Source organism: Bufo gargarizans, chromosome 3 (genome assembly GCF_014858855.1).
Source record: "Bufo gargarizans isolate SCDJY-AF-19 chromosome 3, ASM1485885v1, whole genome shotgun sequence".
Taxonomy (NCBI): Eukaryota; Metazoa; Chordata; class Amphibia; order Anura; family Bufonidae; genus Bufo; species Bufo gargarizans.
The window spans coordinates 198,683,657-198,824,707 of NC_058082.1; the positions used below are offsets into that span (position 1 = coordinate 198,683,657).

Consider the following 141,051-nt stretch of genomic DNA (forward strand, 5'->3'; position numbering starts at 1 on the left):
GATGCAGCACTCTTAAAATTGCAAAGCTTCTGAAGCGTGATCATCGAACAATCAAGCGTTTCATTCAAAATAGTCAACAGGGTCGCAAGAAGCGTGTGGAAAAACCAAGGCGCAAAATAACTGCCCATGAACTGAGAAAAGTCAAGCGTGCAGCTGCCAAGATGCCACTTGCCACCAGTTTGGCCATATTTCAGAGCTGCAACATCACTGGAGTGCCCAAAAGCACAAGGTGTGCAATACTCAGAGACATGGCCAAGTTAAGAAAGGCTGAAAGACGACCACCACTGAACAAGACACACAAGCTGAAATGTCAAGACTGGGCCAAGAAATATCTCAAGACTGATTTTTCTAAGGTTTTATGGACTGATGAAATGAGAGTGATTCTTGATGGGCCAGATGGATGGGCCCGTGGCTGGATTGGTAAAGGGCAGAGAGCTCCAGTCCGACTCAGACGCCAGCAAGGTGGAGGTGGAGTACTGGTTTGGGCTGGTATCATCAAAGATGAGCTTGTGGGGCCTTTTCGGGTTGAGGATGGAGTCAAGCTCAACTCCCAGTCCTACTGCCAGTTTCTGGAAGACACCTTCTTCAAGCAGTGGTACAGGAAGAAGTCTGCATCCTTCAAGAAAAACATGATTTTCATGCAGGACAATGTTCCATCACACGCATCCAAGTACTCCACAGCGTGGCTGGCAAGAAAGGGTATAAAAGAAGAAAATCTAATGACATGGCCTCCTTGTTCACCTGATCTGAACCCCATTGAGAACCTGTGGTCCATCATCAAATGTGAGATTTACAAGGAAGGAAAACAGTACACCTCTCTGAACAGTGTCTGGGAGGCTGTGGTTGCTGCTGCACGCAATGTTGATGGTGAACAGATCAAAACACTGACAGAATCCATGGATGGCAGGCTTTTGAGTGTCCTTGCAAAGAAAGGTGGCTATATTGGTCACTGATTTGTTTTTGAATGTCAGAAATGTATATTTGTGAATGTTGAGATGTTATATTGGTTTCACTGGTAAAAATAAATAATTGAAATGGGTATATATTTGTTTTTTGTTAAGTTGCCTAATAATTATGCACAGTAATAGTCACCTGCACACACAGATATCCCCCTAAAATAGCTAAAACTAAAAACAAACTAAAATCTACTTCCAAAAATATTCAGCTTTGATATTAATGAGTTTTTTGGGTTCATTGAGAACATGGTTGTTGTTCAATTATAAAATTAATCCTCAAAAATACAACTTGCCTAATAATTCTGCACTCCCTGTACTGTCCTCTTCCGTGTCAATTACTTTACACAGTTTAGTGTCATCTGCAAAAATGTTATTTTTACTGTGCAAGCCTTCTACAAGATCATTAATAAATATATTTAAGAGGATAGGGCCCAATACTGACCCCTGGGGTACCCCACTAGTGACAGTGACCCAATCTGAGTGTGTACCATCAATAACCACCCTCTGTTTTCTATCACTGAGCCAGTTACTTACCCACATACAGACGTTTTCTCCCAGTCCGAGCATTCTCATTTTATATACTGGCTAACAGCCAGGGCCGGTGCAAGGATTTTTGCCAACACAAGCGAAGCTACATTTTGACGCCCCCACCACCACCACCAGAACTCAATGGGGGTGATGTAACATGGAGGGGGTGATGTAACATGGGGTGGGATGAGAAATGTGACAGGGAAGGGGGAGAAAAGTGACACGGAAGGGGGAGAAATGTGACACGGAAGGGGGAGAAATGTGACACGGAAGGGGGAGAAATGTGACATTTCTCCCCCTCCATGTCACATCACCCCCTCCTTTTTACATCACCCACTTTGTGTCACATTTCTCCCCCCCCCCATGTCACATCATCCCCCCATGTCACATTTCACCCCCTCCATGTCACATTTCACCCCTTCCATGTCACATTTCTCCCCCATGTCACATTTCTCCCCTTTCATGTCACATTTCTCCCCCTCCCCTCTAGAAATGTTGTGTAAAAAACATTATCCTCACCTGGCCCTGCAGCAGCTCCCCTTCTTTTCTGTGTGGTCCTGGTATCTTCTCTCCATCATCATATTCAAGCCATAATTCTGCCCCCCTTTCCCCTGCTCCCAACATGAGGGTGGCAGGGGCGGGCTGGGACGGGGGGTAGGGAGGCAATTGCCCCCCAGGCCGCCCTAAAGTATGTTAAAAATGGCCGCCCGCTGAGCACCAGAGGGCCAGGAATGACTTGCGCACCGCCGGTCTGTTCCTGGTATCTTCTCTCTGGGCTCCGGACAAGTGGTTAAGGAGTAGGACCTTTCCCACTCAGCCAATCAGTGGCCACAGCTGTGTCATGTGTCAGGCCAGTGATTGGCACAGCAGAAAATCATTGGCCTGACACGTGACATAGCTACAGCCACTGGCTGAGTGGGAAAGGTCCTACTCCTTAACAACTTGTCGGGAGCCCAGAGAGAAGATACCAAGAACAGACTGGCGGTGCGCAAGTCATTCCTGGCCCTCTGGTGCTCAGCGGGCGGCCATTTTTAACATACTTTAGGGCGGCCTGGGGGGCAATTGCCTCCCTACCCCCCGTCCCAGCCCGCCCCTGCCGCCCTCATGTTGGGAGCAGGGGAAAGGGGGGCAGAATTATGGCTTGAATATGATGATGGAGGGGTTGGTGGGCACATTGTGGAAGGAGGCTTGCCTGCGCTGCTTTCTGAAAGAATGACGCCCCTCTGGGCACCTTACTGGCTCATTTGCATACCAAATAAACTGAATTTTCAGAGGATAAAAAACATCTATTGCTGGAACAAAGGCACATCTGGAAATAAGGTACTAAGTGCTATTAGGCCATGGCTTTACTTCAATAGTGATTATCCTGGTGACAGATTTCCTTTAACATCCTAAATGTTCTCAGAGGTAGTAAGACAATGAAGGTATCTCATAATCAGTGCTCTGATATCACCACATAGATACATTATGGAAATATCACATTCCTCTTGTCAATTATTATGCAGATTAGACATCACCTTTATCTTTTGTGGCCATTGTTAGTATACTGTATACATGTACAATAAGTACATCATCCAATGAAAATATACTTATAAGAAAACAAAACTAATGTGTGTATATATCCTACCAGCCTGAGGATCAATACGGATCACCCTTCCTCCATTATAGCAAGCAACCCAAAGTTTCCCCTCTGCGTCTATGCACATGCCGTCAGGAATCCCTTCATCCTGCTGCAACTTGTAGACATGGCGGCGGTTGGCTGCGGAGAGAAGCTGATTTATAATTTACACTGGCTAGCACAAATGCAAAAGAAGACCTAATTATACCTTTAACTTATCGTGAGCCAAATTAAAATATTGTTAATTGTATGCATTATTAGCTATACAGCGAGTCTGGTCCAGAGCCAAAGAAACTGTGCATCTCAGCTAGCCAGCTGCCCATGACTTGACCTGTTTTTAACAATGCATGCTGTAAGTTTCTGCTGATATATGTGCATTAAAACTGTACAACCAGTTAAACGGGTTGTTTGAGATTTTGATGGCCTATCCTCCATTGTGTGCTGCTGCCAGTTCCTAGGCTAGTGGCGTCATGTTCATCTGTGAAATAGCCTATGCACTACTCAGTCTTATTCAAATAAATTGGTCTGACCTGCAATACAAAACACAGCTGCTATATAGTGTATGATGCTCTAATCACTGGAGCGCTGCGGCCTCTTCAAACAGCTGATCAGTGAGGGTGCCAGGAGTCGGACCCCCACTGATCAGATATTTATAAAATATCATGAGGATAGGCCATCCATTTAAAAATCTCAGACAGCCTCTTTAATCTAAATAGGATGTTAGGAAAGTTTACTGTACAAGGTTGCTTTAGGGCTGTTTCACACGAGCGGATGCAGTGCGTGACATCCGCTGCGTGAATGACAGCCAAGACCCGATGCGGACAGCAGAAGCACGGAGCAGTAACATGACTGATAATGCTCCGTGCCTCTCTGTGATCTCTTTACTACAAAATCACAGTGACAACTTTATCTCACTGTGATTTTGTAGTAAAGAGATCATAGAGAGGCACGGAGCATTATAAATCATGTTACTGCTCCGTGCTTCTTCTGTCCGCATCGGGTCTTGGCTGTCATTCACGCAGCTGATGTCACGCACGGCATCCGCTCGTGTGAAACAGCCCTTAAAGTGTGTCATTTAGAGGCATGGAGGCTTTTTGTTTTTGCCAAGATTACCAATTTCCCATATGTGTTCTTTGTATATGTGCATAACCCATGACAATGTGACATATTGTTGTTGTGAATATATACAGTGCATTCGTAAAGTCTTCAGACCCCTGCCAACAAGGTGATTTTTGCTATGTGGACTTTCCATTGGGTGTGAACTAACACCAAGACTGCAAAGTGCCGTTTTGTTTTTGCTTGTGTGTGAATAAACACGGAAGTTTGATTTAAGAACTGGTAATTTGCATCTGTACTGCGTCCGCACACCCTGTCTACCAGAGCGAATCCCCACAATATCTCTCTCTCTCTCTCTCTCTCTCTCTATATATATATATATATATATATATATATACAGTACAGACCAAAAGTTTGGACACACCTTCTCATTCAAAGAGTTTTCTTTATTTTCATGACTATGAGAATTGTAGATTCACACTGAAGGCATCAAAGCTATGAATTAACACATGTGGAATTATATACATAACAAAAAGGTGTGAAACAACTGAAAATATGTAATATTCTAGGTTCTTCAAAGTAGCAACCTTTTGCTTTGATTACTGCTTTGCACACTCTTGGCATTCTTTTGATGAGCTTCAAGAGGTAGTCACCTGAAATGGTTTTCACTTCACAGGTGTGCCCTGTCAGGTTTAATAAGTGGGATTTCTTGCCTTATAAATGGGGTTGGGACCATCAGTTGCGTTGTGGAGAAGTCAGATGGATACACAATTTGTATTATGGCAAGAAAAAAGCAGCTAAGTAAAGAAAAACGAGTGGCCATCATTACTTTAAGAAATGAAGGTCAGTCAGTTAGAAAAATTGGGAAAACTTTGAAAGTGTCCCCAAGTGCAGTGACAAAAACCATCAAGCGCTACAAAGAAACTGGCTCACATGCGGACCGCCCCAGGAAAGTAAGACCAAGAGTCACCTCTACTGCGGAGAATAAGTTCATCCGAGTCACCAGCCTCAGAAATCGCAGGTTAACAGCAGCTCAGATTAGAGACCAGGTCAATGCCACACAGAGTTCTAGCAGCAGACACATCTCTAGAACAACTGTTAAGAGAAGACTGTGTGAATATCTGCTAGGAAACCACTGCTAAGGACAGGCAACAAGCAGAAGAGACTTGTTTGGGCTAAAGAACACAAGGAATGGACATTAGACCAGTGGAAATCTGTGCTTTGGTCTGATGAGCCCAAATCTGAGATCTTTGGTTCCAACCACCGTGTCTTTGTGCGACGCAGAAAAGGTGAACGGATGGACTCTACATGCCTGGTTCCCACCGTGAAGCATGGAGAAGGAGGTGTGATGGTGCTTTGCTGGTGACACTGTTGGGGATTTATTTAAAATTTAAGGCATACTGAACCAGCATGGCTACCACAGCATCTTGCAGCGGCATGCTATTCCATCCGGTTTGCGTTTAGTTGGACAATCATTTATTTTTCAACAGGACAATGACCCCAAACACACCTCCAGGCTGTGTAAGGGCTATTTGACCATGAAGGAGAGTGATGGGGTGCTGCGCCAGATGACCTGGCCTCCACAGTCACTGGACCTGAACCCAATCGAGATGGTTTGGGGTGAGCTGGACCGCAGAGTGAAGGCAAAAGGGCCAACAAGTGCTAAGCATCACTGGGAACTCCTTCAAGACTGTTGGAAGACCATTTCAGGTGACTACCTCTTGAAGCTCATCAAGAGAATGCCAAGAGTGTGCAAAGCAGTAATCAAAGCAAAAGGTGGCTACTTTTGAAGAACCTAGAATATGACATATTTTTCGTTTGATACTTTGACTAGACCAAAATATAGGGGTGGACTTGGTCTTCCGGATATTGGTAAATATAGCACTGCTGTGACCCTGACAAGAATTAAGGAAAGGAATGTCTTTCCATCGAGAAAACTCTGGGTAGATTTGGAAGAGGGATTTGCTCCATGCCCCCTCCATTACCTGATCTGGAAGACTAAGAATAATAAACATTTATACGCTAGAATTGATAATCCCTACACCAAGCATGCCATACACGCTTGGCACAGTTTTATCAAGAAACATGCTATTCCATCTCCTAATTGCCTGGAACTCCCCTTGCTGGCCTCGATTCCAAACAGTTTGAGATTGGTTAGGAGTCGAATCGTCTCACACCCCAATGGCTATATGCTGCCTTTGAAAGCTCTATATTCAGCTGCCTCTCCAGTGGAACGCGCAAAATATCTGGAAAGTGGTGATTTCCCCCAATTTTCTAGGAAGGAGTACAACCAGATCCTGAAGCATCTCTCAGTGCTAAATCCTCGATTCATGACTCAAGACAGTGTTCATGATCTTACTAAATTGATGTTGAATAAGACTCCCATAAGCCACGGAATATCTAGGTTTTATTCCATTATCAATAGTACGGTACCTCCTCCACCATACCTGTCTACCTGGTCGACTGAGCTTAAAAAACCATTTAATGAACAAGAAACCATGTCAATTCTACTTTCTTCTATTCCTAAAGTTACGTCTACTACACTCCAAGAGTCACACTATAAGCTAGTTTCTAGGTGGTACAGGACTCCTGTCATTCTAAACAAAATTAATCCGGAAATTTCCGCTCTCTGCTGGAGGTGCGGTGATGAAATCGGGTCTATAGCACATATATGTTTTTTTTGCTCTAAAATTGCGCCCCTGTGGCAAAAATGTAATCAAATACTTACAGAGGTATATGGGTCACAAGTAGAGGTAGATGCAGAACTGGTTCTGCTTGGATTGTATAACAAAAAACACAATCTCCTTAAAGACCGTTTGTTTCCTTTCTTAATTGCGGCATTGAAAACCATAATTCCCAGACACTGGCTGAGCGTGGAGATACCGACTATTCAGGATTGGATGGAGGTGGTCTTAACTATTAGCCACTTCGAAAAACTTAGGTGGACTATTGCCGGCAACCCCAAAAAGTACCTCAGGATCTGGACCAAGTGGTGTGATTATGTTTCCTCTGACAAAGTATCTAAGTATTTTGACTGAAATATTCTTTATACATTTGATTTCAACTTATTTTTTCCTTACTGTTTTGAATTATCTAACAAAACATGTGACAACTTTCTTTTTTCCCTTATTGTTTGACCCCTTGTCTTGTTTCCCTTCCCTTTCCCTTTCCTAACTTTCCTTTCACCATTTTACAAGTCAGTTTTCGAAATGATTTTATATTGAATTTTCCTATTGATTCTCATGTTCGATATGTACTTTAAAATTAGGAAGTATTATTCCTGTGATGACTTAACAGGATATAATGCATACACTTGTAATGGATATAATTTGCACTTGTAATGGTGATATTTACCTCATTTTATACCTTGTTAAGCTTGTATTGATCTTATTATATTTGTTAATAAAAACAAAATTTACAAGAATATGACATATTTTCAGTTGTTTCACACTTTTTTGTTATGTATATAATTCCACATGTGTTAATTCATAGTTTTGATGCCTTCAGTGTGAATCTACAATTTTCATAGTCATGAAAATAAAGAAAACTCTTTGAATGAGAAGGTGTGTCTAAACTTTTGGTCTGTACTGTATATATATGATCTTTTGTGTAAAGTCCTCATTAGGTTGTGATGCTGCTGTGCTCATTACTGAGCTATAAGGCTGTCTATATACACTGCGATATGGCAGTACGATTTGCATGCTTATCTCCACCAATTTCCAGGCTGCACATGTACTTGAAACAAACAAAATGTACAGGTGACTCCTGGAAAGTCCAGGTGTGGTGAATCCCACTACTGGACTGCATTGTATACAAGCATTCTGAGGTTGGGTCTACACATGGACTATTTGTAGCACTTTTGATTGATTTTGATTATCAACAGTGATGGCCAGTTCGCCGTGTTCGCCTGCGAACACATGCGAGCTGCCACCTTGATTATCAAATCAGTACACAAGATTGCATACAAGTCAATTTCCAGTTTGAAGTATAGCTGTAGCTCAAAAATGTAAATTAATTAAAAGTGCTACCAAAAGCCTAGCTGTAGCTCCAAGCTAAAAAGTTTGCCTATAGTACAGAGAATGTGAGAGCCAATGCAAAATGGATATAGTGAATCACAATTCTGTTGAACAGCTATGTTTAGCTGGACAAGTATTTATTTTCTGTTTTACTGCATAAATTATATGCTGACAAGTTTTATTTAACAGAACCAGGGCCGGTGCAAGGATTTTTGCCAACACAAGCGAAGCTACATTTTGGCGCCCCCCCCCCCCCCCCCACGCTTCTCCTCTCTGTGGTCCTGGTATCTTCTCTCTGCTTCAGACAATGGCTCGTTTAAGGACCATATTTTACGCCCTCTAAGACACACCTAGGTTTTAGAGGAGGATAATAAGAAAAAAATATTTTCCATTACACCTCAGGTCAGACCAGCAATCAGACCCCCAATGTTAATCAGACCTCAGCTCACAGCCCCAATCAGACCCCCAATGTTAATCAGACCTCAGATCAGCCCCCAATGTCAGCCATCAGACCCCCATGTCACATTTCTCCCCCTCCATGTCACATTTTTCCGCCCTCCCCCTGGGTGCGCCCTAAGGCGGCCGCTTGGTCTGCCTTATGGTAGCACCGGCCCTGAACAGAACCTACAAATAGTGCTTACTTACATGTTTTTCCTGTTTTCACATCATAATCGAATGCATCAACTGTATATGAAAGGCTGTCAATGTAGTACATGGTTTTGTGATCTAAAGACCAGTCTAAACCATTCGAGATATCCACCATGTCAAAGTGCTTCACCACCGAGTGATCCGCATATAAAGTGAATAATGAGCCCTGGTTCCTCTCCACAACTGCAGGACGGATTTCCTGAGACATGGTGCCTATGAAGAGACAATGCAAGTTAACTTTCACAAAACTCAGGGGTGGCTTTTAACGAGAAAAATGCAGCGATATTAAATGAAGAAAACAATTGCATTCTGTAATCGCTGGTTAGAAAACAAATGGTAGCATTTTCCTCTAGAATGTTTCTTTGGTGCAGCCAGCAATGGATCATAAATTGAGGACACATATAAACAAGATAGTGACTTATCCTCTTTTTGAGTACACTCCTGGCTTCAAAAACAGCATGGAAAAAAACTACACAATAATATTAATAGTAATAACTTATTCTATGTATTTGAATTAAAGAAGACCCATCACCTGGTAAAACTTTGAAATCTGCCTACCTACCTCATTAGCACCACCACTTATACTCCTTTTTTATATTTCTGCCACCCATTCACTATTCAAGGACAGTACTGTAGTTCTGGTGCCCGATATGCAAAGGTGCCTGTGTTCAGCTAAGGAGGTGATCCTCACTGCTCTGTTGCTGTCCACTCGGTGTAGACAGCATCAGAGGAGGAAAGATCACCCACTCTGGACAATAACTTGGGAACAAGGGGGCAACAGAGAAAAGTACTGGATTACTCAAATGAATGGCACAGATTGAGTGAGGTAGGCAGAATAAAAAGTTGTACCAGGGGATAGGCTCTATTCAGTAGAAACTCTTTAGAAATATTCAGAGATATTAGTACAACTGCATTACAGTAATTACCATATATCTAACTTTTTTGGGGGCTAAGTAAAGCCTAGTTCACATATCAGTGTATTTTTTCTGTGATTTCCACCAAAACCAGGTGTGGCTAAAAAACACAGAACAGGAACAAATCTTCCCATTATTCCTGAGCTCTGTGTGAGCTCTACTCCTGGTTTTGGCTACACTGGAAATCAGTGACCAAACGCTGCCCAAAACACTGACATGTAAACTAGGCCTAAAAGTGGATTCACACTGTTTGATTGTCGGGCAGTCCTACGAACTCTCATTCCCGACAATTTGCCCATCTAAATGTGCTGCCAATCACCCAATGAGTGAGCAAAACGCTCGTTCATTGTGTGATCCTGACGTTCGTGCAGGCACACCAATTATCGTATCTGGGCGGCAGATAGTACTGTCTAAACAGTAATCTGCCGCCTAGAAAAAGTGCAGCTAAATGGGGACAAGCTATCGCAATAGCGATCCCTCATCCTCATGATGTGAAGGAGATTGCTGCATGTAAATGCAGTGGTCTCCTTCACCTAAACCGCAACTGAATGTCAGGAAGGAACGCTTCCTTCCCGACAATCGGCTTTCTGGTTGGCGCATGTAAACCTGCCTTTGAAAACATTGGCCAGTCCATGTATTAGACAGCTAGAAGCTTCTATTGCCAATATCACATGATTGTCAAGGTTTCCAGAAGTCAGACTGTTGTTGAACATTGGATCACCAGGGTGTTTTTATTTTTTTTTTTTTTTTTTTTCAGAAATGGTTGTCTTGGAGAGATAAGCCCTTTAAATTGATAATTAAATGCTACTGCACCTGCAAAAAATCTCCCTTCTGGATCTACTTTTCCATCATTGAAACGATTGTTAGGCTTATCTTCATCAACTCGAGCAAGGGGGGTTACTGACAGGTCTAGCCAATTCAGGGCTGAGAATGTAGTGCCTGTGGCGATCACATAGCCCCCGGACTTTCGCAGGGCAACAGAGCCGACTAGTTCTTCTATAGAGGAGACAAAATAAATTGACATTTTCATGAAATAATAAAGTTAACACTATTCAGCTTCCTCTATTTGTTGGAAATAAAACACAAAAGACAGTATAGCCTAGTTGTAGCTAAGAGAAAATGTAACTGGGACTTTGCATGACTGTACTGGGATGAGGTAACATAAATGAGTAAAGTCAAAAATGATCTGTTGCCTATACATAGTTTAAGGGGCTGTGTTATGATGAAGCGTGATCATTAAATACCCACACAGGATGCCACAGACATGGAGGTGATGGTGTAAACCAAAAAGTTATCTTTTTATTAACCACAATGAAATAAAATTCTTGATGGTTACAACTAAGCTGAAGCATAGCCTTTAAGTATAGCAGTATAAGCCAAACAAAAAACAGTCCTGTTCTCATAAGAAGTCTCTTCAGGGTACAGTCCTGGAATAAACATTGACATAAAATAGGAGATATGCCCAAAGGAACAGAACTGTACGATTTGGTAAGTGTGGCCATCAGTCCTCCTGCAGTCACCTTTTCTAACCATCTTGGCTTAATGGGACACTTACGGTGATGGAGCTCCACTACTACCATATACAGGTCCTTCTAAAAAAATTAGCATATTGTGATAAAGTTCATTATTTTCTGTAATGTACTGATAAACATTAGACTTTCATATATTTTAGATTCATTACACACCAACTGAAGTAGTTCAAGCCTTTTATTGTTTTAATATTGATGATTTTGGCATACAGCTCATGAAAACCCAAAATTCCTATCTCAAAAAATTAGCATATCATGAAAAGGTTCTCTAAACGAGCTATTAACCTAATCATCTGAATCAACTAAATAACTCTAAACACCTGCAAAAGATTCCTGAGGCTTTTAAAAACTCCCAGCCTGGTTCATTACTCAAAACCGCAATCATGGGTAAGACTGCCAACCTGACTGCTGTCCAGAAGGCCATCATTGACACCCTCAAGCAAGAGGGTAAGACACAGAAAGAAATTTCTGAACGAATAGGCTGTTCCCAGAGTGCTGTATCAAGGCACCTCAGTGGGAAGTCTGTGGGAAGGAAAAAGTGTGGCAGAAAACGCTGCACAACGAGAAGAGGTGACCGGACCCTGAGGAAGATTGTGGAGAAGGACCGATTGCAGACCTTGGGGGACCTGGGCTACAGGTGCCGCATTCCCCAGGTCAAGCCACTTTTGAACCAGAAACAGCGGCAGAAGCGCCTGACCTGGGCTACAGAGAAGCAGCACTGGACTGTTGCTCAGTGGTCCAAAGTACTTTTTTCGGATGAAAGCAAATTTTGCATGTCATTCGGAAATCAAGGTGCCAGAGTCTGGAGGAAGACTGGGGAGAGGGAAATGCCAAAATGCCTGAAGTCCAGTGTCAAGTACCCACAGTCAGTGATGGTCTGGGGTGCCATGTCAGCTGCTGGTGTTGGTCCACTGTGTTTTATCAAGGGAAGGGTCAATGCAGCTAGCTATCAGGAGATTTTGGAGCACTTCATGCTTCCATCTGCTGAAAAGCTTTATGGAGATTAAGATTTCATTTTTCAGCACGACCTGGCACCTGCTCACAGTGCCAAAACCACTGGTAAATGGTTTACTGACCATGGTATTACTGTGCTCAATTGGCCTGCCAACTCTCCTGACCTGAACCCCATAGAGAATCTGTGGGATATTGGGAAGAGAAAGTTGAGAGACGCAAGACCCAACACTCTGGATGAGCTTAAGGCAGCTATCGAAGCATCCTGGGCCTCCATAACACCTCAGCAGTGCCACAGGCTGATTGCCTCCATGCCACGCCGCATTGAAGCAGTCATTTCTGCAAAAGGATTCCCGACCAAGTATTGAGTGCATAACTGCACATAATTATTTGAAGGTTGACTTTTTTTTGTATTAAAAACACTTTCCTTTTATTGGTCGGATGAAATATGCTAATGTTTTTAGATAGGAACTTTGGGTTTTCATGAGCTGTATGCCAAAATCATCAATATTAAAACAATAAAAGGCTTGAACTACTTCAGTTGGTGTGTAATGAATCTAAAATATATGAAAGTCTAATGTTTATCAGTACATTACAGAAAATAATGAACTTTATCACAATATGCTAATTTTTTTAGAAGGACCTGTATATATAATCTCTCAGAGCCTTTCAGTCAATAATGCCTCACCAGCTGGACAGACCCCATTTTCTTTCGAGTTGTGAACTCACTTCTTCCACAGTCTAGAGCAGTTTCACTTTTCTATAGGTTCATGTCTTTTCTTAGCTCTGCCCCGAGCTCCATGTTACTTTCTTCCTTGACCCTATCTCTCTTCGCCAAGCCCCAAACCCTTCTGCTAGTGGTCTCAACTTCTGTATTACATAACCACTGCTAATGTGATTGCTCAACGAACGCAAGTGTAAGCCCCACCACGTTCTGGCACCAATCTAGTCCTATTTATGAAGTTCTATTTCGCCCATCCAATTGAATGCCCATGACCTTGCTCTTTCCTGACGTCATTACAGGGTTCCAAAGATGGCCCTGTGAATTACAAGCCTCCTGTAAAATGGTCACTAGGACCAAAGTTCCCACTGTCATACAGAACAAGTGCCACGCAAAAACAAAAATCGCACTGTATACAACACAAAATACAGTGCACAACATGGTATTATGAAAACATGACATATATAACAAATCCACTAAAAGCATTGGGGAAATTTATCAAACTGGTGTAAAGTAGAACTGACTTAGTTGCCCATAGCAACCAATCAGATTCCACCTTTCATTTTCCAAAGGAGCTGCGAACAATGAATAATGGGATCTTATTGGTTGCTACTAAGCCAGTTCCACTTTACACCAGTTTAATAACTCTCCCCTATTATATATACTAGGCTATCCCCTGGGGCATACTCTTACAGCTGCACCAACATTCAGTTGGAAAGTAAATGATATCACACATACTGCATCTGATTACAGATAATGAGACATGCATACCCGGAGGTGCTGGTTCCCAGAGAACAGCTAGACTACACTTTTACTAATATATCATCAGTCCATAAAATGTATCAAAGTAGGTAATCATTTTCAATTATACCAGTTCCAGCCTTCTCAAAACAAAAAAACAAAACAATGACCAATTTCGTTACTGTGATATTTACCTAGAACTACAGTCTGGATTTTGTTTGAACTGGGGTTCCAGCGACAGACCTTCTTTCCTGTAATATCGACGTACACTAGAACGCCCTCCCTGTCGTCCCAGACCGGTGACTCTCCAATCCGGTACCTCTCAGTGACAACACATTCAATCTTGATAGAAGACATGGTTCTATATAAATGGAGACATTGAGAGAAAAAATGATAATGTAAACTGTAGCTTAAGTGGTACTGATAACTTTCAACAGTATGTATCGAAGACAGCCATCTTAGGCCTCATGCACACGACCATAACCACAAAATACAGATACCTTCCATCTGTTTTCTCAGTCTCATTTATAGAAATGGCTATTCTTGTCCACAAACCGGACAAGAATAGGACATGCTCTATAATTTGTGAGCCAGACAGATTGATGTGCTGTCTATTCTTTTTGTGGACCCATAGAAAAGAATGGGTCCACGTGCGATCTGCAAAAAAAGTGTATCAGGCTCGGATCTAAAATACAGTCATCTGCATGAGGCCTTAGGTGGAAGAGAAGTCCAATCACCTAGTCATGTGGCAGAATGGGGCATGTGTCTAACCGCTTGGTTTTTAATGTTTTGAACAACAGTTGTCTAAATTTGGAGTAAAGATTGTTAAGTGTATCCGTACACCTAGTCACACTTATTGCATTTTCAGTTTTTAAATTGACTTAGCATTTCTTGGGAACTATGGAAGACATAGGATTATACTTGCACTGTTCACATTTTAACAAAATCCATTTATTAAAGAACATAAGAAACAAAAACATCCTGGGCACACTCAGAAAGCTTCAAAATTAGAGCAAACACATTTATACGCTACATATAATAGAAGACTTAAAAAACATACCAGGATTCTGTGCTGCTTTTGCAAACTAGCATAATAGAATAATAGTTCCTTATCTCAAAAGTGTTGTTTTACTAAGAAATTAGATGCTTTTTTGCAAAGTTTGAAGGAAAAGTGAAAAAACATGATCCTTTCAACCAGAAGGAGGTTAGTTCCCCTCTATAAGTACATTTCCTGCAACTCTCTTGCCGGGGAGAGGTCAAAGGATTTGTTTTCGCTGCAAAGAGAAAAAAAAAAAAAAAAAAAAAAAAAAGATCCAACAGCTACCCAAGTAGGCCACCTGCTGGAGCAACGGAGAACTTCACTACACACTACAGTGCATGCTAAATGCGAAAACGTTAGGTGCATTTGGCATACCTCCCAACTACGGTCAAAGAGGGACACATCGTTAGTTCTGTAAAATAAAAAATTTTCCTGCTACTTCAAAAGTTTTTTTTTATACAATAGTGCAAAAATGATCAGAATACAGAAATTTCTACAACTCAAATTGCATTAAATAATAAAATACTATAAGACGGGCTCTAATATACAGATGTTGTGGAAAACCACTCAGAAAACGCATTCTTCAGGAAGAATAAGGTTTATTGCGGCTAGCCGGGAGCATTAACAGCTTCAATCGCACAAAGGAAAATGCTCAAAGGGGGAGAGGCCCACACTCATCTTATACACATAACCATCCTAAACTTTACATACTTGTCCTATCCTCATTAGATAGGGTAAACTCTCTCTACAACCCCATTGGACATCTCCATATATAGATAATGCTTGCTTCATGTTCTTCTTGGCCAACATCTGTTATTCATTACCAATGCTTGCTTCTTCTAATCTATAGCCCCTCACCCAAGTGAGTTTCACCCCCCACCTTAGGAATGTGTACACACTCATAAGATTTGGGAATGTAGTGTCTGGTATAATCAGGCGGCATTATACTATATATTTTTCATTTTGTCCTTCACAGACAGGGACCAGACCAACACTTTCTGGATCAATATTGTAAATGTAGTAATGCAAATCTATACCTCAGATCAAAAAGAAGGACTTTTATGGAGCAAAGAGGGACAGGGGGACTTGGGTCAAAAGTAGGGGCTGTCCTTCCAAAGGAGGGACACTTGGGAGGTCAGAGCCTTCATTCCCAAGCATCTTTTGAACAACCCTAAACCCCCTTTCAGAGTTCATCTTTGCTTGTTTTTTGCTAGTGGCCTTTTAGAAATGATAATACATTGACGCAGTAGAAGTTATTTAGTTTCTTATGTTGTCTTGATAAAAAGTCTGATTTAAAAAAAAAATAAAAGCAATTGAATGAAGCAAGTCCTTACAGGGGCGGACTTATGTGCAACTGCAAAGAGGCTTAGTAGGTTTGGGGTCTACTGCTAAGAGCAGTTTCCTACTATCTGTTATGTTAAATCTCCTGACGAAATCATGCAAAAATTGATATATTTTTTCTAACATGTTATAGCTTCTAGGCTTTACTGAGTGCTGAAATATACATCATACATGGGATAGGTAGTTCAGTATTTAGTTCTGAGCGTATTTGTAGTGAATTTGGTTACATGTCGTTTTAGCCTTATAAACATGGAGAGGATAGAGAAGGGCAGATTTATATATATTTTTGTGAGAAAAGAATCAGTAAAACCTGTAATTTATACATTTATATCTCAGCTTTTTCCACTTCCTGTGAACCGCATCGGGACAGGAAGGAGGTGTTATCAGTGATTGATAGCATTGGTGTATGAAGCTGGATTTACACGGGAGGATGTAGCGGCCAATTGTCGGGAAGGAAGCGCTCCTTTTCGACAGTCTGCTGCTCATTCAGTGAAGGAGAACACGCGTTTACATTCAACAATCTCCTTCACTGTACGAGGGTAGGGGATCACTATTGCAATTCCTCTTCCTCATAAAGAATCATGGTCTAAACAGCGATCAGCTGCCCAGAAGCCATGATCGGTGGTGCCTGCACGAACAATAGGATCAGGCTACTTTCACACTAGCGTTCGGCTGTCCGCTCGTGAGCTCCGTTTGAAGGGGCTCACGAGCGGACCCGAACGCAGCCGTCCAGCCCTGATGCAGTCTGAATGGAGCGGATCCGCTCAGACTGCATCAGTCTGGCGGCGTTCAGCCTCCGCTCCGCTCGCCTCCGCACGGACAGGCGGACAGCTGAACGCCGCTTGCAGCGTTCGGGTGTCCGCCTGGCCGTGCGGAGGCGTGCGGATCCGTCCAGACTTACAATGTAAGTCAATGGGGACGGATCCGTTTGAAGATGCCACAATATGGCTCAATCTTCAGGCGGATCCGTCCCCCATTGACTTTACATTGAAAGTCTGGACGGATCCGTACGAGGCTATTTTCACACTTAGCTGTTATATGCTAAAATAATGCAGACGGATCCGTTCTGAACGGAGCCTCCGTCTGCATTATTATGATCGGATCCGTTCAGAACGGATCCGATCGAACGCTAGTGTGAAAGTAGCCTCACCCAATAAACGTGTGTTTCACTTGTTCATCGAGTGATTGATGGCACATTCACACAAGCAGATTGTTGGGAACGACTGTTTGCAGATCGGTGCATAGCTGACAGTCACTGATAATACCTCCTAACTGTACCGATGGGTTATCCAGCTTGCGAGAAAATAGATATAAATAGCTGCAAATCTATGAAAACAAAAAAAGAAGCCCTACTCACCTCTAATTTTCCCCAGCAATCCAGCACAGAAGCTCCAGCAATCCTCCAATTACAAGCAGCCAGCATGTGACCGCTGCAGCCAATCAGTGACATCACTTCTCCGAACTCAGAGCCATGATACCAGTAATATGACAAGTGACTTCTGCAGCCCTCATATGCTGGCTGCTTGTAATCATGGACTGGAAGGACCGATTGAGCTTATGCACTGGATTGCTGGGGGAAAGAAGAGGTGAGTGAAGTTTATTTTTTTGTTTTCTTACATTTTTAGATACTGATATGAACTGGCTTCATATGAAGCTGACTGTCTACCCTGGATAGTGACTTAAAGGGAACCTGTCACATTTAGCTTGGTGTCTGAGCTGCAGGAGGAACTGGACAAATTGATATATAGTATTATGAGAAAAGATTTAGTATTTCATTCAGTTATATCCCTGCTTATTCTGGGCTTTGAAGTGAAGGAGGCGGTCCTATCAGTGATTGATGGCCTGCCCTCTATGACTGTGTACACAGGGAGAGCTGTCAATCACTGATAAGACCACCTCTCTGACTCCAAAGCCCAGAATGAGCATGCACTTAACCTGTGGCCCTCCAGCTGTTGTAAAACTACAACTCCCACCATGCCCTGCTGCGGGCTGATAGCTGTAGACTGACTGGGAATGCTGGGAGTTTTAGTTTTGCAACAACTGGAGGGCCGCAGGTTGAGCATGCCTGACTTAAATTAATGAAGTACAAGTTTTACTGAATATTTCCCATAAAACGATATATCAATCTGCTCAGCTCCTCCTGCTCTATAACATGCTGCTTGTAGCTCAGACATTACAATCAATGTGACAGGCTCCCTTAAAATAATGGTGTCCACTCAAGACACTGATGTGTCCACAATCTGTACACAGCATATATTGGTGCTGTATAGGCAGCAGGAAACTAAAATTAAGTGAGTTTAGTGGTGCTATGCATACATTGAAATGTATTCTAATGTCCTCTATATCTATGATAATATTTTTTAGGTCATCATGGACACTACTGATTTCATATCAAAGTCCTCTTCCCTAGTGTTTCCCTTTTTGAATACATGGTTAATTGAAGCCATCTGTCAACCTTCACCAAGAGATCAAAAGTTAGCATCCAGGTTTGTCCGCATTTTTTGAACAAACAGGCACAGGCCATACCAAATAGTGTTTCTGTTAGACAACATTCACACGAATGCGAAAATGGCTGTGTGATGGCGGTTTAATTAACCGCCGTCACACAATCATTTTTAGGACTACTTGAAGTCTATGGGGCTATTTTTTTTAATGGCCTATGAAAAACAGTCTGACGGCCCCCATACAATTGAAAGGGGCTGTCTTTTAGAAAGCACCTGTTAAAAAAAAAGTCCATTAAAATGGTTGTGCCAATGTAGCCTAATGGCCCTATTACACGGGCATATGGAGCAGACGGTTGTCAGGAGGGAAGCGTTCCTTCCCGTCAATAGCCTGCTCGCTAGAGGAGGAGACCGCTGCTATTACATGAAGCAATCTCCTCCTCAGTATAGGGACGTGCGATCGTTAATACATCGCTCGTCCCTATACTGTCTCATGGTTTGCCGGCAGCAGAGAGCCTATTACACGGCGTGATATGCCGCTGGCAAACCATGATTTTTTAACATGTTAAAAGATCCCGATTACCCGATGAACGAGCATATGCTCGTTCTTCAGGTAATCGGCAGATGAACGCTCGTTAGCATTAATTTTAAGAATAATCTGCCCGTGTAGGCCTTTAGGGCTGTATTATACCAACAGATTATCTGTTCAATCTGAACCAATAGTTGGTGTGTATAACAAAAGATCTGTTTGTGGGTAAAGGGCCGTCTGAGCAATGATTGGCCAGAAAATCTGTCAGATAACTGGTTGGTGTAATACAGCCCTTAGGCTGCTTTCACGCAATCAGTGTTTGATCAGTGATTTCCATCAGTTATTGTGAGACAAAACCAAAAGGTGTGGGTCAAAAACACAGACCAGGTGCAGACCTTTCCATTATATGTTATCTCTTTGTTGAGTCCATCACAATCACAATCGCTGATGGAAATCGAACTCTGACTTTGTGAAAGTGGCCTTAGACTTAGAACATACAAAGTAATATTCTGGAAAACCAGACAACATAGACCATTACCCATCGTCATTTGTAACTGCTGTCATATCACTGCCAATACAAATATATAGACAGGCCACAAAGCATCCAAATGTAGAGAGCAGGGCTGTCAGCTGTTTGAGCAAGTCATGAATATACAAAATCAGATTTTACTTACTGATATGGGGGACCCAGGGTCACTGCGGTGGCTTGACTGCAACAGGCTGTAACAATTCCAGTCTTATATATGTGAAGCCTATTAATATTTAACTCCTGTAGTTAAATCACCTTTAAAATACAGCTAACAGACTGAAGCTTGCTCTGATGAACAAGATACTTCTGTGTAATCAAGCAGAAACCTTAGGCTTCTTCAGCACTTTCTCAATACAGTGGAAATCAGCAAGGATGTCCATTCTTACTAGCCCAGCACAAATCTGTAACCAGAGCCTTAACAGATCCTCACCAGGTCTGCAAACGTAATCAATATTAAATTGTCAAATTCAGCAGTAAATATATAGTGCCCTCATGCTGTACAACCTGGACCACGAGGTAAAACAACATGATTGTCCCACTGGATAATGACCAGGCTGAGATATTGACAGCTGGCAGAACGTAGGCTGGGTTTTTGTCTTATGTTTAATATATTAATCACTGAAGGTATATTGGCAAATGATCCTTGCTAATGTATATAATGTATCACTGAGCGCAAGGACCTAAAACGTAACTTTTATTCATAATCACAATAACATAAAATTACAACTTGGATAAAGCATCCTAATTGGTGCGTAGAAAGCTATCATCGGTAAACAAAGGGCGGTAAAAGGCTGAGAAACTGGGATACAGGGAATAACTATCCCGAAACTTTCCCTCCACAGCTGCTCAGCCCAGAGATACACCTTAATGGTAGGTGGACTCTGCCCGCGTACCTAGGACTGAACTGTCCTTGAAAAGACCCTATTACAAGATGTATCCCAATATCACAGGTATATACGTTTTTTGCAGACATTAAACGTAAGACAAAAATATGATGTGACCCCAGCCTTAAAGTGTAACTGTCATTTTATTTTTTATTTTTTTTACTTTAAGTACTGAAACTGTACATTTCTATTAGAAAAATAGCTCTAAAGTGGCATATTTGGAGCCTTAGAAACGCTCCTCTGTCTTTTGTTTACAAAACACAGTCAGTACTGGCGTTTTGGCTTTCCGTTTGTGAGATCCGTTCAGGGCTCTCACAAGCGGCCCAAAGCGTTTTTGTGACCGTCTGACTATGTGTAGCCTAATGGATCCGTCTAGACTTACAATGTAAAACAATAGGAATGGATCTGTTTTTCACTGACACAATATGGTGCAATTGAGAACGGATCCGTCCCCTATTAACTTTCAATGTAAGACTTACAATGTAAGACTTTTTTTTTTATGAATAATGCAAATGGATCTGTTATTAACGGATACAAGCGTTTGCATTATTTGTGCGTATCCGTCTGTGCAGATACAAGACGGATCTGCACAAAACGCGAGTGTGAAAGTAGCCTTATCAAGTCTCCTCAGTTATTTAAACAGAAGACAGAGGATCGTTGATAGGGCTCTAAATGGGCCACTTTAGAGATATTTTTCTAAGGCCTCATGCACACGACCGTTGTGTGCATCCGTGTCCGTTGTGCCGTTTTCCGTGATTTTCTGCCGTCCCATTGACTTTCAATGGGTCCGTTGAAAACTCAGATAATGCACCGTTGTTCATTCGCGTCCGTGATCCGTGTTTCCTGTCTGTCCCCAAAAAAAAAACTGTCCTATTTTTTTGACGGACAACAGTTCACGGACCCATTCGAGTCAATGGGTCCGTGAAAAAACACGGATGCACACAAGATTGACATCCGCGTCCGTGATCCGTGGCCGTAGGCTACTTTAATACAGACCATGGGAATGCCTCTATGTTAGAATATACCATCGGATTTGAGTTATATCGTGAAAACTCAGATCCGACAGTATATTCTAACACAGAGGCGTTCTAATAGTGATGGGGACGCTTCAAGTTAGAATATACTACGAACTGTGTACATGACTGCCCCCTGCTGCCTGGCAGCACCCGATCTCTTACAGGGGGCTGTGATCCGCACAATTAACCCCTCAGGTGCCACACTTGAGGGGTTAATTGTGCGTATCATACCCCCCTGTAAGAGATCAGGTGCTGCCAGGCAGGAGGGGGCAGACGCCCTCCCTCCCCTGTAATTACATTCATCGGTGGCCAGTGCGGCCCCCCTCCCTCCTCTGTATTTAACTCATTGGTGGCCAGTGCAGCCCCCCTCCCTCCCCTGTATTTAACTCATTGGTGGCCAGTGCGGCCTCCCCCCCGAATTCAAATCCCCCCCATCGTTTGGCTCCGCACGGCCAGGTAGACACCAAAACGACTTTTTTCTTCATGTCCGTGGATCCTCCAAAAATCAAGGAAGACCCACGGAAGAAAAAACGGACACGGATCACGGTCCGTTTTTGCGGACTACAAAAAAAAAACGGTCGTGCGCATGAGGCCTAACACAAATGTACAATTTCAGTAATTAAAAGTATATTACAAAAATGTTCAGTATCACTGCCCCTACACATTACAAAAAAATATATATTACAGTTACACTTTAAAGGGGATGTGTGATCCGAAAATAACATTGTTTAAATATGTTTAACATATTTTAAAACTTTTTTTTTTTAAGTTTCCATGTCAAAATCCATATTTAAACCAAAACCATAAAATCCTGCAGCTTTTGGTTTATTTAGATGGGCCGATGAGCAGCAGATTGTCGGGAAGGAAGTACTGCTTCCCAAGTGGCTGCTCATTCAGTGGGGTGAAGCGCTGCATTTACATGAAGTGATCACCTCAATAATATAAGGACGAGGGATCGCTATTGCGAAGTTGTTATGACAGCCCAGCACTTTAGCGAGCTGTGTGAAATGCCATGCCTAAGGCATGGCCTAACAGGTAGCCTGTGAAAGTCCCATAGACTGTAATAGTATTCTACTGCTAATTATGGGACAAGAAATCAGACGTTGTCCCTAAGGACACAAAAAAATTACAATTAAAAAAATGTATTAAAAAATGCAAAAAGCACAAACATATAAAAAATTCCAATCAGCCCTCTTTTCCAATTTTACATATAAAAATAAAAATATACACATAATTGGTATCGCCTCAAACAAAAATGTCCAAACAATTAAAATATAAAAATATTTTCCTAGAAATAAAATAAAAGTAAAAATGGCTGATTTTCTGTTTTTGGCCTCCTCACCCTCCTCGAAAAGAATTTATGAAAATAGGGATGAAAAAGTCATATCTACCACTAAAAGGTACCAATAAAAACTACTGCTCACCCTGTAAAGAACAAGCTCTCACACAGCTCTGTAGACAGAAATATTAAAAAGAGTTATAGGTGTGTCACGGACGTACTGAGACATACAGACGTTCCTGTGACAGGTGGCAGGAGATCTGTGAGACTGGCAACACGTGGTTTGATCTGAAATGTTTTTCTTTTGGATCAAATGACGTCTGTGTTGTTTCTGGTGCTTGCCACACCTTCTTTCCTCAGGTGTAGGCTATTAAGGTCATTTAACCTTCTCTATTTAATGTTGTTTCTCCCACTATGCTATGTGGTTTATAGCTTCTGTTGGACTTGTGGTTAGCTTGTGTTTGGTTCCCGGCTGAGTTCCTGGTGCTACCAGAGCTTCATTGAAGAGAAGTGTTTCCTTTCCCTTTTGTATTTTGTTAATATATATATGTGTGTGTTGCCTTTCCCTGTTGTTTGTCATTAGGCCTGAGGGAAACTCCTGTTCGTCCTTCCCTTTGGAGGAACAGGTAGACTCAGTCCTGACATTAGTTCCAGGGTCCTATAGGGTGAGATAGGATTCTAGGTATACGGTGTATGAACTTGCCTACCTTTAGGGCCTGTTCATACTGGTAGTCTGTCAGGACTGGAGTTAGGGTTTTCTCTAGGAGGTGTCCGTCTTCTTTCCCTAGTTTTCCAGGCCTTATTCCGGTATCCACTTTCCCTACAATGCTCGGCGTGGTGTTTTCCTCCCACACACAAGCGTGACATTATAAGGTGCCAAAACCGTCATTTTTGCTTGTTTCAGTACAACCATGGATCCTATTGCTGCACTAGCAGGACAGCTGCAGGGGCTGTCTTTGGAGGTAGATGACCTCTGCACAACCATTTCGTAGATCCAGAGACCAGAGGCTGCTGGTCCTAGTGGTGATGGTAGTTACCAGTCCTGTCTCGAGCCTAAAGTTGCCCTCCTGGACAGATTCTCTAGGGGAAGTGATAATTTCACTTTGTTTAGGGAGGCGTGCAAATTGTATTTTAGGCTACATCCACACTCATCTGGGGATGAGAATCAGGTGTTGGTGTTGTTATTTCGTTGCTTAAGGGGGACACTTAGTCATGGTCTTTTTCTCTGCTGACCGGATCGCAGTCTCTCCGGTCGGTGGATTAATTTTTCAAAGCTCTGGGTCTCATCTATGATGACACGGATCTCCCTGCCCGAGACCAAGCTACATGGACTTCATCAGGGAGAGTGTTCTGCTGAGATCTATTGCTCTGAGTTTAGGAGGTGGGCTACGGATACTGAGTGGAATGATCCAGCTCTCCGTAGTCAGTTTTTTCAGGGATTAAGAGAGGCTGAAGGACGTTTTGGCCTTTCATGAGAATTCTGGGACTCTGGAAGCCGCTATGTCTCTTGCAATATGCATTGATAGACGCCTGAGAGAGAGATCTGGGGCCCCCACTCTCAGGACGTACTATCACATAATGTATCGTCTTCCTCTGACACTTTGGGTGAAGATACTCCTGGGTTTATGTCTGGGGACGAACCCATGCAGTTAGAGGGAGCTACCTCCAGATCCACTTTTAAGCATTCTGGTCGTAGTGTTTTTTTCTGCGGACAGCAAGGACATTTTATCGATATGTGTGCATGCATTCAGCCTCAAAAAAAAAAAAAAAAAAGGGGACATTTAATTCCCATCTGACTCTTGGAGGGGTGGAAGGAGAGTCATAAAATGTGCATTTGTCTTTGCCGGGTAGTACCTGATTTCTCCTGCCTACTGAGGTGGCGCTAGAGTCCAAGACTGTGGGGAATAAGGTGTTTATCGAAAGTGGGGCAGGGGTTAACCTGATTGATGCTCAGTTCGTCAGTATGCAAGGGTTATCTCCAAGTGCTTTAGAGAAAAACATTTACAATTTTTGCTACGGATTCTGCTCCTCTAACTCAGAAGTGTTTATCTCAGATGGTGCATGACATCCAATTAAGAGTGGGTGACTTTCATCAGGAATTCATCTTGTGTTTTGTGTTGGAGGGTCTCCTTGCTCCATTGGTTCTGGGTTTACCGTGGTTAAGCAGGCACAATCCAACCATCGATTGGCAAGCTAGACAGATTCTGAAATGGGGTGATTATTACGTTGACAATTGTCTGATTACATATTTTTCTGCTTTAACCACTAAAACATTACCCTCTTTTATATCTGATTTTGCTGATGTATTTTCTGAAAGTGGATGCCAGGATATACCTCCGCATCGGGAATATGATTGTCCTATTAACCCTATTCCCGGAGCTAAGTTGCCCAAATCTAGGTTGAATAATCATTCTGGACCAGAAAGAACGGCCATAAGAGAGTACACAGTTTTGCAAAAGTATTTGACTTGACTTTTTTCTTGTTTTGTTACATTACAGCATTAAATTCAATGTTTTGTTAATCTGAATATTACGTGATGAATAAGAACACAATAGTCTAAGTTGGTGAAGTGAAATGAGAAAAATATATAAATAAAACTGTTTAGAAATAGAAAACAGAAAATTGGCATGTGTGTATGTATTCACTCCCTTTGTTAGGAAGCCCATAAAAAGCTCCGGTGCAACCAATTACCTCCAGAAGTCACATAATTAGTGAAATGATGTATAACTGTGTGCAATCTAAGTGTTATATGATCTGTCATTACATATACACACCTTTTTTGAAAGGCCCCAGAGGCTACAACACCTAAGCAAGAGGCAGGCATGGGATCCAGCCGGTTCTCTCCGGTTCTGCCGAACCGTTTGTTAAAATTACAGGCGGTTCGCAGGACCGGTGAGAAGCAGGGATCCCGACCCGGTCCTGCAGCTGCGCCTGCACCAGTGGCGTAGCTATAGGGGTGGGGGCGGAGCGGAAGCCGAGAGGAGAGGCCCTGTGTGACGCGCACTGTGCAGGGCAGCTGGGCAGGCGAAGTGAGGAGGGACCGGGGGAGCGGCTTCAGTTGAGGTGCGACGCAGGACTTAGTCACGTACCTCACTGTGACCTCCTGCGGCGGATCTCGCGAGATGACGCGATGACGCGGCGCGGGAAGGCACAGTGAGCGAGGCATTGGTGACCGCCTGTACCAGGATGCCACAAGCTGGAGAGAGGTAAGTATTAATTATTTCTCCTAAGCAGGTGCCTACTCCACCTTCCCCTCATCCTGACCCAATGTTTAGATTCTTTAGCCAAACAAGAGTTATGGATGGGGTTGATGACAATATTTAAGGTGGCCACACACAGGGAAACACATCTATTTTGCCCACAGAGTAAGAGCAGCTTTTTTAAGCGGTACTCCACTATGTAATGGTCCCCTCTTTATTATTAATGTAATGGCTCCCTCTTTGTTATTAATGTAATGGCCCCCTCTTTGTTATTAATGTAATGGCTCCCTCTTTGTTATTAATGTAATGGCCCCCTCTTTGTTATTAATGTAATGGCTCCCTCTTTGTTATTAATGTAATGGCCCCCTCTTTGTTATTAAAGTGGGGGCCATTATATTAATAATAAAGAGGGGGCCATTATATTAATAATAAAGAGGGGGCCATTATATTAATAATAAAGTGGGGGCCATTATATTAATAATAAAGTGGGGGCCATTACATTAATAATAAAGTGGGGGCCATTACATTAAAAATAAAGAGTGGGCCATTATAATAATAATAAAGAGGGGGCCGTTACAATAATAACAAAGAGGGGGCCGTTACAGTAATAACAAAGAGGGGGCCGTTACAGTAATAACAAAGAGGGGGCCGTTACAGTAATAACAAAGAGGGGGCCGTTATATTAATAACAAAGAGGGGGCCGTTATATTAATAACAAAGAGGGGGCCGTTACAGTAATAACAAAGAGGGGGCCGTTACAGTAATAACAAAGAGGGGGCCATTATATTAATAATAAAGAGGGGGCCATTATATTAATAATAAAGAGGGGGCCATTATATTAATAATAAAGAGGGGGCCTGTAAATATGTCGTGACTGTGTTGCATATATATGGTGTATGTAAATATGTGTCATGACTCGTGACGCGCTGCGTATCCACCGCTGAGTAGGGAACCTGTTGTTAAAAATTTGAATCCCACCCCTGGCAAGAGGCATCCCTAACCAAACACTGCCATGAAGACCAAGGAACTCTCCAAACAAGTAAGGGACAATGTTGTTGAGAAGTACAAGTCAGGCTTAGGTTATAAAACAAATATCCTTAAAAAATATCTTTGATCCCCAGGAGCAACATCAAATCTATCATAACCAAATGGAAAGAACATGGCACAACAGCAAACCTGCCAAGAGATGGCCACCCACCAAAACTCACGGACCGGTCAAGGAGGACATTAATCAGAGAGGTAGCACAGAGACGTAAGGTAACCCTGGAGGAGCTGCAGAGTTCCACAGCAGAGACTGGAGTATCTGTACATAGGATGACAATAAGCCGTACGCTCCGTAGAGTTGGGCTTTATGGCAGAGCGGCCAGAAGAAAAACATTACTTTCAGCAAAAAACAAAAAGGCACGTTGTAAGTTTGCAAAGAGGCATGTGTGAGACTCCTAAAATGTATGAAGCAAGGTGCTCTGGTCTGATGAGACTAAAATTTAATATTTTTTTGCGGTGCCTCTGTTCCGCACCGCAGCTCCGGATTGCGGACCCATTCAAGTGAATGGGTCCGCATCAGTGATGCGGGGAGCACACGGCCGGTGCCCGCATATTGCGGGCTGCAATACGGCCATGGCTATGTGCATGAGGCCTTACACCCAGAATGCTATCAATCACTGATAAAAGATCCCCTGTGTACAGCTATCAGTGACTGACAGCTATCTCTATATACACACTTACACAGAGAATGCTATCAATCACTGATAAAAGATCCCCTGTGTACAGTAGTGATGTCCGGATCATGAACGAATTGTTCTTTTGAACCGGATCAGTGAACTGAATCGGAAGAGTCGGTTCCTCTGACTGAGCTGATCCGAATGAAACGGCTCAGTCAGATCAGCATAGAAGCAGCAGCAGGCAGTGAAATAGGAGCCGACAGTGGACGCTAGCCCCGCCCCTCCCCGCCCTCCAACCAATCAGAGGCAGCCAGCACTGACTCCCAGCACAGGGGGAGTCGCAGGGACTCAGAGAATTGGCTGAGTATTAGTTAAAAGAATCGAATGAGTCAGAGACTCATTTGATTCTTTTGAGTTAAAAGAACCGTGAGTCACCGAGTCCCTGCCAGGCTCCCTGCTCTGCGGCTCCCTGTAAGTCCGTCCGGGGGGAAGGGGGGGCATTGATCTAGCATGTAGCAGAGCTGTGTGTGTACAGGGTGCATGCAGCAGTGTAGCATCACGCTACATGCACCCTGTACACACACACAGCTCTACTACATGCTGTAGCAGAGCAGGAAGTCTGGTAGGGACTCGGTGACACGATTCTTTTAACTAAAACTCTTAGATAATTATCACAGTCTGCTTCACTGCAGCAGAGCTGTGTTTGCCAGAAGCCAGTCCCTCCTGACCTTCGGTTCACTTGAGAGCCGACTCAGCAAGTGAACCGAAGATTCGATGAGCTGAGCATGCGCATTGATCTTCAGTTCACTTGCTTCTGCCGGCTCATGAAGTGAACCGAAGATCCGATTCATGAATCGGTTCATTTGAATGAGCTGATTCAAATGAACCGATTCAGCTGAAAGAGCCAAACTTCCCATCACTAGTGTACAGCTATCAGTGACTGACAGCTATCTCTATATACACACTTACACAGAGAATGCTATCAATCACTGATAACACCTCCCCCGTGTACAGCTATCAGTGACTGACAGCTATCTATGTATATACACTTACACAGAGAATGCTATCAATCACTGATAACACCTCCCCTGTGTACAGGTATCAGTGACTGACAGCTATCTATGTATATACACTTACGCAGAGAATGCTATCAATCACTGATTACACCTCCCCCGTGTACAGCTATCAGTGACTGACAGCTATCTATGTATATACACTTACACAGAGAATGCTATCAATCACTGATAACACCTCCCCTGTGTACAGGTATCAGTGACTGACAGCTATCTATGTATACACACTTACACAGAGAATGCTATTAATCACTGATAAAAATGTTTTTTCAATGGGTTCGGAAAAGATGCGGACAGCACACAGTGTGCTGTCCGGTTCTAAATTTCCTGTCCGCGGCACCGCAAAAAATAGAGCATGTCCTATTCTTGTCCAGCAGCTGCTCTATATAGTGCCAACCATGTGCAGTGTCAGTGTTTTGTGGTCCGCAATTTCCGGACCGCAAAACACTATGGACTGAATGGACCCTTACACAGAGAATGCTATCAATCACTGATAACAGATCCCCTGTGTACAGCTATCAGTGACTGACAGCTATATACACACTTACACAGAGAATGCTATCAATCACTGATAACACCTCCCCCGTGTACATCTATCAGTGACTGACAGCTATCTATGTATACACACTTACACAGAGAATGCTATCAATCACTGATAACACCTCCCCTGTGTACAGTTATCAGTGACTGACAGATATCTCTGTATACACACTTACACAGAGCATGATGTCAATCACTGATAACACCTCCCCCGTGTACATCTATCAGTGACTGACAGCTATCTATGTATACACACTTACACAGAGAATGCTATCAATCACTGATAACACCTCCCCTGTGTACAGTTATCAGTGACTGACAGATATCTCTGTATACACACTTACACAGAGCATGATGTCAATCACTGATAACACCTCCCCCGTGTACATCTATCAGTGACTGACAGCTATCTATGTATACACACTTACACAGAGAATGCTATCAATCACTGATAACACCTCCCCTGTGTACAGTTATCAGTGACTGACAGATATCTCTGTATACACACTTACACAGAGCATGATGTCAATCACTGATAACACCTCCCCCGTGTACATCTATCAGTGACTGACAGCTATCTATGTATACACACTTACACAGAGAATGCTATCAATCACTGATAACACCTCCCCTGTGTACAGTTATCAGTGACTGACAGATATCTCTGTATACACACTTACACAGAGCATGATGTCAATCACTGATAATAGGGCCATCTTGAGCTCAGAAAGGGCATAGATTTAAATTAATGAAATACAAGTTTAAAAGGGTTTCCTTAGGATAAGTCACCAATAGTAGTGAGGGTCTGACACCTGGAACTTGCGCTGATCATCTGTTTGAGAAGGCACCAGCTCTCCTGTGAGCGCCATGGCCTTCTTGCAGCTTAACAAGCACAGTGTTGTACATTGTATAGTGGCTGTATTTGGTAATGCGCAAAGTCCCATTCACTTGAATGGAGTTGAGCTGCTCCTAGGCCGCGTGACAGATGAACCTGTCATCACTGGCCTAGACAAAGCTGAGAGAAGGCAGCGGCGCTCACCGGAGTGCCAATGCCTTCTCAAACAGCTGATTAGCGCGGGTCCCGGGTGTCGCACCACACCTATTAGATACTTATAACCTATCCAGAGGATAGGTCGTCAGTATAAAAATCTTGGAAAGCCCCTTTAATTGAATCTTTTCCAACAAAACAATATATTAATCTACTCAGCTTCTTCTGCCCTATAACATGCTGCCTGCAGATTGCACAGCATTTTGTTGGGACAGGTCCTCTTTAACATCCAAAGCAGATTGGGGACAATATCATGAATGAACAATGTTTAACCCTTTCCGGACCTTCACTGTACATGTATGGACTGCTCGCAAGTGCAATAACCACTGGGTTTCTGCTGTTTTAAAGTGAGAACCCCGAGAAGAAGATAGAAGCGGTTTGTTACGGATTCTCACTTCTCCTTTCCTCAGTACATTGCGCTCAGTGATCGCTATGCAGTAAATGAAGAAAGTGCCTATGTCTCTTACTCTATTGGTCCTAGCAAATCCTGGTCAACTCTACCGGTGCTCAATGAAAAACTGATTATTAAAAAGCCCTAGGAGTTACGTAAAAAATAAAATGTTGCAGGACTTCCGGTTCCAGCACACGCATGTAAGGCAGCACTGAACAGGATCTCCGTGACCTCAGGCTCTAAAGCTGGAGAACTTTGCACACAAACACGTTATATTTCCCACAGATTAACTCTTGGTGCCAGATATTAAATCCACTCTGGAAGCAATGGTATCTTCCACGTTGATGCAACTACAAGCTGAAGTGTCCCAGCACTCCTCTCAAATTCAAAAATGTAGCAGAGAATCAGTCTCATTGAATAGGAATTAGAGAGGGCTCAGGCGCTAGTCCGCACGGCAATAAAGGCAAACCAGATCCTCCAGGTAAAGGTGGATGATTTAGAAAACAGATCTAGGATTAATAACCTGTGCATTATTGGTCTGTGTGAATCGATCCCTCTTGGTCAACTGCTCCAGATATGCTCCACAGATATCCGACAAGCACTGGGTCTTCAACGTTTATTCACAGTTGAGTGAACACACAGATTGGGCCCTCCCAGAGACTCCCAGTTGGACCTGGGATCATTATGCCCATAACAAACGATGGTTAAATACCTGAACTTTGCTGAGAAAGCTGCCATTTTGAGCAAGTTCAATCAGGCAAGCACTCTACTCAAAGTAAGGGGTCATCGGCTTCTATTATTTGGAGAGTACTCCACCGATGTGGCTAAAGGTCCCTTTACACGGGTCGAGAATAATCATTAGTGATTATCTGGCGGTGTAAATGTGCCGCCGATTACGAGTGAAAAGCTTGTTTGTCCGATAATGAAATTGTTTGTGTAAGCACCTAAATTGTTGTTTGCCAACAGCAGATTGTGGTGTCTAATTGTACGGGGAAGAGAGATGGCATTAGTGATAGCTCCTCCCTATACTGTGCAGCAGTACTGACAAGCAGGCACTTACTGGGAAGGAATGGTTCCTTCCCAACAATCGCCTGCTGAATTGTCCTGTCTAAAAGGACCTTAAGAAAAGACCAGCCTTCTCTACAGTATGTTCAGCAGTGGTGCAAAAAAAAAAGAAAAATAAATTTGCTTTGCAATTCCCCGCAATCCTGCGGACCTTCCAGAAAGGCGACACCATAGAAACTTTCCCAATGCCAGAGGAAGCTATCTCAGCACTGCGACTCAAGCCCCTCTTGCGTCTGCATGGAGAGGTGATTGATGGTCAACATCATCAATTCTACCGAGACAATCACCTCTCTATGAAGGCACTTCCCCAGGCTTGAGCCCCTGGGTTTTCTGGAAACGATCTCCACCAACTTCCCCATGCCATGAAAAACCACTGAAAGGACAGGATTTACCATCTGTGCCGTGACTGTACTATGACCATTGAAATAGATGTATGGAGAGTGACAGATTTCATAGCATTACTAATTAATCCTGCCAGACATCATAGTTATACCACTTCTCATTTAGAAGGATGGGGTTAGCAGGTGGAAGTGGGATTTACAACCCTTTGCCATATGATTAATAGAGCCTGAGGTTTAGAGGGTGGTTGGATTACATGATGATTTAGTTAACAGAAGGAGAGGACAACGACTTGAAAAATGTGCGAAAAAAGTGAAGTCCAGTACTGAACTATACTGGTGTGGAATATTTCAGTTTAGTTGGGGTTTCTTTTACCTACTGTGGGAGGGGTAGGGGAGGTTAAGGGAAGATTACTCATTGTTGGATGGTGACCGGTCCTTTACGAGGTTCCTGTGAGCTGGCCTTGAGTCTTTCAGGTGTGCCACCTGTATATGGCCTAATATGAGAGTACTGATAGGGAACAGTAAAGGCCTCTATTCCTAACAGAAACAGACTATGGTACTCCACTGTAAGGCTACTTTCACACTGGCGTTTTGGCTTTCCGTTTGGGCTCTCACAAGCGGTCCAAAACGGATCAGTTTGGCACTAATGCATTCTGAATGGAATGCAGCGTTTTGGTGTCCGTCTGACGAAACTGAGCCAAACGGATCCGTTCTGACACACAATGTAAGTCAATGGGGACGGATCCGTTTTCTATGACACAATAGAAAACAGATCAGTCCTCCATTGACTTTCAATGGTGTTTAAGACTGATCCTTCTTGGCTATGTTAAAGATAATATAAACGGATCCGTTCTGAACAGATGCAGATGTTTGTATTATCTGAAAGGATCCGTCTGTGCAGATCCATGACGGTTCCACACCAAACGCGAGTGTGAAAGTAGCCTAAGCCATGTACCAGGGTGGGCTCCCCAGGTTACAGTGAAGTCACGAATGAGGAAAGCAACTCTGACACCAGCTTTTGCAAAAACTGAATTTTACTAACACATGATAATAAACATAACCATAAATGCTGAGAACATAAAATAAGTTTACATACACCCAGCCCAAAGGCTGAGATCCCTGTTTTGCACAGTATGGCGCCCCCTGATAGATACCAGTGGAAATTTAGCTGTAATTTACCTACTGGCGGGCACAACTAAAACTGCCTCGCCGTACCAATTATAACCCTGAAACAAACGCAAACAATTGGTTGGGTGCTTAGTATGGGCTGGCCTGTGGTGCAACACAGCCGTTCACAATCTTACCGTGCTCTATATTATTCCCCCTCCCATAGCTAGTCCGGTAGCACGTACCTAATTATTTCTCCTGTGCAAGACGCTGAACTAAATAGAGTTTGTGGGGGTATTTATCAGCTCTCAAATGTGCAATGTCCCTTTTAGTAATGGAGTCCTTGTAGTACAGTAGCAACACTTTAGACCTGACACAAATCAGAGACCCTAACTAACTACAGGCCTGGTCTAAGTCTCTAGGTGCCAATACTGCGGTAGTTGCGTACACGATCTTACCGACCCAGGTCTTCTCTTTATCCACTGATGACTCTGAACCGAACAACTAGTCTCTCCAGCAAACATAAGGTCCCACAGAGTATGCAGCTTTTGTTCCTTAGCTCTCGTCAGCCTTCCTGAAAAGAATGCTTCATTCCCTGGACAGGATCTGGGTCTTGGACAAACGATCAGCTTCACTCAGCTGCAGCTGTGGTCACTGAAGGGGTCCTCTTTCTCCTGGATCCATCAGTTTGTCTGCTCACACACAGTTCATCAGCTCTCAGCTCTATCCTAAGATGGCTGCTCCTTCTCCATGCTCTGCAAAACGACACCTCTTATGAACATGGAAACATATATACACAGGGGCGGACTGAGAAGCCTCAGGGCCCCCGGGCAAAATAAATCAAGGGCCCCCTTACAGGCCCCACCCATGTTCTGCCACAAGCCCAACCCACGTGTACAGGACCAGGCCCCTCCTAAGTCCTATCCTATACAGGTAAGTATTACGATTCGTGACTAGGGTGGCTACTTGCTTCACCCCAAAAAGGAGGACATTCTAGGCCACACCCTTAACCTGATAAACCACGCCCCTCTCCCAGTAAGTGCCCGGCAAAAGAAGAAAAATACGTCACTATAGCGCTTTTGCTTTACTGGACTCTGCGGGATGGAAAAGCGCTATATTATTAACCAAGTTCAGCAGTCCTGAGTCCCCCATCCACAGTAGTTATTAACCCCTTTCACTAGTCCCCTCTTCAGTGAAGAGGGGACTGCTGAAGGGGCTAATAAATACTGTGAACAGTGGACATTTGAGAGGGGTTAATAATTACTGTGAATGGGGGACTGCTGAAACGGGTTAATAACTACTGTGAAGGGCCTTCAGTAGTTATTAACCCCTTTCAACAGTCCTTCATTCCCACTGGTATTTATCAGACTTTTTTATAACTTATTTTTCTCCCCTTTTCACCCCGGGCCTGCCACAGCCCACAGCAACAGCAGCGCCTCCAGCCCAGCACAGTCTTTCAATTTCTTTCAGACCAGACACGGCTGAGAGGTAAAGCTGCCTAGGCTACCACTTAACCCAAAACCACTAACTCAGCGCAGCTGTGCTCAAATCCCGCAGCGCCAATGAGTCCGCGAAAAGCGCCGCGGTGTGTGTGACGTCAGTGCGGTGTGGAAGGAACACAGTGACGACTGACGTTATGTGCACTGCTGCGGCGGGCCCCCATCCCGGCCGGGCCCTCGGACCACGTCCGAAGTGCCCGACCGCTCAGTCCGCCCCTGTATATACAGTCAGTCAGCTGTGCCTAGGAAACAGCAGCATGTTGTGGCCAAACAGCAGGACATCTCTCCAGAACATTTAACTTAATTTAAACAAACACAATGTTCAGACAATGAGAGCTGTTTCCCCATCTCACACCATCACCTCAAAAAATTGAAGGTAGTTGTATTGTTGCAGGAGACACACCTGGAGGAATCAGAATTTTGGTGTATGAGAAAACTCTGGGTGGGCGGAGTGTTGAGTTTCCCCTCCGATGGTAGGAGCGCAGGGGTACTTCTGCCTATCCATAAGCAACTGCGACACACAATAATATCGATAGATAGGAATAAAGAAAGGCTTCTTCTGCAAGTAGGGATTCTGACCACATACAATTACACCCCTAATGCCCTGTTCTAGTGGGGGGTGACCTCAATGCAGTGCATAACCAGAGAACAGCACAGACTCGAAATGAGGCAGAGGGAGTCAGGTACTTTAACTTTAAAAGCATTATTAGAAGTTATGGGTTGGATAGACGTGTGGAGACACCACAACCATACAGAGAGAGACTATACCCACTGTTTTCATGGCCAGCTATCATGGTCAAGACTTGATTATTATGTTAGCCTTGCCAGGTTTACAAAGAGTTATGCAACTTGAAATAGCAGATATGATTATATCCACCATGCTTCCGTAATACTGAGTGCAGTTCAGGTCACCCCGAGGAGTACAGATTTTTTTATTGCATCTCTCAGGTTATCTGGCGACTGATGAGGAATTTATTAAGAAATGTTGGGGTTGGTAGTGGGACTACTCTAAGAATAATATAGATATAAGCTGACACTGTTCTGGCATACCGCCAAGCCAGTTCTGAGGGGTCAAATAATATCATACACAACAGCACACAGGAGGGACACTAATGCCAAATATGATCAAGTTACTACCCACTTGAGGAATATGTACACAGTCTTTATAAATAATCCGACAGAGCAGAACAAAGTAGCATGGGTGACAGCCAAACACAATTGTGGCCACTATTTGGAATGAAAAGTGAGATTACATGCTGACCAGAAATTAGCTGAACTGTTTAAATTTAGCAATAAGGTGGGTAAACTATTGGCACACCTAGGTAGAGGTCAAAGATCAGTTTCTCATGTCCAGAGCCTGTGTGACAAGGAGGGATCAAGTAGTGGGGACCCTAAACACATACTGGAGATAATTAGAGAGTGATGACTGGGGAGTTGCAGAGAGCGATGAGGAGAAAGCAAAGCTATAAAATATTTTTTTAACTGTATTCCCTGAGGAAAATAAACGGTCAGATCAAATGCAGAATGTAAGAGTAAATTCCTCATTAAAAGTAGCCTCTCTGACCAAGGAAGAAGTACAGCGGCATCTTAATAAGATTAAAATGGACAAATCGCCGGAGCCAGATGGCATACACCCCTGTATACTAAGACAATTAAGTAATGTCAAAGCCAGAACCCTTATTTCTGATATTTAAGGATTCAATATTGACAATGATAGTTCCACAGGACTGGCACTTGTTAACGTGGTGCTAATATTCAAAAAGGGGTCAAAAACGGATCCTTGAAACTATAGGCCAGAAAGTTTAGCATCTGTCGTGGGTAAACTGTTTGAAGGTTTACTAAGAGATGCTATCCTGGAGTATTTCAATGAAAATAAGCGTTTAACACCGTATCAGCATGGCTTCATGAGGAATCGGTCATGTCAAAATAATTTAGTTTCTATGAGATGCTAAGTTCTAGTCTTGACCAGAGTGAGTCAATGGATGCCATATATCTTGACTTCTCCAAAGCATTTGATACTGTTCCACATAAAAGGATATTTTATAAAATGAGAATGCTTGGACTGGGAGAAAATGTCTATGTGGGTAAGTAACTGTCTCAGCGATAGAAAACGGAGGGTGGCTATTAATGGTACACACTCAGATTGGGTCACTGTCACTAGTGGAGTACCTCAGGGGTCAGTATTGGGCCCTATTCTCATCAATATATTTAATGATCTTGTAGACGGCTTGCACAGTAAAATATCAATTTTTGCAGATGACAATAAACTGTGTAACGTAATTAACACGGAAGAGGACAGTATACTGCTACAGCTGGACCTGGATAGATTGGAGACTTGGGCAATGAAGTGGCATTCAGTACATACTAAATGGTAGAACACTGGGTAACACTGACATGGCAAAGGATCTAGGAATTTTAGTGAACAGCAAACTAAGCAGTAAAAACCAGTGTCAGGCAGCTACTTCCAAGGCCATTAGGATAATGGGTTGCATCAAAAGGGACATAGATGAGAATGTAATGAGAACATAGTCCTGCCACTTTACAAATCATTAGTCAGACCACACATGGAATACTGTGTACAATTCTGGGCTCCTGTGAACAAGACTGATATAGCAGAGCTGGAGAGGGTTCAGAAGAGGGCAACTAAAGTAATAACTGGAATGGGTGGACTACTGTACCCTGAAAGATTATCAAAATTAGGGTTATTCACTTTAGAAAAAAAGACAACGGAGGGGAGATCTAATAACTATGTATAAATATATCAGGGGACAGTACAGAGATCTATCCCATCCCCAGGACTGATGAGGGGACATCCTCTGCGTCTGGAGGAAAGAAGGTTTGTACACAAACATAGAAGAGGATTCTTTACGGTAAGAGCAGTGAGACTATGGCACTCTCTGCCTGAGGAGGTGGTGATGGTGAGTACAATAAAGGAATTCAAGAGGGGCCTGGATGTATTTCTGGAGTGTAATAATATTATAGGCCAGTGATGGCTAACCTTGGCACTCCAGCTGTGGTGAAACTACGACTCCCAGCATGCTCCATTTATTTCTATAGAGTTCTGAGAGCAGCCAAGCAAGGGGGGAATATTGGGAGTTGTATTTTTCCCACAGCTGGAGTGTCAAGGTTAGCAATCACTGTTATAGGCTATAGCTATTAGAGAGGGGTCGTTGATCCAGTGAGTTATTCTGATTGCCCGATTGGAGTCAGGAAGGAATTTTTTATTCCCCTAAAGTGGGGGAAATTGGCTTCTACCTCATTAGTTTTTTTTGCCTTCCCCTGGATCAACTTGCAAGATAACAGGCCGAACTGGATGGACAAATGTCTTTTTTAGCCTTATAAACTATGTTACTATGTATACGCAGGAACCATGTGATAATATGTCACACAGCTGCTGGATTACACCTTCCTCATGTAACTGAAGAGGTGCTCATCTGCAAAAATGCCCTGATCACGGATAGTGAAATGGCACTAGTAATCAAATCTCTAATGAATGGGAGGGCCCCGGGCCCTGATGTCTTCCCCAAACAATTATATAAGGGACTATGTGAAGTAATAATAATACGCTTAGGGCTCATGCACACAAACCTTTTTTTTTTTTTCCAGTTTCCGTTCCATTTTTTCACAGGTCCATATACGGAACCATTCTTATTAATCAAGGCCTAAAGATTATGTCCAAATTGAGGCAAATTACTTTGTGGATCTTCTCCCAAACCTGATGCTTTATGAAGGCGTGGTTCAGCCGTGATTGAGAGAATGGCTTTGGGAGTGCAGGGTTCATTAAGGAAAGCTGATTGGGATTGATTCCGGAAAGCCTTTGACAAGGTTTTGGTTAGTATGGGGATCTGGGAGGCATTCAGAGGTTTTAAAACAACTTATGCCAACCTACAAGCTACAGTGTTTCTCCCGGGGTTACTGTCTGGCCCCATTCACCTCCAAAAACATACCAGACAAGGATGCCCCCCGCTCTCTCCTTCTATTTAATATTGCCCTGGAACATTTGGTCCAGTATTTAATTCAATTGGACATTTACAAGGGTATAATGGTGGGGACAAAAGAAGATAAATTAACCTGTTTTGCAGACAACCTGCTTTTATTTTTGGACTCTCCAGATAAACATCTGGAGAAGGTGTTAGACTCCTTTCTGTCCTTTGGCTCTGTTGAGGGATATAAAATTTAGATTTCAAAAAGCCAATAGTTATATTTGCAATTTCAATTCCATGTAAACAGTAGAGGTAGTTGCCGGTCATCTCACTTATCTAGGGATCTTCTATTTTATAACCTAAACCAGGGATACTCAACCTGCGGCCCTTCAGCTGTTGCAGAACTACAACTCCCAGAATGCCCTAATAGCTATAGGCTGTCCAAGCATGCTGGGAGTCTTTCCTTTCTATCGAATAAGAAATGCCCGTGTGTAGCCTGTAGTAAACTATGCCTGTTAAAATGGGAAGAGGGACTCCAGTTACCCAATATTAGATAAAAACTTAGCAGCGATATTTCACCATATATGGGATTGGAATTGGGGCACATTTCATTTCTTCAGTCTAGACCTTGAGCGAGCCTAGACCTAAAGGCTCTTTTAAACACTACAATTAGTCAGATATCAGAATTATTCAAGCATAGTGTGTTCATAAGAGATACTCTGGCAACGTGGAAAGCCATAAGTAAACTATACAAACTTTTGATGTATTTATCTCCGTGTATGCCTTTATGGATGCTCCTGGTTTTCCTACAAGGGAAACAAACTATTTAAGGAGTGGAGAGAACTAAGGATCTTTAGGCCAGACACACAAGAGCAAGTTCAGCATGAGGAATTCACAGCGTGTGTGAGTGAGATGTCCCCTTCTGGCTTCTGACAGGATCACACAGCATTATAATGATTTATAATGCTGTTTAACGCTTAGGCCTCTTTCACACGGGCGTCATGTTTTTGACCCAGATAAGATGCGGGTGCGTCGCAGGAAAATGTGCGATTTGACCGCGCGAGTGCAAAACATTGTAATGTGCTTTGCACGCGTGTAAGAAAAATCTGCATGTTTGGCACCCAAACCCGAACTTCTTCACAGAAGTTCGGTTTTGGGAACGGTGTTGTGTAGATTGCTATTATTTTCCCTTATAACCATGTTATAAGGGAAAATAATACATTCTTAATACAGAATGCATAGTACAATAGGGCTGGAGGGGTTAAAAATAATAATAATTTAACTCACCTTAATCCACTTGTTCGCACAGCCTGGCTTCTCTTCTGTCTTCTTCTTTGAGGACTAGGACCTTTGATGACATCACTGCGCTCATCACATGGTCTTTTACCATGGTGATGGATCATGTGACGGACCATGTGATGAACGCAGTGACGTCACCACAGGTCCTTTTCCTGTGCACAGCAAAGATGAAGACAGAAGAGAAGCCAGGCTGCGCAAACAAGTGGATTACTTTTTAACCCCTCCAGCCCTATTGTACTATGCATTCTGTATTAAGAATGCTATTATTTTCCCTTATAACCATGTTATAAGGGAAAATAATAATGATCGGGTCTCCATCCGATCATCTCCTAGCAACCGTGCGTGAAAATCGCACCGCATCCGCACTTGCTTGCGATTTTCATGCAGCCCCATTCACTTCTATGGGGCCTGCGTTGTGTGGAAAACGCACAAAGAGGAGCATGCTGTGATTTTCACGCAACGCACAAGTGATGTGTGAAAATCACAGCTTATCTGCACAGCCCCATAGAAATGAATGGGTCCGGATTCAGTGCGGGTGCAACGCGTTCACCTCACGCATTGCACCCGTGTGGAAATCTCGCCCGTGTGAAAGGGGCCTTAGAGTCCTGAAATCTACTACATTACACTGACATAATGCTGTCAGTGTGATACAATAGATTCCATGACTCTCAGGGACACACAGTATTTTAAATCATTATAATCCTGTGCAATCCTTCATTCATCAAGTTTTTTCTGCATTGAACTAGCTCATGTGTCTGGCCTTATGGCAGGTTTACACGCCAGGATCACCTGATGAACAAACTTTGCGCTCGTTTATCGGCGGCACATTCATATGGGCAGATTGTCGGCAAAGAGCGTTTGCAGGAAAGGTCGTTCCTGATAATTGGGCTGTGTAAATCTACTTTTATGCTGCACAATATCTTAAAATCTCTGGGGGCAAAGGCTTCTAACATGGCAGGAATTGCTGAACAAATTCCACCTTAATGCTCACCACTACTTACCGTATCTTCGGTGCAAATCTCAGACAGCTTCATTGGGAGAAGATAAATTGACATGCTTTGACAGCCTCTAGGGTCCTGTGGATACAATGACTAGACTATCTGAACTCTACTTTAGGACTAAGGAGGCGGCGATGGTATTCCGTAAATGGAAAGGGGAGACAGTATTGAGTCATGGAAGGAAATGCAACTCCGTAAAATGCACAAAGGAACATATGCTTTTGACCTGCCCTACAAGAATGCTCATTCGCAAGGTGTCCCAAGTGTGGCCTACGAGAAGCTGGTTTGCTTCATTGTCTATGGGAATGTCTCAAGTTATTCATTGTCTGTATTTAGATAAATTACGTATGTAAGATACAGTAGATGTCTGTGCACTTCCTCAGCGATGCATTTTTCATTAGATTCCTATAGACCAAGGAGCTGAATCTTCAGGAATGGTTGAGATTAAGGAAATTAATTTCATTTTGTTGGCAGCCAAGAAATGCATTTTAAAGAGGACCTTTCACCTGGAAAAACATTGCGAACTAAGTATCCTGACATATACAGCGGCGCCCAGGGATCTCACTGCACTTACTATTATCTTTGCTCACTAAGTTATAGTAGGCGGAGACTGCCCTTGTTCTGCTGGGCGTCTCCTCCTCCTAGGCTGTAGCGCTGGCCAATCACAGCGCACAGCTCACAGCCTGGGAGAAAAAAAGCTCCCAGGCTGTGTGCTGCGATTGGCCAGCTCTACAGCCGAGGAGGAGGAGACGCCCAGCAGAACAAGGGCAGTCTCCGCCTACTATAACTTAGTAAGCGAAGATACCGGAGGACATAACGGGAGAACGGAGCGGCGCCCAGGGATAATAGTAAGTGCAGTGAGATCCCTGGGCGCCGCTGTATATGTCAGGATACTTAGTTTTCTAACTCTTTAATCTCACAATCTCTCACCTTAGTTGAGGTACTTTGAGACATCTCATGTACATGGATAGCATATACATAGAAAGACCAAAAAAAAAAAAAAAAGTATTTTTATTGAACACACATTGTCAGACACAAATAGGGCAAGTGATGGAACCTTTTAGATGAACTACTTGCCACAATGAGGCTCAGGTGAAGCGCAAACTAGGAGAATCAGGCCTTGCAACTCATTGGGGACTCTCGTGGAGCAGTCAGTTTGAAAATATACAATAGTTATTTGTTTAGTGAGAAGGGATCAGTTCTTGTAAGAAAAATGTAGACAGGAAAATATTGGATATGACTTGAAAAAGCATCCGGTCTTTAAAGAGGACCTTTTAGGATATTTTTTTTGTTTAAGTACCTTTACTTGCGGGGAACCCTCAGCTGGTGCTGCAATCATTGTTGTTTTTTTTTTTTTCCCCAAATATCCCTCTCCCTACCCCTCCCCCCCCTGCAGTTTTCCCACCCAGCATGTTAATACTGAGCATCGGTATAGGTAGGAGATGCCAGGGTTTCTCATTGGGCGTCTCCTTCTCCCTGGCTGTGCCGCAATTCAATCGCAGCAGAGCCAGTCATAGCCAGGGAGGAGACTCCCACTGAGAAACCCTGACCTCTCCTCCTTCCTATACCAATGCTCAATATTAAACTGCAGGGGGGGAGCGAGGGATATTTGAAAAAATAAAAACAATGATGGCTGCATCAACAGCGCATACCCCGCAAGTAAAGGTACTAAAAAGGGACCTTTCATGTTGTTTTTTTGTTTTGTTTTTAAGGCCTGGTCATTAAATTATTAATATGCTTGTTTTTGTGTGAAAATTAATAAAATGGAGGTAGTGTTTTTGGGAACCATTTTTTTTTTTGTAAGGACATACAGGGTACATAAAATAAAGTCTTGGTCATAATGATACTATCCCTAATTTCTGCAACAAAACTGCACTGTGGATACATAAATGAGAAGTGCTGAAAATGACTGATCAGGGCTTTGGCATTAAATAGGATAACAGAGCTGACTCTCTTGTCCAGAGGTAGTGTGCCTATGATCAAAGGTTACACATTGAAATGAACCAAGCATCAATATTTAACTTTGCTGAGATTAACTATTTATTTTGGGGTTAAAGCAAATCAGGGGGGTCATAGGCCAATTTCAAATCAGCACGATCCATGTAACTGCTGCGTTTCGAAAACTAAACACTGCTCCTCTTACCAAACTTACATCATCATTATAATGCTGTGTGTTCCTGCCAGACCATGAGTTTTCTGTACTGTACTCGCTGCATTATGCAGTGGTCAAGCAGGAGCTGATGCTGGGATTTGGGGTCAGAGGAAGAGTGTGTTCAGTCTGTAAATGCATCCATCACATGAAGCTTGTTTCCTGGACTTCATGTCCAGGGGGTTGCCTGGTATGGACATGAGACATTTTATATATATATATATATATATATATATATATATATTTTTTTTTTTTTAAAGTCTATCTTCTGACCTACTTTTACTCCACCCCTCAAAGTGGTGAGCTTCACCAATTGTAAAAAAAAAAAAAAAAAAAGAAAAAGCATGAAATGCTGCATCATTTTCACGCCACAAAACTGGCATAGCAGATTTGATAAATGTTCCTCAAAGTTATGCTGTCAGTTCCCAAAAGCTTAAAAAGGTGTATCATGGGTAATAAGTCAGATCAACCAGACTTATATTTCCTGTTTTTTCCTGAAGACTTTTTGCGAGCTACGAGAATGCCTCAACATTAAATACTAGTAACATGTGCTTCAGTCATGTAGGCAAGATGTTGGCTGCATTTGCAGGGCTAAAGCTATTAGGTGTGATCAAACTGCTACAGGAGAGGTGTTAGAACGGCATTGTAAGTGGCAGATACATATTATGTTGCCCCTCCACCTCTATTCAAGGTTGGTTTCTCCAGTTTAAGCAAAAGGGGGAGTACAGAAAGCACAAGGCCTGATGCACTAGTGGGGCTCCCAGCACTATGGCCAGCCGCTTGCTGCTCCATCTAGGTAATTTACATAACTATAAAAGTTGATATCTTTACTTTTATTAACCCCCTATAGAAAAGAAATACATTGCTTTACTTAGCATGATCAACCCTGTCGGGGAAATATGCCTGGTTTAGTAGGATTAATCATGCCGATGCTGACAGAGGCTCCTTTAAACCACAGTATAAGTATGCAATATAAATCTAAAAAAATACTTGTGTGGTACATGTAGGGCCCAAGAAGAGGGAAGAAGGAAACCTTTTACAAATGGAAAGGTTTTCCTAGTTCCCTCATCTGAGATCAATTCCTATTTTTGGTAAACATGAATTCTACAAAAATTAAGCTAAAAAGAAAATCAGACTCTAAATATGAGGTTGGCAAATACATAATTTAATGAAAAAGTATTTGTAAAACATCAGGGACATCAGAAAAGGCTCAGTCAATTTTTGGAAATTGAATATATACATATTTATATATTTAAAAAAAAGTAAAAAAAAAAAGAGAGGGGTCAAACATCTACAGATGAGTAAACTATATTATCTTTTTGGCTGTATTATGGAGTCACCATTTTTGTTGGCCAGTATTTGAATTCAAGAGACAGCAGAGCATAGCACCAGTGTAATACTGTTGGAAGATCTACATTTTTGCGTGCACCATCATCTATAACTAGACCAAGCATGATGTATGGATTTCATTTTGGTTGTGAACATTTTCATCATTTTCTACTACCCCAACATAATCCCCACCTCAAGTGGAAGTCCAGCTGCCAGTACTCCTACCAATCGGGTGAACCGGTCTATTTGCTCCTAATACAGAAATTACAGGAAGTTAATGCACTCGGAAGCTCTGCAATGAATTTTGTCATCTAACCAATAGTGAACAACCATTACTATTGGCAACATTTTTTTTAGATGAGCTTCAATTTTAACCAGGGGTTTCGACACATTCTTCACACACAAAAAAAATAATTCTAAGAGTGGGCAAATTGTGAAAAAGCCACTGCTGGCCACCTTCAATCCATTTTGCTTCACAGAGCTTTCAAATCACAAAATCAACAAAAGCACAGTGTTTTTTACTGGTAAACATTTGAACACAGATTAGGAGCAGTGGATGACTGTATATGCAACTGCTCTCCTCACTGCATTAGTCGAAAAAGCCCCCTAAATGTGACAGCATATAGCCCCTCATAAGGAATGGAGGACGGGGATGTATGTGTTTGAGACCGCATTAGAGCCAACAGTGTCTGCTTTCACCCTCCCCAACAGAGGCATAGAAAATGGAAGTTTTGTCCTCTGCCCTGACTTCTAAAACCCCACCCCAAATATTGCACCTAGGAATTCCATCCTGGCATCATTTAACGCTAAAGGCAGGCTTTCAGATGATACCAGGATGAGCTACATCCATAATATTCCATTTAGCTGCCACAATTGTTTGACGTATTGCAGTTCTGCTTAGCAGTGAAAGGGTTAAATAGGTCCTTCTCAGCTGTTGAAATGTATTAAGAATAAGGGCACACAAGTAATTTTCACTTGCATGTTGCAGTCAATTGGTTTAAGCACAAGGGTATTTTTTTCTGGCAATGTAAGGCCTGGCTATAAACTGCGTCCACATGAAATTCCAGAGAGAGAGAGGGGGTGAGATGTCCAGAGGTGAGAGAGCGGGATAGGAGATGACAGCCTGGGCACCTTCTATGGACCTCCCAGCAGGACACTTGTGCTTCACTAGCAGATTGATTCAAACCTCTTTTTCCGGGCCATGAAACCACATACCCTACATGCTATGTCACCTACCGTCCAAGGTTTAATAGGTATAAATGAGCTCACAGACTTCCTTTAAACCTGCCTTGATTTTCCCTTAAAAACTGGATGTATATGAAAAGTTATAACTTCTGCTGCAAGCAATGTTCTGTCTGGGGCAATATGGCAACTGTCTAACTGAACAGCCAAGGTCAAAGGCACCTGGTCCCCTTAACACATACACACAGAGGATTGTCAGGTTCCAATGAAATCAGCAGGTTTGGCCAATTCGCATTTCGCACGCAGACCAGTGTGCAAAAAATACGGACAGCATACAGATGTCATCTGTGTGCCGTCTATCTGTGTGACCGCAAAATACAGAACATGTGCCATTCTTGTCCATTTTGCAGAGAAGAATAGCCAGTTCTAGTGAGGGGAGTGAGAAAACTGTGGCAAGCACACGGACGGCATCTATATTTTGCAGATCCGTGTTTTGAGTACTGCAAAAGGGATATGGCCGTGTGCATGCACCCTGTTAGATTACGACTCAATGTTTGCATATTGCAGTGTAAAAATCACACTTTCAGACACTCCCAATTTTTGCAAGTGAGCTGGTAAATTCTATAGTATAGAAAGGAAGTCAGTTTCTCTATTCATTGCTATAAGACTGCCATAGGAATAAATAGAAAAACTGACTTCCTTTCCACACAGCAGGAGCTGTGGGTAAATGGGGGTCATAAATTAGAATAAAAAAATAAAAACATTGGAAATGGGGAATCCAAAACTCAGTACAGTTCACAAACGCAAGTATAACGACTGCTTAGGAAGACCTCTTGTGTGTTTTTTATTTATAGTGGGGGGCTCTGCATTCAGAATAGAAAGAAAGTAGTGTTCTGTTGTGACCTCAGTGCTATTCCCCCAGCTGCCATGAATACATTCTGCAGATCACGATTCTTCATGCATACGACCCATGCTCAGCTGATCGTTTCAGTCTGACTGAAACACAATGATAAATAATGTAAATCTACCATTCCTCTTTGTAAACCATATTCACATATTGGCATCTGGTAGGTATACCGTTTAAATATTTACATCAAATGCATTGCACGACAAGCAAATCCTGTACACTGCCATTAAAATTCACATTAAAAACAAGGTATTTACACAAAGTAATACTCTCACTTGTTAGCAAAGATATTTAAAGGCATATTTAAACTATGGTACAGAGCTTCGCTTCCACATAAATTAAACAAGGTGTTTGTATTGTATAATATTTAAGAACATTTTGGCGTTACAAATAATATAAAAATGTAATTGTGCATATTATTATTCCGGGCTCTACAAAAAGTAACACTGCAGCCTGTGCATTCTCCTAGACGAATGACTCGTCCACACCCTTAGCATGGCCTTTCCACTAGAAAACCAGATTAAAAAAAAAAAAAAAAAAGAATTCCATATTCACTGGATTCCTAGAGATGGAGGCTCTCTTTTTGGCATTAGAATATGCACAGGCATTAAATAAATGATTTGGGGAGCCATGAGCCATCACCTCTGTCCCGAACTGTGAGGAACCATACTCTTTTTGCTTCTGTTACGACTGTTTCTATTTGAGTCTCTGTTAGGACTTTCTCGACTTGAGCTGCCTCTTCTCAGTCGCATGTGGTCCTTATTTTCGTCACTTTCAGCTTCTGAGTCACTCAATTCTAAGTCAGGACAGTAGCCATCATTATCCTGATATGGAGTCCCCGAAGACTGGCATTCAGTAGTCTGTTTGTTCCACAAACGCTCTTTCGCAGACTGCCTTTTTTGAGGTTTTTCACAGCTTCGAAGATCTTCTGTGGTCCTTACCAAGCTGTTTGTGGTTTCTTTGAATGATCGGCTATAATGTTCAATGTTGGACTTTCTAAAGTTTCCTGGGCTAGGCAGAGACGTTGTGATTAAGGACTCCTGGTCATGAGACGTTTGGCTTAAGCTCTCCCTTTGGATTCTGTCCGCACTAGAATGTAAAATTCCATTAGACTTGCTTGACTTGAGATGTTGACGCTGAACTTTCCCACTTCCATTTGAAGACTGTCCATGTATTACAGCTTGTAGAGACATTGGTTTACCTGAGCTCCTATATCGTGACGTTTGTTGCATCACTGGTTCCTGATTCTCAATCCGGGGATTACTACTCTCTAGTAATCCATTCCGTCTTTGTTCGGAGGCCAAGTGGGAGGAGTAGTGTTTAGTGAGGACCTCTGAAGATTTCTGTAGCTTTCTGCCACGGCCATGATGTGAAGTATTGTTTTTATCAACAAGACCTGATCGTTTGCCAGTCTTCACTGAACTGTTTTTACTGTCTCCTTGTGTGCATTTTGGCATTTTTAACTTCAAAGTTATTCTTGGAGGAGGGTAAAATAATGTATTCTCCAGCGCACTTGATAAAGGTTGTCCTAGGGACACAAAAACAGAAAAATATTAAATGGTAATTGATATTATTCATTACACTTTACTAGAATTGTAAATTCTACTTTTGTAAGGGGAGAACTATAATCTAATGTAAGAACACTGTGGTGTTTCACATGCCAGAAGCCAGAAGTGTGACATGCCGTCTACACATACGTCACTGCTGTTGGCTAAAAGTGCTGGGAGCAGTGGGGAAAGCATCATGGAGCTGGAACTGGAGTATCATGACAGGTGAGAGCTTTTTTTTTTTTTAACCCCTGCATCCTGCCTGCATATATGTAAATAGATTCCCAGTCTTGGAGAACACCTTGATAACTGCAGATGACCGGGAAGAACTTGCATGGTTAGTGTACTAATAAGTCCATAAAAGGATATTTTGAAGAAGGGATATAGATTTACATCACTGCTGTGATGTAATTCAAAGTATTGTAGATGTCTAGGGGTTAAATCAAGGTAAAAATAAATCATTTTTGGTGACTTTTTCCATGTCACATCTCAGCAGTCATCTCATTATCAGCAGGCAGAATTACAATTATAAACACTAAGAGCTCATTCAGATGGCTGTATACTGTCCGCAAAAAAAACAGATTGCATTCCTTTTTTTGCTGATCCAATAGAGCCATGTCCTGATTTTCACTGACAAGTATACGACATGTTTCATTTTTTTTTTTTTTTTTTTGCTGAGCCGTGTAATGGAAGAAAAGGGCCCAATAGAAGTGAATGGGACAGCATATAATCCACCCCAAAAAAAACAACTGGTCCGCATTTTTGCAGACAGCATACAGCCGTCTGAATGAGCCCTTACAGTGCAATAAAATGTAACTTTTAATAATCATGTATAAAAACCAACATACAGTCACAGAAGACTCAGACGTTTCCACATATATAGGCTACAAGGTGTCCGGCGACTACTTTTGTGAACCTATGTTGATGTACCTTGCCCTGTAAGAAAGCCCACTGAAGAAGCTGGCATAAAACCAAGAGAAACAAATGAATTTAGGATATTTAAAAGGTAACTGTAGTGATCAGTCTGTGGGTTGCTCTTTCCAGGGCAGGTTCTCTGCAGTCTTCAGCCATCTTTGAACCCCAGAGTTACCACCAGTCAGTCTCCAAGCCAAACAATCAGATACCACTATTGGACATCTGGAGAAGTCAATAGCAACGCTTAATCTTGTTTGTTAAGTTTTGACTTTTGTGTGCTACCTGTAGCTATATGCATTTTACATATTCAGTGTTGAGATACCTATCAGAGACAATTTATCGCAGGTGCAACACAAACTGCTTATAAACCAAACAAATTGCACTCTGCTTCAGAAAGTCATTAAAAAAATCCTATCTTTATTGGAATACATTAGATTAAAAAACAAGGGGGTGTCCTGTGGTGGTGCCTATTTCGGGTCTGTATATATCCTTTGTAGGGTTGCACCGGGTATCGCATGCGATCCCGCGAACCCCATCAATTAACCCCTGAGGTGCGGTCATTGAGGCTGGGTGCCGGCTCCCCTCCTCCTCAGTATCTCCATTGATGGCAGTGGCAGCTTCCAATCAGAGCCCCAGCAGTAAGATGGTGGGGCTCCGATCAGTTACCATGGAATACAGGATGCTACTGAAGCCTTGGCTGCCATGGTAAGCTCCCTGCTGCTATGTGCACAAAGCACAGGGACAGTGTAAAATCCTATTCACCCTAACAGATCTCTATTAAGGTAAATAGGACAAGGGTTCTAGCACCTAAGGGGGCCAATAGTTATTAAATAAAAAGTAAAAAATATAATAAAAAGGATAACTGTCATATTTTCACAATTTTTTTTTTGCTGTGGTGGTGATAATCTATAATCACTAATGTGTTCACATACCACTTGTTTAATAAGATTCCGTCTATAGTAATTGCTCCTCACAAGACTTCTTTCTGACTCTCTTCTGAAGATGGCCCCTGATGCCCTTACCCTGAGGCCTGCCTCCCTCCCTAACTACCCAGAATTCATTTGGCTCATCTAAGGAACGCGTAGCCTCACCCTAACCAATCGGCTTTCTCCAGACTTAAACACGCCCTCTTCCTCCTGAGTAGTTGATAGCAAATTTTTATTGCGAATATTGGCACTATCCCGGTCCGACGGGAGCGCGCACGTAGGGTTTGGGACTGCCCACTACTACGTCCTCCGTCTTCTGTATATAGAAGGTAGGAGACAGAGGACACCTAGCTGTTTTAGCCGCACCACCGAAATGCCTGGGGGAGGAAAGAACATGCTGCTGCAATTACTAGGTAATTCAATACCTATACAAAAGTATTAACTAGGGAACTAAGGTAAACTTAGTCAGACCAATCCAGCCGATTAGCTGTTTGAGAAGGCAGCGGTGCTCCAGCAGCGCCGCGCTATTCTCACTCTTTACCGCAGGCCTAGTGACATCACGACTAGTATCAACTGGCCTGGGTGGGGAGGGGCTAAGCTCCATTCAAGTGAACAGAGCTTAGCCGCACCCAGGCCAGTTGATACTAGTCGTGACGTCACTGGGCCTGCGGTAAACAGTGAGAAGGCCGCTGCTGATCGGTGGGGGTCCCGGGGCTCGGACCCCTGCTGATCAGATGCTGATCTATCCAGAGGACAGATCATCAGTTTAAACAAACTGCAGAACCCCTTTAAATGACCCCCTTTCCAATTTTACATATAAACAATAAAAATAAACATATTAGATATCACCACGTCCGAAAAAGTCAGAACTATTAAAATATTTAAAAAATCTATATGGTGAATGTCGTAACAGGGCAAAACATTTTTGGGGGGTATCGTGACAACCCTAATCCTTTGTATTGATTTGCTGCAGATCCACCATATGTTTTTTACTTGCTAGTATTTACTTTTTACATCCTGCGATGTTTATTGGTGATCACGCTTTGGCACCTCCATGTGGTTTTGCCCGTCGATACCATTTACTTGATTTTTTAATCTAATGTATTCCAATAAAGATGAGATTTTTTTAAATGATTTTCTAAAGCACTGTGCCATTTTTTTGGTTTATGGGTGCTAATAATCCGTGGTAAGTTTGTTATAAGCACTGGCTGTGGCGATGTTATTGATGTAAGTGCTAGTAGTGATACAATCAGAGGTGGGTTCCCATCGTTTGACCCAACTGGATGTCTTACAGCCTACATATGTGGCGACTTCCGAGTGTTTTGTAACTGTGTACGTTTTTATAAGTAGTCTTAAAAGGCATGTTTATCGTACTGTTGCCATTTTCCAGAAATTGCTTGATCTGGGCTGCATTCATTGCGACCGGATGGCTTTTCTGTGATTCTGATAAGCAACACCTATATAAAGATAATACAGGATCCACACTGACAATGACCTCCCCAGACTATAGGTCCCTATGGTTCAGTAACACATCTCTAAATAATGTTAGCATCAACTCGGGCAAGATGATTGCCATCATTATCATCTACAAAAAAATATACAATAAAATATTTTGCAGTATCTGGATTAACCCCTGATTATTGCTGATAATTTTAAAACGCTTTGACTTATCCAGGCCATTCAGAGATTGTTTTTTCGTCACATCCACTGGATAATTGGTATGAATTAGTACCCTTATATATTGTGAGTCATTTGTGAACATGTTTGTAGCTTGAAAAAGACTGTTGTCGAAACGTTGCTGCTGATTTTGTGGTGTATTAAAAACACTGAATAGCCTTTGGAGTGCCGTGACCTTCTTCATTTTTTCTGGTATTTGTGGGGTCTGTGAGGCCGGGACCTGACGTCACGAGCACCGCCGCAAAGCCCCTTGAATGCATTCAAGTAAGTGGTGCTGTCCTACCACCTCTTTTTGTTTGACCCATTCTAGAAACTACACCCCTCAAGGTATTCAAAACTGATTTTACAAACGTCGTTAACCCTTTAGGTGTTCCACAAGAATTAATGGGAAATAGAGACACAATTTCAAAATTTCACTTTTTAGGCAGATTTTCCATTTTTTTTTTTTTTTTTTACCAGTTACAAAGCAAGGGTTAACAGCCAAACAAAACTCTATTTATTGCCCTGAGTCTGTAGTTTATGTAAACACCCCATATGTGGTCGTAAACCGCTGTACGGGCACATGGCAGGGCGCAGAAGGAAAGGAATGCCATACGGTTTTTGGAAGGCAGGTTTTGCTGGACAGTTTTTTTTTTTTTACACCATGTCCCATTTGAAGCCCCCATGATGCACCCCTAGAGTAGAAACTCCATAAAAGTGACCCCATCTAAGAAACTACACCCCTCAAGGTATTCAAAACAGATTTTACAAACGTCGTTAACCCTTTAGGTGTTCCACAAGAGTTATTGGCAAATGGAGATGAAATTTCTGAATTTAAATTTTTGGGCAAATTTTCAATTTTAATCCATTTTTCCCAGTAAAAAGCAAGGGTTAACAGCCATACAAAACTCAATATTTATGGCCCGGATTCTGTAGTTTACAGAAACACCCCATATGTGGTCAGAAACCGCTGTACGGGCACACAGCAGGGCGCAGAAGGAAAGGAATGCCATACGGTTTTTGGAAGGCAGATTTTGCTGGACCTTTTTGTTTTTTTGACACAATGTCCCATTTGAAGCCCCCCTGATGCATCCCTAGAGTAGAAACTCCCAAAAAGTTACCCCATTTTAGAAACTACAGGATAGGGTGGCAGTTTTGTTGGTACTAGTTTAGGGTACATATGATTTTTGGTTGGTCTATATTACACTTTTTGTGAGGCAAGGTAACAAGAAATAGCTGTTTTGGCAGTTTTTATTTTTTGTTATTTACAACATTCATCTGACAGGTTAGGTCATGTGATATTTTTATAGACCAGGTTGTCACGGATGCGGCAATACCTAATATGTATACTTTTTTTTAAAATTTATGTATGTTTTACACAATGATTTCTTTTTTGAAAGGATGTGACAGGATGCCAGCTGAATGATTTCAGCGGACATCCTGTTGCGATTAACTCCCGCCACGCCATACCGGTACGCCCCGAGTCCTTAAGGGGTTAATTAGCAAATAAGTGTCTTCACAGGATTTTTTTTAATAACCGGACTAACTGGTATCTAAATAACAGACTATACTACAGAAAATGTTTCTGTGCCATATTACGAAGAATACTTTCATTGATTAGAGGCCATCTAGGAATAGCCCTGAGCACCCACCGTAGCTTGCCATGCAAGCCACTTCCTGAAGACAGTCCTGTAAGGTTTTCTATTTAACAGAGAGCGTCGTCCCCCCCGACACTGTTTGAGCTTAAATTGTGCATACATTCATGCAGTACTATGAACCCCAAATTTCACTATTGCTGCCCATTCATGTACAATTAGAAGCAGTTTAAGAATGTCCCCATTTGTCAGACCAGAAGGGCTCCCACAGCATACTGTGTGTTAAGAATATCAATTAGCAGCCAGATCTTTTGCTGTCACAGGATATTCCCTATGTAAGTGCCAAGTGCTGCAAAATACCCATTAGAGCACCTGGTCCTGGCTAGCCAGAGTCAAAGTGTCTGTATTCTTCTAATATAAAAACAAGAAAAATACTAGGACAGAAATTCTATAGAAAAGCCTCTCAGATGTTCCATTTGTAAGGACAGTTGTTTAAGTTTCTTCCCACATTTCAACAGCAAACTTATCTCTTTGAAAGCGGAGTATAATAAAATTCTGATCAGACTTTTCATAGTTCAATGGTTCTTTAGGCAAAAAAAAACGGATGATATTCTTGGGTCTCGTTGACATCTAGGCTAATCATTTCCATTGGTTGGCTCATTCACAGCAGCAGGACAACAAAAATCACAGCATCACTTGAACAGTCATATGTCGGACACCAATGGCACCAGACAAGACCCATTGACTATAATGGGATCAGGTTTCTGTCATTTTAATTAACAAGATAGCATAGCATGCTGCGGTATTTTTTGGAGCATTTGGGACAATCTGTGACTAAGGCTCTTAACAGCACCTCCAATGCAGATGTGACAATCTGCCTAGCCTTTATGTGCAGATAATAAGCTGTAGATTCTGTCAGTTGTAATTAAAAATATATTTGATACTAGAATGCAAATTAAAGGGTTTTATGGGAGAAGAATTTTTTAATGTCCCACAAAGGGTTAATTAAAAAAAAAAAAAAAAAAATTATATATATATATATATATATATATATATATATATATATATATATATATATATATTTTCACGCTCACCTTCACCAATACCCTACTGATGCCGATCCTTGCTGTTTTTCACTTCCTGGCCTTGGCTCAACATGCTGGAAACATCAGGAAAGGCCTGAGCAGCCAATCACCGGTAAGGCCAATGATGGCTGAGCAGGTCTTTCCTTGCATTTCCAGCATGTTGACCCAGGCTCAGGAAATGAAGAGTACCATGGACCGGAACAGCAGCTGTGGGAGATCAGTGAGGATGAATGTGGTTTACCTTTTACCCTTTGTAGCATATTTTTTAATATGCTTATTTCCCTGGAGAACCACTTTGAAGGGAGTTTCTGCTTATGCAAAGTTATCCCCCATTCACAAGATAGGGAATAACTATTAGCTCTGGAGTACATGGTTGTCCAGGTGCAGTTGCTACAAGGATGGCCATAACAATTGCAAAGAGTACGGTTTCACTGAAGTGAATAAAAGCATTAGCTACTATACATATTTGGTATCGCTGTAATTGTATTGACCTTCAGAATAAGGACATCATGTTATTTTTTGTGCACAGTGAACGGCATAATAGCAACACAAAAAAAACTTGGCAGAATTGTGTTTTTTGTTTAGTTTTTTCCTGTTTTCCAATATAAGACTTGTAATTAAGAAATACAACTTGTCCCACAAAAAATAAGCCCTCATATGGCTATGTGAAATGAAAATGGGACAATTTTTAAGTAGGGATGAGCGAACTTGTATTTTACAAGTTTGGAACTTGTGCAATTCTGTTATCATGGACTATAACGGAATGCTGTGACTGAATAAACCGTGGAAGCCTTTAAGACGCATTTCGTCATAATAATTCTGTCTGGATCCGTTATGCTGCCCATTGACTTCTATTATGATGGAATGCAAAATGTAATGCTAATACTTTTTCTACATTACTGGCGAGCATTCTCCAGGCCTTCTGAGTACCAGGAGCATCTATACCATGGGCAGGTAAACTGGACATTGTATTTGTGACCAGCTTATAGCTGGTGTAGATTTAAGCCAGAAAACTGGTGTCAAATGGTGATCTTCCGGGGTTCATGCCCTGGGCCCATACCACATGGGCTTTTTTAAAATTAATGATGGCTGCGAAAAAGCAGTTTTCAAATTTTTTACACTACCTTTCTTAAGTATAGGGGTTTTTAAATCCCCCCCAATGGTCCCTACAATCAGCTCTATATAAATCCTGAATTTCCTTCCTTGTGCAGATGCTAATGGCTTTGTCAAGGACCAAGTGAAAAACCGGTTACCTGCTGCCATCTCCTGATTGACAAGTTGTACTTGTAAATTGAAGATTTGCTCATGGACTTTACTGTGGGACAGTTTGAGTTTCTCTCTTCTATTGACCATGTAGCACAAATTTCTTACCTGTGTAACAGAAAAATATAGATGAGATCAAAAGAGAATTCACAAAGACATTTGTTTTTAAAAGCGGTTGTCCGGGTTCAGAGCTGAACCCGGACATACCCATAATTTCACCCAGGCAGCCCCCCCGATGTTCGCATCGGAGCATGTCATGCTCCGATGCTCTCCTTTGCCCCAAGCTAGATAGCACCAGGCAAGGGCACTTTTATTTACAATAACACGCTGTCAGGCGGAGGCTTCCGCCCAACAGTGTGTTCGGTGACGTCACCGGCTCTGATGGGCTGGCTTTAGCCCTGCCCTAGCCGTTTAGCAGGGTCGGGCAGCGCTAAAGCCCGCCCATCAGTGCCGATGTCATTACCGGGCTCACTGCTGGGAGGAAGCCTCCGCCTGGCAGCCCCATGGAGAACCCCGTAAAGAATGCAGCTCTGGACTGCCAGCCCAAAAAGTCTAGTTCACATAATGTTTTTGCCATCCATTATAGTATATGTTAAATACGTGTGTGTGTGTGTGTGTGTGTGTGTGTGTGGAGGGGGGGGGGGGGGGGGTTAATGGACGCAAATGCATAGCACATCACGCTTTTTCTATCCTGCAGAGCCTGGGAAAAATGTCTATTTTTTGCAATGGAACTTTTTGGTGACGGATGCCAGTGTATGGCAAAAACGTGATGTGAACCCAGCCTTCGATGGATCAATTTGATATGCAAAATATAGTTAAAAGGTGAACACTGCCTTTAAAGTAAAAAAAAAACAAAAACAAAAACTAAAGATATTTCTCCTTTAAATATATATAAAATGATCTCTCTAAATCTTAGAAGTAACACCAAACTTACTCTCTCAAGATCTTGCCTAAGGTGCATGAACATTCTCATCCTGGTGTGAATACTGTCCTCCTTGGGCTGCATCAAGCCATTCTGTTCTTCCTCTTTAGGTGGTACAAGCGGTCTGTTAAAATTACTTTTTCGTTTTAACATCCAGAAAGAATATATTAAATCCACCGTTATCTTGGGCAAGCCTATTTCGGCTGCCACATGGTCCACATTCACCATAGTGTAAAAGTCTTCCTCTAACTCCTTCAGTTTCTGAGCTCGGAGGCTGATTTTTTCACTCTCACTCTGTCTATTGTCCACATGAGCTTTGTCGGGCTCGTCTTGTTCTGCTGGACAGTGCTTGTTCTCACTGTGCTTCAAGCAATAGGATTTAAATTTCACTTCATCCCCTTCATCTAGTATCGTCTTCATGTCCAAACTATGCTCAAATGCACAAGTGACGTGAAAGGCCGTGATACAGCTCTTAACGGAGCACTACAGAGAAAATGGAATCGGTGACAATACCAACAATAAGCTTACACATTAGAAAAAGCAACAAGGCAAGAGTTTTCACCAGAAATATGGAGAAAATAATGTCATGAAATCACAGGTAGATGTCTAACATTCATTTTACATTCCTGGAATTCTTAGTCTGACCCAAATGCAGTCATCAGGAGGTTAGCATGAGCAGAAGACTGGTAGTTTACAGAGTTTTCACAATCTGCCATGGCCAGAGGTTTTTTTTCTTGAAGGAATTCAGCAGCCAACAGCCTATCGATATTAGGAAAGCAATAGTCCAACTCCATAAAGACACTGCTTGGACAATATCTATGTATGGCGCAGATCAAGAACCCCTTTTCCCATTTATCATATTAAAAAATACAAACAATAAAAAAGAAACCACACTGGTATTAAAAAAAAAAAAAAAAATCTCAAACATTACCATATCCACATTATTAATCCATGTATAAAAATAATAATAATAATAATAATAATTCTAATGCCAGAATTGCAGTTTGTTTTTTTTTGTCATTTTTTGTCACTTTGCTCCCAAGAATAAAATTGAATAAAAGATTATCAAAATATGCTCCAATGAAAACTACAGCTAGGTCGAAGGAAAAAATGAAACTTTTAAGGACCCAATAATTTTCTTTTTTTTTTGGTTCATTTTTTACTCCCTGCCTTCTCAAATTCATAACTTTTTTTTTTCTTTCCATTCTTCTAGCTGTATGGGGACTTGTGTTTTAAAGGACACGCTGTATATTGAAATGGTGTTATTCTGCATACTTTTAATTGGGGTGGAATTTGAAACACACAATTCCCCCACTGTTTTATGGATTTAGTTTTTACAATGTTCACTATGCAGTAAAACCTGTTAACTTCATTCTCTGGGTCAGTACGATAACAGTGATACCACATTTATATAACTTTTCTCGTGTTGTAAAGGGGTTGTTGGCTTTTGTTAGGGCTCTTTCACACTTGCGTTCTTTTCTTCCGGCATAGAGTTCCGTCGTCGGGGCTCTATGCCGGAAGAATCCTGATCAGTTTTATCCTAATGCATTCTGAATGGAGAGAAATCCGTTCAGGATGCATCAGGATGTCTTCAGTTCCGGACCGGAACGTTTTTTTGGCCGGAGAAAATACCGCAGCATGCTGCGCTTTTTACTCCGGACAGAAATCCTGAAGACTTGCCGCAAGGCCGGATCCGGAATTAATGCCCATTGAAAGGCATTGATCCGGATCCGGCCTTAAGCTAAACGTCGTTTCGGCGCATTGCCGGATCCGACGTTTAGCTTTTTCTGAATGGTTACCATGGCTGCTGGGACGCTAAAGTCCTGGCAGCCATGGTAAAGTGTAGTGGGGAGCGGGGGAGCAGTATACTTGCTGTCCGTGCGGCTCCCGGTGCGCTCCAGAGTGACGTCAGGGCGCCGCACGCGCATGGATGACGTGATCACATGGCAAGTCATCCATGCGCATGGGGCGCTCTGACGTCATTCTGGAGCGCCCCGGGAGCTGCACGGACTGCAAGTATACTACTCCCCCGCTCCCCACTACTTCTATGGCAACCAGGACTTTAATAGCGTCCTGGCTGCCATAGTAACACTGAACGCATTTTGAAGACGGATCCATCTTCAAATGCTTTCAGTTCACTTGCGTTTTTCCGGATCCGGCGTGTAATTCCGGATTACACGGCGGATCCGGACAACGCAAGTGTGAAAGAGCCCTTAGGCCTCTTTCATACAGGCGTCATGTTTTTGGCCCGGATAAGATGCGGGTACGCGATTTTTCAGCGTGAGTGCAAACCATTTTAATGCGCTTTGCACGTGCGTGAGAAAAATTGGCATGTTTGGTACCCAGACCCGAACTTCACAGAAGTTCGGGTTTGGGTTAGGTGTTGTGTAGATTGTATTATTTTCCCTTATAACATGGTTATAAAGGGAAAATAATAACATTCTTAATACAGAATGCTTAGTAAAATAGGGGTGGAGGGGTTAAAAAATAAAATAAAATAATTTAACTCACCATAATCCACTTGTTCGCGCAGCCCAGCATCTCTTCTGTCTTTCTTTGAGGAATAGGACCTTTGATGACATCACTGCGCTCATCACATGATCTTTTACCATGGTGATGGATCATGTGACGGACCATGTGATGAGCGTAGTGACGTCACCACAGGTCCTTTTCCTGTGCACAGCAAAGATGAAGACAGAAGAGAAGCTGGGCTGCGCGAACAATTGGATTAAGGAGAGTTAAATTATATATATATATTTTTTTTAACCCCTATTGTACTATGCATTCTGTATTAAGAATGCTATTATTTTCCCTATAATAATGATCGGGTCTTCATCCCGATAGTCTCCTAGCAACCGTAGGTGAAAATCGCACCGCATCCGCACTTGCTTGCGATTTTCATGCAGCCCCATTTCACTCGTTGCGAGAAAAATGCACAAAGAGGAGCATGCTGCGATTTTCACGCAACGCACAAGTGATGGGTGAAAATCACCACTCATCTGCACAGCCCCATAGAAATGAACGGGTCTGGATTCAGTGCGGGTGCAATGCGCTCACCTCACGCATCGCACACACGCGGAAATCTCGCCCGTCTGAAAGAGGCCTTATATCGATGACCTATACAACTCCGCCTTTCCATTGACTTCAACAGGACAGAACAAAGAACACAGAGCTCTTCTCTTCAAATAGCTGATCAGTGGGGGTGCCCGCAGTCGGCCCCCCATGATCTTATTTTGATGACCTACGCTGAGGATAATCCCCCTCTTTTTTTCTTGCGTTGCGAAATTCTGCCCCCCATAACCTCTTATAGTTACGTCTATGGAGATCAGTGAAGGCTCATTTTTTGTGGGGCATTCCGTAGCTTTTATTGGTATCGTTATATATTGATTGGGAAAAATACATTTACTGTATATTTTAATAGTAAGGGTATTGTGGGATGCGGCGAGGCCTATGATTGTTATGGGGAAAAGGAGTCCAATTTGAATTTTTTTTTTTTTATATTTTTAAAAACATTGTTTTATACACTAGCGGACTTGAACATGCGATCATTTCTTCCATAGTCTGTAGTGATTTAAAAAGCCTCGGCCAGAATGATGAATCCTATTAAACAAGGCACACTGCCTGGTAGGGTTGATCAAGCTGATTAAAATAATACCCGTTTGTCAGTATGTTGAACTGCTACAGAGTTTTTATTTATATGCAAAATAGTAAGTTAGTTAGTTAGTAAGCCAAAGGGGCCCTCCCCTGTGTGCAGATCACAGGGGCATTACAAAATCAGTGCTCCACAGGCTCTGGATGGCCCCTTGGTGCTCAAACATTCTCATTTGCATATAAATAAAAACTGAGATATTGCTACAGCAGTTCAACATACTGACAAATGAAAGGTATCATTTTAATCAGTATGATCAACCCTAACAGGCAGTATGCTTGGTTTAATAGGGTTGATCAGGCTGAAAGATAATATTTTACATTCCAGTCACTGTGTTCCTATGCAGCCCTGCCATAAGAACATTGCTGTGGCAGGCCTCGGATCCTTCAGAAGGCCTGATGTTCCCATAGCATCTGAAAGGCTCCCTCAATTTCAGCAAAAGGGAGCCATTCGGACCCTGAGAGCGCACCGCTTCCGGGGTTTCACCTCTCACTATTAACCATACCATCTGAGGGGGTTAAATGTCCATAATTGGCATTATCATTTATCACGGACATTGCCTTGGTTGTCTGCGGAGTAAAACAGCAAGCACTTGGTGGTTACACCGCCTGCTCAACTTCTAAGCGGGAGCCATGTTTAAAGAAAGGACTTCTGCAATACATGTACAGTGGAGGTCCTGCAGGGGTTTAAAGAAAAAAGCTAGAAAAGAATGGCTCTTGCAAGGCAGGGATTAAAAACTAAGTTATTACGAAAAACAGCTTGGTTGCTAAAGGAGTTAAACACGGCAAATTGTACTTGGTTGCAAAGCACTGTACACATTCATATTAAGACAAGCCATCAAAAGAGAATGCCTTGGTACCATATCCTTCATGTTGCTTATTATACCTGTATGCAGGCTCCTGTCTTCAGTTTGCACAGACTGCAAACCAACGCCCACCGACTTGGAGGTATATGAGAAAGCTTAGTGATAGGTTCCATCCTTTCAGGACACGCAATGCTCACCTGTGTGTGAAAGTTTTTTGTTTTTTTTTTTTTACACAACTGTGTTAATAAGAGGGGTAAACTTAAAAGGAACTAAGGGGGCCATTTATCAAACTGGTGTAAAGTAAAACTAGTTTAGTTGCCCAAAGCAACCAATCAGATTCCACCTTTCAATTTTGGACAGCTCCTTTGAAAACTAAAGGTGGCATCTGGTTTGTTGCTATGGGCAACTAAGTTCTACTTTACATAAATTTGATAAATGACTCCATATATGCTTAAAGGGGTTGTCTCAAATGAGCACATGGCATTATCATGTAGATTACGTTAATACAAGGGACATTACTAATGTATTGGAATTAGAGATGAGCGAATTTCATATTTTGAAATACGTTCACACTTCGCTTGTTCGTAAAAGTGAAAGGCGTTATGGATTCCCCTACGACGGACCATAACGCAATTCTATGACGGAATGTCTTTAGAGGCATGTCATCATAATATAAGTCTATGGGCTATTCCGTTATGCAGGGGAGGACTCCCCTGCATAACAGAAATGGGACGGATCCGTTATTCAGCCTATAGACTTTTATTATGATGGAATGAATAATGGAATGCCGCTAAAGGCATTCAGTCATATAATTGTGTTATGGTCCGTGGTAACAGAATCCATAACGCAATTCACCTTTTACCAACAAACGAAGTGTGAACGAATTTCAAAATATTAAATTCGCTCATCTCTAATTGTGACTGTCCATATTGCTTCCTTTGCTGGCTTGAACATACATAATAATCCTTCACTCAACATGGCCACTGATGGAGGTGAACGTGATGAGACCCATCCATCGGCGGCCTCCATAGAACACCACTGCGCAAAACTTCAGTAATTGGCATATGTGCAGTGCCATGCTGTGTTACTCTATGTAGGGCATTGGTGGTCACGGCTGGGCCTACTTAATCGGCGGCCATGTTGGGTGAATTATCGTTAGGTTTACACAAGAGCCAGCTGTCAGCACGAGGGACTCGATATTGCACAAAGTACCATGACTGCAATGCTATTTCCAGCACATTTCTAAACGCTGCCATAAAATGGCCAACTCCTCTAATGATAATGAGTATACAGGCAAAAACAATCCAGAGTGCTTCTTTCATTTCAATGACAAAGTTAAATATATATTTAAAAGCACAGAATAATAAATACCTCTGGTATCCATAGTGCACAGCTAACATGGGCCCATTTTGTTCCACTTCTTGTGGGCTTCATGGCTCCTCCTCTCTTTGGGCACAAAATACACTGTGGGTGGACCCCTAACACACAAGTGCGACACAACCAGCTGCCTTCCGGAACCTTCAGAATGCCATAACACGCCTGCCAACAGAGAAAAGGGTCATGTCTCATTGTATAAGCTCCAGTATAGGGTTATCATTTCTCATCACAATCAATGAAATGACGTTTGCATTTAAAGGGGGTTATCTGACTCTTTGGAGAGAGAAACGAAACAGCAAATGCAGTAAAATAAACCCACATCACATGGGGTAACCTACGCATATGGTCACAAAAGACACCGTCTCCACGCTGCTAGGACGTGGCTGCTGCAGCAAGAGACTGGTGAGAACCACTAGGGAAACGCAAGGGAGGGAGGGGGGAGGTTGGCAAGATGTTAAGTAGTTATTTAACAGTATTTTTGTATTGTTCTGTATCATCATAACATCAAGTTTCTTCCTATGTAACTTATATTACGCTGATTTGAGGTTACCATAGTGATGGATCCAGTATGGTGTGGTCAATTTGATGGATGGACTGACAGGATCTTGGTCATTGTATACAAATTTGTATTTTATAAATTTTATTAATAACCAATAAAAATGATTCTGATTTAAAAAAAGAAAACCACTAGGGAGCCTTCACACGCGGCAGATTTTGTGGCAGGAAAGTCCACAAACTGAAAATCAGTTCCATTGATTTGAAGCAGGCACATGGATTTCTGCAAGCTCCATTAAGGTGCATGGAACCGATTTTCATTTGCAGAATTTTCAAAATCTGCGCTGGACTGGTCCGGGAGCTGGAGGCAAGTACTCTTTAGTTACTTTACTTCTTTTTTTTTTCTTCTTTAAGGAGTCAGATAACCCCTTTAAAAAAGGTATATATTTTGTGGTGGCTAAACAAGTAAAAAAAAAGCACAGCAGGCTGCACTTAAAGCTACTAAATGTGCCACAGCGGTTACAGACATTATCAATCGGAGAGAAGACTTTATAACAACAAACTGCAGAGCCCGAACTCACAGAAAAAGCTATACAATCAAAATAATTATCTCAGCTCTTAAAATAACAAATGTAAAATGTAAGTATAATCGCCTGAGCAATTTAGCAGTGGTATACACACCAAAAAAACTTTAAAAAAAATTAAAAAAAAAAAACACATGAAACCCACCTGGTGAACACAGATGTTGCACCTGTCACAGAAGACCATATCATTGCCTTCCTCACTGTCAGGAGAGCGGCACACATCACAAATGACATCCTCATCGTACTCGATGCCTAGGCCTTCTTCTGTCTCTATGGCATGATTCATGTTTTCATGGCACTGCCGTTCCAGGACTTCTAATGTCTTCTCCATAGTGCTCTCATCCAAAGGAGCACATCCTAAGAAAAAAAGAACAGGTGGAACTGCATGAGAATAAGGCCTCATGCACACTGTACACACACTTTTTTGGGGGGCAGATGGCACACTGACCCACTCTTTACCATAGGGCCATGCACACATCCGTATTTTTTGCGGATCCATGTGGCAGCTCCACAAATTATAGAACATGTAATGACAAACGCACATAAAGGTGTCCGAAATGCGGACATGGCTGTGATCCCTGTCCATATATCCTATCGAGTTCATGGACATCATGAATGTGGGGTAGCTAGAACACTAGAAAAAGCAGCTCCTCCCGGGTGGACAGAGTAGCCAATTCATTTGTACAGGAGTCTTGCATTACTAGATTTCCTCTACAGTGGCTGTCACTGGCGATTTTCAGCAGGCAGATCTTTGGAGATGAGCTAATTGCTGGGGACAGAGTCTCATAAGGTACTGTAAACATATGGGAAAAGTCAGCTACACAAATTAAATCTGAATGTCTGCCAGCAAGATCCGCACCTATCAGACATTGGGAGTGTATCCCTAGGAAATCCCCCAATGTCAAAGATGGAAATAACCCTTTAAGCATATTGCAGCAACAAGAGAGACAGAAACAACAGTGATATTTTGTTCTACCATAAAGGAGTCATTAGCTTTTCATCCACTGTGAAGGATATCCAATTCTAAAACTGAAGGGGCAGTAATAAAAGGGGTTGAATAGAATTAGAAAATGGTTGCTTTTTATTATTATACGCTGGTCCATAGGTTATATTTGGCATTGAAGCTCAGCTGTTGAAATAAATGTAACTGAGCTGGAATTCCACACACAAACCATGCATAGGTGCGGCACTGTGCATTTCCATTTCTGTGCATGTGGTGTATTAATTACCCATATCTGCTAACTCAAGGTTGCATTCTTGAAGCCAAAAGAGGTCCACATCATCAAGATCGTAACGGCACATGCTCTCTGCCAATTCCAGAATGTTGATATAACCAGGTTCTGTTGGTTCTTGGCCTGAACAATGGATGTACTTTCGTGGACGAGAATACAGAACATCCTTCACTTTTTCTGCAATGACCCTAAAAAAAGAAATTAAAAAAATAAATAAATAAATGAAAGCGAGTCTGGTAATCTAGAGCAGTAACCAATGTACACCACAAAGCCCAGGAAGACCATGACTGTTTTGGCTGTATTGATGTGAAAGGATTTTTAATAGCAATTATTAGCAAAATACAAAATAAATACAGAGCAGCAGCCTAGAAGGGAAAGAAGGTGGATCTGGCCAATTTTCTTTTCTTGAGGAGCACTGCATGAGTGCAGCCTGTACACAGTCTTTAGTCCTTGCCGCCACCGACATTAATCAAGGTACAGGCTGTAGGGATTAAAGAGGCACAGGCTATGCTAATACAATGTTCTAGATCATTATGGAAGCCTGACACTGACTGAAGCCAGGCTCCCTCTAACGGCCGGTAACAAAGGCAACGCCAATGATGGCCACTTAGAAGGGACGACCATTCCCCAGGGTAGGTCATCAATATCAGATCACCCGGGACCCCCGCCGATAAGCTGTTAGGAGAGGATGAGCGCTCTGTGAATGACGCAGCCTCTTCCTAGGCCACGTGATGTTGTGGTGAGCGTGGCGGCACTCTGGAACTGCTAATCAGTGGGGGCGCCGGGACTTAGACCCCGTCTATCCTAAGGATAGGTCATCATTATGATTTCCTGGATAACCTCTGACTCCCTTGATGCTGTGGTTAGTAGGCTGAGGCTCCGTGTCACATCGGCCCCCCACAAACACAATAGCAGGGGGCAGATGCGTTGCTATGGCAGTCCTGGCCCTAATAAAAGCCCCTAGGTCTGCCATGACTGTATGTCTATTACACTGTGCCACAGCCTAATTGACTGCCTGTTATTGTTACAGGGATCGACTATAATGCGTTGGTAGCAAAGTTTCAGTATACCATTGTATTATAAGAGCAATGTTCCATAGCGAGTAAAAAAATAATAATAAAAAGGTTGATAAAGTTTGTTCATATTGTAAGAAGGTACAAGGAATCATCGTGTCACGAGGTTCCTGGCTTTGGTGGAGTAACAGACGGTTTTTATATATGTCAGCAGCAGTTGCTGTTTGACACTAATACTTAGTATGGCTGTATAGCTGATCCGGGACGCCTCTTACTGGGAGTAGTCAAAGTGCTGGGTGGGTTCCAGGCCGGGTTTTGCCAGGCCTAAAAACCAGCCAGCACCGCCAGATGAGGAGGATTACCTCAGTCTGAACGTGGAGCTCAGGAGGTGTGTGTGTGCTGGGATCTGAGGCTTGTGCCATGCTGGAGGGCCGAGACCCGTCTGTAAGGGAAATGGATCTTCTAAAAGCCTGCTATGGACTGCTGGAGGCAGAACTGCCAACAAGGCGATTTTTGCTATGTGGACTTTCCATTGTGTGTGAACTAACACCAAGACTGCACAAAGTGACGTTTTGTTTTTGATTTGGGTGTCAATAAACACAGAAGTTTGATTTAAGAATTGGTGATTTGCCTCTGCACACCCTGTCTACTAGAGCGAACCCCCACAATATAAAGAAAAATAAAATGTATAAAACCATTTTCCCATGAAAAAAATGATATTACTTCGTAAAAGTGGTGTATTCACCACCACCCATATAATAAAGATAACGTCATTCACAATGCCCCATTAACATCGTAAAAACACGAAAAACGCAAACTATAATGGAATTGTTCCTGTCCCCCAAAAAATAAATGTTTATCAGTGTATGTATCCCAAAATGGTATGAGTGAAACCACATCTCATTCAGCAAAAAAAACAAGCCTGTATTTGGCTACATAGGCGGAAAAATGAATAAGTTGGATGACATAAAAAAATATATATAATTTTTGCAAAAGACGTTCTATTATTGTGCAGAAGTAGTAAAAAACTAATAAAACTTCATATTTGGTATCGCGATCATCATACTAACCCATACAATAAAAGTAACATGCAGTTATATTGCATAGTAAATGCCGTAAATTTGAAGTACAAAAAAATTATTGCAAGTCCCAAAAAAAAAAAAAAAAAATCTACAAATTATACATAGGCCAAAATTATGTCAATTCGAGAGAAAAATAAAAGTTTTTACCAGAAAAAAATTCATAACTGTTCTTAAATTGTACATCATAATATTTTTTTTTAGCAAAATCGCCCAGCCCTCATCAATCCATCTCATATCTCTCTATCTATCGACAGGCATGTGGCAAAGGTTGGCTGAAGAGGTTCTATAAAACAAATGTCAGTGCAGAGGATTCTATATCTACCTGAGAGAAGGCTGTGGGATGGAATCTGGATTAGCAGGTACTTGAACTCCCTTCTCCCACTCCTGCTTCCACGTGTCTACAAAGTGATAGTAGTCCTCCATATTGACATGTTGGGAATCGGGAATCTTCATGGCACTGATTAGGTCTTTCCGGAATACCTGATAAAGCACAAACGTGTGGACGTCAGAATGTGAAATGCAAGGTCAAAAATAATTCAGTACAGGGTTCTAATCTCCTCCAAAGCTAAAAACTCTTTTCGCTCCTAGCAACACAGGTAACCACTCAGCGGCTGGCCTATTTTGGGCCCTAATGACCAACTCCAGAAGAGCCATAACTTCCCCCCCACTGACTGATTGGTATGAGGGCTTATTTTTTTTGTGTGACAAGTTACGCTGGGTTCACACCTAGGCGTTTCTCTGCGCGTTTTTGTCGCGCGTTTTTTTTAATAGTGAACGCGCGTTTGACGTGCGTTTGGGTGATTGACAGCAGTGTTGTCCAAAGAGTCTATGGCCCAAACGCGCGTCAAACGCGCCAAAAAAAGCTCCTGTACTTGTTTGAGCGTCGGGCGTTTTACAGCGCGATCGTACGCGCTGTAAAACGCCCAGGTGTGAACCCTTCCCATAGGGAATCATTGGTTCTTGCCTGTTGTGCGTTTTACAGCGCGTAGGAACGCGCTGTAAAACGCCCAGGTGTGAACCCAGCGTTACAGTTTTCAATGCCATCATTTGCGGTAAATATGACTTTTGATTGCTTTTAATTCTGTTATTTGATAAGAGTGCCTCCACATGCAGTAAGATTTTGTTACAGAAAATTATCGCAACTGAAGTTATTTATATTTTTTTTACACTGAGTTTTTTTAAGTGTGTTTTTCAAAATCAGTCATGTCAACTGGCCCTAAAGCCTACACAATGGAAGAGTAAGGCCTCTTGCAGACGAACGGCGGGTCCACAATACACGGCACCACTTGAATGGGTTTGCAATCACGGAGATGTGGAACAGAAGCACTACGGAGTGCCTCCGTGGTTTTTCTGTCCGTGCCTCCGCAGCGCAAAAAAAATAGAACAAGTTCAAATTTTTTTGCGGTGCGGATGGATCACAGACCCATTCAAGTTGAATTGGTCTCAATCCGTCGCGGCCGCCGCACGGACATGGCCCGTGCATTGAGGACCGCAAATTGTAGTATCGAGTAGTAATACAATGCAATGCAAGTTCATTTAAAAAAAGAAAAGGTTTCCTGAATCAATTCTGAAATAGGACACAGGGGATACAAAGGAGGAGAAATTCTAAAAGGCCACTCCAGTTTTCTGGCATGGAAAAGTAGCAAGTTTTTCAGCATGTCCTGTTTTGCGCCAAAATGTGGGATTTTTTTTTTCCTCCCATTTCCAACAACCTTGCTGCATTTATGCAAAGTGGTCAAACCATAGGTGGGAGTTCGGCAGCCCATTACACCAGATATCTATGTGAGCTCCTTGCATGGACCTCCCAAACATGTGCTTAGATTAAGACCTGCAACCCCTTAACATTAGTGCATAATACACCAGAGTATTTTTATTGTATTTTTATTAAAACCAGCGTAAGAATAAGAAATCCCATTCTTTTCCAAAATCCCCTAGAGATCTAAAATATAATTGCGGCTCCTGGAAGTTGTCCAAAGCAAGGCAATTACACCCAGCTATGCCTGACACTTAGAAGGAGAGCATTCAGCAAGGCCCTGTCCGAGCCTCTAGAGTCAGATTCATATCAGTCTTTTTGAGCCATCAACCTGGAGTGATGTTCCTTGTGAAATATGTGGAACTGCACAGTTGTTATCCTGAGCTGTAGTGATGTTCCCAATAGAGTGCCAAGGGAATGCTACTCATGAGGCAATCCCCAGCAATATCTTCATGGCAGAAAACGTAATCATTTATAGCCCTTAACCCTTTCATGACCAAGGGTTATTGATGCCCCAGTGTCCAGGTCAAAATTTACTAATCTGACATGCGTCACTTTATGTGGTAATAGCTTTGGAACACTTACTTATACAAGCCATTCTGAGATTGTTTTCTCGTGACACATTGTACTTCATGATAGTCATATATTTGAGTCAATATATTTCACCGTTATCTATGAAAAAATCCCAAATTTACCAAAAATTTTGAAAAATTTACAATTTTCTAAATTTCAATTTCTCTGCTTCTAAAACAAAGTCATACCTAATAAAATATTTATTACTTAAACATTCCCCATATGTCTACTTTATGTTGGCATCATTTTGGAAATGTCATTTTATTTTTTTAGGACGCTAGAAGGCTTAGAAGTTTAGAAGCAATTCTTACAATTTTTAAGAAAATTTCCAAAACGCACTTTTTAAGAACCAGTTCAGGTCTGAAGTCACTTTGTGGGGCTTACATAGTGGAAACCCCCATAAATGACCCCATTGTAGAAACTACACCCCTCAAGTTACTCAAAACTGATTTTACAAACTTTGTTAACCCTTTAGGCGTTCCACAAGAATTAAAGAGGACCTTTCACCAGAATAAAACTTCTAAAACTAACTATACAGACATGTAGAGCGGCGCCCAGGGATCTCCCTGCACTTACTGTTATACCTGGGCGCCGCTCCGTTCTCCCGTTATTGCCTCCGGTATCCTCAGTTAGGCTCCACCCAGAGGAACCTGCCGGCGCCTCCTTTTCCCATGCTGCAGTGCTGGCCAATCACAGCGCTCAGCTCATAGCCTGAGAGGCTTTTTTCACTCTCAGGCTATGAGCCGAGCGCTGCGATTGGCCAGCGCTACAGCATGGGAGAATGAGCCGACGGCAGGTTCCCCTGGGTGGAGCCTAACTGTAAAGATACCGGAGGCAATAACGGGAGAACGGAGCAGCGCCCAGGTATAAAAGTAAGTGCAGGGGGGGGTCCCTGGGCGCCACTAAAACATTGCACACAGCAGGGGATCAAGGGCAGCGCTGGAAAGGGGGGGGGGGGGAAATCGGGGGGTACAGCCAATATTGAGTGAGGCTGGGGCAGGAGGGGCGGCTCCAAAATGACTGCATGGGGCGGGGAGGGGGCGGACCACATCAGGGCAGCTAGGAGATGAGCTGCAGGCGGCCCAAGGGGGGGGGGGGAGCACAGCCACAGATGGGGGGGGGGGGGGGGGTATTACGAGGACACATTACCTGATTTCATGCTCAGATCAGAGCATGAAACCGGCATTTTTTCACTGCCGCGATCCGATTAGTTAGTCTGCACAGACTAACCAATCGGATCGATTGCCAGCAAGGGGCTACTCTGATTGGTCCCTTTGCGGGCATTACTGCACTGTATGCTGTCCGTGACAGCATAAAGGGCAGAGGCAGAAGCTTTAATCCAAGCGCTTTGCAGCGCTTGGATTAAAGAGCTGCCAGAACGTTTATATACGTGGTAGCTGCACGGGGTATGTGCAGCCATCACGTATATATACAGATTGCGGTCGGGAAGGGGTTAACATCCATATGTAACTTTTTGGATGTGCTTGGCCGTGGCAGAATTTTGCCACAAATTTGTTTCTAACCCACCACGTCTGAATGTGGCCTAAAGAAGTTGTCTAGGACTCGCTGATTTTTACAGGCAAATAAAGTTTTGCATTTTACACGTCCGTAAGTGTTTTGCGGATCCGCAAAACACTGACACCGGCAACGCGCATTCCGCAATTTGAGGACCGCACATCGCCGGCACTATAATAGAAAATGCCTAATCTTGTCCGAAATGCGGACAAGAATAGGACATGTTCTATTTTTTTTCCGAAACTCAAACACTGATGCGGATGTGAGGATCCACGATGGGCAAATGCGGATCCGTGGATGCGGACAGCACATTCCGCCCTTATTGAAAATGAATGGATCTGCACCCTTATGTCGGGTGAGATGATTAAAACAGTGACATGTCATCTGTCTGGTCTTGTAGTTATTGGAGTACAGACAGGCTACATTCACACGATCATGCCGTGTTTTGTGGTCCGCAAAATACAGATAAATACAGAAAATGCGGAACTCACAGGGCCAGAGCTATATAGAAAACGCCTAGGACTTGCTCTATATTTTTTTTATTTTTTTTCGGGCCTGTGGAACGGAACTACATCTTTTGCGCACCCCTTCTGTAAAATTGCGGTTATTCCACAATGTTTTTTTACTTTAAAATTCACACATTTTCTGTGCAGCGTAAGTAGCATGTTAGTTTTATTTATTCTGTGGGTCAATAGGATTAGTGCAATACCAAATCTGCATAGTTTTATTTCTTTTTTTTTATTATTACTTTTGCACATTAATAGCATGTCTCGCACACAAAAAAAACGAACAAAAAAAAATAAACTTTATGTCGCCGCATTCCAAGAACCCTAGCTTATGTACTGTATTTTTCATCAACGTAGCCATATACAGGGCTGCTTGCCTTGCAGGATGAGATGTAGTTTTCACCGGTACCATTTTGTACACGGACTTATTTATTTACTTTTTTTAATATAAAAACTTTATTAACCTTTATATATACACAGTACAGACCAAAAGTTTGGACACACCTTCTCATTCAAAGAGTTTTCTTTATTTGCATGACTATGAAAATTGTAGATTCACACTGAAGGCATCAAAACTATGAATTAACACATGTGGAATTATATACATAACAAAAAACTGTGAAACAACTGAAAATATGTCATATTCTAGGTTCTTCAAAGTAGCCACCTTTTGCTTTGATTACTGCTTTGCACACTCTTGGCATTCTCTTGATGAGCTTCAAGAGGTAGTCGCCTGAAATGGTTTTCACTTCACAGGTGTGCCCTGTCAGGTTTAATAAGTGGAATTTCTTGCCTTATAAATGGGGTTGGGACTATCAGTTGCGTTGTGGAGTAGTCAGGTGGATACACAGCTGATAGTCCTACTGAATAGACTGTTAGAATTTGTATTATGGCAAGAAAAAAGCAGCTAAGTAAAGAAAAACTAGTGGCCATCCTTAAATTTAAGAAATGAAGGTCAGTCAGTCCGAAAAATTGGGAAAACTTTGAAAGTGTCCCCAAGTGCAGTCACAAAAACCATCAAGCGCTACAAAGAAACTGGCTCACATGCGGACCGCCCCAGGAAAGGAAGACCAAGAGTCACCTCTGCTGTGGAGGATAAGTTCATCCGAGTCACCAGCCTCAGAAATCGCAGGTTAACAGCAGCTCAGATTAGAGACCAGGTCAATGCCACACAGAGTTCTAGCAGCAGACACATCTCTAGAACAACTGTTAAGAGGAGACTGTGTGAATCAGGTCTTCATGGTAGAATATCTGCTAGGAAACCACTGCTAAGGACAGGCAACAAGCAGAAGAGACTTGTTTGGGCTAAAGAACACAAGGAATGGACATTAGACCAGTGGAGATCTGTGCTTTGGTCTGATGAGTCCAAATTTGAGATCTTTGGTTCCAACCACTGTGTCTTTGTGCGATTCAGCAAAGGTGAACAGATGGACTCTACATGCCTGGTTCCCACAGTGAAGCATGGAGGAGGAGGAGGTGTGATGGTGTGGGGGTGCTTAGCTGGTGACACTGTTGGGGATTTATTCAAAATTGAAGGCATACTGAACCAACATGGCTACCATAGCATCTTGCAGCGGCATGCTATTCCATCCGGTTTGCGTTTAGTTGGACCATCATTTATTTTTCAACAGGACAATGACCCCAAACACACCTCCAGGCTGTGTAAGGGCTATTTGACCATGAAGGAGAGTGATGGGGTGCTGCGCCAGATGACCTGGCCTCCACAGTCACCGGACCTGAACCCAATCGAGATGGTTTGGGGTGAGCTGGACCGCAGAGTGAAGGCAAAAGGGCCAACAAGTGCTAAGCATCTCTGGGAACTCCTTCAAGACTGTTGGAAGACCATTTCAGGTGACTACCTCTTGAAGCTCATCAAGAGAATGCCAAGAGTGTGCAAAGCAGTAATCAAAGCAACAGGTGGCTACTTTGAAGAACCTAGAATATGACATTTTCAGTTGTTTCACACTTTTTTGTTATGTATATAATTCTACATGTGTTAATTCATAGTTTTGATGGCTTCAGTGTGAATCTACAATTTTCATAGTCATGAAAATAAAGAAAACTCTTTGAATGAGAAGGTGTGTCCAAACTTTTGGTCTGTACTGTATATATATTTTATTTTTTTGTTTATTTCCACTAGGGGACATAGCTTTTCTAATATATAACATCGATTTGCAATTCAGTTCAAAGTAAAATTTCAGCTAAAATGGCGATTGGCAGGGTAAATTCAATTAATCATCCAGCCCTGTGAAGGTAGACATTTTCACAATTTATTACAGACTTTTAAATAACATGTGGTTACGTGCTCGCTCAAACGCAAAAGAAAACACTGCTAAACGCTGTGTGGGAATCTGGCCATCCGGAAGTACCCAGCACGGGGCCTGGAAAAAGACGACAGCGGGAAGGACAGGAGCAGTGTGAAGCAGGCAAGTATGAATCTTCTGTTTCGGCAGGCACGTCATAAAAAATATTTATCACATAAGCTCAGAATGACTCCATGAAGTGCGCTAACGAAACACTAGTTATGAAGCCCAGAAAATGTGAAGTTGGGTACATTTTTAATTAGTTAGGACTATGGTGCATTGTTTTATCCATTATATTATTCTCTACATGTGTGTGTGTGACACACATAGGGGGAGATTCTTCAAAACTGGTATGAAGTAGAACTGGGTCAGTTGCCTATAGCAACCAATCAGATTCCACCTCCATTTTTCAGAGCTCCTTTGGAAAATGAAAGGTGGAATCTGATTGGTTGCTATGGGCAACTCAGCCAGTTCTACTTTATACCAGTTTTGATGACTTTCCCCCCATAGTGACTATCTGCATTTTCTAGCAATACACATGAATTTGCTTTGCACTCTCATGGCACTGAACATATTGTTAATTTACATCTTTAACAGATATTATTAAAAATAAATAAAATGACACCATTTACCATCTGATTGATGTTGTTTTCTATGGTTTACACAATATGGAGCTGAACTTTTCACTAGATTACGGCTAAGCTTTTACTGTATAATTTTTCAACATATATGATGAAAGCTAATTTCCCCAAAGTTTTATTCAGTTAGCTATACAGCCAGCAAATGCAGAATATTTGCTGGTTTCACATACTATCCAGTTTATTTCTCACCAGTACACAGAGTAAAAAAAAAAAAGTCTCCACTTGCTCCCTGGAAAGCACCCACAATTTGCTGTTAAAGAGGACCTTTCCCTAGAATACAACTTCTAAACTAAGCATACAGACATGTAGAGCGGTGCCCAGGGATCTCCCTGCACTTACTGCTATACCTGGGCGCCGCTCCGTTCTCCCGGTATAGCCTCCGGTATCTTCATAGTTAGGCTCCACCCAGGGGAACCTGCCGGCGTCTCATTCTCCCATGCTGTAGCATTGGCCAATCACAGCGCTCAGCTCATAGCCTAAAAGGCTTTTTTTCCTCTCAGGCTATGAGATGAGCGCTGCGATTGGCCAACGCTACAGCATGGGAGAATGAGGCGCCAGCAGGTTCCCCTGGGTGGAGCCTAACTATGAAGATACCGGAGGCTATACCTGGAGAACAGAGCGGCGCCCAGGTATAACAGTAAGTACAGGGAGATCCCTGGGCGCCGCTCTACATGCCTGTATAGTTAGTTTAGAAGTTGTATTCTAGTGAAAGGTCCTCTTTAATGCGTCTGTTCTTTTTATTACCAGCCTATTTAATCATTTGAATACACAATGCAGTCTCTCAGTAAATGGGCTGTGGTCTAAATTGACCTAATGCACATGTTAAAGGGGTTATTACTGTGCAATTAAAGGGGTTGTTGGGGTTCAGAGCTGAACCCGGACATACCCTTATTTTCACCCAGGCAGCACCCCTCTCATGCTCCGATGCGCTCCCTTGCCCTACGCTAAATCGCATGGGCTCTTTTGTTTATCATAACACACTGACGGTCGGAAGCTCCCGCCCAGCAGTGTGTTCAGTGACGTCACCAGGCTTCCTGGCAGCCCCATGGAGAGCCCGGTACATCACTGGATCTAAAAAAAAGCCTTTGCCCTGCGCGATTTAGCGCAGGGCAAAGGAGAGCAGCGGAGCATGAACTCCTCCGATGCTCAAGTCAGGGGGGCTGCCTGGGTAAAAAAGGAGGCATGTCCGAGTTCAGCTCTGAACCCGGACAAACCCTTTGGCCATATCAAATGTCACAGTACGTACAATAAAAATATTGTTAGGTGTTGTAGATGATACATTATTCCTCTATGGTAGCACCCCTGCTGCTTCTCCTGTGTGAGAAATTCTGGTCCACCTGCTCCCGCATTCAGTGGTGGACTAACATGCTCAGTAGCTGTCCTGCTCTCAGTGCCGGCATAGTGATCTCGACACCTTACATTCATTCTTCCCTACTTCTAAATTCATATTAGTATATGGCTATATCTCTCACTAGACAGCAGAGAAGGAAATGGTGGGTGGGATTGCATACCACAATGCTATTTATTAGGGTATCTGCTGGGGCTGTGTGTGAGGGACTATTTTTCATGCAGGTGAACAACACAGGAGTAAGGGTTAGGTCTCATTCACACGACCGTATTTCTGGGTCTGTATCCATTTCAATGGGGCCGCAAAAATGCGGACAGCACACGGTCTGTTGTTCCGTTCTGTGGCCCCACAAAAAATACAGGGCATATCCTAGTCTTGTCCGCAATCTCAGACAAGAATAGGCATTTTCTGTATAGCGCCGCCCATGTGCAGTCTGCAAAATGCGCCCTTAACAAGAGCTGACTACAAGTTACTTCTGGGAGATGCAAGTCTTATGTGATGATCTGCTGCCTACCTAGAAGTGAAGAAAGAACAGCTGGATATAGGAGAGTAAAAAAATAAAGTTGAGTGAATATAACACTGTACAGCTGAAATTGTTTTAACTATAGCAAAGCAAAAAAAAAAAAAAAAATGGTGTGCATTATTTCAGAAATGTTTCAGTTTTTTCAGAGAAAACCCCTTTAATGAGCGCAGATACCTGATTTATTGAAATTGTCACCCATCAATGACAGTGACTAGTACAAAAGTAGGGTCTTCTAGATAAGAATCACAAGAGCCATATACCCAAGAAAGGAGCGCTTTTCAAGTAGCAAGTTTCAGAAGCATCAATTCTGAAAACCCTTTAGCTGCCTAGAAGACTGTGGTTGTGGTACCACAATTAGGGTTTAACATGAGATCTCCACATTATAGATTCTTCTAAAATGAATTTGATGGGAAAAACTTACACTAAAAGGGCTTAGTTGCCCATAGAAAGCAAGAAAGTTTTCCTTTACACCAGTTTTCATAAATCTCCCCGATAGACTTTGGCTGTACTGTACCCCTTTAGCGCTGTCAATTAAAAAAGTATTGCCAAAGCAACCAAATGTGAACAATATGTCTTGTAGACGTATGTGGCAGCACACAGGTTAATAAAAGCAGCAGCTGGAGGCAGGGCGGCTCTATGGAAACGCGCGCAGTGGGGAGCCTGCTATCTGGGGCGTAGTCATACATCCTCATACTTAACAGGGTGTTTAACTAAAGTGTGGATTACAATTTGCTTCTATCCAAACAAATGTAAATCTGTTCAAACACAAGTAGAAGACATGAATTTATTTTTACCTTAACAGGACCCCTATAAGCGGTTACAGCGAAACAGAATGTAATGTATTAAAAATGAAACTAACATGGCGGGCATTTCTCTAAGTGGATGTAGCATCTTACAAAGTGAAGTGCATCCAGAGTCATGGTATCCGCTCTCCATCCCACAGCTACCAAAACGAGAAGACCTGATGAGGCTACAACTAGTAAAGCCAATGAGACATTACTAACCACTAGCTGATCCAGCAGAGGGTGGCCCGAGAATAAAGACCTTATACACATTAAACTATTCCTGGCTGAACCTTCCATTTTCAGCGGGAACTGGCCGTCCACCTAACGTCTACAGGGCGCTCCCAACAGATTATATTGGTGGAGAAAGGGCACTTTGAATTTCAACTCCTGATGCTTTTTCTTTCCTTGGAGACAAACCTGCCACAGGTGTCTGCTTGCTGATTTCTCCTCATAGAAAACACATATACACCTGGCTAAGTATGCATGTGTATGGGGGAGTCAGGAAAGATACTGGAGCTGTAGCGGCGGCTGCCACTGAAGACCAGACGGTGGACAGAGTATAACGCAGAAGGCTGTAACGGCCATGTCAGGTGTCAGACCCCCATCTGATACTGATTACCTATCTGGAGGATTCGCCATCAGATCTAAAAGCTGAATAACCCCTATAAAAAAAATTAAATATACCACCATTGAAAAATCTCCTCTGCTCTCCACGGCTTGTACTACATACCTCGGAAGACTTCTTTTCCTCCTCTGTTGTGTTTTTACCCTTGTTCCTGTACTGACAACAGGACGAAAAGGAAGTTGAAGGACCTGCAAATAAGATGAGAAACATTATAGAAGAAGCACTACATGGCCATGTACTTCACTGCACATGTACATTGACTGAGTCTTAGAACATGATATATTATATATGAATTAGTCTTGTTTTAAAGTGCGACTCATGTTTTAAAGCACCCTTTAGTTTCTTCCCATACCACTGTTTTCCTCGAGTTTTTTCCTTAGACTACTTTCACACTGGCGTTTTGGTTTTCATTTGCGAGATCCGTTCAGGGCTCTAACAAGCGGTCCTAAACTGATCAGTTTTGCCCTAATGCATTCTGAATGGATAAGGATCCGCAACGCTGCTTGCAGCATTTTGGTGTCCGCCTGACGATGCGGACACCATCCTGACACACAATGTAAGTCAATGGGGACGGATCCATTTTCTCTGACATAATCAGGCTCAATATAAAACAGATTCGTTCACCATTGACTTTCAATGGTGTTCAGGACAGATCCGTTTTGGCTACGTTACATATAATACAAACTGATCCGTTCTGAACGGATGCATGCGGTTGTATTATCTGAATGGAAGCGTTTGTGCAGATCCATGACGGATCCGCAACAAAAGCGAGTGTGAAAGAGATAATTACTGTTACCAGTAATTTGTTTTTCCAATAGCCTCCACAACGGCACTCACAGGAGGGTGTCCCCGCCACCAGGACAGGAAACAACATAGAAGCGGAAGATTTAAATGGCCTCCTCCCCCTTACCTATTCAGTCAATAAGAAAGGACACGGAAATGATGCAAGAAAGAATATGTAGTAATAACTAAGGATAATTACATCATTATAGTAAATAACCAAAGAGAAATATAACAGGGTGGGAAATCCCAGTGCCGTTGTGGAGGCTATTAGAAAAAACAATTACCGGTAAGAGGAGGATTGACAGAGAAAATATGCTTAGGGAGGGACTGCAGCTGAAAGTACTCTGCGACCAAAAGACAAGTCCTGGTTTCTATAAATGTTCAACCTGTAATGGTTAAAGAAAGTCATAGGGCTGGCCCATGTGGCTGCCCTACAAATCTGATCTAACGAGACTGATGCGGCTTCGGCCCATGAGGAGGACACTGCTCTGGTGGAATGAGCTCTAATACCCTCAGGAGGTTGAAGATTCTTCTGTAAATAGGCAGATCTGATCATACTTCTTATCCATCTTGCTATAGTTGGCTTATTGGCCGCGCAACCTTTGTTGGGGCCTTGGAACTGGAGAAACAACTGGTCAGAACGTCTGAAGGAGGCAGTGTTGTTGAGGTAGCAAAGAACGGTTCTTCTTTCTCAGAGGATGGTGAAGGGCAGAAGGAAAGCAGCGAGATTTCCTGCGCGCAATGGAATTTAGAAACAACCTTGGGGAGGATGGCTGGACAGTGTTTTAGGATTATACGATCGTCCAGAATTACTAAAATATGGAGACCTGCAGGAAAAAGCCTGGATTGTCCCCCGATTCTTCTGGCAGTTGTTATTGCAGTAAGAAACACTGTTTTGAGCGGGAGTAGTTTCAGAGGGATTTCGTCAACTGGTTCAAACGGGGGGTACATTAGAACCGAAAGAACTAGGTTGAGATCCCAAGGCGCAACAGTATGATGAGATATGGGGACACTCCTCATAGCACCTTTTAGAAAGCGCCTGACCAATGGGGATTCTGACAATTTTATGTCCAAGAATGCACTGAAGGCCGAAACCTGTTCCTTGAGTGTTGCCGGTCTAAGGCCCTTATCAAGTCCTGCCTGAAGAAACTGCAAAATTTGAGGAATTCCCGGGGAGATTGAGAAGGACAGAAAGGCATTCCAGGTCCTTAGGTATAATTTTGACGTTATGGGCTTCCGACTGAGTAGGAGAGTGGTAATCACCGCATCTGAGAGACCTTTCTTCTTTAGGGCCCCCCATTTAGTATTCAGGCCGTCAGGCTTAGTTGATTGACACTTGGATGATGTACTGGCCCCTGGTGTAGGAGATCCGGCGTGGACGAGAGAGTCCAGAAGGTTGCTTCGGAAAGTCTGAGCAGTAGGGGGAACCACGACCTTCTTGGCCAGTAGGGGGCCATGAAAATTACCTTAGCCCCCTCCTCCACCTTCATCAGAGCTTTGGGGATCAAACTGAAGGGGATGGGGGGGGGGGGGGGGTGAAACACTTCTGCACTTGTGCCAGGTGGGTCTGGAGGACTTCCACAGATGGTGAGGCTACCAGGAAATCGTTGAGATAGGGTACGATTTGAATGTCTTTTAGGTGGAGGAATTTGGTGACTGCCATTATTTTGGAGAATACCCTTGGGGCTGAAGAGAGTCAGAATGGGAGGGCTGAAAACTGAAAATTAAAAAGTTGACCTTTTAGGAAGACGGCAACTCTGAGGAACCTTTGATGGCTGATGGAAATCAGAACGTGATAATAGGAGTCCTGCAGATCTATGGTCGCCATGAAGCAATCTTGTGGTAGAATGTTTATTGTGGATTATTTTCATTCCATCTTGAAGAGTTTATAATGTATATAATGGATCTGTTTAGACCCTTTAAGTTTATTATTAGACTGTATAACCCGTTTGGCTTTTGGACTAAAAAAACGGGAGAATAGAAGCCTTTGCCTTGTTTTTCTTGTTGACCAGGAAGTGGTCCGGAGGAAAGGAACGAAACTCCAACTTTAGGCCTTGTTTTAAGGTGTCTACCACCCATGGGGAGGCTCCTAAATCTTTCCAGATGTAAGCGAAATGCCTTAGTCTGCCCCCCACTTGGCATCTAGCATCATTGCTTTGAGGTTGAGGAGCTCTCGGGGTTGAAAATAAATCTTCTACCCATACTTTTAGAAGGCTGCCTTCTTTTTGAACCTTCCTTTTTCTTAGGGTCCATTTTAGATCTTTTTTGATTCTGAAAGGAACGCCTTTGATGGAAGTAGCGATTTTCAGTTGGAAAGCCTTTTTTCTTATACGCAGCCTTATCCAAGAGGTCGTCCAGGGTGGAGCCAAATAATCTGTCACCTTCACATGGGATAGAGCACAAACGATTTTTTGAGCTCGCATCTCCTGACCATGTTCGGAGCCAGACGCTTTCTTCGGAGTTGGCAAGGAAGCAAGGATTTCTTCTTGCGGCATACCCGCCGCCAGATGGTCTTCCAGTTGGTTTAGCCAAACAGAATGCGCTCTCGCTGTGCAAGTAGCTATACCTGGACGTAACATTGCTGTGTTCATGTCACAAGATTTTTTTCAACAGGCTTTCTTATTTTTTATCCATGGGATCCCTAAGGAGACCGGTATCTTCAAAGGGCAGCGAGGTTCTTTTTGAGATTCGGGCCACCGATTCATCCATCTTAGGAGTTTTATCCCATAAGCCTGAATCAAACTCTGAGAAGGGGTATTTACGTTTAAAGGAGCTGGTGATGGCCGAACTTTTTTCAGGATCCTTCCATTCTCCTGAAAGAAGCGCTTTAATATTGTTGTGAATGGGAAAGGTTCTCTTATTTCGTTATCCTAACCCCTGGACATTTGATCCTGTATAGAATGTGGCTCCTTCACTTCCTCAATATTTATAGTTGCTCTAATAATTTTTAAGAGCCCGTCTGTCTTCTCTGGCAAAAACAGAGTTTTCCCTGAGCCATCATCAGGAGTCAGATTCGGTGAAGAATTCCCCTTCGTCTAAGTCAAAAGCCGTATCTGAGGCCAGGGATCTCTGCGAGGTAGATGGCCTTGGAGAAAGAGGCATTCTTGAGTCCACAGCAGCACTAACTTCCTCTTTTATCATGGCTTTAATAGTCTCGAGGAAGGATGGATATTCGCCAGTAACAATCTTTTCTGTGCATTTGGGGCACAGCAGTTTTTTAGACTTGGAGGAGAGGGCCTTCCTGCATATGGCACATTTTTTGCGCGTTATGTCTCCACCAGTCGGCTTTGGGATCGAGGTCTCTCTGGCCTAAAAATCAAAGAGGGATTACACTTAATAGGGCCAGCTAAACTTTTAAGGAGGCCAAGACCCATCACCGGTGGTGGATAAGCAAAATATAACAAGCACCCTGTAAGTAGAGCAATAAGGAAAAAGATGCAGGCAGTGACCATATCTCTCCTCTGGGAGGAGGCTTACCAGGCTGAGGCAGAGGGATCCACAGGGTTCTTGGCGGTGTCTATGTCTCCCGGGGCCAGCATGCTGTCAGCGTAGAGCGAGTAGGACGTCTGTGAATTTCTCCATTAAATTTGAACACTGCGCCGCCGGAAGCTCCGCCCACTTGCGAGATTCTCTTGCCCAAGGAGAATCTCGCCTGATGACGTCACGCGCCGGATCCCACGATAGTTCCCGCTCAGAGAACTGCCACGCATCGGTTTTAACTCCTACAATATGAGGATCTTCTCAAGATGGCTTCTCTGTCAGTTCTGTGAGGCCAAAGCTACCTTCCCTTACTTCACATACACACTTGCTGTAGCCAGCAGCTTCCTGCCAGCCAATCAGATTGGATTACTAAGAGACACACCTCCTTACTCTGAAGCCTAATGCAGGCATGCGGCATGAAGGACCGCCCCTCTGTCTTCTGTTTACAATTAGCTGGAGACAGATGAGCCATAGCAACGATCTAGCAACAGCGCTGGAGCGAAGTACAATCAAGGAGCCCTCTCGCGCATGCAGTGGGTGTCAGGGCCAGCGGGTCTCCGTTGTTTCAAAGAGCAGAGACCCACAGCTAATGACTGTCAATAATGCCGATCGCGGTCATTAAAGCTTTTAGATGCTGTGATCAAGTGAGATCACAGCATCGAAAAAGGGTGAAAAATTAGGCAGCCAATGAGGATGCCGGTAATTGATTTTTATCCACTGGGTCTTGCTGAAGAGACCCAGGGCATTTGAGCTGCAATTCTTATTTAGGCCAGCAGATGGCAGGCCAACATAAGAAACGAGAAATTCTGAACAATAAAGCCTCCTGCATGTGAACATGCGGTATTGCGGCTCCGCAATACACAGGCACGATTCCGTGTGTATTCCGCATCACGGATGCGGACCCATTCACTTCAAGGGGTCCGCAAATCGTACGGAATTGTGCGGAACAGGGGGTTTCGTCCCATATTTCTGTTCCGCATAAAGATAGAACATGTCCTATCTTTTTGCGGAATGGCTGGATCGCAGACCCATTAAAGTGAATGGGTCAGCGATCCGCTGCGGCGGCCCCATGGTCGGTGTTCGTGCATTGCAGCCCGCAGCACGGCCACGGGGCGGGTTCGTGTGCAGGAGGCCTTAATGGATCGGAAAAAAAAAAAAAAAAAAAAAAATTTGTAGGCTCAAATACAAGCTTCAAAATTTTTGGGGCTAAAAAAGCCCCACTTTCCATAAACCGGGTATCACCGTGACCGAAAACACCCGTACTATTAAGACTAGTGAGTACTAACTGCGAAAATTTAGAACACAAGGAGTATATTGCATGTATTTAAGTGTTTTAGGTCTCCACATCGCTATGTGCAGTCGGGGCACTTATTGCTGGCCAACAACTAAGGGTACTTTCACACTAGCCTTATTATTTTCTGGCATAGAGTTCCATCCTAGGGGCTCTATACCGGAAAAGTACTGATCAGTTTTATCCCCATGCATCCTGAATGGAGAGCAATCCATTCAGGATGTATCAGGATGTTTTCAGTTCAGTTTTTTTGAGTGATCAGGACATAGATAAAACCGCAGCATGCTACGGTTTTATCTCCGGCCCAAAAAAACTGAAGACTTGCCTGAATGCCAGATCCGGCATTTTTTTCCATAGGAATCTATTCGTGCCGGATCCAGCATTCAAAATATCGGCATGCCGGATCAGTCCTTCTGGTCTGTGCCCGCGCAGATCGAAAAAAAAAAAAAAAGGTGAAAAAGAAGCCATATTCATCTGGGTTATGATTATTCCCGTTTTTTTCTACTACTGCTCTCTTGCAATGAAATAACCAGTGCAGTATGCTACAAATGTAAAAATGGGAGCCATATCCTATATTAGTGACCATAAAGGGCTTGTTCACCCTTGTGCTACTTATCTGAGTTGCTCTGCTCCGTTTATAGGAAAAAATAACGGACTATAATAATTGACGACAATGGCGTCTGTCCGGTTTCCACCTGGATGTATGGCATTTTACTAGACAAAATAGCACAGCCAGAATCTAGCATTGCAATACTCACTTTCATTGTCCGAGCTGTCGCTGCTGCTGAGGTGCCTGTGTCGCTTCATCCTGACGCATCCTCTTTAGGAATAGAAAAAAAAAAAAAAAGGAAGAGATGTAAAAAGCAGTAAGGACAGAAATATACAAAATGCATAGTGCAAATAAATTTCCAATAAAAAATAAATAAAAATGAAGAACAAGAACTCAGACGTCACATTTCCAGACCCACCTGCTCATGAACGTCACCTATACACTACCATGTTTAAAAAAAAAAAAAAAAAGACGCTTACTGATGTATACCAGCCAGACAGAGCCCAACAGGGTGCTCCTGTGGCTCCCATCTGACGAAGTCCTATGGACACATTTTGCTTTCCCAGTATAAATGGAAAACTAAAGGCAATAACCCAGTCCACATTTCTGTGTCATTTTCAAGTCCGTGAAAAAAATCGTCCTTGCTTCATCTGTGAAGGATTTGCGTTTGGTCCGTGTGTTCGTCATCAGCAATCCACGGATGCTGCGCAGCAGAAAACTAACATCTGCTATCAGTGGTCAGTGACGGATGTCATCCGTGTGGTGTCTGTGATTTTCACAGGCCCATAGACTTCAATGGGCATGTTTGTGCCTGTGTCTCCATAATGTTTTGTGTGAACACACAAGACGCGTACAGCACACATCAGTGATAAACGGAGGCCTTAGATCCTATCGATTCTAACATCACATTGATGTTTACTATGTCGTCTCATCTGTCCATTTCGGCATGTAACTGAAGGAACTTCCTGCCAGAAAGGTGGAAAATTATAGCCGGCAGAAGAAAGCAATGTGAGAAGCAAGTGGAAAAAACTGCAGCTGCAGACACATGAGCCGGGAAAGACAAACAAGCTTGTCTAGTGCAGGAAATCTGAAGTTTTAACAAGGATGCTTTTCATCCTCCTCTTCCCACTTCTGGTGCAGCTTCAGGCGCAGCAACTTAAAGAGTAAAGGTCTCCACCCTGAACTAGGGGTACGTTCATACAGACAGGATTTGTCACCGAAATTCCTGCGACTGTTCTCAAGATCTGCATGGGAGATGTAAAATCCCATGAATGTAAGGCCTCATGCACATGGCCATAGTTTCTGTACACATCTGATTATAGGAATACCAAATTACTATACTTTACTACTTTTGCATCATATAATCACTTTTTGTATGTTGCTATATTCTAAGACCCATCCCATATTTATATTTTCATTGGTGACCTCTATTATCCCGTCTCAGACATAGTGAAGACCAGAACTATCAAGGAAGTCACCCACAGTCATCTGCGTCCAAGTCAGAGATTTTACCTTTAGGCCTCATGCACACGACTGTTTGGGTCCGCACCCGTGGCTCCTTTAAAAAAACATAACATGTCCTATTCTTGTCCGCTCTTTGCGGACAATAATAGGCATTTATATTGCCGACGCCCCATTCTGTTCCGCTAATTGCGGAAGGCAACACGGGCAGCTTCCATTTTTTGCGGACCACAAAAAACGGCACGGCCGTGTGCATGAGGCCTTAGAGGGATAAAAAAGCGTTTTGAGCTACTCCTTCCAAAGAGGTAGGTCTAGAGCAGGGGTGCACAACGTTTCCTGGTTGGGGTTGCACCTTTAAAGTGAACCTGTCATCATCTTTATGCGGACCGTACTGAGGGCAGTATAAAGTACTGACAGAAATGCTGATGTCAGCAGTGTGTCACACATCAGCTAAAAGTAAGTGGTTGCCGAGAACCAGCATCACAATCATTGCAGACTGGGCCTGGAAAAGAGTCCCGGCCATCTGAGAAGAGTCCTGGTTATTGATGAATTCCTGCTCTCCTGCCCACCTGCTGATGGCTGACAGGCTTCTACCTAGTTTTCTCCCTTTCTCTCTAGGAGAGTACTATCAATCAGCAGGTGGCAGGGAGAGCAGGAGATTATAATAACCAGGACTCTTCTCAGGTAGATTTGACTCTTTTCCAGGCCTGGGCTGCAATGATTATGAGGCTGGTTCTCAGCAGCCACTTAAGTTTAGCTGATGTGCGACAGCGCTGAAATCAGCATTTCTGTCACTACTTTATACAGCCCTCAGTATGGTCAGCATATACAGGCCATTCTGAGAATGTTTTCTCGTCACATATTGTACTTCATGACAGTGGTAAAAATTTGTTTAAAAAAATCATTTTTAATAAAAAAAATAGCAAACTTTACTAAAAATTTGGAAAAATTAGCAAATTTCTAAATTTCAATTTCTCTACTTTTATAATAGTAATACCTCCAAAATAGTAATTACTTTACATTTCCCATATGTCTACTTCATTTATGGATCATTTTGAAAATTACATTTTATTTTTTGGGGACGTTAGAAGGCTTTGAAGTTTGGAAGCAAATGTTGAAATTTTTTGGAAAATTTCCAAAACCCACTTTTAAAAAAAGGACCAGTTCAGGTCTAAAGTCACTTTGTGAGGCTTACATAATCAAAACCACCCAAAAATGACCCCACTTTAGAAACTACACCCCTCAAGGTACACAAAACTTATTTTACAAGCTTTGTTAACCCTTTAGGTGTTTCACAAGAATTAATGGAAAAATGGAGATGAAATTTCAGAATTTCCCTTTTTTGGCAGATTTTACATTTTAATAATTTTTTTCCAATAACAAAGCAAGGGTTAACAGCCAAATAAAACTCAATATTTGTTACCCTGATTCTGCGGTTTACATAAACACCCCACATGCGATCGTAAACTGCTGTGCGGGCACACGGCAGGGCGTATTAGGAAAGGAATGCCATATGGTTTTTGGAAGGCAAATTTAGCTGAACTGGTATTTAGATGCCATGTCCCATTTGAAGCCCCCCTGATACACCCCTACAGTAGAAACTCAAAAAAAAGTGACCACATTTTGGAAACTACGGGATAAGGTGCCAGTTTTATTGGTACTATTTTGGGGAACATGATTTTTTGATCGCTTGGTGTTGCACTTTTTGTGATGTAAGGTGACAAAAATAGCTTTTTTTTAATTAATTTTTTTATGTTGTTTATCGGACAGGGTGGATCATGTGATATTTATAGAGGCGGTCATTGTGGACGCGGCGATACCTAATATGTGTGTGTTTTTTTTTATGATAAAATAAGAGTAAAGGGGCTTTTTTTTAACTTTATTTCTGATGTTCACTTTTGGGGGTATGATCCCCTCTGCAATGCATTACAATACATCTGTATTGTAATGTACTGCCTGTTAGTGTATGACACTGAGGCTGGATCTCCTTGGCACCCGTAGAAGGCAGTTCCCGTGCCCGCGCGATTACCATGACGTACTATTACATCAAATTGCGGGAATGCAGTGGTTCCCATGATGTAGTAGTACGTCATAGGTCGGGGAGGGGTTAAAGCATGCCATAGCTGATAAACAGGGAAGGATGAAGAAGCTTAAAGGAATTCTGGTTACATTAAGTTATCACCTATCCACAGGATAGGGGATAACTATTAGATCGGTGGGGGTCCTGCTGCTGGGAAACAAGAACAGAGGCCTCTCCATTCATTTCTATGGCAGTTCTGGAGATAGCCAAGTACAGCACTGCCACCAATCTAAGGAGGGGACTGGACAAGGCATAAAAATGTAATGATAATACCCCTTTATGGCCATACACTGTCAGTGTTTGGGCAGCAATTTCCATCAGTGACTGAGCCAAAACCAGGTAGGGGGCAAAATGCAGAACAGGTGCAGATCTCGTCTCTGTGTAGGCTCCACTCCTGGCCTTGGCTCATAATCACTGATGGAAAGTTACTGACAAGTGAATACAGACTAACAGTCTGTAGTATTTGCTAAAGTATACAGATAGAGCCCATATCAACTATATCAGAGAAGTCTACAAAAGTCAGAGGCTGGAAGGTTTCTTTCTATTTAAATGGGGAAGACAAAGGATAAGCCATAAAGGTGTGGTGACCACTTTGCTTCCTTCTTCAGTAATGTATCAAACAACTATATTGTCACTAGGACCCGGCATTTATGTTAAAGCCATGTTCATATAAAGGGCGGGTGCTTTTGTTTTATACCCCACATCAGATTCCTATATAACAGTTTCTTCAAGCAAGGAGCAATGCCTACATCCTACAGGGATTACTATTTGCCATCCCACTAAAGGACAATTGGAGATGGGAACACACCATCGGTATATGGAATGTGCTGATGTAACATTCACAAAGCAGAGGAACAAAGCCAGCAAATAATGGACACATAAAACACAGTGTGAAAAAGGCAGACGGCTTCCAGTTTTCTGCATGCGACCGATATTTAGCTCTAGAATTCACAAAATTTTCATTTTCCAGTCAAATAAATTTGGGCACGTTCACGAGTCAGTAACTGCTGCTGATCAGCCACATCGCAATTCAGTGGAGCTAATCCACAAACTCTCATTCGGCAACAATGATTTTAAAATTTGCAGTGTGTTCATTATCCTGCATTAATTCTTCCAGGAGCATGGGAATGTGGCATGTTTGGATCATTTTGAGAATGATATTTTTTTTTGGGGGGCGGGGGGTGTTACAAGGCTTAGCAGTTTAGAAGCAAATCTGCCAATCCCTTCACTGGCTCCCAATTGCCCAACGAATCCACTTCAAAGTACTAACAAACGCATACAAGGCCGTCCATAACCTGTCCCCTCACTACGAGCTACTTTCCCGATACATCCCCACACGCACTCTCCGATCCTCACAAGACCTCCTTCTCTCCTCTCCTCTTATTGCCTCTTCCCACAATCGACTCCAAGATTTCTCCCGTGCATCCCCCACACTCTGGAACTCGCTGCCCCAACATATCAGACTCACCTACAGTGGAATCCTTCAAAAGAAACCTGAAAACCCACCTCTTCAGACAAGCCTACAACCAGTGACCCTGCTGCCTCTATACTGCCATGACCAACTTCACCCGCACCTACTGTGTCCTTCTCCCATACCATGTAGATTGTAAGCCCTCACGGGCAGGGCCCTCTCTCCTTCTGTACCAGTTTGTAACTCGTCTTGTTTATGATTAGTACAATTGTCTGTTATGTATGTGCACCCCTTATCATATGTACAGCGCTATGGAATGAATGGCGCTTAAATAATAAATAATAATAATAATAATAATAAAGCAAATCTTGAAATTTTTCAGAAATTTTCAAAAACCCAATTTTTAGGGACAAGTTCAGGTCTGAAGTCACTTTGCGAGGCTTACATAATAGAAACTACCTAAAAATGACCCCATTCTATAAACTACACCCCTCAAAACTGATTTTACAAACTTTGTTAACCCTTTAGGTGTTGCACAAGAATTAATGGAAAATAGAGATACAATTTCAAAATTTCACTTTTTTGGCAGATTTTGTATTTTAATAATGTTTTTCCAGTAACAAAGCAAGGGTTAACAGCCAAACCAAACTCAATATTTATGGCCCTGATTCTGTCGTTTACAGAAATACCCCATATGTTGTCGTAAACCGCTGTACGGGCACGTGGCAGGGCGCAGAAGGAAAGGAATGCCATACGGTTGTTGGAAGGCAGGTTTTGCTGGACTGTTTTTTTTTTTACACCACGTCCCATTTGAAGCCCCCCTGATGCACCCCTAGAGTAGAAACTCCCAAAAAGTGACCCCATTTTAGAAACTACGGGATAGGGTGGCAGTGTTGTTGGTACTAGTTTAGGGTACATATGATTTTTGGTTGCTCTATATTACATTTTTTGTGAGGCAAGGTAAAAACAAATATCTGTTTTGGCACAGTTTTTATTTTTTGTTATTTACAACATTCGTCTGACAGGTTAGATCATGTAATATTTTTATATACCAGGTTGTCACGGACGCTGCGATACCTAATATGTTGACTTTTTTTATTTATGTAAGTTTTACACAAGGATTTCATTTTTGAAGCAAAAAAATAAATCATAAATAAATCATGTTTTAGTGTTTTCATAGTCTGAGCGCCCAAAAACTGAAAAAATTATGGCTATTACTTTGGGTAGGGTATGATTTTTGCAGGATGAGATGGTGGTTTTATTGGCACTATTTTGGGGTGCGTGTGACTTTTTGATCGCTTGCCATTCATTACACTTTGTGTGATGTAAGGTGACAAAAAAAAATTGCTTTTCTTTATTTACGGTTTTCATCTCAGGGGTTAGGTCATGTGATATTTTTATAGAGCCGGTCGATACGGACGCGGCGATACCCAATATGTATACTTTTTTTTTTTATGCAAGTTTGACACAATAACAGCTTTTTTAAAACAAAAAAAATTGTTTTAGTGTGTCCATATTCTGAGCCAGTTTTTTTTTTTTTGGGCTATTGTCTCAGGTAGGGGCTCATTTTTTGCGGGATGAGGTGACCGTTAGATTGGTACTATTTTGGTGGGCAAATGCCCTTTTGAGCGCTTGCTGTTTTTGTGATGCAAGGTGACAATTTTTTTTAATTTAGCACAGTTTTTATTTTTTACGGTGTTCTGAGGGGTTAGGTCATGTGGTATGTTTATAGAGCCGGTTGATACAGACACAGCGATTTTTTTTTACCAATTTTATTTTTTTTACTTTATTTGGGGAAAATTATATTATTCTTTTTTTACTTGAAACGAATTTTTTTTGGGGGAAAACTTTTTTTATTCCAACTTTTCATGCAGCCCCATAGAAATGAATGGGTCAGCACTTCCGTTACGCAAAATGCGGAACAGAATTGCGGACGTGTGACACATTTTTGGTGACATACTGGCACAACTTAAGCCACGCCCCTTTCCTGTGAATCTCCACCTTTTCACCAGTACAGATCTCAGGAAAGACAGCAGGCAGGTATGAGTGTGTTTCACGCACAGTGAGATGAAGGCTTTTGAAGGATGGCCTGGTGTCAAGAAGAGCAGCAAAGAAGCCACTTCTCTCTAAGAAAAGGACAGACTGACATTCTGCAGGAAGTACAGGGATTGGACTGCAGGACTGGGGTAAAGCCCTTTTCTTTGATAAAGCTCCATTCAGACTGTTTGCTACATCTGGAAAAAATGATTGTCTGGAAAAGAAAAGGTGAGCGCTACCATGAGTCCTGTGTCATACCAACAGTAAAGCATCCTGAGACCATTCATGTGTGTGGCGGTTCTCATTCAGGGGAGTGGGCTCACTCACAATTTTGACTTGGGACACTGCCATGAATAAAGAATGGGATCAAAACATTCTCAAATAACTTTTCCCAACGACCCAGGAGCAATGTGGTGAGGAACAATGCTTTTTCTAGCATGATGGAGCACCAGGTTATAAAGCTAAAGTGTTAACCAAGTGGCTCCGTAAACAAAACATTGAAAGTTTGGGTTTATGGCCAAGAAACTCCCCAGATCTCAATACCATCGAGAACCTGTGGTCAATTCCTCCAAAAGCGAGTGGACAAACAAAAACGCAGAAATGGTAATAAACTCCAAGTACTGATTAGGCAACAATCCAGCATGGCGGGGTGAATTACAGAAGTCTTGAATAAGAAGAGTTAACACTGTAATTAATGAGTCTTTGCATATACTTGATCAGATAGACGCCTGTTCAGGCCATTTTACTCCCTGGAAAAAGTTGAAGGCGTACCAATACGCCTTGGGCTCCATTCACATTTCCGAATGGATAAGGATCCGCTCAGAATGCATCAGTTTGCCTCCGTTCCGTCTCCATTCCGCTCTGGAGACGGACAACATAACACTGCTTGCAGCATTTTGGTGTCCGTCTGATAAAACTGAGCCAAACTGATCCAATGCAAGTCAATGGGGACGGATCCGTTTTCTCTGACAATAGAAAACCGATCCGTCTCCCATTGACTTTGAATGGAGTTCATGACTGATCCGTCTTGGCTATGTTACAGATGATACAACCGGATCCGTTCATGACAGATGCATGCGGTTGTATTATTGTAACGGATCCGTATTTGCAGGTCCATGACGGATCCGCCCAAAACGCGGGTGTGAAAGGAGCTTTAGCTCCTCTTCTACTGTGGTGATGGGCGTTGTGGGTAGGGGGGCACCAGGTATCATCTCTACAGTGTGTGCCACTGATAATGCGCCAAAGAAACGTTCTGAGGTTTACCTGATGCCGTGAACTTGTATAGTACTGGACTGTGCCAAGCTGTCTGCAAAGCATCCCCCATTGTTAACCCCTTCAGTCGATCTAATCCTTTCCTTTCCTTTCCCTTCGGTTCCCATTATAGATTGTGTGGGCATTGTCGGTACAGCTTGGGTAGCTTCAGCTTGTTGATCTGCACACATGCACCAAGTTCTATTAACTCTTGCTGTTCCTTCAGAAGAAAGAAGGACCCACACAAATGAAACTTTACATTTCCCCTTTTCATCCTGCGATTGGGTGACAAAGGTATTTCTCTGTCTCGGTCAAAACCTGGGTCGATTTCCTGCTCAGAATGAGCCCAGTAAGTTAGCTCCTCTTCTCCTGTGGTGAGAGGCAGGCAGTGGCAGGAAGGCCTGTGCCCTGCTGTGGCTCTCATGCCTTTCTGCAGTACTTAGGCTGGCAGTGAAGCGCTGTTCACTCCTATGTAACATGTCATAGGATCCACTGGTGTAGACAAGGACAGGATCCCAGTGCTAATGGGACCCTGCCTGTAGCTGCCATGGACTTACGTGCAGCTGTATGCCACTTAAAACCAGGCGGTTGTTGCGGCCTACTGATTCTGTTAGGGAAGCTGTCACTTATGACCGACTTGTCTGATTTGTGATAAAGTACAGGGAAGATCCACTATCCTGGACTATACTTTATCACTTTGCTATAATTGCCTACTGTTAGTAACCCCTTAAGGACCTCTGCCGTAAATGTACGAGGAGGTCCGGTCCCTAAACATGGCGCCCACTCGCACGTGCAACAGGCGCCATAGCTGCCGGGTTTCTGCTATTTTAAATAGCAGAGACTCGCGGCACATGTATGCGATCAGCCATAAGGCCGATCGCATACATTTTACCTTTCAGAAGCCGTGGTCAAAATGTAACCAAGGCATCTGATCAGACTGGAATTTGCGCGCTTCCACTCCTTTAACAGCATCCCCCGACTGAGAGGCATACAGCAAATGGCGTAACGAGAAAAAAATAAAAACAGCCAATTTGCCATTTTTTTGTCACTTCAACTACCCAATAATTTATTTTTTTTATAAAAAGTGAGCAAAAAGTCGCACACACTTCAAAATTGTCATCACTGAAAAAAACAGATCGTCCCGCAAAAAATGCCCTGTACACGTAACTACAAAAAAGTTATAGGGGTCAGAATATGGTTATAAAAACACTTTTTTTTCTCAAAGGTTTAAATTATTTTTTCAGTATTAAAACACAAGAAAAATTCTACAAAGTGTGGCATCGTTGCAACAGTACTGACCTGGAGAATAAAGATAACAGGTCAATTTTACCGCAATAGCATACAGTGTAAAAAAATTAAATAAATAAAAAACCTTTATCAGAATTGCATTTTCTCCCAATTCTACCCCATTTGAATTCCCCCCCACACACTTCCTACTACATGGTATGCAACCGTAAATGGTGCCATTAGAAAGTACAACTTGTCCCTCAAAAAATAAGCCCTCATAAGGCTATGTGAATGGAAAAATAAAAAAAGTTAGGACTATGGGAAAACGGGGAGTGAAAAACGAAAACCACACAAGGTCTAAAAATTTATTTCTCTACAAAAATCTGCATAAAGTATAAAAACTTAGCGCAGAAGAGTAATAAACCATGACCGTGTACAGTGCAAAAATAAGCTCTTTTATTGACCAGTTCCGACAGAGAGAGGTTAGGGTGCCTTCACACGTGGCAGATTTTTTTTTATGGGGTTGTTTTGGTGGCATGCAGTCGCAGAAAATCTATGTAACAATCTGCTGTGTGTGAAGACACCCTTACAAGAGTATAAGGGATGAATCTGGGTCGGAAGCAGTGACTATCCAAAAGATATAAACATGCAATGATTTTCTAATGCAGCTATACTCCTACATGACCTCAGACAATTTGCTTAAAGAGGCATCAAATCTAAACTGAGAAGACATCTGATCAAACCGCTGCTGCTCTAAATAGACCGATCTGATTAAAGAGAGGCGGAATGAACGTCACAATCTGAATGCTGAAAAAAAAATGTTACAGCAGGTGTGACTGTAACTGTCCAAGGATGACATTGCTGCAGTGTGGATTACACTAACACATACTGTGACATTTCAGGAGCCGCATGTTAGGAGAGCTGCATTTTTGGGACACAACTATTTTCACACCAGCGTTTTTTGCTGGATTTGTCATGGACCAGCAAAAAACGCTTCCGTTACTGATAATACTGTAACATAGCCAAGACAGATCAGTCATGAACTCCATTGAAAGTCAATGGGGGACGGATCCGTTTTCTATTGTGTCTGAGAAAACGGATCCGTCATGACCCACAATGCAAGTCAATGGGGACGCATCCCATGATGGAAAGAAAACCGCATCATGCTGCGGTTTGCTCTCCGGTATGTTAATGCAATCAAACGAAATGCTTTTTGGTGCATTCTGCTCTGTTCAGTTACATTTTGTCCTTATTGAAAATGAATGGGGACGAAATGGAAGCGTTTTTCTTTGGCATTGAGACTCTATGACTGATCTTAATACAGGAAAATAGAAACGCTAGTGTTAAAGTAGTCGAAAATAGCCATGACGTCCTGTCAGAGAAACAAATCCGTCACCATTAAGTTACATTGCGAGTCATGACGGATCAGATCAGTCTTGCTTCGCATCACAGAACACACTCAAAAACTCTTTTGTGTGCATCATGGGAATGGAGTGCTCCAGAATGCATCCCATTCAGTTTCATTGCGTTCCCATAACTTCAGTTTTGTACCCATTGACAATGAATGGGGACAAAACTGAAGCGCGCCTGGCTATGAGCTGTGCGCTGCGATTGGCCAGCAGTGCAGCAAGGGACACGCCTCCTACAAAAAATCAGTCAGAGGGAGCGCAGACACTGGAGCCTATACCGGGCGAACGGAGCGGCGCCCAGACTTACTAGTAAGTGCAGGGGGACCCCTGGGCGCCGCTCTGCCCACTGATCTAGTTAGTTTTTAGTTTATACAGTAGTGAAAGGTCCTCTTTAAGGACCTGCTTGTCATTTTTTAGCAGCAAGACAATAAGCAGTTCCAGAGACATCAATAAAAAAGCAAATACAAAAGTTAAAGGGCTTCTGTCACCCCACTAAAGTGATTTTTTTTTTTTGGGCTAGTGAAATTAGTTATATTCCGATATATGACAATATAATTGTGTTACTTACTTTGATCCAGCAGTTTCTGCAAAAAACGAAGTTTTATAATATGTAAATTCGGTCTCTACCAGCAAGTAGGGCGGCTACTTGCTGGTAGCTGCTGCAGAAATCCGCCCCCTCGTCGTGTTGATTGACAGGGCCAGCCGGGATCTCCTCCTCCGGCCAGCCCTGTCGGCATTTCAAAAATCGCGCGCCTGTGATGATTCGGCGCAGAAACTGCTGGATCAAAGTAAGTAACACAATTATATTGTCATATATCGCAATATAACTAATTTCACTAGCCCAAAAAAAAAAAAATCACTTTAGTGGGGTGACAGAAGCCCTTTAAGTGTCTGTTAAAAAGGTAATTAAGGGAATTGTCCAGACCTGACAAAGTAATAGTGCACAATATTATTAAAAGCATTATAAAAGCTCTGAAGCACATCCCACTTCTGTATAAGGCCACAGAGGACACAAATAGCGCAAAACAAGTCCACGCAGATCGACTGCAAAAGGTAAAGCCCGTAAGAAAATCCCTCCTTGGCAAGATCATAAGCATGCTGTGAAAATCAGCAGCCTGCCCTGAAATCCACACAAAGAACTTCTGCTACAAGTTTACAATTACTATACTTTGTGGTGGATATTCAGTGCGAAGTTCATAATGAATGTCTCTGTATGAACCGCTAAACACTCTGATACAGTGAGGCTTGCAGCACATTACAGCTCCATATAAGGCCTCGTGCACATGTATCCGATTTTTGCCATCCACAAACCGTGGATCCACAAAACATGGATAGCGGTTTTGTGTGTTCCGCATTTTGCGGATCAGCACATCCTCCCCTTTGTTAGAAATGCCTATTCTTGACCACAAAATGGACAAGTATAGGACATGTTCTACTTTTATTGCAGGGTCGCGGAACTGCATAAAAAAATTTCAACGTGTATCACAATTAGGGATGAGCGAATAGACTTCGGATGAAACATCCAAAGTTGATTTGCATAAAACTTTGTTTCAATACTGTACGGAGCGAGCGCTCTGTAAAGTACTAGAATGTATTGGCTCCGATGAGCCGAAGTTATTACTTTGCAAGGTCGGGAAATGTTTTTTTACAGTAGAAATCAATGACATTATTACACAAAGTATTGCAAGACTTCGCGAATAAATTTGGCTCATGGGAGCCAATATATTCTAATAGTGTATGGAGCGCTCACTCCGTACAGTATTCTAACAAAGTTTTATGCAAATCGACTTTGGATGCATCATGCGCTCATCCCTAACCATCGCCTATCGTTACAAAAAATGTTGTGTGACTTTTCAACGACACATGTCGCCGTGTAGCCCCACCCTAATAGATTTAAGCCATTCAATTTTGGCATCTGATCATTTAAGTTAAACAGATTATGTAGGACATCCTAATCTTCACCACAAGCTAGAAAAAAAAACACACACAAGACAAAACCACAAAAAGAACAGTAGTCAAAGCCAAAAATATGTGAATTCTAGAGTTTCAGCTGTCCCAAAGTGGCACACACCTGCACACAACTTGCCGTCAAGGTAGACTGATCAGATCAATCAAGGGTATTTTTTTTTTTTTTTAAAAAGCAGCATTTTCAGCCGAGTCCTCCACATCTACGTCGGACACTCTGGTAGGAGATTCTATGACAGATGCAAGCGAATTATACGGACGCCATGATGGAATACAATAAACCCCATTATAAATAAGTGGGGTCTATCAGGCGCCTTCATGTCCATTATGATCAGAAGCCACAACACAGATGTGAAGAGAGCCAGTTTGCTTACATTTCTAGGCTAGTTTCACCCAGTAGGGAACAGCCTACTGGAGCTCTCTGGATCAGGCATTGCCGGACGCTGCCTGAATACCCGCTGGCCCCATTAAAGGGGTTGTCTGCTTTTTTCTATTGATTACCTATCCTCATAGGATTCCCAACTGCAACGGCCCCCTGTCCATCTGATATTGATGACACAAATAGAAAAAAAGCAGACAACCCCTTAAACTTTAATGGGGACCGGCGGAGTTCTGACCATGACCCGGCAAATATGCCAAGACTAGAATCGCTGCACCCCGTATTTGGTATTCTCAGCGTATTTGCCAGGTTGAGGCCAGGACTCCACTGGTCCCCATTATCTTCAAATGATTTTATTTCAGGTTGACATAAGTAAGAATAACATACATTTTAATAAGAGCAGTAATATTAATCAGTATTATTTATGACACATCTCTGGTGATGGTCCCAATATAAGCAACCCCCATGTATGATATAGAGTGCGAGCTCCATTGAAATGAGTAATGAGCAGTCCACCTCTGTCTCGTGTGGCCTTTAAGGAGCATGGCTTCAGATTTATCCAGATTTAGGGTATATCCTGAGAGTTATCCAATATCAGATTCTGTAACGTTTGTGGGAGTGTAATTTCGGGGTTTTTGATAATTAACCAAATATCATCTACAAATGCGGCCAGGGCGACCGAGTTATGACTATTTTGTGTGGAGGGGCTGCAAGTGATGTAAGAGGGGGTCCTAAGAGATATTAAAAAATAAAAAAGAAAGAGGGCAGCCTTGCCTAATGCCCCTAAAAATATCCAAATAGGGGGTGTTATAGCCATTTACTGTGAGCGTAGTGCGAACATCCGATTAGAGATGGTGTGTGTGTGTGTATTACCATCTTGCGTCTCAAGAGTGGTGGCTATAGCTGCCCTGATGTTTTTGACAGATTGTCTAGATTTATTGAAACCTCTTTGCGAGGGGTGTATGATTTTGGGGAGAATATTTTGTAATCTACCGGTAATTGATAGGATTTTCGCCAGGAATTTGTAATCACTATTTAAAAGGGATATGGGTCTAAGACTATGGCAGTGTCACATCTTTATTGGGTTTGGGGAGTAATATTGTCCTAGAGCAGGGGTGCACAACGTTTCCTGGTTGGGGGCCACATTGCCAGACTAAACCAATGACGAGGGCCGCAATTAAAATGTAAAGGTGTATTAACAACTGAAATATTGTACTTATGGCATATTGAACACACATTATATGCCATTAATGTCTAGTTACACTTCTAGGACTCCCATCTAATGGGAGAAATACATAAAAAATGCATGTGAGCAGCCACAAGACATAGGCATACATGTCTGTTACCAGATGGTTGGGGGCCGCACAGAATGGTATCAAGGGCCGCATGTGGCCCCCGGGCCGCAGGTTGTGCACCCCTGTCCTAGAGTCTAGGAACAAGTCCACCTCCGCATGGTCTTTATTTTATGGCATTATATAACTGGGTTAGTATAGGGATGATCTCCGGGCTAAGCATCTTGAAGTATTCATTACAGAGTCCGTCAGGACCAAGGGTTTTGTTATTGGGTGAGGAGGAAATCACATTTCGTACCTCAGCCTCTAATAGTTGCATCTGGGACAGATTGTTGTTCCTCTGTAAGGGTAGAGAGATCCAGAGATTCGAATAAGGAGGCTATTTTGTCCGGGTCTGTTGGAGTAGCCCTGTATAAATCCTCGTAATAAGAGTGAAATAGATCTCTGATCATTCCTATCTCAGTAGTAATATCCATAGAGACAGGATCATATAAGGAGTGAATGTAGGCATGTTTAGTGCGATTTTGGGTTAGAAGCGCAAGGAGACGTCCCGGTTTGTTTTCCTCCCTATAGTATTTGTTCTGATCCAGTCGGGTCAGCCAAATTGCCTGACTGGACAAATGATTCTAGTATCTGTTTAGTTTCTTCATATACCATATTTTTCGCCCCATAAGACGCATTTTTACCCCCAAAAGTGGGGTGAATACTTGTGAAGCGCTTCCATTTTGGAAGCACTTCATTAGTACCAGAGGACCGGGAAGCGGTGAAGGCTCTGTACTCACCGCTTCCTGGTCCTCGGCTGTCGGCTGTGCACAGTGTGAGGGAACGCTGTGACCTCACACTGTGCGCAGGGGGTCACAGCACAGCAGATTGAGCGGGGGAGGCGAGGAGCGGCGGCATCCGGAGCAGGAAAGGAGAGTGTTTTTTATTTTATTTTTATTTCATTTCATTTCATATGAGGCTGATGGACGCTACTAGGGGCTGAAGACAGGCATGGGGCTCTTATCTGAGGTCTTATTAACAAAAAAAATAATCTTATTGTCCCCCTCTAACTAAAACCTAGGTGCATCTTATGGGGCGAAAAATACGGTACTTGTTTGTTGTGGGAGGAAGGGGAATGAATATATGACTGTTGGGATGTAAGCAGATTTTTATGTAGGGAAGATCATTTTTCAGTCGCCTTTTTGCGTTTCAATCGAATGTAATCAATGATGTGTCCTCTAAGGACTGCCTTGGAGGCTGCCCATAGGAGTAGAAGGTTATCTAGGTGTTTAATGTTAACTATAAAATAAGTCCAGTGTTTTTCAAGGTAGTCATGGATTTCGTCCGACTTGTGTAGACATGTGGGAAATTTCCAAAGCCTAGTTCTAATTTGTGAATCTAGGGCTTGTATAGTCATGGTGAAGGGCGCACGATCTGAAATTACTTCCCCGCTATTTGTATTCGGAGCAGTATATATCTGCCCCCTTTGTATTTTAGTTCATCCTCTATTGACACCCCTAAGCCCTTTCTGAATAGCATGGCTACCCCCCTGGCTTTGGACGTATAGTCCGATGAGTAACATCCATCAAGCCAAGTTGCCCGTAGGTCCCAATTGGACCCTCGCATCCAGTGCGTTTCTTGTAAAAAATATTACATACGGTTTCATGCGTTTTAAATGGGTGAGGACCTTTTTTTCGTTTGACTGGGTTATTGAGGCCCACTACGTTCCAAGATGTTAAAGTGTGGAGGGAGTGTGATAGTCCCCTGTGTCATAGGATGTGTGTGATGTCATTTGATCTCGAGGCTATGGTGTAGAGATTCAAGTATTGTATCATAACTAACCACTAACAGAGAACAGAGTGGCGAGGCCGAGGTGGAGTGCCCAGGGGCCCGTGCGCCGCAGCCAAGTTCCTAAAGGAGGAAAATAAGAGTGGGCAATAACAGAAACAAAACATACAAAAAACCATGTTAACAATTGCACATTAGTGCCAACAAAGACGGGTATCATTATAAATGAAACAGCGTCCCAGAGACTAGTACTGCGGGCAGCGAGACCCATATGTTACCCACGATGTTGAGATCATGGGCATAGAAGGGTATATGGTACCCTCCCATTATGATGGTACAGGCTTCAGTTCTTTGGATCGAGACGGACGTGGCGTGTGGCTCTTCAAAAATTAGTTGCCTGCCGTTGTCCAGCACTCGTAATTTTGACGAATAAAACAGCTGAAATCGAATCGCCCCGTCGTAGAGACCTTGACATATTGGGGTAAATGCTCTCAGTTTCTTGGAGACCGACGCGGAAAAGTCCTGAAAGAGCAAGGTGGTGTGTCCTCTAGAGTTGTTGCGATACCAAATTTTTTATTCGATTTCGATACCATAAAAAAGTATTGCGATACTAGATACCACACAAAAAAAAAAAAAAAAGCCACGTGCATTCAGCATTTTAAAAAATGGCGAAATCGCAGTTTTTTTTTTCTGTTCCAGCGTTCACCGCATTATTTTTTTTTATATTTTAATAGTTTTGACTTTTCTGACGTGGCTTTTCTGATGTGATATATTTATTTATCGTTTATATATTTTATATGTGAAATTGGAAAAGGGGCTGATTCATACTTAATATTTTTTTTTTAACCCCCTTCAACCCCGGGCCTGTTTTCACACTTTTGGGGGTCCGATCCCCTCTGAAATGCATTACAATAGATCTGTATTGTATTGCATTGCCCGTTGGTGTATGACACAGAGTCATACACTAACAGGTTGCCTAGGAGACCCAGGCTGAGGCTGTATCTCCTCGGCTCCCGTAGATGGCAGTACCAGATGCCATGCAAGGCATCGGGCTGCCTTGTGTCGCATCGGGTCCCCGCCACAGCAGCGCGGGGACTCGATGCGATCGTTTACCCGACACAAACCTCTTCTATGTCGCGGTCAGCGCGGAATAGAGGGGGTTAATCCGCCGGCATCGGCTTTTACAGCGATGCTGACGGATACAGTCACGGACTGTGATCGCGCACCGCTCTGGTGCCCGCGCAATTACTATGACGTACTATTAAGTCAAATTGCAGGAACTCAGTGGTTCCCATGACGTACTAGTACGTTAAAGGTCGTGAAGGGGCTAATAACCATCCCCCCCCTTAGGGGCCAGAACCTGGGATCTTTTAATCCCTTGTCCTATTCACCCCGATAGATCTCCATCAGGGTGAATAGGACTTCACACTCTCCCTGCTGCTCTGTGAACACAGCAGCAGGGAGCAGACTATGGCAGCCAGGGCTTCAGTAGCGTCCTGGCTGCCATGGTAACCGATCGGAGCCCCAGGATTACACTGCTGGGGCTCCGATCAGAAGCTGCCACTGCCACCAATGAGGGGGAGGGGAGAGGACCCTGTGGCCACTGCCACCAATGATTCCTCCCCATTGCTCAGATAGTAATTAGCATATGGAGCAGGAGACCGTAATGCGGCACAGCGGGTGAACGGAGTGCTGGGACATCTCTGGGCGCCGCTCTGTGTAGCCTAATACGTAAAGTCTGGACCCAGGAAAAGTCCTATCATTGGTGGCGCAGTGCGCCTGCCCCTCCTCCGCCCCTCTCTCTGTTCATTGGTGGCAGCGGCAGCAGCAGCACAGGGGGATGGAGAGACCGATTCCTTCTCCCCTGTGCTGCTGAGGGAACATGAGCGCGCTGAGAGCAGCATGCTCATGTTCAGAGATATTAGACTGCGCAGCAGCGCAGCCCAGTATCGAAAAAAAAATTGAATCCCGGTATCGTATCTATACCGGGACAAAAGTATCGATATTTCGATACCCGCAACAACCCTAGAGTCCTCGTATTTTCAGGGTGCGTTGGCACACGCGTAGGATCTGTTCTTTAATCGTCCAAATCCAGTACTTTGCGATGACCAGACGGGGTCTTGGGTTGTCCGTTCCAGATGGTTTATATGGTCCAATTCTGTGTACCCGTTTAATATGGCATTTATCAGTCGACATCTCCAGGCCCAACGCCGCGGTAATATCCACAGCAAGTTATGTGAGCAAGTCTTCCCAGTAACACTATAAATCTAAGGTTGTTGCGGCGATCCAGATTCTCCAGTTTAGTGGTTAAAGCAGACTCTGCTTCTCTACATTGTTTTACGTTCCAAGTTGGAGATGGTTAACTCCTGAGCTGCACGTTTGTTCTCTAGGTCTGAGATTTTTTGAGAGTTTGTGGTAATTAATTGTAAGGCAAAGTTAATAGAAGAATGGAGTACCTCCAGTTTTTTTTGTCAAAAAGAGGTAGGAGAACCCTGAAGACTTCTTGCGCCACGGTAGAAACGTGATTACAATCTTCCACCGGCGAGTGCAAAGTGTCGTATCTAGGGGAGAGGTTAGGCAGAGTGATGTCACCATCTCTAATAAGTTCAGAAGAGAAAGGCATATCCAAGGCTGATTGAGAGGAGCCTTGAGTATTCCTGGGTGGTCTTTTTTTGGGCAATTTGCCTGCAAAATTGGACATTTTAGTTGAGGTATTAGTGGCGGTTATGGCAGACTGCATCTGAGAGGTAGTATGTGTTATAAAAAAAAGAGTTCTTGGCCACAAATGTGTCCAAAATCTCTGTCAGGTTTAAGCCGGTGTAACTGATGTTTGAGTTGCGTTAGGCATTTGGGAGGGTAATCCTTGTAAGATATTTATACCATTAGGAAGAAAAAGCTAAATTTGGCCATAAAGAGTTGTAGAAGCAGCAGTGCTGGTATTAGATAATGTTATTCCGTAATAGACCACAAGGTGTCTATATTGGCTCAAAAGTGGCTGTGTGGAGACAAGTGAGGGAACTTCAGCATGAATCGGGAAGCGTCATCTTGAAAGTACTCACAAGTCCCTTGTACTGCAGGTCTGGCACCGTCTTCACTCCAAGTGTGGGATCGCTGGTCTCCCTGGCAGATTTAGTCCCAGCAGCTGGTGTTGTACAGTGGGGGTGGAAGGATGTAGGCCTCCGTGGTGAGGGTGTTCTTCCGGGCCCTGATAGTGGACTTGTGGCCCTCAGGTGTCCTCACTCCTCAGGAAACGGGGCGCTTTGTGTTTTAATGAAGGCACTGGCTCCGCTGGCCCCGACGGCCAGGATTGAAGGGGCCCGGAGTCAGGGAGGGAGTGCAGGCCACAGCCGCGCGGACCAGCGGCCTACGCGAATGCCGTGCGGCTCGCTGCCGCAGACTAAGGGGCAATGTGGACTGTCGTCCTCCAAGCCACGCTATCACAGGGGATTTGTCCCCTATTTGGTGCTGTGTCTGTCGCCATGTTGGATACCGATGGCAGTGGATTTTGTAGCTGGTGAGGAAAGCTCTATTAAAATTTGACCATACTTGATGCCCCACCCCCAGAAGTCCTCCGCTGGTCCCCATTATAGTTAATGGGCCAGCAGGCATTCAGGCGGCATACAGCAATGCCAGATGCAGAACGCTCCAGCAGTCTGTTCTCTTAGCGCTAGTGTGAAACTAATCCTAGCCCTACAGGGATTATGGTACATCAACAACTAATCGTGGTTATTTAACTCACTCTGAGACAGATGTATTTTTGTTAGTATTTTGCATCAGTATTTTGAAGCCAAAGGAGTGGGTCCAAAACATGGAAGAGGTGAAAATCTTTCCATTATACACTTACTCTGTGTAGGTCCTACTTATAGTTTTGGTTTACATATGTTGGGGGGTCATTAACGTTTTTACACCAGATCTAGTGTATAAAAAAAAATAAAAAATTAGAATAAATTACAAAACCGCTTTTGGTGACTTTTTTTTTTATTAGCTGTGCAATAATATTTTGTCACACGGCCATTTTTACGCCATCCTCGCCACTTAGAAATGTAGCCTTAAAGGGCGTCTTATCACCTTCAAAAATCACATGATCATTGATATTCGGCAGCGGATCCAGCAAGATGTTCCGGCATTGCACTGCTGGATCCCCATTAACCGTGATCCGGCTGCTTTCTGGCATAAATGACGGGTTTCGGACAAATACAGCTGAATGGAGCAGTTTTTGTCCGGCAGACAGACAGAATTTATGTCAGACTACCAGACAAGCTTGAACTGAACCGCAACTGTGATTGTTCACACAGGTAAAATCTGTTTGTCTGTTCCACCGCACCCACAAAAAAAATAGAACATGTCCTATACAGGATAGGACTGTTCTATAGATGGCAGGACGTTCTGTTCCACAAAATGCAGAATGCACACGGCCGGTATATGTGCAATTTGCGGACTACAAAAATGGCCACGGCTGTGTGCATGAGCCCTTAGAAGCAGATTTTATTTTGGATCCCATCGATAATAATGGAGAAGCAGGAAACCCTCAATTGAAAAAACTCTTCTATAATGTTTGGAAAAACTGTCACCAAATTACAAATCTGCCACCAAAAACAACCTGTTTTCAGCTATTGATTTTTCTACTGAGCATTTTAGCTGTGTGAACATACACAAGCATACCGCCATGTAGGACAGGTGCCCTGAATCATAACCATACCTTCTTTGTGAATATCTGGTCTTCCAATCATGAGAAATACTTCTCTTTATTTTTAAGCAAATCTAGTTTTTCGTTGCATCATGGATGGGACCGCTCTGTTTAGTGCACCTGTTTTTTCCTACATGATTGCTACTGGCTTCAAAATCTCAGAGGCCGTCAATCAAACAGGAGGGGAAGGTGCTGGTTTGCATTACTGATACAGCGATGGTGCAAAAATATGGGGTGGACCGCCCACAGCACACCAAAAACCTTAAGGCTGGGTTCAGACCTGAGCGTTTTACAGCGCGTTCCTACGCGCCCGACGCCCCAAGAAGTACATGAGCTTCTTTGGGGCGTCTTGTCGCGCATTCCCGTACATAGACTTCAGCGGGAACGCGAGACAATGGGCGTTCGCTTGTCTCTGTATGCGCGATTGCAAACGCCCGTACAATCGCGCATACAGGGCGTACGTTCAAGTACGCTCAGGTCTGAACCCAGCGTAACTGCATAAAAATACAAGAAGCATTTCTCAGGATAAGACTCTGAGATTTCAGAAGGTATGCTTATCTGTCGGGACACCTATCTTACATGGTAGTATGCTTATTCTAAAAGAGATAGTGAGGGTGATAGACTACCTTTAAAGGAGTTGTCTGAGATAATTAAAAATCTTTGGCAACCCATACAATTGATTAAAATAAAAAACATCATATACGGTACTCAGCCTTTCTCCAGCGTCATTCTGTGCAGTGATGGTACGGTACTTCTGCTGCTGTTTACAACTAGTGGTGGTGAGGTGACGCCGAGGACAGGGATTGGCTGTAGTAGTCATATGCTCAGAACGTCTCACACATTTTTATTTTCAGTAGTGGTGAGATTTTAATTATATCGGACAACCCTTTTAAATGACTCAATGGTGAGGCTACGAACGCTGGGGGGAGGCTCCACTGATCTTGAAAACTGGGGTCCTGAGTCCACTGTAAATTAAGTACACCACTGGTCCATTCAATGAGACTATATTTTGTTATTTCAGTCATTCCTACTGGGGTACAATAGAGCGATAGTGTGCATGTGTGACCACTGCTCCACTCAAACTGGGGGCCCTAGTTCTCATGCTCGGTGAGGGTCCCAGCATGCATGCGCTCATCAACTATCTTTATGGTGGGACAATCCTGCTACGGTTCAGTAACGACAAACCTCAGTGGAGCTTCTGTTTCAGATGATAAATGATGTAAAACTGTAAAGACAGGACTAGACAGAGGCTTTGGGCGCACACTGATATGCTCTAGTCAACGACGTGCCTCACGTATCAGCATACCTCCGAGAAACCTTCTGCCTGTTACTAACACTAACCAAATGACATTAATATTTCTTTTTTCCACAAGACACAATGATGCGTAACATTAGGCAACGCTGTGGGCTCAAGCCTCAAAGTCACTGGTCGTAAGCGGGTTGTAAAGATACATTTCTTTTGCCAATGTAAGGTGGCTTCACACTACTGCTATTTATTGTCATTGTTTGCTCTGTTCTAGAAGCAGAACAATGAAAATGATGGCGCTGCTGGACTCAGCTGACCCAAAAGATGCTGCACAATCCCCAGTGATTAGAATGGGTTACATATATTTTTCCACAAATTCAATGCAAGACTTTTTACTCCGATATTTCAAATGGAACCTGTGACTGAGGCCCCAAACATGCCCTCCAGTGCAGATATGAACTTATACTAAAGGCTTACGCACACGAACGGCAAATATGGTCGTGTCTCCTAGACTGATGGTGGCTCAGTACTGTACTTACATCATCATGTAAGTACGGTACAATAGACCTGCAGTCAGACAGGAATTTACTGCATCGTAAATTACTATGATGCAGTGATTTGTTTAATAAATGTTTTTATTGTTTCATAGACATCTGAGTATACACCGATAGGCATAACAAAGTTAACAATTTCCAAAGCAAAAATACCTCGGCAAGCCTTTACAGCATTCTAAATGTTGGAGACATAAATATAAACAACCTGTAGATTACAGTTACTGGAGGTAATCCTGGTCTGGAGAACAACTCCAAAAAGAGGTGGAGAAAAGAATAAAAATAGAAACAATGGGGGGGGGGGGGGAGTCTGAGGGGATGAGGGTAAAAGGGTACTATCGTTCCATACTCTTACATTCTATCGTATCAAGTTTGAGGTCTCAATCTCCTTCACAGGACTGCTAGATCATTCAGCAAACCCTCTAAAACAATTTCCACGGTCCCCATATATCATTGAAACGCTGAGGTGACCTAGAGTCCCAATGTGCAATTTGTTCCAATCTATAAATCTGGTCACTTTTCATAAACCAGTGCTGCAAAGGAGGGTGGTCTGTCTTTCGCCAGTATACTGCTACTAGTAAGCGGGCCGCCGCTAACAGTATTCCACATAAAGTAGAAGATACTTTCGATCTCAAATTAGTTGACTCTCCCACCATACCAAATAAGCACAGTTTTGGTGATGCTTTAATGGTTACTTTACATGCCTTGGATAGAATTTCACAAATTCCTTGCCAATACAGTTGTATTTTAGGACATGACCACCAGATATGGCTCTGCGTCCCTAAAGTATTCTCACACCTCCAACAGACGGAGCTGACCTCCGGGAACATAATGTGTAATCGTTGCGGTGTATAATACCAGTGGGTAAGCACTTTGTAACTATTCTCCTGTAATTTTACACATCTAGAAACCTTCCCTGGATTTGTTAGTAATTTTGGCAATTCTCTGCTATCGAATTTAATGTCTAGTTCCTCTTCCCACTTATCTATAAATTTGCATCTACTTGGATCGCCGGAGGAATTAATCACAGAATAAAGTAGGGATTATGATGCAGTGATTTGGGTCAGAAGAGTCGCTGTCTGTCTAGAAGGTGCGGCCAACCAAGGTCAGACTGGCCATGGATCCTATGGGGAAATTTTCCAGAAGGCCAATGTCCAGAGGACTTCCGGGGCTCTCCACTTGGCCTCCAGCTGGGTGGGGTACATAAAGATCTGATGCTCTCAGCATTAATAAATGTAGGGGCATCAAGCACTTATGCACCTGGCCAGTGGCCACAGGTACCGTCCTGAGTTCTACTGTATTGATATCCTCGGGACAATGATGCAGTTTCATACTGTGGTGTGGGCTGCAGTATTTTGAGCTGCACTGTGGTATTGCTGGCCCCATCTAATTCTGTTGTCCCACCTACAGTATTGTGTCACTTTAAGTTTTTTTTTTCCCCAGGGTCACTTCAGTTGCCAGTCCACACCCACGGCTGACACATGGGCCATGTTTCCTGGAATAAACATGGTTGTGTGCAGAAGCCCTGAAGACTGGTGTTGAGTGAACTTGTGTTTTCAAGTTCAGCGTGTCCACTACCACGGACCATAACAGAATTCTATGACTGTGTTATGCCAAATCTCTATACCTTGCCAAAAGTCTATACCGGAAGTGACAAGATCGCAAAGGAATCAGCTTGAGGAGGGTGTGCGTGGCGCGGCGCGGCGCGAATCCACCGGCTTAGCAAAGAATTATTGCAGCGCTGCGATAGAAGTACTTTGTTCACCTGCAGTGCAAAATGTTTCATCAGATCTTCCTACCCCTGAGTGCGCACGCGCCCACAAATCATCAGTTGCAGTTCATCTTTACAGCCGAGCTGAGTGCTGGATACCGAGCTCACCACATAGTAGTGCTGAACTGCAACTGATGATTTGTGGGCGCCTGTGCACTCAGGGGTAGGGAGATCTGATGAAACATTTTGCACTGCAAAATCTCTATACCCCTAAGCGCGCACGCGCGGTGTACAAAGTACTTCTATCGCGGCTGCAATAATTCTTTGCTAAGCCGGTGGATGTGAGCTTGCGCCGCTCACACCCTCCTCCAGCTGATTCCTTGGCGATCTCGTCACTTCCAGTATAGACTTTTGGCAAGGTATAGTGATTTGGCAGAACAACGGCATGGACCTCAGAAGCTTATAAGAGGCATTCAGTCATAATAGAAGTCTATGGCCAGCATAGACTTCTTTTATGACTGAATGTCTCTTATAGGATTCCGTGGTCCATGCTGTCATAGAATTCTGTTATGGTCCGTGGTAGCGGAATGCATAATGGGATTCTTAGATAACCCGAACCCAAACCCAAACCTTGTATGCCGAACTTGAAAACACAAGTTCGCTCAACACTACTGAAGACCTTTCACATGAAGATGTTTGGTCCAGGAAACATGCTCCATGTGATGGCCAAATTTCCCGGACTGAACTCAAGATGATTTATGAAGCTCTGGGCTCCTGCATCACTCAGGTGTCCCCTGTACTCATGGCCTCAGGTCAGTCAGAAGCTCACAGCAGCATAGGAGCAGTGTGAGGACCAGACCTCACAGGGAGCACGTTTCCTGGACCTAACACACTAGTGTGAAAATGAGCTAAGTTTAAAATTGTGTGAGGCAACATTGTGACCACCACCAAGAGACTGGGGCATATTTAGCCATACAAACATGCAAGTTTACAGCTGGAAAACAATGATGTTCATGCCATTGTCTGCACTTTTGCAATAACCAACACAATGCTTGGAACTTGGAACAATGCTTGGGTAAGGCTACAGCAGAGAAGACATCCTATTACCCTTATGACTAGATATTACGAATAGTAACAGGCTATGTACTAAGCGCTGGAGAGAGGCAGAACGCACGCCATAGTCTGCTCCTGTCACTAGGGAGCAGTGATGACGTCAGAGATGACCGTGTCCCTGACAGCGCTTGTCCTGAGGTTGCCTTGGCGCCAAATTTCAGTATGGGCTGCAGTGCGCCGCCTGACGTGACACACAGCGCACACGCTGCCCGTGCGCTCACCAGGGTAGTCTGACCAGCCGCGTCTGTAACCGCTGCATGGCAGACCGGCAGGGCATGCATAATGGTAGTGGAGGGCTGGCTGTACACGGCCTGCGCTATGGACACAGAGTAGTCTCTCACCTTCTCTGACGCTCTGTGCCCTCACACTTGCTCGTTCTATCACGTCCTCTTCAGTCCATGGCAGAGGCGCTGTGCCCAGAGCGCAGACAACCCGGCCGCCGAGCAGAGTGAAGCTGCCTCAGCCTCCCAGCAGGCGCACACATCCACACACAAGAAGCCTATTGTATTGACACTGCTCGCTGGCTTCCTCCGCTCCTCCTCTTCCACTTCCTCCCTGGTGTCCATCCCTTCCTCCCCTCCCTGTTCACACAGAGCGGGATGAGCTGCGTGCATTCCCGACCATGTTCTGTGGTGCCCGCCATGTACACACCTTCTTCTGCTGCTACTTCCCCTGTATTTCTGCCTCTTTCTAAGGAGACAGGTGGCGTTCTTAAAATAAGCTTTCTATTGTATTCTGCGCTGCGAATGGCTGCCCACACTTTCTAATAAGGTTTCCTGCCTTGGTCTAATTCACACACAGGGCGGAAATAATGCGGGGAAGAAAAAAAATCTGTATCCTCAGGAGTTTATTTTGGTATTCTACTCCAGAGCAGCATTCATAATTGTGCTGGCCTCAGACCTGATCAATGCATGGAGAACATGTATGTAGAGCTCTGGCTATAATCACATTGTACAAAGTGATGTCTTTAGGATCATTTCCTCTCCGTTGAGTTCCGTTTTGTGAACACATATTTACCGACTGAACCCTTGACCAACTCATTTCAGTGGGTGTCTGCGCATAAGCATTGTTTATCCGTGACCATCTTTCCGTTCAGGAAAAATCACTGCATGTTCCAAGTTGTCCTGTGAGTTTGGGTTACAGGAGCAGGGTTCGGTCCGGGAAATGCAGCCATCCCAGGGAGCCAGCGTTCAATTTCGCTTTACAAGTGACAAAAAGTGCATTGGAGAAGCAACAGCTTTGTAGGTGGTGGCCACTGACAACTACTCTCTTCTTATCCTTCTTCACTGATTCTTCTCCAGTTTGGCATTTTGCTAGTGTCCTTGTCACTATTGGTAGCATAAGGTGGCACCTGTAGTCCAGTCAGGTTGCAGAGGTAGTCCTACTTCTCCAGGATGGCACATCTATATGTGCTGTCACAAGGCGGTTTGCTGTGTCCTCCATCACACATGGACTGTAGAAGAGCATCAATCCAGCACCAAGGGCTGGTATCTGCCCCTTTGTGCTAGGAGAAGCACTGTGAGGCTCCATAAAATGACCTTATGCAGGCTTCTGGTCTATATGTTTCTGACCAAACTGTCAGACACAGACTCCATGAGGGCCCAATGTCCTGTAGTCAGTGGGACTTTTAGACAAGGGCTACACCTGTCGTGGCCAGGATCGCTGAGAGTAGCGGCGATCCCATAAAAATGAATGGGATTGCCGCGGCAGTCGCAAGAAATTCAGCCATGGTGATCCCTTTCATTTCTATGGGATCACCGCTACTCAGCTATCCTGGCCACGACAGGTGTCACGTGACCAGTGTGGCCCTTGCCTTACTCATATCTCAGCACTGTGCAGCTTGATTAGCACTTGCCAAGGAAATGGTAGGTTCACATTGCGCTTGTGACAGACTTGAAAGAGTCCGGAGACACTATGCTGCCGGCAACATCATCCAGCATGACCAGTTAGGTGGTGGGTCAGTGATGGTCTGGGTAGGCAAATCCTTGGAGGAGCGCACAAACCTCTGTGTGAGGGCAACTGTACCCTGACTGTTGTTAGGCACTGTGATGAAATCCTCAGCCATTGTCCGACCTTATGTTCCTTCTCGTGCAGAACAGTGCCCTGCCTAATATGGCCAGGCAGTTCCTAAATGACGAAGGCATTGATGCCATTGACTGACCTTCACGTTCCCCAGACTTAAATCCAATTGAGAACCTCTGGGACATTGTGTATCAATGCATCCGATTACCCCAAATAGTGCCACAGACAGTCCAGGAGTTTACTGATGCCCTGTTCCAGGTCTGGAAGGAGCATCCCATGGATACCATCTGCCATCTCATCAGGAACATACAGGCATATGGGGGGGGCCATAGTCACTACTGTGACACATTATGCGCTGCCATGATGAAATTCACCCAAATTGGATTCACCTGTTATATGAAACTAAAATGCAGAGAGGCAAACGACATTAAGGGGTTAATGTGCATAGCAGCACCTGAGTTATGAGCAAATTATAGCACTAATACAATACATCAATTGTCTACAATAAAAAAGTGACATTTTCTGGATGGATTATCAGGGTGACTCTTGGGGGTGGGGATAAGGACATGGACAGATGGCAATAAGCAGAGGGGCAGATTTACTAATTCTGCGTAAGATTTGAAAAGTATAAACTTAGTTTAAGGGTGCCTGCACAGATTGCAGATTATGTTCTGTTTTTTAGTGCAAACTTGCAGAAAAACATCAGCATGATACAGTACCTGCAAAGTGTATGAGATTAGACAAATCTTATGTACACTTTGCATTTTTTCTGTGTGGAAACTGACCTGGGTGAGATCTATCGAAAATCCACAGCAAAAACTTTTTGGTGTGGATCTAGTTTGGAAACACAAATTTTCTGCACAGTAACCTGTCCCCGTTTGGGGGTACGCTAAAGATACAACCACATGTATAAAACCACTACGTAGAACTGTCCGCAACGGGCTGATTGTAATTGTGATGTTGCTGCTGGGATAACATCAGATCTTCTGCTGCTTTCAACCTTTGCATTGTGGGCAAAAACTACAGCATAATTGAAAAATGACCGCTCTGGTCATTTTAGGGGAGCAGCAAGGGGTCTGCAGGGTGTATGGGGCCCCTGTTCTCTTGATTAGTGGGGGTCCAGCAGCAGGTCCCCCACCAATTTCATAGTTATCCCCATCCTGTGGATAGTGGATAACGTGGACCTACCAGAATACCCCTTTAAGCCATCTCCCTTTGTTAGGGTACTTGCGTTGTTGGATTCCGGCAGGCAGTTCCGTTGCCGGAGCTGCCTGCTTGATCTGGAAATCCGTATGCAAACGGATAGCCTTTGTTTCTGGATCTGGCTGACAAATGCATTGAAACACCAGATCCTTCTCTCCGGTGTCATCCAGAAAAAAAGGATTTGGTATTTATTTTTTCAAATTTTTAAAGGGTTTCTACCACCAGAAATACAGTTATGTAGCTGACTGACATTAGCAATGCGCTAATGTCAGCTATACATAACAGTATGTTTTTTACATTTTTCCCTGCAGCCGTTCTGATAAAATAAGCACTTTTATAATATGCTAATGAGCCTCTAGGTGCTATGGGGGCATAGAATCAGCACCTAGAGGCTCAGTCTACTCACCCTTTATCCCACCCAGGTCCCCTGTTCTGCACGCCCTGCTCCTCTTGATTGATGTCACGGTTCACAGCATCGCTGACGAAATCCCAGAAAACTTTAACGCAAGTGTGAAAGTACCCTTAAACCACACCTTGTAGCCTGAGGCCTAGAGAACTTTGGCTCGGATTTACTAATCTTAAAGATGGTGTTTCTCTTTGCCTCACATAATGCCTTCATTGTTGAAACATAGGTGTAATTGTTGTCTTGTGTGGCATGAATTCTAGCAATAAAACTTCTTCTGTATCCCAAAAAACTGTTGCCAGGATCTTTTCAGCTGACTGCAGCACACACAATTTCCTTGTAGATGGTGACCCCTTGTGCTTCTATTGCATGGACTCTTGTTTGGTCCAAGGATCATGCTGGTGAACCCATGTTTCATCACCCTTAAGAATTCAAGAATAGAAGTCTCCTAGATTTTCTGGTGACAAGTTTTTTTGCTCTGGCGTCAACATTCATGGCATCCACCCGGGACTGATCTTTGACATCATGAAAACATAATGAATGATACTGGAAGCTGTGCCAGCTGAAATGCCTAATTCATGAGCTATAACACTAACTTTGACCCAATGATGTTCCAAAATCACAGCCTCCCCTTTACAACACATTTCCTCTAAAGATGCTTCGACAGGTCGCCCTGAATGGGGGTCATCTTTAGTTGATTCCCTACCCCATTTAAACTGCTTGGCCCAAACTTTTACTTGGTAATAGTAAGGTGCTCCATGACCATATGCAGCAATCATCCTTTCTCAAGTTTCTTTAGGCTTCTTTTCTTCCTTTGTAAGGAATTTAATCACGGAACAAAGCTCCAAATCAGTCACTTTCTTTGTAGACCCGCACTGTACTGCACTTGCCATCCTATCACTTCCAGTGCTTTCATCAGAGTGAACTGCTTTTGTGTGTGTCCAGACATGTCACAACCTGCACAGACAAGCTTAGCTCCTTAACACTGACAGAACATGATGGGGTAGATAACTTATTGAATACCCCTTGTATGCCAACTTTTGGTTGGCTTACTTTCAGATAGATTTTTATGCTAGAATTGGGGTGCAATTTTGGTACAACAAAAAAAAAATCTTAGGCCCAGCGAACTTCCCAGCAAAGCTCAGCTCCTTATTATGCATGTAGGAAGAAAGTGGAGAAACCATAGCTATGCTTAATTGCCCCACTTTTTTTAGACAGATTTTTGGCACAGACACAAATAATTCTGGGCCTTTGTTTCAGACCCATGACAAGATTATTCCCAGAGTTTTTCTTGTGGTATACTTTAGTCCCATACACATTTCATTATTTACTACCGTACTTCAAATTACCTTGTTACTGTTGGCTATTGGAACATGAGTGACAAAGTCTTCCTCTTCAAACCTTGAAGTCAAAGTGGCAGTATGGAGAGTGAACAGAAAAATCTTGTACAGGGTTTTCTTCACAAAGTAGGCAGACAACTCTAGGAAATTATCCTAAACACATTTATATTAGCAATAAAGTTGGTTGTGTGAAAAAATAGAATGCTTCTACAAAACTCTTCTCTGCAATGTCACCACTCTGCCTCATATGTGTATTGCGCAAAACTACAACCCCAATTCCCCAAAAGTTGGGATGCTGTGTAAAATGAAAATGTTAATAGAAACAGAATTCAATGATTTTCAAATCTCATAGACCCATATTGTATTCAAAGTACATCATAGAACACATATGAGATGTTGAGAGTCAGAAATGTTACCACTTCATGAAAAACTCATTTAGAACTTGATGGCAGCAACATGTCTCAAAAAAGTTGGGACAGGGTCAAGAAAAGGTTGGAAAAGGAAGTGGTAAGGAGGTAGAGGAGCAATTTTCTACTAAAAAGAGTAGTTGGAGAGGCAGAGTCTCTGAGAAGCAAAGATGGGCAGAGGTTCACCAACCTGCGAAAAACTGCATCTAAAAATTGTGGAACAATTTCAGAAAAATGTTCCTTAACGTTAAAATTGCAAAGACTATCCCAACAATCTTCAGTACATATCATAAAAATATTCAGAGACTGGAGAAATGTGTGTGTGCAAGGGACAAAGCTGACACGATTGGATACACATGACCTAAGGGCCCTCAGGCGGCACTGCATTTAAACAGGCAAGATTCTGTACTGGAAATCACTGCATGGGCTCTAGAACACATTCAGAAATCATTTTCTGTGAACACAGTTTGCCATGCAATCCACAAATGCAAGTTAAAGGGGTTATCTTATCATAGACAATAGGGGCATATTGCTAGGATATTCCCTCATTGTCTTATTGGTGCAGGTCCCACCGCCGGGACCCGCACCTATATCGAGAACGGTGCCTCGAAAGTGGTGGAGAGTGCACTTTGCATGCACAGCCACCCTCCATTCTTTTTTTATGGGGTCGCTGAAAATAGCCAAGCGCTGGCTCCGTCGGGCTCATAGAAGTGAATGGGAACGGTGGCCAGTCATGCGCGGTGCACTACCATTCACTTCTATGTGGAGTGCCCTTGGTGGTGGCCGAACCAGAGTCCTCCAGCCACCACATAGTGGGGCTCCGTTCCCAATATAGGTGCAGGTCCCAGTGGTGGGACCCGCACTTATAAGAGAATGGGGGTATATCCTAGCGATATGCCTCCATTGTCTGAGATGAGACAACCCCTTTAAAGCTGTCATGCAATGAAGAAGTCATATGTCAATATGATTCAGAAACACCACTGGACTAGGGCAAAATGGAAAACTGTTCTGTGGTCAGGGGATTAAAAATTTTAAATTCTTTTTAGAAACCATGGACGCCGTGTCCTGTGGATTCGAAAGGGACTACTCAGCTTGTTATCTTAACATATGCTCCCATCCAGATGATTCTTTCAGGGGAGGCCTTGCATATTTCAGCAAGCAATGTTAAACCACATACTGCATCCATCACAGCAGCATGGCTTCACAGAAGAGTCTGATGCTAAACTGGCCGGCCGGCCTACCTTTAACCAATAGAAAACATTTGGCGCATCATGAAACGAAAAATCCGGCGAAGACAAGCCAGGACTGTTGAGCAGCTAGGATCTTGCATCAGACAAGAATTGGACAACATTCCTCTCCCAAAACTCCAAGCAATTGTTCTCCTCACTTCCCAGATATTGTTAAAAGAAGAGGGGATGCTACACAATGGTACATAATGTCCTGACCATACTTCGAGATGCATTGCTGTCCTCAAGTTCTAAATGTAAAAATATATTTTTTTTTTCATGAAATGGTAAAATGTGTCACTTTCTACATCTGAGTGTTCTCTGATCTACTATGACAAAAATTGATCTGAATCATTCAGTTTGTTGAGGCATTATTTCCTTAGGACGATCAAACACTGAAGTTCAGTATTTTTTTCATCTGCAGTGCATTGTTCTGTCATAATTGGTTTTGTAGTGTTTAGCATCAATTTGTTGCTCTCCTGTTAACCGCAATTTTCAGAATGGTATTGTTTATAGAAGTCATGTTTTTTTTTTCTGCAGTTCATTTACCCCAACCACTATGTGACCTTTGAAATTCAGTTAACAAGGTTACATGACATCCATGGGTAACTGAATAGGAGTAATGAAAGAATTTTTATTATTCCTACAACTCATTTGCTGTGTGTATGTACTCACATTGCTGTCTATCTTTAGGTGATGCTGTTTAACCGCCTCCCGACCGCCTAACGCAGGATCGCGTTCTGGAGGTGGCAGTCCCAGGCACAGTCACGCATATACGCATCATCTCGCGAGATGACGCGCTTAGCCGGCCCGCGCATCGCGGGCCGGCAAAAGTTAGAGGGGGGTCACGTCATCAGCTTGCCAGCCAATGATCGTGGCTGGCAAGCTGATGATTAAAAAAAAAAAAAAATCAGAAGCCAGTTAACACATTATATTTGTAAATATGATGTGTTATATGGCTTCCCTGCTGCTCTGCTGGTCCTTTTCGTCGGTTGGTCTCAGCAGAGGAGCAGGCATCACAGTGAGTAGCACCAAACACTACACCTTAGCCCCAGATCACCCCCTATCACCCCAATTAACCCCTTGATCACCCCTTCTTGCCCCTGTCAATCACTAGTGAAAGGGAAAAAAGTGATCAGTGTAAACTGTCACTTTTTTTTTCCACTGGTATTGACTGTTAGGTTTTAGGGATAGTTTAGGCCCCTTGGTTAGGGGTTAGCGATCGTTTAGCGCCCAGCCCACCGCACCGCAGTCACTTATTCGCTGATTAGCGTATCGCTAATCAGCTTTTGTACTTTTATAGTATCTGTAAGTGATCAAAACTGATCACAGTCAGATCTATAATAGTATTAGTGTCACCTTAGTTTGCCCTCCACCCAAAACGCAGTGTTTGCCCGATCAGGCCTGATCGGTCGCCCACAAGTGCGTTCACCCACGCCCGCCCCGCCGCAGTGACAACAAAAAATATATATTTTTTGATCGCTGCACATTCACTTTACACGCACTGCGGCGATAAAAAAATCAGTTTTGATATTTTTTATCAACCGCAGCGGCCTCCGGTACTTCGCTTGCCTCCCATTTGTAAGACAGGCTTGCTTTTTTTCTTGGGTAGTCTCAGGGAATACCCCTAAATTTAGTAGCCCAAATGTCAAACAGGGGGTATTCTTCTGAAGAGGCCTACAGGCTTCTGACCCAGTCGGATGAGGAATGGGAACCCTCATCTGATGAATCTAGCGGGTCAGAATATGAACCTGTAGAAAGCAGTGGCAGTCTGACCCAAAGTTCGGACGAGGAGGTTGAGGTCCCTGATACCACCAGGCGTACCCGGCCCTGTGTCGCTAAAGGGCAGCAGAGTGGGGCTGGCGCTGTCGGATTACATGGTGAGGCATACACCAGCAGCGCAGCCCTCCCTGGACCTAGTACCAGCACTGCCGTACAACATGGTGAAGTGGCGAGCACCAGAAGGGCCCGTAGACACCCTGAGGTGCTGGCAAATCCTGATTGGCAGTCCCCAACTTCAGCCGCACCATTAGTTCCCCCTTTCACCGCCCAGTCTCGAGTTCGGGTTGAGACAGCTCAGATCGGTTCGGCACTGGGAGTTTTTGAGCTGTTCTTGACTGCGGAGCTCTTGGACTTAGTTGTGGCAGAAACAAACCGGTATGCCACTCAATTTATATCCGCCAACCCGGGAAGCTTTTATGCCCAGCCTTTCCGGTGGAAACCAGTCCAAGTTTCCGAATTAAATTTTTTTCTGGGCCTTCTCCTCAACATGGGTCTAACCAAAAAGCATGAATTGCGGTCATATTGGTCCACAAACCCAATTCATCACATGCCCATGTTCTCTGCTGCCATGTCCAGGGCACAATTTGAGGCCATCCTGCGTTTCCTGCACTTTAGTGATAACACCACCTCCTGTCCCAGAGGCCACTCAACTTTTGACCGTCTCCACAAAATTCGGCCCCTTAGACCACTTCAACCAGAAATTTGCAGATTTGTATACCCCTGAGCAAAACATCTGCGTAGACGAGTCCCTAATACATTTTACCGGGCGCCTTGGCTTCAAACAATACATCTCAAGCAAGCCCGCCCGGTATGGGGTCAAATTGTATAAGCTCTGTGAAAGGGCACAGGCTATACCCACAAATTTCGGATCTATGAGGGTAAACATCAGACCCTGGAGCCGGTCAGTTGCCCTGACTACCTGGGGAGCAGTGGGAAGACAGTTTGGGACTTGGTGTCACCCTTATTTGGCAAGAGGTACCATCTTTATGTGGACAATTTCTACACAAGTGTGGCCCTCTTTAGGCATTTGTTCCTAGAACAGATTGGCTGCTGTGGCGTCACGTGGGCTTCCCCCAGCAGCTCGTTACCACCCGTCTTGCAAGGGGGGAGATTGCTGTCTTGTGTAACGAAGAACTGCTCGCGGTGAAATGAAGAGACAAGCGTGACGTTTACATGCTCTCCTCCATTCACACAGACACGACAATCCAAATTGAGCGAGCAACTAGAGTCATTGAAAAGCCCCTCTGTGTCCACGACTATAATTTGCTTATGGGAGGGGTGGTGTCACGAGGGTGTCAAGAGCCACGTCTGACTCTGTTATACCCGGGGTCAGGAAGTCGCAGCGGGTGGCTGCGCGCTCTATGTCTAAAGATCACGGTGTTTCTTAGTGTTTGTTTTCTGTGTTTGCCTTGCTATCCTTTTTGTCTCACTCAGGGATCCGTAGCTTCTCCTCCTCAGCTGTTTCTTGTCTGCCACTCCCAAACTCCTTATATTCTCCTCTCACACTTCTCTTGTTGCCAGTTATAGAGCTTCCTGCCTGGACATCTATACTGACCCACTGGAGCTGAGAATCTGGTTGTTGTTCCAGAGTGCTACCCTCCGGATCCCTGTTGGGCTTTTGTTGTCTCCTGTTGTTGCCCACCTGGGATTATATGTTTAGTTTGTATTGTCTGTCCTCCCCTTGGTGTTTTCCTCTAGAGCTAGTGGTGCGGACTAGTGTTCCCACCGCCCTGTTCACTATCAAGGGCTCATCCTAGGGAAAGCCAGGGTTTTAGGCACGTGATCGGCGTACGGGTGAGGAACCCGTCTAGGGACGACAGGGCAGCCAGGTGCCAGACGCAAGGTGAGTCAGGGGTCACCACCTTCCCTCTCACTAGGGCAGGGCCTCCCTCTGTTCCTCCCTCCGTGTCACGTATGTGACAGTTACGCCGATCGTGATATTATAACTGGCCCTTATTTTTTGAGAAACAAAAAAAAAATAAAATATTTATTTAAATTTTTTTTTCTCTACTTAGAATCCAATATGGATCCTATTGCTGCTTTGGCAAAACAGCTTCAAGGCCTGTCTTTGGAGGTGGCAGGATTGAAGGCGTCTGTCCTCCAACAGCAGCAGCAAATGCAGCAGACCGTAAGCCCAGCGGTTGCTATGGGTAACCAGGTTGTTACAGAACCCAAGGTTGTTCTTCCTGACAGATTCTCTGGGGGAAGGGACAAATTTGTGTTGTTCCGTGAGGCCTGCAAATTATATTTTAAGCTGCGCCCTTACTCCTCAGGTAATGAAGAACAGCGGGTGGGGATTGTTATTTCCCTGCTTCAGGGGGACCCGCAATCCTGGGCGTTCTCGTTACCCCCTGGTTCCCAGGCTCTCCGGTCAGTGGAGGGATTTTTTGGGGCTTTGGGTCTCATATATGATGACCCTGACCGTGTCGCCCTGGCTGAGTCGAAGTTACGGAGACTCCTACAGGGAGATCGGCCAGCAGAGGAATATTGCTCAGAGTTCCGCAGGTGGGCTACGGATACTCAGTGGAACGACCCGGCTCTCAGGAGTCAGTTCTGCTCTGGGTTATCTGAAAGGGTTAAGGATGCGCTGGCGCTGTATGAGACCCCCCTTTCCCTTGATGCTGTTATGTCCCTCTCTATCAGGATAGATAGACGTCTTAGGGAGAGATCGAAAATTCCTGAGCAATCGGTAACCTCTCCCAAGCAGCAGTTAGTCTGTACGGACTTGGATGAGCCTATGCAGCTAGGAGGAACTTCTCGTCAGGTCCGTCCTCCTGAGGTTCGCCGTAGGTGGGGGGCTTGTTTTTTCTGTGGGGGGAAGGGTCATTTCATTAATGTCTGTCCCTCCTTTCCCAAAAACAAAAGACCGTCGGAAAACTACTAACCCCAGGCTGTGCGGAGGATGTCAGCCGGGGGGTATACGTTTCCTCCATACGAACATCTCAATTTGTGTTGCCAGCGGTTATTGTTTTTGGTGTTAAGACGGAGTCTATTTCTTTTTTTCTAGACAGTGGTGCAGGGGTAAATTTGATAGATGCCCATTTTGCCCGCACTATGGGTTTGTCTCTCTGTACGCTGCAGAGACCCATTCCCATATTCGCTATTGACTCTGCTCCTCTGTCTCAGAGAAACCTCACTCACGTTGTCCATAACTTACATCTTCGGGTAGGGGACCACCATAAGGAGCGTCTTTCATGTTACGTTCTGGAGGGCCTTCCCTCTCCTGTGGTATTGGGTCTTCCCTGGTTGGTAGCGCACAATCCAGTGGTGGATTGGCAGGCCAGGGAGATATTGGAGTGGAGTGAGCATTGCAGAGAGAATTGCTTAAATAACAATTGCTTAATCGCCTCCATAGCTTCCCTACCTACATTTATTTCGGACTTTGAGGACGTTTTTTCTGAAAAGGGTTGTCAGAAGCTACCACCTCATCGTCCTTATGATTGCCCGGTTAACCTGATTCCCGGTGCAAAATTACCCAAGTCCAGGTTGTATAATCTTTCGGGTCCAGAGAGACAAGCCATGAAAGATTATATCTCCGAGAGTCTGGCCAAGGGACACATCAGACCCTCTTCTTCACCCGTGGCTGCAGGGTTTTTCTTTGTTAAAAAGAAAGATGGGGGCCTGCGTCCTTGCCTAGATTTCCGTGAGCTAAACCGGATAACCGTCCGAGACCCATACCCTCTTCCTCTCATTCCTGACCTTTTTAATCAGATTGCGGGTGCTAGGTGGTTCTCCAAACTTGATCTTAGGGGGGCCTACAATCTGATTCGTATCAAGGAAGGGGATGAGTGGAAGACAGCTTTTAACACCCCTGAGGGTCATTACGAAAATTTAGTCATGCCTTTCGGTCTGACCAATGCCCCTGCTGTCTTCCAACATTTCGTTAATGATATTTTTAGTCATCTCATCGGCAGGTTTGTAGTCATATACCTAGATGATATCTTAATTTATTCGGCTGATCTGAAAACACATGAAGTACATGTCAGGCAAGTACTGCAGGTCCTACGGACGAATAAATTATATGCGAAAATTGAAAAATGTGTCTTCGCCGTTCAGGAAATACAATTCCTGGGATATCTATTATCTGCTTCAGGTTTCCGTATGGATCCTGGGAAGGTCCAGGCAATTTTAGATTGGGATCTTCCTGAGAACCTTAAAGCTCTACAACGGTTTTTGGGTTTCGCAAATTTCTACAGAAAGTTTATTAAAAATTATTCAGTGATCGTTAAACCCCTTACTGACATGACTAGGAAGGGGACTGATTTTTCTAAATGGTCTGACGCCGCTAAAATTGCATTTTCCTCTCTAAAAGAGAGATTTACCTCGGCACCTGTCCTAATTCAACCTGATGTCTCCCAGCCTTTTATTGTTGAAGTTGATGCGTCGGAGGTGGGAGTGGGGGCTGTATTGTCTCAGGGTCCGTCTCCTGGCAAATGGCGTCCTTGCGCTTTCTTTTCCAAAAAATTATCTGCAGCAGAAAAGAACTATGATATTGGAAATAGGGAACTGTTGGCGATTAAACTGGCATTTGAAGAGTGGCGTCACTTCTTAGAGGGAGCAATCCACCCCGTCACGGTAATTACGGATCACAAAAACCTTCTGTACCTAGAATCGGCTAAGCGTCTCACCCCTAGACAAGCTAGGTGGTCGCTATTCTTTACCAGATTTAACTTTGTAATCACCTATCGTCCTGGGGCAAAAAATACCAAGGCAGACGCATTGTCTCGTAGTTTCCCTGGAGGGGGTAATGTTAGTGATCCGGTACCTATTTTACAAAGAGGAGTGGTTGTCTCGGCTGTACACTCTGTTCTAGAGGGAAAGGTGTTAGAGGCCCAGGGGGACGCCCCGGCCTCTTGCCCCTCAGAGAAATTGTTTGTACCGTTAAACCTGCGTCTTGAGTTATTGAAGGAACATCATAATTCGGCACTTGCTGGGCACCCAGGTAGTAAAGCAACCTTGGAGCTATTGTCTCGTCGTTTTTGGTGGCCAAGGTTGCGTCAGGATGTAATAGATTTCGTGTCTACTTGTTCTACTTGTGCACGCGCGAAAGTCTCTCATACACGTCCAGCAGGGTCTTTATTGCCACTTTTCATCCCCAATAGACCATGGACACATCTATCAATGGATTTCATCACTGACTTACCTTTGTCTGCGGGTAAAACAGTTATCTTGGTAGTAGTAGACAGGTTTAGCAAAATGGTACACTTTATTGCGCTACCCGCACTTCCTAATGCTAAGACTCTTGCTCAGGTGTTTATCAGTGAAATCGTGAAGCTTCACGGGGTCCCTTCCGATGTGGTTTCGGATCGGGGAACCCAGTTTATTTCTAAGTTTTGGAAAGCTTTTTGTACCCGTTTAGGGGTACACTTATCCTTTTCCTCAGCTTTCCATCCTCAGTCGAATGGACAGACTGAGCGTACCAACCAAAACCTAGAAACATATTTAAGGTGTTTTGCGTCTGAAAACCAAGAGGTGTGGTCATCATATTTACCGTTAGCCGAGTTTGCCATAAATAATCGCCGTCAGGAATCCACTGGCAAGTCACCATTTCTTGGTGCATACGGTTTTCATCCCCAATTTTGTACTTTCAAAGAGGGGGGGTCTTCTGGGGTTCCCGAAGAGGAACGGTTTTCTTCATCTCTTTCATCGGTATGGCAGAAGGTGCAAGCTAACTTGAAAAATATGAGTGGTAAATACAAATGCATGGCCGATAAGAAACGGTCGCCAGGTCCGGACCTAGGAGTGAATGACTATGTGTGGTTGTCTACTAGGAATATTAAGTTGAAGGTTCCCTCTTGGAAACTGGGTCCTAGGTTCATTGGTCCTTATAAAATTGTAGCCGTCATTAACCCTGTGGCTTTTCGCCTGGAGCTACCTCAGACTTTTAAGATCCATAACGTCTTCCATAAGTCGTTGCTCAAGAAGTATGTTCCACCTCTAGAACCATCACCGCTGCCACCTCCTCCTGTTGTTGTGGATGGTAATCTGGAGTTTCAAATATCCAGAATTGTTGATTCTCGTCGGGTCCGCCGCTCTCTTCAGTATCTGGTGCATTGGAGGGGTTACGGTCCCGAGGAAAGAATGTGGGTTCCAGAGTCAGAGGTAAACGCCAACAGGTTGATTCAGGCTTTCCATGTCTCTCATCCGGAGAGACCTGGTCCTGAGTGTCCGGAGGCCCCTCGTGAAAGGGGGGGTACTGTCACGAGGGTGTCAAGAGCCACGTCTGACTCTGTTATACCCGGGGTCAGGAAGTCGCAGCGGGTGGCTGCGCGCTCTATGTCTAAAGATCACGGTGTTTCTTAGTGTTTGTTTTCTGTGTTTGCCTTGCTATCCTTTTTGTCTCACTCAGGGATCCGTAGCTTCTCCTCCTCAGCTGTTTCTTGTCTGCCACTCCCAAACTCCTTATATTCTCCTCTCACACTTCTCTTGTTGCCAGTTATAGAGCTTCCTGCCTGGACATCTATACTGACCCACTGGAGCTGAGAATCTGGTTGTTGTTCCAGAGTGCTACCCTCCGGATCCCTGTTGGGCTTTTGTTGTCTCCTGTTGTTGCCCACCTGGGATTATATGTTTAGTTTGTATTGTCTGTCCTCCCCTTGGTGTTTTCCTCTAGAGCTAGTGGTGCGGACTAGTGTTCCCACCGCCCTGTTCACTATCAAGGGCTCATCCTAGGGAAAGCCAGGGTTTTAGGCACGTGATCGGCGTACGGGTGAGGAACCCGTCTAGGGACGACAGGGCAGCCAGGTGCCAGACGCAAGGTGAGTCAGGGGTCACCACCTTCCCTCTCACTAGGGCAGGGCCTCCCTCTGTTCCTCCCTCCGTGTCACGTATGTGACAGTTACGCCGATCGTGATAGGTGGACTTCAATGACCAGATGTTGTCTCCGTATTTAGTTTCCCGACGCACCAGACGCTGGTATAAGAAGGTGTCTGTATATTTCATTCAATTGGCTGCATATAATAGTTTTGTTCTCTACAGTAAGGCTGGGAGAACAGGATCCTTCCTCAAATTTCAGGAAGAGATCATCGAGAACCTCCTGTACCCAGGAGGTTCCGTGGCCCCATCCACCAGTGTAGTTAGCCGTCTACACGAGCGACATTTCCCCCAATGTCGTTGCTGGTACCTCAACCCAACCGTCACCCCGAAAAAGATGTTGTGTCTGTAGCAGGAGCTACACCAGTAAGCGAAAAAATTAACGTTCAGTTTCAAAAGTTAAATAAAGTTTATATGTTCTGTTCTAAAGTTATTATAAAGTTAATAAAATTTATTGCGTTGCAGCCTGGTTTTTTTCCTTTTTTTTTTTTTTGATCGATCGACTAGCTGCAGCAATGATGTGCATTCTGACAGAAGCATTGCGCTGCTGTCAGATTACACACAAGTCGGTGTATGCAGCGCTGCAAGACGAGATTTCTCCTCTGCAGTAAAAGATACGTTTGCCAGGGCATACGAGCTAAGTGGGTATGGATGTTGGGCAGAGCTCCTATGTCCTGGCAGACGCCTTTCCCCTCCTTTTTTTTTTTTTTTGGCAGAGATTTTTTTTCATCCACATTGATCAATGCGAATGAAGAAATCTGTGCCATTCATTTTTTCTTTCAGTCCAGAGGCTGAACGAAAAATAAAATATAAAAAAATATATAAATATATATATCTATCTATATCTCTCTCTATCTCATTACCCGTATGCTCAGTATAAGGAGAATAGCAGAAACTCCTAATGCTAGCCATACATGTAATGATTGCGGAGACCCTCAATTGCCAGGGCAGTACAAACACCCCACAAATGACCCCATTTTGGAAAGAAGACACCCCAAGGTATTCGCTGAAGGGCATATTGAGTCCATGAAAGATTGAAATTTTGGTCTCAAGTTAGCGGAAAGGGAGATTTTGTGAGAAAAAACAAAAAATAATCAGTTTCCGCTAACTTGTGCCCCCAAATTTTTTTTCTATGAACTCGGCATGCCCCTCATTAAATACCTTGGGGTGTCTTCTTTCCAAAATGGGGTCACATGTGGGGTATTTATACTGCCCTGGCTTTTTAGGGGCCCTAAAGCGTGAGAAGAAGTCTGGGATCTAAATGTCTAAAAATGCCCTCCTAAAAGGAATTTGCGCATCTAGGCTGCAAAAAAAGTGCCACACATCTGGTATCGCTGTACTCAGGAGAAGTTGGGGAATGTGTTTTGGGATGTCATTTTACATATACCCATGCTGGGTGAGATATCTTGGTCAAATGCCAACTTTGTATAAAAAAAAAAAATGGGAAAAGTTGTCTTTTGCCGAGATATTTCTCTCACCCAGCATGGGTATATGTAAAATGACATCCCAAAACACATTCCCCCAACTTCTCCTGAGTACGGCGATACCACATGTGTGACACTTTTGCAGCCTAGGTGGGCAAAGGGGCACCTTTCGGATTTCACAGGCCATTTTTTTACAGATTTTGATTTCAAACTACTTTGCAAGCATTTGGGCCCCTAAAATGCCAGGGCAGTATAACTACCCTACAAGTGACCCCATTTTGCAAAGAAGACACCCCAAGGTATTTCATGATGGGCATAGTGAGTTCATGGAAGTTTTTATTTTTTGTCACAAGTTAGTGGAATATGAGACTTTGTAAGGAAAAAATAAATAAAAAAAGTTCAGCATTTTCCGCTAACTTGTGACAAAAAATAAAAAGTTCTATGAACTCACTATGCCCATCAGCGAATACCTTAGGGTGTCTACGTTCCGAAATGGGGTCATTTGTGGGGTTTGTCTACTGTCTGGGCATTGTAGAACCTCAGAGCTGCTTCAAAAAGCGGAAATTCACATTTTTGTACCATAGTTTGTAAACGCTATAACTTTTACCCAAACCATTTTTTTTTACCCAAACTTTTTTTTTTAATCAAAGACATGTAGAACAATAAATTTAGCGAAAAATTGATATATGGATGTCGTTTTTTTTTTAAAGAATTTTACAACTGAAAGTGAAAAATGTCATTTTTTTTTGCAAAAAATTAGTTAAATTTTGATTAATAACAAAAAAAGTAAAAATGTCAGCAGCAATGAAATACCACCAAATGAAAGCTCTATTAATGAGAAGAAAAGGAGGTAAAATTCATTTGGGTGGTAAGTTGCATGACCGAGCAATAAACTGTGAAAGTAGTGTAGTGCAGAAGTGTAAAAAGTGGTCTGGTCATTAAGGGTGTTTCAGCTAGGGGGGCTGAGGTGGTTAAAGCAACCAGTTCAGCTTCCTTTTATTAAGCTGCTGTAGTAAAATGAAAGCGGTGCTGTGATTTGTTGTTACGATTTTGCTTTTAGGCAGTTTTGTTAAGTCTGCTTCAATAAAGTTTACATGTAAAACAGCACATTTGTTAGAACAACCCATGCAGGGAGAGGAGGCAGGCTGAGAAGCCATGCTGCAGCAGTCACCGTTAACACTGTAGGTCTGCTTTAAGCTGCTACTGATTGGCTGGAGTGGTTACACCATGTGACCATTGCTGCCAATCAGAGAAGTCAGTCGTTGGCAACACAGTTTGCCTTTTAGGTAGGGCTGAAACAATTACTTAATTGAATTAAGTAATTTGACACAAAAAAAAAAAAAAAATTATAATCCTTGATGCAAGATTAGTTTGTGTCATGCTTAAAAGACCACCTTGGAATAGGCGGGACAGATATTCCTGACAAAGCTTGTTTGAGCGAAACCCGGGACAGGCGATTGATCTTTGTATACACTGCTTTTTTTTTTTTTTTTAATAATTTTTTATTTGAATTTCACATAAAGAACAAATCCATAAAAATGGAAAAGGCACATTACTCTGACACTAAACATAGTAATTATAGTTCTTTTTCATTTTCTCTTCCCTTCCCCTCCCTCCTCCCCCCCCCCCTCCACGCGGGGACGCGAGAGAAGAAAAAAAAAAAAAAAAAAAAAAAATGAAATAATCCAACACTAAAGTAGCCAATTTTTCCATACCTGGTCGAGATTTAATGACCTTTTTTTGTGACTCTTCATCACTCGTTCTTCTTTAATTAAATTATCTATCATTTTTCTCCACTGTCCCACCGTCGGTAAATCTACTTTTATCCATTTCCTGAGTATAAGTAATCTGGCCTGGAATAGTACTTTATTCAGAACCAGTCGTATTTTTTTATTTAGATTCAAATGTTCAGTTGCCCCTAGGATACAAATTATTGGATCCCTGGGCAGCCGAACCTTCAAAAGCAAAGATACGGTTTCCATTATTTCTGTCCAATATCTATGGAGCTTGGGACATCTCCAAAAGCAGTGTATTAAGTCAGCTCTCTCCTCCCAGCATTTTGGGCACTTATCTGTTGCTTTCACTCCCATCCTTTTCAACATCCATGGAGATCGATGCAATCTGTGCACTATAAAGAATTGTGAAATTTTATGTGAGCCCCTATCCGAGATTGTCGCATAATTTTTAAGAGCATCTCTCCAGTTTTCTTCTGTGAGGGAATCTAGATCCTTCTCCCATTTTCCTACAGCAAGCATTGTAATCGTTTTTCTCTTACCTTCCATCAGAAGTCTATATCTCCTTGCGGTTGTTCCTCCTCCTTCCCCTAGTGTAGTAAACTTATCCAACCTATCTGATTTTTCCCTCCTGTACCTATCTTCCTGTACCACTATCCGCAGTGCGTTCCTAAGTTGAAGATATTTATAGGTATCCGTATGGGGGATCCCAAATTCCGACACCATTGTATTAAAGTCCTTCAGCTTATCTTCCTCAAAGATCTGGTCTAAATATATCATTCCTTTTTTTCCCCAATCTATATATTCCCTTATTGTTTCTAATTCTTTTAAATAAAGATTTTTCCATATCGGTGTGTATTTCAAAAACCCTTTAATCTCCAATATCTTCTTAATTTCTCCCCATACGTGTTCTATTAGGTTTAGTATCCTATTATCAGAATTTTTTTTCCCCAAAAAACCTGACTCCAACACCTCTAAGTGATTACCTCCCCCTTTCCACCCCCATCTGTTTAATTCTTGCCTACCCACTTGACTATCTAAACTACCCTTTATATTCCCATATTGAGTTATTAAAAAATAAAAAAACAAATTGGGGACCGCTAATCCTCCCTCCTGCACTGGAAGCTGAAGGACTTCCTTCTTTATCCGAGGGATCGCACCCTTCCAGACAAAGTCCCCCATTAGTCTATCAAATAGTTTAAAGGTAGTCTGCGATATTCTCACTGGAGCATTTTGAAGTATATAAAGTAAAGTGATAGGAGTCACGCTAAGTTATGGAGTCGCCCGGACTGCTGGCCAGCAGAATGGGGGACTATAGGGGTCAGGGGTGGGGGTGGGGACGTGGAGAATTTTTTATTTTTTTTCCCTCCCCTTCTGCTAGATGGTTAGGATCCTTTCGCTGAATGTGAGGGGGCTCCGTGAGAGGGTAAAAAGATATGCTATCCTTGAGTGGATGAAGAGGTTTCTGCCAGCCATCATCTGCCTCCAGGAGACACATTTGGATAAGGAATCAGTAAGATGGCTGGAAAGGGGATGGGTAGTGGCGGGATATCATTCTGTATATACCACTTACTCCAGAGGGGTCTCAATTTTGATACACAATAAGATTAAGTTTGAATACCTGGCACGCGAGATCGATGACCATGGCAGATACCTCTTTTTATACTGTTATTTAGAAGGGATTAAAACTGTAATTGCAAATATATATATTCCACCACCATATAAACCAGATGTTCTGTATCAATTGTATAGATTTATGCTAAATAAACAGGAATGTATATTGATTGCGGTAGGCGACTACAATGCGGTTATGGACCCACTCAGGGATAGGACATCTAGTAGAGGGGGAGGAACACAAAATGTAGATTTATGTAAAGTAGCCCATGAATTTAATTGGGTAGATGTTTGGAGGGTTCAGCACCCGGAAGAAATTAGATATTCTTGTTATTCAAAAACACACCAAACTTGGTCGAGAATAGATATGACCTTTGGAAATAAAAATTTAATGTCCCAAAATAGGATCACGACAAAATATATACCTATGGCCCTTTCAGACCATAATGCAATGGTAGTTGAGCTGGACTTGAACAAAGACAATACTTTGTTGTTGTTTAAGTTCAACTCTCATTGGCTGCCATTGATTTCAGACACAAAGAGTATAATTGAGGAATTAAAAACTTTTTTTATTGAAAATAATGGTTCTGCCGGTAGACTTGTGGTTTGGGACACTTTCAAGGCTTTTTTGAGGGGAGTTTTGTTTAAAAGGGTAAACTACTGGAAAAAAAGAAATAGAGAGAATGGGAAGGTATTGGAGAAAAAACTGCAAGAGGCAGGAATGGCAAGCATGAGATATCCCACTGCACTAAATAAGAGAGCCTGGGAGGAAGAACAGGAAAAGATGAAGATCTATCAACTAGAGAAAAGCAGGAAAGAATTGCTCTTTCAAGGCATCCAACTAGCCTCGGAGGGTGAAAAGGTCGGTAAAATATTAGCAAATATAGTGAAAAATCAAAAAGGGAAATCATGGATAGGTGTAATTAAAGATAAAACGGGCAAACTAATTACCACACCCGAAGGTATTAAAAAAGTGTTCCGGGAGTATTTCCTAGAGCTATACAAGTCCAGGGTACAATACTCAAAACAAGAGCTAGATTCATACTTGGATGAGATTGCCTTTAGTAGGATATCTAAGTCCCAAAAAGAATATTTGGAAAAAGAAATAACGGCGGCAGAAATAAATCTAGCTCTGGGGAAGGTCAAATCCGAGAAAGCACCGGGTGGGGACGGGCTCCCCTTTGAAATATATAAAACCTTTTCCCAGGTTTTGGTACAAGAATTAAAGATAACACTGGACGAAGCTCAAAAATTAGGCGACCTACCGAACTCTATGAAGGAAGCAATTATTACACTAATCCCAAAAAAGGGAAAAGAACCAACAGATCCCGGTTCATACAGGCCAATATCCCTGTTGAATACGGATGTTAAAATCCTGGCAAAAGTTCTAGCTGACAGGCTTTCAAGGGTCATTAAAGTAATAATAAATAAAGATCAGACAGGATTTATACCGGGTAGAACAATATACTCCAATATAAGAAGGCTGTTTCTCAATATTGAAGCTAATAGATTGGCCGCAGGGGAGAAAGCGATACTCTCATTGGATGCCCAAAAGGCATTTGATTGTATTGAATGGGAGTATCTATGGGCAGTACTGAGGAGATTCGGTATAGGGGAGGGATTTATAGGGCGGATCCAGTTAATATATCTAAATCCCAGGGCTAGAGTGGTGGTGGATGGGAGCTTGTCCCTGCCTTTTGCCCTATTTCGGGGCACTAGGCAGGGATGCCCTCTCTCTCCACTGCTATTTGCCATTGCAATTGAACCCTTGGCAACCATAATAAGAAATGATAAGGAGATTAAAAGCTTCCAATATGCGGGCGGAGAAGAAAAATTGTTAATGTATGCGGACGATATATTACTCTTTTTGCAAAATACTGGGGATCAGTTTAATAGAGTGATAGAGATAATAGATACGTTTGGGTTCTTTTCTGGTTTAAAGATAAATTGGGGGAAATCACATATGTTATTATTAGGAGATAGACAATTACAGGGAGATACACGGGTGCATGTTCTCAAAAAACATGAAAATTTTAAATATCTCGGCATACAAATCTCCGGAAATATAGAAGAATATGAAAAATTAAATGTCCTTCCCTTAGTAAAAGAACTAAGAACTAAAATACATATATGGAAAAGACTGCCAATGTCAATTCAAGGTAGGGTAAATCTAATAAAAATGGTTCTTCTCCCAAAGTATACACTGCTTACTTTCTATTTTCATATTGAGAGTATAATAAATCTCTTTTACTCCACTATTTGTTGCATCCTTGGTTTTCCATAGAAGCCTGGAAGAGAGAGGAGGAAAGGTTTTGTTCTGGCCTGTTTGCTTTCCCATGTTTATGTTTATCTGACTGGTTAAGCATGTGGAATCACTGTTAGTCCTGAAGCAGCGAGGTCCAACCAAGAAACGTATCGGCGTGTGTGAATTGTACCCACTTCACAATTTGGACCTGCGACGCACCTAAGGCAATGTACATTTGAAGCTGTTTTATATTGCTCTTATTGTTTGTGTCATGTACCACGCTGCACTGTATCCTGATAAATCATCAGGTCATAGTGCATGTAAGTGCTTGCCCAAAAGGAGAGCCGCTGGATATGGACCCTGGGGACATTACGCCCCAGGGGCCTTAATGAGAATCTGGGCTTCTCTTCTTTTCTTTAGCCGCTGGGCCCACCACTGTGGACCTTTTTCCTTTTAACTGTTGTTAGCATATAATTCCATCCATTTGTACTCTTTATGAGTTTATCATTCTTTCACTTTTTACTTATTGATTATTCCCGTCCTTTCTCTCTCTTTAGCTTTTTCATTGATGGATACCCAGCGTTCTCATGTGTCTTCAATGCCCTCAGGAATGGACCATTTTCAACATGATATTCATTGCTTCATTTTAGTGTTTTTTCATTTGTGGGATTGATCTATGGATACATTTATTTTACATGTATCGGCCTGATCTCTTTTCACGCCTCCTTGCACCTCCTTTATTTGCTCCTTGCTCCCCATTAGTAGCATTGGGCTTTGCACCCACTTTTTCTGGCATTCGCCATATACAGTTGTGCCTATGTCAACACTAGTTGTTGTCTTCTACACCTTCACGTCAACACTCGTTGTTGTCTTCTACACTTTCTTTTTATTCACCATATACGACACACATCGCTTATTCACTACTTTTTGAATTCTTTTATTCCTGTACCTGCACTTTATCTTTAATTATTTTCACATTCTCACACACCTACATATATATTCCTTTTTCTTTTTCCTCCCCCATTTTTTCTTTTAGCAGGCCTTCCCCCTGTATACATACATATTCATTTATTTATTTATCTAGATCATGATTTATGTGGTCTGCCTTCTAATTACATTTGTCTGTAATCATGTTTGGTATTCAAGGGGCAGTAGACTAAATAAAACTTTACTTTTAATACATCAGGAGATAAAAAAGCCCCTACTAGACAAACAACGATTAAGACGTGCCCGGTGGGTATTAAAACACCGAACAAAAATGTCACTGGTAAAACAGGCAGGAAGGGGGTAATTGACGGGCGGCGGAAACGTAGACAGAGACCACTAGCCCTAGTACCTCCCTGCTTGACCTGTGACACCCTATAAGTATCCGAGTGACGGGGTCCAAAAAACCCCGCAAGGGGTGGCCCAGACAGGAACTCTGTTCCTAAATAAAATTCCCTGGTAAAGCCCTATTAGAACAGTGCCAGAAAAAATAGGTGGAGTTCCCACTTTGGGATACTGAAGGGTACAAGTGAACACAATACAATAAAGAAAAAAAGGGTATAACACCACCTGGATGTCTAGAAGTCAGAGTGGGTGCATACCTATATAGTCCCGACGCGTTTCTTCAGTTTAGAGCCCCAAGATTCTTCAGGGGACACGGGGCTGCGTGTTCATGTAAGTCAGATCTTGACTACGCCTATGGACAAAGACATGTACATCTAAAAATATGTCACTATAGCAATAGTCAGATAGACAGAAAGTGAACCTCCCCCATTGTCTGTGTCAGATCAAGGAGAGGTATAGAACTTACTTCGTTTGCGGCTGCGGTCGAGAGTGGCTGTTAGCGCACTATGTGGCAAGACCCAGTGTGGTGGTGTCTGCTGGAGTTGTGACCGGCACTGGTGGGGTGAAAAACGCCGCATTATGAGGCTAGAGGGCCAGGTGGAGCGCATCAGTCGGAACTAATGGACTTCCGGCATGTGCGCTCCTTGATGACGCTACTGTATGGCGTCCTGAGGTCGCGATCACGTGGGCGGAAGTGACGTTTCCGCGCCTGCGCCTCTCTCATGCGTACCATGGAGCTTGTGTGGAGCGCACGGCCGGCGCCATATTCAGACGTCATCCGGCCGCGCCGCACCACCCATGCACATGTCAGAGATGCGGTCACATGATCGAGGCCAAGCCTCGGTCACACGGGCGCAGTGATTCCTCTTTATGGCCAGACTGCTGTGCATATCCACGATAGTGCAGTCGGCCATTTCTACAGTAAGACAAAGTATCCTGTCTTATTATCTCCTACACTAAGCAGGGTACTTATAAATTAAGCCTGAAAAATGGATGATTCCCCATTTAGCCAAATGTGGGAACCTACACCCATCCCAGCTATGGAAGGTGAGGGGGGGGGGGGGAATCAAAAAGGGGGGGGGGGGGAGACGCATTGCTCGCTGGTCCAGATGCGACCCCAGCATTTCCCTAAATATCCTCCGCCTCCTCACGCGTAATTGACAGTTGTGTCAAGATCACGCGTGTACAAGACCAAAGAAAGAGGTTAAAAGTAAGAGTAAGTGGCCACAGGGCCCACACAGAAAAATGGAGTAAATTACAGAAAGCAGCTGAAATTCAACTGTTCATTAAGTCCATTGGGGGCTACTGTATTCAGTGTATATGTCCACCAACACTCCCTTTGGAGGATGGACCTGTTCCAGTCCCCCCCACGGGTCGGTTTGGCAACATGTTCGATTCCCATAAAACTAATCGATGTTATGCGTCCCTCATGGACCGTCTGCACATGACGCGCTACGGGGGTATCCCTGTTGTTGCGAATATCGCCTTGGTGCTCCCCCATGCGTTTCCGCAGCTCCCTGACTGTCTTGCCTACATAACGCAGGCCGCACACACATGTGATCAGATAGATCACACCCGTAGTGCGGCAGTTCAGGAAGCTTTTAATATGGTAGATGGTGTCCTTGGGTTCACCAATGAAAGTTTTCCCCTGTATCAGGTGTACACAGAAGCTGCAACGGCCACATCTATGGCAACCCGTCAGGGATCTGTCTAACCACGTCTGTTGCTTGCTCGCCGTGGTGAAGTGGCTGTGCACCAATCTATCTCTCAGATTGTTACCCCTCCTAAAAGTGAGGGAAACTGAGGGATCCAGAACTTCAGCCAGGTCTGGGTCCATAAGTAATGTGTCCCAGTGGCGTGTCAATATACCTCTCACCTGTGACGCAGCCGCGTCAAAAGTACCTACCACCCGGACAGTACTCTGAGACCCGCGCTCTCTACTCTTTGCTGGATGGAGAAGTGCAGTTCGTGCACGAGTCCTGGTTCTCTCATAGGCCAGTCTGAGGGTCCTATCCGGATACCCCCTCTCCTGGAACCTAGACCTGAGGTCGCGGGCCTGATGTTTAAAATCCGCGTCCTCAGAGCAATTGCGCTTGAGTCTCAGGTACTGTCCGGTGGGTATCCCTCTCTTAAGTGGGACAGGATGACAGCTGTCCCACCTAAGGAGGGAGTTCGTAGAAGTAGGTTTCCTATAGATGGATGTGTTGAGGCCGCCCTTGTCGTTCCTCCTGATGACTACATCCAGAAACGGAAGGCAGTCCTTCACAATGACCGATGTGAACCTAAGGTTGAAATTATTGATATTCAGTTCACTAATCAATTTGTTAAACTCGCTCTCTGGTCCGCTCCACAACAGAAAAATATCGTCAATGTAGCGAGACCAGAGAGCGATATGACCCGTGAACCACCTTGGCGGGTCACTGAACACCACCGATTCTTCCCACCAGCCCAGGAGCAGGTTAGCGTAAGATGGGGCACATGAACTGCCCATCGCCGTGCCCCTGAGCTGGTGGTAGACGCGGCCATCGAACATGAAGACATTGTTAGACAACACGAATTCCAGGAGCTCCAAGGTAAAGCCGTTGTGTTGAGAAAATTGTTGCCCCCTTGTACTCAAATAGTGACTGGAGGCCTCCAACCCTCGTCCATGTGGGATCGATGAGTAGAGGGCCTCCACGTCAATGGAGGCTAGGAACCAGTGCGGTTCTATACAAATGTCCTCAAGTTTCCCTAGCAAATCGCCAGTGTCTCTCACATAGGATGGCAGGGCCACCACAAAAGGACGCAGTACCCTGTCAACGTATATCCCACAGTTCTGTGATATACTGCCGATGCCCGAGACAATCGGGCGGCCTTTCATAGGTGTTGTTTCTTTATGCACTTTTGGCAAACAGTAAAAGGTCGCCATAATCGGGTAGAGGGGGTACAGGAAGTCATATTCCTCGTCACTAATGAGATGGATGTCTTTGGCCCTTGTCAAGATTTTTTTCAGGGTTCCTCGCAAGCTGTCAATAGGACTGCTTCGAAGGATCTCATATCCCGTCCCGTCTGACAAGATGGACAGACACATGTCACGATATGCGGACGTATCCATTATGACAGTGTTACCCCCCTTGTCAGACGGTTTGATAACAATGTTATTGTCATCCTCAAGGTCCCTGATGGCCTTTCTCTCTTTTTTGTTACAGTTGAACCTCAACGGAACTGGCTGTATATTGGCAAGCTCTGCAATAGTGTGTTGGAGGAACACGTCCACGCAGGACACTTCCCCCATAGGGGGCATTTTTACGCTTTTGTTTTTAAGAGATGTGAATGGACCCAAACCTTCTGCGTTCGGAGATGGTTGATCAAGATTAAATAATATACGAACGTCTTTTAGAATTTCTACGGGGACACCAAGTTCGCGGCTTTCCCTTTTATCTCTCAATTTGTGGAACTTATGCCATCTCAATCTGCGGGCAAATAGATTTAAGTCCCTAGTCCACCGAAATATGTCAAACTTGTTGGTGGGGACGAATGAAAGTCCACGTCCCAACAGACGGAGTTCGGTCGGGGAAAGAGTGCGGGAAGAAAGGTTTATAATTCGTTTATCTAGCAGGGCCTGGTCTACCCTACCTATTTCTCGATGTTCTTGCTCCTTAGGGGATAATGTGACCCCTGGTCTAAAAAAGGAACAGAAGAACCCGATGCAGCTGTATTTGGAGTTTGGGAGGAATATTGTGGGCCTTGTCGTGCCCGATTACCCCGTCCCCTGGACCTATATGCACCCCGTCCACGTCCCCTGCCCTTCGGGTTTCTCTCTTTCTCTGTATCGGAGAGTTCTGTATCCGTGGAGGAGATGTCTGTGTTCTGTGACGTGGGTGGGTTGGTTAGAAATTGGTAAGCTTTATTATCTCGGAAGTCCTGGGAATCTCTGCTAAACTGTCGGTGTTTGCGGTCTTTTAGATGAAATTGATACCGCTCCACCGTATTCTGCAGCTGGACCTCTTTAGCAGAGAACTCCGGTTCCGATTGGAATTTCTTTGTGATGTCAATCTGTTCTTTTAATCCCGCCTCCGCCCGCTCCAGAACCACTCTCTCTTCGTCCACCAACAGTTGCATAAACCGTAAAGAACTGGCAGTGGCCTCCTTTTCCCACTTTTTTAAGAACTCTGGGTTCCTAATGCGGTGTGCAGGGGATAGGGTGATACGAAGTCCTCTGGGCACTATCCCCTGTTTGATATAGTGCTCCAAGCCCTGCACCTCCCACCAGGAACTTATATGTTCTTTGTATAATCTAGTGAGTTCCAAGAAGGCGCCATTAAGGGTAGGAGTGTACTTTTTTTGTATAAACAGTTGTTCAGAGAACACCAAACTGGCCTCTGAAACCCACACGTTTCTGTCTAAGCCTGTGGTCAGAAATCCCAACATGCCTCAAAGTAACAAATTCAATAAATGGTGGTCTTAACAGGGGGGGCTATCAAAGCCTCCCTGGTATACTGCTCAAAAATGCAAACAAAAGAACTAAAGGGGCAGTAGACTAAATAAAACTTGAGGACATTTGTATAGAACCGCACTGGTTCCTAGCCTCCATTGACGTGGAGGCCCTCTACTCATCGATCCCACATGGACGAGGGTTGGAGGCCTCCAGTCACTATTTGAGTACAAGGGGGCAACAATTTTCTCAACACAACGGCTTTACCTTGGAGCTCCTGGAATTCGTGTTGTCTAACAATGTCTTCATGTTCGATGGCCGCGTCTACCACCAGCTCAGGGGCACGGCGATGGGCAGTTCATGTGCCCCATCTTACGCCAACCTGCTCCTGGGCTGGTGGGAAGAATCGGTGGTGTTCAGTGACCCGCCAAGGTGGTTCACGGGTCATATCGCTCTCTGGTCTCGCTACATTGACGATATTTTTCTGTTGTGGAGCGGACCAGAGAGCGAGTTTAACAAATTGATTAGTGAACTGAATATCAATAATTTCAACCTTAGGTTCACATCGGTCATTGTGAAGGACTGCCTTCCGTTTCTGGATGTAGTCATCAGGAGGAACGACAAGGGCGGCCTCAACACATCCATCTATAGGAAACCTACTTCTACGAACTCCCTCCTTAGGTGGGACAGCTGTCATCCTGTCCCACTTAAGAGAGGGATACCCACCGGACAGTACCTGAGACTCAAGCGCAATTGCTCTGAGGACGCGGATTTTAAACATCAGGCCCGCGACCTCAGGTCTAGGTTCCAGGAGAGGGGGTATCCGGATAGGACCCTCAGACTGGCCTATGAGAGAACCAGGACTCGTGCACGAACTGCACTTCTCCATCCAGCAAAGAGTAGAGAGCGCGGGTCTCAGAGTACTGTCCGGGTGGTAGGTACTTTTGACGCGGCTGCGTCACAGGTGAGAGGTATATTGACACGCCACTGGGACACATTACTTATGGACCCAGACCTGGCTGAAGTTCTGGATCCCTCAGTTTCCCTCACTTTTAGGAGGGGTAACAATCTGAGAGATAGATTGGTGCACAGCCACTTCACCACGGCGAGCAAGCAACAGACGTGGTTAGACAGATCCCTGACGGGTTGCCATAGATGTGGCCGTTGCAGCTTCTGTGTACACCTGATACAGGGGAAAACTTTCATTGGTGAACCCAAGGACACCATCTACCATATTAAAAGCTTCCTGAACTGCCGCACTACGGGTGTGATCTATCTGATCACATGTGTGTGCGGCCTGCGTTATGTAGGCAAGACAGTCAGGGAGCTGCGGAAACGCATGGGGGAGCACCAAGGCGATATTCGCAACAACAGGGATACCCCCGTAGCGCGTCATGTGCAGACGGTCCATGAGGGACGCATAACATCGATTAGTTTTATGGGAATCGAACATGTTGCCAAACCGACCCGTGGGGGGACTGGAACAGGTCCATCCTCCAAAGGGAGTGTTGGTGGACATATACACTGAATACAGTAGCCCCCAATGGACTTAATGAACAGTTGAATTTCAGCTGCTTTCTGTAATTTACTCCATTTTTCTGTGTGGGCCCTGTGGCCACTTACTCTTACTTTTAACCTCTTTCTTTGGTCTTGTACACGCGTGATCTTGACACAACTGTCAATTACGCGTGAGGAGGCGGAGGATATTTAGGGAAATGCTGGGGTCGCATCTGGACCAGCGAGCAATGGGTCTCCCCCCCCCCCCCCCTTTTTGATTCCCCCCCCCCCCTCACCTTCCATAGCTGGGATGGGTGTAGGTTCCCACATTTGGCTAAATGGGGAATCATCCATTTTTCAGGCTTAATTTATAAGTACCCTGCTTAGTGTAGGAGATAATAAGACAGGATACTTTGTCTTACTGTAGAAATGGCCGACTGCACTATCGTGGATATGCACAGCAGTCTGGCCATAAAGAGGAATCACTGCGCCCGTGTGACCGAGGCTTGGCCTCGATCATGTGACCGCATCTCTGACATGTGCATGGGTGGTGCGGCGCGGCCGGATGACGTCTGAATATGGCGCCGGCCGTGCGCTCCACACAAGCTCCATGGTACGCATGAGAGAGGCGCAGGCGCGGAAACGTCACTTCCGCCCACGTGATCGCGACCTCAGGACGCCATACAGTAGCGTCATCAAGGAGCGCACATGCCGGAAGTCCATTAGTTCCGACTGATGCGCTCCACCTGGCCCTCTAGCCTCATAATGCGGCGTTTTTCACCCCACCAGTGCCGGTCACAACTCCAGCAGACACCACCACACTGGGTCTTGCCACATAGTGCGCTAACAGCCACTCTCGACCGCAGCCGCAAACGAAGTAAGTTCTATACCTCTCCTTGATCTGACACAGACAATGGGGGAGGTTCACTTTCTGTCTATCTGACTATTGCTATAGTGACATATTTTTAGATGTACATGTCTTTGTCCATAGGCGTAGTCAAGATCTGACTTACATGAACACGCAGCCCCGTGTCCCCTGAAGAATCTTGGGGCTCTAAACTGAAGAAACGCGTCGGGACTATATAGGTATGCACCCACTCTGACTTCTAGACATCCAGGTGGTGTTATACCCTTTTTTTCTTTATTGTATTGTGTTCACTTGTACCCTTCAGTATCCCAAAGTGGGAACTCCACCTATTTTTTCTGGCACTGTTCTAATAGGGCTTTACCAGGGAATTTTATTTAGGAACAGAGTTCCTGTCTGGGCCACCCCTTGCGGGGTTTTTTGGACCCCGTCACTCGGATACTTATAGGGTGTCACAGGTCAAGCAGGGAGGTACTAGGGCTAGTGGTCTCTGTCTACGTTTCCGCCGCCCGTCAATTACCCCCTTCCTGCCTGTTTTACCAGTGACATTTTTGTTCGGTGTTTAATACCCACCGGGCACGTCTTAATCGTTGTTTGTCTAGTAGGGGCTTTTTTATCTCCTGATGTATTAAAAGTAAAGTTTTATTTTAGTCTACTGCCCCTTTAGTTCTTTTGTTTGCATTTTTGAGCAGTATACCAGGGAGGCTTTGATAGCCCCCCCTGTTAAGACCACCATTTATTGAACATGTTTGGTATTCCCAATCATGTGGTTATATTTTTATAGTGCTGCGAATATTATCTATTTTGTACTATTCTCCATTAACCCTTTTTTTACTTTGCATATACAAAATATAGATATAATATCGATCATGTATTATATTGCAATAGGTCTCTGGCTTTTTTCCTTTCCTCCCTTCCTCTCCCCACCTGTTTGCTCATCAATTTATATATATTTTTTATATATTTATTATTATTCTTCTATTATGATTAATGTTTGTTGTTTCTTTCATTCTTACCTAATTATAATCATGTTTGATATTTCTAATCATGCTGTCGTATGCATACATTTTATTTATTACTATTTTTTCTAATATTATTATTATTGATTTTGTATGTATTAAATTATTTATATAGTTCTATTTATGCATTACAGTATATTTGTATATTAATATTCTTTTTCGTACTGTGTATGCATACACATATTGTTATAGAGCCACAGATGCCGTACCGATGGTTTGTTTGTGGCTTGTCTGTAATATCACTATCTGCTAAATACAGCCTGGTTTAGGTTTCTGAGACTGTGGGGCAGTTCGCTGGGCTATCCGCTGGTATTTTCATGCTCCTCCCCTTCTGTCATGTGAGCGCGCGTCATCCTGGGTGCCGCCTCCGGCGCCTCACACCCGTGCGTCCTCACGCCAGTGCCGCCCGATCATGTGATTTTATCACATGGGGTAGGCGTGCCGGCGGGACGCCGGCTGTGGGGCGGCCGGATGCGAATCGCCAGGATCTCAGCGCGCCTTGTCAACATGCACACCTGGGGACGAGTAAGTATTCATTCCTATTGGCTAAGAGAGCCTATTTAAACTTGGTTCACAGAGATGGCGCTACCCCCTGACGAAGGCACGCCGAAACGCGCGTTGGGGTAGCGCCACCCTGGGTTTCTTTGCACACGGTTATTTCAGGTAAGCTCTGGTCTCCCATTGCCCCCTGCTGATTGTGTGGTCAATTTTTGTCCACCGGCACTTTGCCCTGTCTGATACAATTTCCATCTTTACATGTTTGTATCTACTTGTAGTGGGGGTGCATGAGCTGACCGTGCTTTACCTAATATTGTAAGGTTCTATCTCTCCATTTACTTCCTGCATGGACTGGGC

At 43.5% G+C, this 141,051-nt stretch overlaps 2 protein-coding genes across 3 annotated transcripts in view; both read right to left on the bottom strand.

Moving 5' to 3' along the window:
- LOC122931061 (regucalcin) overlaps window positions 1–19,844 on the bottom strand; it is a 24,982-nt gene extending 5,138 nt beyond the window's left edge. The window contains exons 1-5 of one of the 2 annotated variants that reach the window (XM_044284968.1): window positions 19,703–19,844; window positions 13,873–14,039; window positions 10,550–10,732; window positions 8,820–9,035; window positions 3,112–3,243 (exon numbers count right to left, since the gene is read on the bottom strand). In XM_044284968.1, coding sequence (XP_044140903.1) covers window positions 3,112–3,243; window positions 8,820–9,035; window positions 10,550–10,732; window positions 13,873–14,035 — 694 coding nt within the window. In that variant the 5' untranslated portion in view covers window positions 14,036–14,039; window positions 19,703–19,844. Of the gene's footprint in view, window positions 1–3,111; window positions 3,244–8,819; window positions 9,036–10,549; window positions 10,733–13,872; window positions 14,040–14,738; window positions 14,897–19,702 lie in introns of those variants that run through there. The other variant, XM_044284969.1, reaches the window with a different exon arrangement.
- Window positions 19,845–44,182: 24,338 nt separating this feature from the next.
- Window positions 44,183–109,377, bottom strand: JADE3 (jade family PHD finger 3). The gene is made up of 11 exons (XM_044284967.1): window positions 109,202–109,377; window positions 83,479–83,540; window positions 77,272–77,354; window positions 66,917–67,074; window positions 64,497–64,687; window positions 63,413–63,624; window positions 62,183–62,350; window positions 60,892–61,008; window positions 56,370–56,840; window positions 55,426–55,543; window positions 44,183–47,976 (listed from the first exon to the last, which is right to left on the bottom strand). Exons 2-11 carry the CDS (start codon window positions 83,525–83,527, stop codon window positions 47,087–47,089), a joined length of 2,457 nt encoding a protein of 818 aa, XP_044140902.1. The 5' UTR covers window positions 83,528–83,540; window positions 109,202–109,377; the 3' UTR covers window positions 44,183–47,086.
- Window positions 109,378–141,051: the final 31,674 nt, after the last annotated feature.

Bases quoted from the DNA above. Each gene is read 5' to 3' on its own strand.
- JADE3 (XM_044284967.1), bottom strand. From the start codon at position 83,527: ATGAAGCGACACAGGCACCTCAGCAGCAGCGACAGCTCGGACAATGAA. The intron at 61,009-62,182 runs GTATTTATTATT...TTTCACACACAG, and splicing joins GTGCACTATGGATACCAGAG to GTGAGCATTGCGTGTCCTGA. The intron at 55,544-56,369 runs GTAAGTTTGGTG...TCTGTTACACAG, and splicing joins TTAGGCAAGATCTTGAGAGA to GTAAGAAATTTGTGCTACAT.